The following is a 144,179-nucleotide window of genomic DNA, read 5'->3' as shown; positions in this document are numbered from 1 at the left end:
GAGGGCTCTGCTGCTGGCCCCAGTAAGTCCTCCAGTGGTTATATTAATAATTATATTTCCCTAACTTTTACTGCACCTTATTTTTTCAGAACTATTATTTCTGTTTCCTAATTCTATTTTTTTTCAAATCTTCTTCATTCTCGACTGTTTCTAAATTCTTGTTGTTATCCCTGCCTCCAACTGTCTCTGCTATGAGCCTATGCTATGACTCTCTGCAGTACTACTATTAGTCTGTCTGTAGCTAAGCTTGTCCAGTTGGCCACTCTTTATTTAAAAGGTTTTAAGTACAACTCAGATTCACCGATAGCTTTAGCCACAGAGTCCAGTCCTTTATGTTGTCCTCTTCTGGTCTGAATCTTTCTTGAGGCTTTTTGACAATTCCCACCAACCAAATGGCTAACCAGATATTTGACTATTTTTAATAGGATATACTACTACTGTTGTGGGGATTCGGCACAGCCACATATATAACTATGCACAAGAAAATAGGATGTTGGTGATGGGAGGTTGGACCTTCCTCACACCTCAGTCAGAACACCCAATCTCCTGACCGACTAGCTATATTCTCTCATTAGGTCCCCGAAGCCTCCCCGAAGATGCCCAATGATTAGACAACCCAGAACATAATAACACCTTTTCGCTTCTTTTGGTGGGTGGGAATTGGGCATTGGGGTTTTTCACAATTGAACATTGGATTTTTGGGACTTTTAAGTTTTGGACATTGGTTGGAGTTAGGAAGAGGGATGGGTTAGGTGTTGTGGGATTTTTTACATAATTTATTTTTGTTAGGGGATTAAATTATATAGATATATACTTTACATATGATGTGGTTAATGTTTTGTGGGTGGGGTTACTGTTTTAAATCACACTGTTTCCTTGCTGCTGCAGGGCCACAGCCAGTGTTTGATTTAAATAATTGGCTTAATTTGTAAAACACAAACAGATAGATGTGGTACCCCTCACTAAGTGACTTGTCTTACTAGTACGGTCAGTCTCTCCTCCTAGTCCATTATTATACCTCCCCCAAACATCTTTTCTTACCTGTGATTGATGTTTAAGTTAGGCACAGCGATGGCTTCATGACGATGCAGGTTGGGTTTCCGAAGAGAATGCAGAATCAGATGCCATGGTTGTGGCGGTAGTAGTAGTAGACAATGGCAGTAGAATATACAAAAAAAAAGAAAAAGAGTCAGTCAGCCGCCTGAGAGAGATTCTGGGAGGAGTAGTAGAGCGAAGTAAATAAAACATAATGGGTGAGGGGATAGCCTAGTACAACAAGTTACAAAATTGTTGTTTTCGAGTCACTCAACTAGGCCTATTCTAGACACAAGCATAACCTTTAGTGCTGTGTGTGATAGCAGGAAGGATGAAAATCGATTGCAGCAATTAATGATGATTGATTAGGTTCCTTTGTTAAAAAAGTTAACTCGCAAATATACTTATCATGGGTGGGCAAGCAGAAGAAGATCCTACCCCTGCCTTGAAATTGAATTAGTGTTGCATTTGCCACGTCCGCCCCAGTTAGCATGTGATCAATTATTGGTGCACATTTAATGTAGTCACACCTCAATAAATCACACAGCCCGGGGGAAGAGGGTTAGGGTTTGATGACTGGTTGGGAAGGGGGGTTTTGGCAAAGGTTTAACAAAGAAAAACAGTACGCATGGACAAACAAAAAAAGAAAGCAAAATCTTTCTAGACTACCATATCCATGAATGTGTTAAGGGTGAAAAAGGAAATGCATGCATGATGATGATAACTTGATGGTTAATGATAAGTAAAACTTACTAACTACTACTACTAGACAATTAGACAGTGCACGTCATCAGAATATTAATATTAGGCACTTTGACTTGCCTGTCTGCCCTCATAGAGAGAGACACAGATAACAGATTACATACAGTTTGTGTTCTGTTCTACCGGGCTTACTTTTAAAGATAGCAAAGAAAATGTAAAAATAGCTGTAGGGATGAATTATAACTTATAAGCAGAGAGCGAAAATTATTAATAATAAAAAAACACGGTATTAATGATTGAAGACAAAAAAATAATCAAATTGTTTCAAAGATGAAGAAAGTTGATACTGTTACCGTGTTATCCTGGTCAAATGGGGAGTTGCATCTCGGCATTCCTCTTGGTCCTCAGTCCCTTCCATTGAAGCCCCATCCATCAGTTTTGGGTGACACCACTGCCTGCCTGGCATATGTAGATTCATTGGGAAGGTAAGTGTGCGTTGTTTTTCCAAGTATAGCACAGGGTAAAATCCGGCCTGGAAATGTAAATGGAAAAACAAATGGGATATTGAAAAATCAATGAATAAAATAAATGCATCAATTACGGTGGAGTGCAACAAGACAGAGAAGAGAACACTTTTAGACTGAGGCGGCATGGATAGATACATAATGTCTGTCTACTCTGTTTACAGCATTTTTTAAGCTACACCAACAGGACAGAGCATGCCCACGGCACCGGGCCGTAACCAAACCTCCATTTAGCTGTAATTTAGACAAAGCCCGACAAAGCACATATACAGCAACCTAGCATTTCCAAAATTAAGTGAATAAATCAATGCATCGCTGTCAGTCACACCACTGCACTCGACTCCACCACTATACGAACATGTAGGTCTGCTGTGGTTCTTGTTGACTTGTGTTTACCTTCTATGGCACTTCATGAAATGCAGTTATTCCATCAATCATCTCCGATCCCAAGTACTGCCTGACTGCGAAGAGTATATGTGGTCATCATGATCATGGTGTCCAATGGATAGCCCTGCAGTAGAAGTACAATTTTTAATAAACAACAAGTCTGTTTACAGCGCCATTAACCAGAAACAGTTACAGGAGGACACATTATATAGAGCGACATAGCATTTCCCAAAGTAAGTAACTAAATCAACACACGGCTGTCAGTCATACCTCCAGTAGTACACTCGTGACTACTCGACTCCACCACTACGCAGACATGTAGGTCTGATGTGGTTGTTGGCTTATTTACCTTTTATGCCACTTGAATTGAAATGCCCAGAGTTATTCTATCAATCATCTCCAACTGACTGACTGCGAAGATAGTATGGTCATCATCATGGTGTTGTACGTGTTGGCCAATTCCAACTCAGTCTGTAGTGTTCCATTTTATAAATTGCAATGGATATTGGCCTGCAGTAGTAGGAGTACAATTTGGTTATTAAATAACAAGAAGGGAAACATTGACTGTCACTTGAGACACTTTTGGTTGGTAGATTAATTACTAGTACAGTTCGACTTCATGCACAACGTCATCAACATCAACTCAAAAAACAGCAATCACTCTGAGTCTGCATACAACACATGCATTGCCAACATTAGTACATTACCTGTCTTGCTCTTCTCTTTTGCTGTCAGATGCCTAGTTCTTTCTGACAGGTGTGTGTTTTTTTACCGAGCCATTGGCCTCATTATTACTCTACATTAATTTTGAGTGTTAGTCGCTGTTGTGGTTTTCTTACTCATCTGTGGCACTTCTTTGTTGCAGTTGAAGTTGGTTCACATCATCATGGTCAGTGCTGTGAGATGGGCCGTTGCCTGGGTAGCGGTCATTGTTCAATTGAATTGAGTTTGCAGAAATGTGACATGTCAGCAAGTTTCTTCAAAGAGTCTCTTGTCTTTCTCTGCCAAGTACTTTCTTTCCGACATTGATGAGCTGTCTTATGCCTGCCGAGGCCGTAGCCTATTTCTGACAGGGACGAGTTTCGGCTCGTAAATAAAAGGAGGATACCTATAGTCACGTTCCACTTCTTCTGGAGGAACTGTTAGAGGCAACAATTTTTCCTGTAATATTCTCCACACAATGTCTGGCTTGAGGGAAATGTATTTAGGGCGAGTCAGGAAGATGGATCAGGACTCTGAGGAGTGGGCAGTAAAATGCACAGAGGTGCAACTCCAATAGGGAAATAAAGAGAGAAGACGGTGGTGATGGATTCATTTGTTGTGATTTGATTTGAAGCAGAAAAAGACAGATACCCACACAAATAAAGGAAGGTAGAAAGTAACAATTTGAAAGCCTAGTTGTCATGGAAGAGGAGCTCGTCCTCAAACTCTGGTGGTTCGGGCAGAGGTAGGTCATGTAACCCACTACTTATGTCATCAAAGTTGCTCTCCTCTTCCTGCTGTGATTCACGTATTTTGTAGTCCGATGGTATAAAGTGCTGATTCATTTTGATCATGGTTAACCTCTCCATACTTTGGGGAGAGAGATTGGTCCTTTTCACGTTACAATGGCACCAGCAGCACTGAAAACATGCACAGAATAGACGCTTGCGACAGGGGAAGCCAGATACTTTATAGCCAGCCTGCTGAGCACTGTCCATTGGCTTCTTTTCCCATATCAATACACCAATGGATTTCCATCCATGAAGACCTCTGTTAGGTCATCCAGATATGCCTGGACCATCCGCTCAATGCTCAGGGGTGTTCCGATGTGCTCGGCCGTAGAAACAAATCAGTTGTCGATTGTAGTGTGGATGATCCTGTTCTTGCTGTTGATGTTATTGGTAGTGTTGGTGTCGGTGACTGCTGGGAGGCAAACGCACTGCCCTCAGGCTCTGAAGTAGAACTTGACTCTGGAATCTGTCCTGGAGTACTTGTTCTGGGCTGGGGCAGGGGGCCTCTAATTACCAGCCGTTCATTTTCAAAGTCAATGGCTTGCTCAGCTATCAAAGTTTTGTACTTGGCAACATCCACTTCTGAAAAAGGAATTACTGCCTTACTGTTCAGAAATGCTTTGTACTGTGGATCCAAAATTGCGGCAGTAATGTAATGTGGATGTGACACTGTTATTTTGAATCCTTGTATTTTCAGATAAGCGAACGGCTAAGTATTCCGCCAAATAATGTGCATCTTGTTTGTCATCCACACCTGCGTACGTTTCAGACACCTCCTTCAGCTGTTGCTCTAGCATGTGCAAGAATGGGATAGCTTGGCCCATAGTACAGTCCTCCCTGCTGACTTCACGTGTGAAGACCTCAAAAGGAAGTAGCATCTCTGTCAGGAATTTAACGAGGTCCCATTGACCCATCTCAACGGTCATGCCTCTCACAGTAGGATTCCCTAATCTTCGTATGACATTAGCATTGAGTGGTACGTACTGCTCAAACAGACGATCAAGCATGTAATAAGTTGAATTCCAACGTGTTGGCACCTCCTGGATGAGTGCTTTGACTGGCATTTTATGCTCACGTTGAATGACGCTCAGCTGCTTCCGGTCTTTAAAAGAATGGCTGAAATGTGTGCATATTATTCTGCAGGTGACTATTAAGTAGCTGACTTTGTATTCATTTTTCAGAAAGTCTTGAACAACAATGTTAATGCAGTGTGCCAAACACGAGACCATTTTTCATGCCCCTAACTACATTACTGCCATTGTCCATGGCAACAAAACCAATGTTAAGCCCTCTTGGGCGCACCCACTCAAAGACCTTGCTGTTAAGCTCATCCAAAATGTTTGTAGCAGTATGAGATTTCTCCATGGCAAACATGGCTACAGTTGCATGTTTGCGAGTGGCATCAAAAATCTCAGCAGCGTCAACACCAGTAGATATCTGTTCATTAACCCCCACGAAAGAGATCCAGTGTGCAGTTATGCTTGGCTTGGCAACTGGTCCACATGTCTGTTGTCAGGTGGATACTATGAACAGCACCCTGCTTCAAGGCGTTTCCAAGCAATTCCAGCACGTCGTGATGTAGTGCTGGAACAGCAACTCTGGCAAAATAGTAGCGGCTGGGAACCTGCCATTTTGGGCAGATGGCTGTCACAAATTCCAGAAAACCAACCCCTTCAACAAAAGAAAAAGGGAGAAGGTCCAGTGCTAACATTTTAGCCAGCTTCGCCTTATACAAACGTGCTATTGGGTATTTGCGTTCGTACTGCCCCTCTACCGGCCTAAACATGCTGATAATGGTGGGCTGCATGGTTTTCCTTCGTCTTAGGCTCAACGACGCACTTTTTTTCATTGCGGTACTTGTTTCTGTCCCAGGCTGACTCTTACTCTTGTGCCACTGAAATGTTGCTGAAGATGTGCTCGACAATAACATAGGGCTACTTTTTGTAGCACAACCGGAGAGAATGTCTCCCTGTCCTTCCTCTTCCACCGTGATCGGATCTTCTTCTTCTACTCGTTTATCCCCACCAACACCAATGGTTGCAGGTTTTATGCCGCGAAGGTGGTCCTCCCAGTTGATCAAGTGGTGTTTTTTCAGATGGGTTATTTGGCTTCCGGTACCATAGTTTGTACCAAGTTTACCCCGACTAACAGAGGTATTACAAATGGAGCATATAGCACTGTTCTAAACCTTTTCACTAGCCGTAAAGAAGTCCGAAACTGGGAAGCTTAACTTTTGCCTCCTGCTGGAAGTGCCACTTCCAATGCCGGATGAACCGGAGGGTGAGCGTTGAATTTGACTCTGTGCTGTACCACTACATACTTCTACTGAGGTAGTGGTTGTGCTGGATGTAGGTCGCTGACGGTCCGTTGCTAATGCAAATATGGAAGCTGTAGGTCGTGTTGGTGTTACCTGTGTTGGAGGTATGCGTGCTACATCCCTCACAGCGATTTTGGATAGGGTAATAATGTTGGTCTCCATCTCCTCGGGGTCAGGAGTGATGTTCGTGATGACTGGCTCATCACCATCATCATCCTGCTGTTCTACATCAACCTCCATATGTGTAAGGTTTTCTGGAACCTTCCTTTTCCCTAGCCTGGTCTTGGGAAGTGTCTACCTCTCAGACTCAGTTTGTGGCTTCCAGGTGGCATCTAGATCATCAGAAGGGGGGCTAGGCAAAGAACTTGGACTAACCCTCCTTTTCCTTGGTGGGGATTTGGAAGACGGTGGAACTTCTGAATGAGTGGCTTCCTCTTCTTCCTCTGCATGAGGCTCAATTTCCTGAACTGCCACTACTTTGGGAGGAACAACAACTACTATTGCGGGCAGTGGTTGCGGCTGTTGTTGTTTAGCACTTATCTTCTGTGTTTCCTCCTGTGTTGATTGGGTACTACTTTGAGATAGCGATAAGTTTAGCTCAGGCTCAGCATCACTGCTTTCCACCATTAGGCTGGCTACGTTTTCCACGCTCATGTGCTTGGGCCTGGGTTGGTGCCACTGATGCGGAGGTGCTGGCCCCAGCTTGCCCCGCGGACACCGCTGCAGCAGGCGTCATTTCCGGTTTCCCAAAAAACATTTTGGGCGGCACACCAGACTTAAGTGTCACTTCCTTCTTCATTTCCTTCTCCTCAATAGCAACTTTCTTGGTACTGGAGGACCTGCTACCTGCTTTCTTTGGGCCCATCTTATTCTGATGTCAGCAGCACTCAGGTGCAGAAGTTGCAGAGGTGTCTAGTCAGGTCACTCACACATCACGTCATGTACAGCAGCAGGACGTATGTCTGGCAGCACAACGGGCGATGATGACACACCTCCTCCTCGGTCTTTTGTGCACCTAAAAGCAAAAAAGCCAGAAGAACATCAGTAAAAAGATAGTACAATCAAACAAATATAATATATAACTTCTTAGTGTGTAGTGGTGGTCACAATTATTACATTTTAGTAACTCGGTGAACAACAGTGTAGCAATTTATGAGACTTTGACAACAAGGCCAGGGCTTTCCTGGTGTACTGTACTGTGCACACTCAGGAAGGATAAGAATAGCAAAGAACAAAAACAAAAATGTAGTGGAGCCTGTGTTTGTCCTACATTTGTGCATCACGTGGGATGGATGCAGCATCAGGGAGCTGCAGCTGGCAATGGGGATGGATTTGGAAGCAGACAAGAGGAGCAATGGAAAGACACACAGGCCTATGTGGCAAAAACAGCACACTACTAACTACCACCACAAAATGGCCCCCAGGCAAAAGGTCAGGCCAGCCACAATAACAAGAAAGTGAAGACAAAGGACAGGACCAGGAAGTTGGAGACTCTGGGGAACTTCCTTCCTCTTCTAAAATAAATTGTAAAAAAAAAAAAAAAATGACTCTTTGCTCCAAAAACTACAGCCAAATGACAACCTGAGGAGTTTTTTTTGGCAAAATGAACAAAATCATTGTTTTCAAGAAGATTTTATGCTGCTCGCGAGATATTCTTTGCCAGATTGTAAATTCTGCGAGTTCGGCATCGCGATATTTACAAAAAATCTTTATGGCGTTCGCAAACACAAGAAGACAAAAAGTGTAAGCCTGCGTTGTCGCGATGTGCGGAGTTGCCAAAACTGAGCGAGCTGAACACCTAGGGTTAGCTACTGGCTGAAAAAGCCTATTTATTTAACACACACCAAAAACTGAAATTCCACCCCAAAAAACACATTTTGCAATTCAATCCAATGCCATATATGGTGTTAAAATTCAACTGACAATACAGAAACAGTTTTAAGGCACCAATGATGAGATCACTACCTCTGGGCCTACTGGCAGACTAGGCCACAAGCTTGGGAGTGAAGCCTATGGCAAAAGCAAGCACATTGCCTAACTCCACAAAATGGCCACCACCCACATGGCCAGGCCACGCACAGAAAATGAAGACAATGAATGCAAGCCAAAATCCAAATGAAAGTGAACAGCACATGGACAAAGCACTGGGAGGAGCCTGCTGGACAGGAACAGGAAGTTGGAGACACAGGGGCACTTCCTTTCTCTTGAAAAAAAAAGTAAAAAAGAAAAAGGACTCCTTGCACAAAAGACTACAGCCAAATTACAATCTGAGGAGATATTTTGAGCAAAATGATCATTTTCTAGAAGGTTTTATGATGCTCGAGAGATATTCTTTGCCAGATTGTAGTTATTGCGTTTTCGGGATCGCGATCTTACTAAGACTGCTGCCGGAAGACAGCTTGCGCGTCCGAATGACATGTACACTTTCGCACACTCTCGCGGAATCGGGCGGCCATATTACAAATCTCGTGGCGCACGCGAATGGATAGAAAATCGAGTCGGCGAAGACAGAATCACGGAAAGTCATTACCGCGCGCGCAAGAACGCATATTGAGCACGCAAAGTATAAAACAGCTACACTACGTTGCAGATTGCGTAGTATTTGGTAACTACGTGTTCTACGTGAACCGCAAAGTTACCAAAACTACGCAAACATCTCAAAAGGAGCGTAGTTCACCACCCAGGGTTAATACACACACTACATCACTTATTTATGCCGATTCTAACACATACTTACTGTCTTATACAATCACTGATACAAGCAGACACTGTTATTCACCAACTCCTTCAAATAACTTACTCTCACGTATAGTCATTTATATACTTCAACACTCACATATACTACCTTAAAACATATGTAGTTACTCACACATATACCAGTGAGACATTCATTCACTCACCAACACACCCATACACACACTAACTCAGCCATACAGCCCTTCCCAGATGTACTTTTGAATCCATACAACCAGTGAATCACCCACTCAGACATGTATGCACAGAGTCACACCCTCCCACCCCCCACACAGACACTCAGGCACTCATACAGATACTCAGACAACACATCAATAACCCATATAGACACTCATGTAGCTACTCACCAACCCATGCAGCTATCTATTCACCAACTGAGACACTAATACAGACTTTAACACAGTTTAGTCACATTCAGTAACACATGTACAATCACTCAGTTATACAGTCAGGCATGCACCTACTAAATAATCCAATCAGGGACTTGTAAATTCACTCTTTCTTTAATACACCTTGGCATATATATATATAAAAAATATTTAAACTTTACAGAAACACACATTCACTGGTTGTGTCATCAGTGATGTCATCAGTGATGTCATTTGAGATGTCATGAGTGATGTCATCAGTGATGTCACTGACCATGTCATGAGTGATGTAATATGTGATGTCATCACCAGTGCATTGCGGGCACGCGAGTTATAGTTAGCTCAACTAACTATAACGGGTGAATTTCTCTGGTTTTATATGAGTCAAATGTCCAACTAACTATAACGTTCGTGAAACCAATGTCTTTTTCAGTGAATTTCTAAGGTTTTTTAAAATGCTAATTCCTAACTATAACGTCCCTGAAACCTTTGTTTATTTCAGTGAATATATATATATATATATATATTACCTACTGGTGGTCGCCAGTAGGTAGTTATAGTTAGGACCTTGTTTCTATTCCAAAAAGCAGTTTTTCTTTTCCCAATAACTTTGGCGCCAGTTGACGAATCTTCGTGAAAATTTCAAAACATTAGTCCCGCACTGGTCAGGTCCTATCCTGAACGTTTCGGGATGATTCTCCAAGCAGGGGCCAAGAAAAAAGGGGGTCTCAAAACTCGTTTTCTCCATGTTATTTCCATAGGAAACTTTAGACACGACTACAGCCTGAACTGCTGAACGGAATTACACCAAATTTGGTCAAAAGGAAGCCTTTGGTTCAGAAAGAGACCTTTTTTTTAAATGGTGTAAATCCATTCAGTAATTCCTGAGAAACTCAAAAAATAGAGGTCAAAAAATCAATTTCCCAAAGGAAACTTTAGACATGGTTGCAGCAGAAACTGCTGAACGGTATTACACCAAATTTGGCAAAAAGGTAGTGCTTGGTTCATAAAGCGGCCTTTTTTTTAAATGGTGTAAATCCGTTCAGTAGTTTTGACATATTAAAGTAAAAATATCTTTATCTATCTGGGCGGGACCTAACTACACAAGCACGAGCTTGGCTCTAATTGGCTGCCAACACTTCAATCCAGAAAGTGTTGGAAGCCATCTTGGTGCTATGCTTTTTAAGTCTCAACTAGCGATGCAGCGCATGCTCTGCACACTACACAAACACCACTGAACTGTCGTGAACCCTAAAACACTACCCCAGCATGACCACCTACACTGCACGTAAACCACTGCACTGTCCTAAACCCTAAAACACTACACCAGCATGGCACCCTACACTGCCCGAACACCACGGCACTGCCCGAAACCCTGAAACACTAACCCAGCATGACCCCCTACACTGCCCGAACACCACTGCATTGCCCTAAACCCTGAAACACCACCCCCAGCACGACCCCCTACACTGACCCAGCACCACTGCACTGCCCTAAACCCTGAAACACCACCCCCAGCACGACCCACTACACTGCCCGAACACCTCTGCACTTCCCTAAACCCTGAAATACCACCCCCAGCACGACCCACTACACTACACAAACACCACTGCGCTGCCCTAAATCCTGAAACACTACGCCAGCACGACCCCTACACTGCCCGAACACCACTGCACTCCACTGCCCTAAACCCTGAAACAACACCCCAAGCACGACCCCTATACTGCCCGAACACCACTGCACTGCCCTAAACCACAAAAAAACGCCCCCAGCAAGACCCCCTACACTGCCTGAACACCATTGCACTACCCTAACCCCTGAAACACCACCCCCAGCATGACCGCCTACAATGCCCGAACTCCACTGCACTGTCCTAAACCCTGAAACACCACTCCCAGCATGACCCCTACACTACCCGAACACCACTGCACTGCCCTAAACACTGAAACTCTACCCCCAGCACAACCCCTACACTACCCGAACACCACTGCACTGCCTTAAACACTGAAAAACCAGCCTCCTGCACAACCCCCTACACTGTCCGAACACCACTGCACTGCCCTAAACCCTGAAACACCACCCCTTGTATGACCCACTCCACTGCCCGAACAACACTGCACTGCCCTAATCCCTGAAACAACACCCCCCACACGACCCCCTACACTACACAAACACCACTGCACTACCCTAAACCCTAAAAAATTGCCCCCAGCACCACCCCCTACACTACCCTAAACCCTAAAACACTAAACACCCAGAATGATCCCCTATACTACACAAACACCACTGCACTGCCCTCAACCCTAAAACACTACCCCCACCAAAACCCCCTACACTGCCCGAAAACCACTGCACTGCCCTAAACCCTGAAACACCACCCTCAGCACGACCCCCTACACTGCCCAAACACCACTGCACTGCCCTAAACCCTGAAACAACAACCCCAGCACAACCCCCTACACAGCGTGAACAACACTGTACTGCCCTAAACCCTGAAACACCACCCCCAACATGACCCACTACATTGCCCAAAACACCACTGGACTGCCCTAAACCCAGAAACACCCCTCCCAGCACGACCCCCTACACTGCCCAAACACGACTGCACTGCCCTAAACCCTGAAACTCTACCCCCAGCACGACCCCTTACTCTGCCTGGACACCACTGCACTGCCCTAAACCCTTAAACACCAGCCCCAGCATGACCGCCTACATTGCCCGAACACCACTGCACTGCCCTAATCCCTGAAACACGATGCCCCAGCACAACCCCCTACACTGCCCGAACACCACTGCATTGCCCTAAACCCTGAAACACCAACCCCTGCATGACCCCCTACACTGCCCGCACACCAGTGCACTGCCCTATACCCTAAAACACCAACCCTCAGCACAACCCTCTATACTACACGAACACAACTGCACTGCCCTAAACCCTGAAGCACCACCCCAGCAAGACCTCCTACACTGCCCGAACACCACTGCACTGCACTGCCCTAAACCCTGAAACAACTCCCCCAGCACGACCCCACGCATTGCCCGAACAACACTGCACTGCCCTAAACCCTGAAACAACACCCCCAGCACGACCCCCTACACTGCCAAAACACCACTGCACCGCCCTAACCCCTGAAACACCACTCCCAGCACGACCCCCTAAACTGTCTGAACACCACTGCACTCCCCTGGACCCTAAACCACTACTCCCAGCACTACCCCTATACTACCCAATAGGGGTGGGCGGAATTTGCGGAATTAACCTTCGCAAATTATCGCAAGAATGTTTAAAATTATCGCAAACAAGCAGAAATATCGCGAAGATGCGGAAGTTTTTTTCCGGCATGTTCGCGAGATTTTCTGCATGGTTGCGGGTCGCCAACTTACCCATGTGGTTGCTTGCGGGCGCGGCCATCTTGTTTTGAGTTGTTCTCGCGGTGCATGATCGCGAGAAGAAAGACGTGATCGCGCGACGCATGACGTCACTGCGGGCGCGAACTGTCGCGAGACAGCGCAAATGGCTAAAAACAATACAACATCTCATGGAGAACGCGACCGGATCAAGAAAACTTGTCGGCGAACGCAGGGATTCAGGTAAGGCGATCGCGCGCGCGCGAGAATGTATCATTTTACAGCGCGAGCAAGAAACAAATTATCGCAAGCTGCGGAAACCGGAATTTTTGACATTTTCGCGCTCTCCGCGGAACGCAAAAATGTCAAATTATCGCAATTTCCGCGAACGGAACGAAAATTTTGCCCAGGCCTACTACCCAAACACCACTGCACTACCCTAAACCCTAAAATACTACCCCCAGCACGACCCCCTACACTGCCCAAACACCACTGCACTACCCTAAACCCTAGAACACTCCCCCAGCCTGACTCCCTACACTACCCAAATACCACAGCACTTCCCTAAATCCTAAATCTACACCAGCATGACCCCCTACACTACCCAAACACCACTGCACTACCCTAAACCCTAAAAAATTGCCCCCAGCACGACCCCCTACACTACCCAAACACAACTGCACTACCATAAACCCTAAAACCCTAAACACCCTGCATGATCCCCTATAGTACACAAACACCACTGCACTGCCCTAAACCCTAAAACACTACCCCCACCAAAACACCCTACACTGCCCGAAAACCACTGCACTGCCCTAAACCCTGAAACAACACCCCCAGCACAACCCCCTACACAGCCTGAACAACACTGCACTGCCCTAAACCCTGAAACACCACCCCCAACATGACCCACTACATTGCCCGAAACACCACTGCACTGCCCTAAACCCAGAAACACCCCTCCCAGCACGACCCCCTACACTTCCCAAACACGACTGCACTGCCCTAAACCCTGAAACTCTACCCCCAGCACGACCCCCTACACTGCCCAAACACCACTACACTGCCCTAAACCCTGAAACAACACCCCCAGCACAACCCCCTACACAGCCTGAACAACACTGTACTGCCCTAAACCCTGAAACACCACCCCCAACATGACCCACTAAATTGCCCGAAACACCACTGGACTGCCCTAAACCCAGAAACACCCCTCCCAGCACGACCCCCTACACTGCCCAAACACGACTGCACTGCCCTAAACCCTGAAACTTTACCCCCAGCACGACCCCCTACTCTGCCTGGACACCACCGCACTGCCCTAAACCCTTAAACACCAGCCCCAGCATGAGCGCCTACATTGCCCGAACACCACTGCACTGCCCTAATCCCTGAAACACGATGCCCCAGCACAACCCCCTACACTGCCCGAACACCACTGCATTGCCCTAAACCCTGAAACACCAACCCCTGCATGACCCCCTACACTGCCCGAACACCAGTGCACTGCCTTAAACCCTGAAATACCACCCCCAGCACGACCCCCTACACTTCCCGAACACCACTGCACTGCCCTATATCCTAAAACACCAACCCTCAGCACAACCCTCTATACTACACGAACACAACTGCACTGCCCTAAACCCTGAAGCACCACCCCAGCAAGACCTCCTACACTGCCCGAACACCACTGCACTGCACTGCCCTAAACCCTGAAACAACTCCCCCAGCACGACCCCACGCATTGCCCGAACACCACTGCTCTGCCCTAAACCTTGAAACAACACCCCCAGCACGACCCCCTACACTGCCCAAACACAACTGCACTGCCCTAAACCCTGAAACAACACCTCCAGCACGATCCCCTACACTGCCAAAACACCACTGCACCGCCCTAACCCCTGAAACACCACTCCCAGCACGACCCCCTAAACTGTCTGAACACCACTGCACTCCCCTGGACCCTAAACCACTACTCCCAGCACTACCCCTATACTACCCAAACACCACTGCACTACCCTAAACCCTAAAATACTACCCCCAGCACGACCCCCTACAATGCCCAAACACCACTGCACTACCCTAAACCCTAGAACACTCCCCCAGCCTGACTCCCTACACTACCCAAATACCACAGAACTTCCCTAAACCCTAAATCTAACCCCAGCATGGCCCCCTACACTACCCAAAAACCACTGCATTACCCGAAACCTTAAAACACTACCCCAGCATGAAGCCCTGCACTACACAAACACCACTGTACTACCCTAAACCCTAAAACACTGACCTCAGCATGACCCCCTACATTACCCATACACCATTGCACTACCGCAAACCCTAAAACACTACCCCCAGCATGACACCTTACACTACACAAACAACACTGCACTGCCCTAAACCCTAAAACACTAACCCCACCACAACCCTCTATATTGCCCGAAAACCACTGCACTGCCCTAAACCATGAAACACTACATCAGCACAACCCCCTACACTGCCCAAATACCACTGCACTGCCCTAAACCCGGAATCACCACCACTGCACGACCCACTACACTGCCCGAATCACCACTGTACTGCCCTAAACCCTGAAACACCACTCCCAGCATGACCCCCTACACTGCCCAGCAGCACTGCACCTCCCTAAACCCTGAAACTCTATACAAGCACAACCCCCTAAACTGCCGAACAACACTGCACTGCCCTAGACCCTAAAACACCAGCCCCAGCAAGACCCCCTACATTGCCCGAACACCACTGCACTGCCCTAAACCCTGAGGGCCCGATTCACCGAACTAACTTAAGACAAAATCCTAAACTTACTACCATTTTCATATTCACAGAAGGCACTTACTCATTTTGGTATTCACAGAAGACACTTACTCACTTCGGTATTCACAGAAGTTAGGAGTCCTAACTTTAGGACTCCTAAATGCCTTCTGTGAATACCGAAAGTCTTAAAATTAGGATTTTTCTCAGTTTAGGAGTCCTAAAGTTAGGACTCCTAACTTTACTACTACTAAACTGAGAAATATCCTAATTTTAAGGCTTTCGGTATTCACAGAAGGCATTTAGGAGTCCTAAAGTTAGGAGTCCTAACTTTACTACTACTAAATTGAGACAAATCCTAATTTTAAGACTTTCGGTATTCACAGAAGGCATTTAGGAGTCCTAAAGTTAGGAGTCCTAACTATACTACTACTAAACTGAGAAAAATCCTAATTTTAAGGCTTTCGGTATTCACAGAAGGCATTTAGGAGTCCTAAAGTTTGGAGTCCTAACTTTACTACTACTAAATTGAGAAAAATCCTAATTTTAAGACTTTCGGTATACACAGAAGGCATTTAGGAGTCCTAAAGTTAGGAGTCCTAACTATACTACTACTAAACTAAGAAAAATCCTAATTTTAAGACTTTCGGTATTCACAGAAGGCATTTAGGAGTCCTAAAGTTAGGACTCCTAACTTCTGTGAATACCGAAATGAGTAAGTGCCTTCTGTGAATACCAAAATGAGTAAGTGCCTTCTGTGAATACCAAAATGGTAGTAAGTTTCGGATTTTGTCTTAAGTTAGTTCTGTGAATCGGGCCCTGAAACACTACCCCAAGCACAACCCCCTACACTACCCAAACACCACTGCACTACCCTAAACCCTAAAACACTGCCCGCAGCACGACTCCCTACACTACCCAAATACCACAGCACTACCCTAAATCCTAAATCTACCCCAGCATGAGCCCCTACACTACCCAAACTCCACTGCACTACCTTAAACCCTAAATCTACCCCCAGCACGACCCCCTACACTACCCAAACACCACTGCATTACCCAAAACCCTAAAACACTACCCCAGCACAACGCCCTACACTGCACAAACACCACTGCACTACCCTAAACCCTAAACACTGCCCCCAGCACGACCCCTACACTACCCAAACATCACTGCACTACCGTAAACCCTAAAACACTGCCCCCATCATGACACCCTACACTACACCAACACCACTGCACTGCCCTAAACCCTAAAACAATAACCCCAGCACAACCCCCTACACTGCCTGAAAACCCCTGCACTGCCCTAAACCCTGAAACACCACCCAAGCACGACCCCCTACACTGCCCAAACACCACTGCACTGCCCTAAACCCTGAAACAACACCCCCAGCACGACCCCCTACACTACCCGAACACCACTGCACTGCCCCAAACCCTGAAACACCACTCCCAGCACGACCCACTACACTGCCCGAAACACCACTGCACTGCTCTAAACCCTGAAACACCACTTCCAGCATGACCATCTACACTGCCCGAACACCACTGCACTGCCCTAAACCCTGTAACTCTATCCCAGATTCCCAGCACGACCCCTAAACTGCCCGAACACCACTGCACTGCCCTAAACCCTAAAACACCACTCACAGCATGACCCCCTACATTGCCCGAACACAACTGCACTGCTCTAAACCCTGAAACACTACCCCCCAGCACGACCCCCTACACTTCCCTAACACCACTGCACTGCCCTATACCCTAAAACACCAACCCTCAGCACAACCCTCTATACTACACGAACACAACTGCACTGCCCTAAACCCTGAAGCACCACCCCAGCAAGACCTCCTACACTGCCCGAACACCACTGCACTGCACTGCCCTAAACCCTGAAACAACTCCCCCAGCACGACCCCACGCATTGCCCGAACACCACTGCTCTGCCCTAAACCCTGAAACAACACCCCCAGCACGACCCCCTACACTGGCCAAACACAACTGCACTGCCCTAAACCCTGAAACAACACCTCCAGCACGATCCCCTACACTGCCAAAACACCACTGCACCGCCCTAACCCCTGAAACACCACTCCCAGCACGACCCCCTAAACTGTCTGAACACCACTGCACTCCCCTGGACCCTAAACCACTACTCCCAGCACTACCCTTATACTACCCAAACACCACTGCACTGCACTAAACCCTAAAATACTACCCCCAGCACGACCCCCTACACTGCCCAAACACCACTGCACTACCCTAAACCCTAGAACACTCCCCCAGCCTGACTCCCTACACTACCCAAATACAACAGCACTTCCCTAAATCCTAAATCTACACCAGCATGACCCCCTACACTACCCAGACACCACTGCACTACCCTAAACCCTAAAAATTGCCCCCAGCACGACCCCCTACACTACCCAAACACAACTGCACTACCACAAACCCTAAAACACTAAACACCCAGCATGATCCCCTATACTACACAAACACCACTGCACTGCCCTAAACCCTAAAACACTACCCCCCCAAAACCCCCTACACTGCCCGAAAACCACTGCACTGCCCTAAACCCTGAAACACCACCCCCAGCACGACCCCCTACACTGCCCAAACACCACTGCACTGCCCTAAACCCTGAAACAACACCCCCAGCACAACCCCCTACACAGCCTGAACAACACTGCACTGCCCTAAACCCTCAAACACCACCCCCAAAATGACCCACTACATTGCCCGAAACACCACTGCACTGCCCTAAACCCAGAAACACCCCTCCCAGCACGACCCCCTACACTGCCCAAACACGACTGCACTGCCCTAAACCCTGAAACTCTACCCCCAGCATGACCCCCTACTCTGCCTGGACACCACTGCACTGCCCTAAACCCTTAAACACCAGCCCCAGCATGACCGCCTACATTGCCCGAACACCACTGCACTGCCCTAATCCCTGAAACACGATGCCCCAGCACAACCCCCTACACTGCCCGAACACCACTGCACTGCCCTAAACCCTGAAACACCAACCCCTGCATGACCCCCTACACTGCCCGAACACCACTGCACTGCCCTAAACCCTAAAACACCACTCACAGCATGACCCCCTACATTGCCCGAACACAACTGCACTGCTCTATACCCTAAAACACCAACCCTCAGCACAACCCTCTATACTACACGAACACAACTGCACTGCCCTAAACCCTGAAGCACCACCCCAGCAAAACCTCCTACACTGCCCGAACACCACTGCACTGCACTGCCCTAAACCCTGAAACAACTCCCCCAGCACGACCCCACGCATTGCCCGAACACCACTGCTCTGCCCTAAACCCTGAAACAACACCCCCAGCACGACCCCCTACACGGCCCAAACACAACTGCACTGCCCTAAACCCTGAAACAACACCTCCAGCACGATCCCCTACACTGCCAAAACACCACTGCACCGCCCTAACCCCTGAAACACCACTCCCAGCACGAACCCCTAAAATGTCTGAACACCACTGCACTCCCCTGGACCCTAAACCACTACTCCCAGCACTACCCCTATACTACCCAAACACCACTGCACTACCCTAAACCCTAAAATACTACCCCCAGCACGACCCCCTACACTGCCCAAACACCACTGCACTACCCTAAACCCTAGAACACTCCCCCAGCCTGACTCCCTACACTACCCAAATACCACATCACTTCCCTAAATCCTAAATCTACATCAGCATGACCCCCTACACTACCCAAACACCACTGCACTACCCTAAACACTAAAAAATTGCCCCAGCACGACCCCCTACACTACCCAAACACAACTGCACTACCATATACCCTAAAACACTAAACACCCAGCATGATCCCCTATACTACACAAACACGACTGCACTGCCCTAAACCCTAAAACACTACCCCCACCAAAACCCCCTACACTGCCTGAAAACCACTGCACTGCCCTAAACCCTGAAACACCACCCCCAGCATGACCCCCTACACTGCCCAAACACCACTGCACTGCCCTAAACCCTGAAACAACACCCCCAGCACAACCCCCTACACAGCCTGAACAACACTGCACTGCCCTAAACCCTCAAACACCACCCCCAACATGACCCACTACATTGCCTGAAACACCACTGCACTGCCCTAAACCCAGAAACACCCCTCCCAGCACGACCCCCTACACTGCCCAAACACGACTGCACTGCCCTAAACCCTGAAACTCTACCCCTAGCATGACCCCCTACTCTGCCTGGACACCACTGCACTGCCCTAAACCCTTAAACACCAGCCCCAGCATGACCGCCTACATTGCCCGAACACCACTGCACTGCCCTAATCCCTGAAACACGATGCCCCAGCACAGCCCCCTACACTGCCCAAACACCACTGCACTGCCCTAAACCCTGAAACACCAACCCCTGCATGACCCCCTACACTGCCCGAACACCAGTGCACTGCCTTAAACCCTGAAACACCACCCCCAGCACGACCCCCTACACTTCCCGAACACCACTGCACTGCCCTATACCCTAAAACACCAACCCTCAGCACAACCCTCTATACTACACGAACACAACTGCACTCCCTAAACCCTGAAGCACCACCCCAGCAAGACCTCCTATACTGCCCGAACACCACTGCACTGCACTGCCCTAAACCCTGAAACAACTCCCCCAGCACGACCCCACGCACTGCCCGAACACCACTGCTCTGCCATAAACCCTGAAACAACACCCCCAGCACGACCCCCTACACTGCCCAAACACCACTGCACTGCCCTAAACCCTGAAACAACACCTCCAGCACGATCCCCTACACTGCCCAAACACCACTGCACCACCCTAACCCCTGAAACACCACTCCCAGCACGACCCCCTAAACTGTCTGAACACCACTGCACTCCCCTGGACCCTAAACCACTACTCCCATCACTACCCCTATACTACCCAAACACCACTGCAGTACCCTAAACCCTAAAATACTACCCCCAGCACGACCCCCTACACTGCCCAAACACCACTGCACTACCCTAAACCCTAGAACACTCCCCCAGCCTGACTCCCTACACTACCCAAATACCACAGCACTTCCCTAAACCCTAAATCTAACCCCAGCACGGCCCCCTACACTACCCAAAAACCACTGCATTACCCGAAACCTTAAAACACTACCCCAGCATGAAGCCCTGCACTACACAAACACCACTGTACTACCCTAAACCCTAAAACACTGACCTCAGCATGACCCCCTACATTACCCATACACCATTGCACTACCGCAAACCCTAAAACACTACCCCCAGCATGACACCTTACACTACACAAACACCACTGCACTGCCCTAAACCCTAAAACACTAACCCCATCACAACCCTCTATATTGCCTGAAAACCACTGCACTGCCCTAAAGCATGAAACACCACATCAGCACGACCCCTTACACTGCCCAAATACCACTGCACTGCCCTAACCCCTGAATCATCACCACTGCACAACCCACTACACTGCCCGAATCACCACTGTACTGCCCTAAACCCTGAAACACCACTCCCAGCATGACCCCCTACACTGCCAGGCAGCACTGCACCTCCCTAAACCCTGAAACTGTATACCAGCACAACCCCCTAAACTGCCGAACAACACTGCACTGCCCTAGACCCTAAAACACCAGCCCCAGCAAGACCCCCTACATTGCCCGAACACCACTGCACTGCCCTAAACCCTGAGGGCCCGATTCACAGAACTAACTTAAGACAAAATCCTAAACTTACTACCATTTTCGTATTCACAGAAGGCACTTACTCATTTTGGTATTCACAGAAGACACTTACTCACTTCGGTATTCACAGAAGTTAGGAGTCCTAACTTTAGGACTCCTAAATGCCTTCTGTGAATACCGAAAGTCTTAAAATTAGGATTTTTCTCAGTTTAGGAGTACTAAAGTTTGGACTCCTAACTTTACTACTACTAAACTGAGAAAAATCCTAATTTTAAGGCTTTCGGTATTCACAGAAGGCATTTAGGAGTCCTAAAGTTAGGAGTCCTAACTTTACTACTACTAAATTGAGACAAATCCTAATTTTAAGACTTTCGGTATTCACAGAAGGCATTTAGGAGTCCGAAAGTTAGGAGTCCTAACTATACTAGTACTAAACTGAAAAAAATCCTAATTTTAAGGCTTTCGGTATTCACAGAAGGCATTTAGGAGTCCTAAAGTTAGGAGTCCTAACTTTACTACTACTAAATTGAGAAAAATCCTAATTTTAAGACTTTTGGTATACACAGAAGGCATTTAGGAGTCCTAAAGTTAGGAGTCCTAACTATACTACTACTAAACTAAGAAAAATCCTAATTTTAAGACTTTCGGTATTCACAGAAGGCATTTAGGAGTCCTAAAGTTAGGACTCCTAACTTCTGTGAATACCGAAATGAGTAAGTGCCTTCTGTGAATACCAAAATGAGTAAGTGCCTTCTGTGAATACCAAAATGGTAGTAAGTTTCGGATTTTGTCTTAAGTTAGTTCTGTGAATCGGGCCCTGAAACACTACCCCCAGCACAACCCCCTACACTACCCAAACACCACTGCACTACCCTAAACCCTAAAACACTGCCCGCAGCACGACTCCCTACACTACCCAAATACCACAGCACTACCCTAAATCCTAAATCTACCCCAGCATGACCCCCTACACTACCCAAACTCCACTGCACTACCTTAAACCCTAAATCTACCCCCAGCATGACCCCCTACACTACCCAAACACCACTGCATTACCCAAAACCCTAAAACCCTACCCCAGCACAACGCCCTACACTGCACAAACACCACTGCACTACCTTAACCCTAAAACACTGCCCCCAGCACGACCCCCTACACTACCCAAACATCACTGCACTACCGTAAACCCTAAAACACTGCCCCCATCATGACACCCTACACTACACAAACACCACTGCACTGCCCTAAACCCTAAAAACATAACCCCAGCACAACCCCCTACACTGCCCGAAAACCCCTGCACTGCCCTAAACCCTGAAACACCACCCAAGCACGACCCCCTACACTGCCCAAACACCACTGCAATGCCCTAAACCCTGAAACAACACCCCCAGCACGACCCCCTACACTACCCGAACACCACTGCACTTCCCCAAACCCTGAAACACCACTCCCAGCACGACCCACTACACTGCCCGAAACACCACTGCACTGCTCTAAACCCTGAAACACCACTTCCAGCATGACCATATACACTGCCCGAACACCACTGCACTGCCCTAAACCCTGTAACTCTATCCCAGATTCCCAGCACGACCCCTAAACTGCCCGAACACCACTGCACTGCCCTAAACCCTAAAACACCACTCACAGCATGACCCCCTACATTGCCCGAACACAAGTGCACTGCTCTAAACCCTGAAACACTACCACCCAGCACGACCCCCTATCCTGCCCGAACACCACTGCACTTCCCTAAACCCTGAAACACCATCCCCAGCATGACCCAGTACACTACAAAAACAACACTGTACTGCCCTAAATCCCGAAAACCTGCGCCAGCATGACCCCCTACACTGCCCGAACACCACTGCACTACCCTAAACCCTGAAACACCACCCCCAGCATGACCGCCTACAATGCTGGAAAACCCCTGCACTGTCCTAAACCCTGAAACACCACTCCCAGCAAGACCCCTACACTACCCGAACACCACTGCACTGCCCTGAACCCTGAAACTCTACCCCCAGCACAACCCCCTACACTACCCGAACACTACTGCACTGCCTTAAACACTGAAAAACCAGCCTCCTGCACAACCCCCTACACTGTCTGAACACCACTGCACTGCCCTAAACCCTGAAACACCACCCCCTTGTACGACCCCCTCCACTGCCCGAACAACACTGCACTGCCCTAATCCCTGAAACACCACCCCCCACACGACCCCCTACACTGCCCGAATCCCAGTGCACTGCCCTAAACTCTGAAACACCACCCCCAGCAAGAACCCCTACACTGCCTGAACACCACTCCCCTGAACCATGAAACACCACCCCATGCACGACCCCCTACACTGCTCGAACACCACTGCACTGCCCTCAAACCTGAAACACCACCCCAGCACAACCCCCTACACTGCCCAAAGACCACTGCACTGCACTGCCCTAAACCCTGAAACAACACCCCCAGCATGACCCCTACACTGCCCGAACACCACTGCACTGTCCTAAGCCCTGAAACACCACTCCCAGCACGACCCCCTACACTGCCCGAACACAAAAGCACTGCCCTAAACCCTGAAACTCTACCCCCCGCACAACCCCCTACACTGTCTGAACACCACTGCACTGCCCTAAACCCTGAAACACCACCCCCCTACACGACACCCTACACTGTCCGAACACCACTGCACTGCCCGAAACGCTGAAACACCACACCCAGCACAACCCCCTACACTGGCCGAACATCAGTGCACTGCCCTAAACTCTGAAACACCACCCCCAGCACGACCCACTACACTGCCCGAACACCACTGCACTGCCCTAAACCCTAAAACATCACCACCAGCAGGACCACCTACACTACCCGAACAACACTGCACTGCCCTATACCCTGAAACACCACCCCCAGCACGACCCACTACACTGCCCGAAACACCACTGCACTGCTCTAAACCCTGAAACACCACTTCCAGCATGACCACCTACACTGCCCGAACACCACTGCACTGCCCTAAACCCTGTAACTCTATCCCAGCAAGACCCCTAAACTGCCCGAACACCACTGCACTGCCCTAAACACTAAAACACCACCCACAGCACGACCCCCTACATTGCCCGAACACAACTGCACTGCCCTAAACCCTGAAACACTACCCCCCAGTATGACCCCCTACACTGCCCGAACACCACTGCACTTCCCTAAACCCTGAAATACCACCCCCAGCACGACCCACTGCACTACACAAACACCACTGTACTGCCCTAAATCCTGAAACACTACGCCAGCACGACCCCCTACACTGCCTGAACACCACTGCACTCCACTGCCCTAATCCCTGAAACAACACCCCAAGCACGACCCATATACTGCCTGAACACCACTGCACTGCCCTAAACCACGAAAAACACCCCCAGCAAGACCCCCTACACTGCCCGAACACCATTGCACTACCCTAACCCCTGAAACACCACCCCCAGCATGACCGCCTACAATGCCCGAACTCCACTGCACTGTCCTAAACCCTGAAACACCACTCCCAGCATGACCCCTACACTACCCGAACACCACTGCACTGCCCTAAACCCTGAAACTCTACCCCCAGCACAACCCCCTACACTACCCGAACACCACTGCACTGCCTTAAACACTGAAACACCAGCCTCCTGCACAACCCCCTACACTGTCCGAACACCATTGCACTGCCCTAAACCCTGAAACACCACCCCCTTGTATGACCCACTCCACTGCCCGAACAACACTGCACTGCCCTAATCCCTGAAACACCACCCCCCACACGACCCCCTACACTGCCCGAATACCAGTGTACAGCCCTCTACTCTGAAACACCACCCCCAGGAAGACCCCCTACACTGCCTGAACACCACTGCCCTGAACCCTGAAACACCACTCCATGCACGACCTCCTACACTGCCCAAACACCACTGCACTGCACTGCCCTAAACCCTGAAACAACATCCCCAGCACGACCCCTTACACTGCCCGAACACCTATGCACTGCCCTAAACCCTGAAACACCACTCCCAGCACGACCCCCTACACTGCCCGAACCTAACAGCACTGCCCTAAACCCTGAAACTCTACCCCATCACTACCCCGACACTGTCCGAACACCACTGCACTGCCCTAAACCCTGAAAAAACAGCCTCCTGCATGACCCCCTACACTGTCCGAATACGACCGCACTGCCCTAAACCCCGAAACACCACCCCTTTGCATGACCCCCTACACTGACCGAACACCACTATACTGCCCTAAGCACTGAAAAACCAGCCTCCTGCACGACCCCCTACACTGTCTGCACACCACTGCACTGCCCAAAACCCTGAAACACCACCCCCCTCCACGACACCCTACACTGTCCGAACACCACTGCACTGTCCTAAACCCTGAAACACCACCCCAGCACGACCCCTACACTGCCTGAACATCAGTGCACTGCCCTAAACTCTGAAACACCACCCCCAGCATGACCCCCTACACTGCCCGAACATCACTGCACTGCCCTAATCCCTAAAACATCACCCCCAGCAGGACCCCCTACACTACCCGAAAACCACTGCACTGCCCTATACCCTGAAACACCACCCCCAGCACGACTCACTACACTGCCCGAAACACCACTGCACTGCCCTAAACCCTGTAACTCTATCCCATCACAACACCTAAACTGCCCGAACACCACTGCACTGCCCTAAACACTAAACCACCCACAGCACGACCCCCTACATTGCTGGAACACAACTGCACTGCCCTAAACCCTGAAACACTATCCCACAGCACGACCCCCTACACTCCCCGAACACCACTGCACTGCCGTAAACCCTAAAACACCACCCCTAGCACAACCCCCTACACTCCCCGAACACCACTGCACTGCCCTAAACCCTAAAACTCCACCTCCAGCATGACCCCCTACACTGCCCGAAAACAACTTCGCTGCCCAAAACCCTAAAACAGAATGCACAGCACGACCACCTACACTACCCGAACACCACTGCACTGCCCTAAACCCTAAAACACCACCCCCAGCATGACCCCCTGCACTACACAAACACCACAGCACTACCCTAAACCCTAAAACACTACCCCCAGCACAACCCCGTACACTACCCAAAAGCCAATGCACTACCATAAACCCTAAAACATTCCCCCCCACGACCCCCTACACTACAAAAAAACCACAGCATTACCCTAAACCCTAAAACATGACCCCTTACACTACACAAACACTGCTGCACTACCCTAAACCCTAAAACACTACCCCTGGCACGACCCCTATACTACACAAACACCACTGCACTACCCTAAACCCTAAAACACTACCCCCTACACTACACAAACACACCTGCACTACCCTAAATCCTAAAACACTACCCCCAGCATGACCCCCGACACTACCCAAACACCACTGCACTACCCTAAACCATAAAACACTATCCCCCACAGTACCCCCTACACTACCCAAACACCACTGCACTCCCCAGAACCCTAAACCATTACTTCCAGCACTACCGCCTATACTACCCAAACACCACTGCACTACCCTAAACCCTAAAACACTACCCCCAGCACGACACCCTACACTACCAAAACACCACTGCACTTCCCTAAACCCTGAAACACTCCCCCAGCATGACTCTCAACACAACCCAAATAACACAGCACTACCGCAAACCCTAAATCTACCCAAGCACGACCCCCAACACTACCCAAACACCACTACACTACCTTAATCCCTAAATCTTCCCCCAGCACAACCCCCTATACTAACCAAACATCACTTCACTACCCTAAACCCTAAAACACTAACCCAGCCCGACCCACTACTCTACACAAACACTACTGCACTACCCTAAACCCTAAAACACTACCCCCGCACGACCCTCTACAATAGACAAACACCACTGCACTACCCTAAATGCTAAAAAATTGCCCCCAGCACGACCCCCTACACTACCCAAACACAACTGCACTACCATAAACCCTAAAACACTACACCCAGCATGATCCCCTATACTACACAAACACCACTGCACTGCCCTAAACCCTAAAACACTACCCCCACCAAAACCCCCTACACTGCCTGAAAACCACTGCACTGCCCTAAACCCTGAAACACAACCCCCTACACAGCCTGAACAACACTGCACTGCCCTAAACCCTGAAACACCACCCCCAACATGACCCACTACATTGCCCAAAACACCACTGCACTGCCCTAAACCCTGAAACACCCCTCCCAGCACGACCCCCTACACTGCCCAAACACGACTGCACTGCCCTAAACCCTGAAACTCTACCCCCAGCACGACCCCCTACTCTGCCTGGACACCACTGCACTGCCCTAAACCCTTAAACACCAGCCCCAGCATGACCGCCTACATTGCCCGAACACCACTGCACTGCCCTAATCCCTGAAAGACGACGCCCCAGCACAGCCCCCTACACTGCCCGAACACCACTGCACTGACCTAAACCCTGAAAACACTACCCCTAGCACGACCCCCTACACTGCCCTGAACCCTGAAACACCACTCCATGCATGACCCCCTACACTGCCCGAACACCAATGCACTGCACTGCCCTAAACCCTGAAACAACACCCCCAGCACGACCCCCTACACTGCCCGAACACCACTGCACTGTCCTAAACCCTGAAACACCACTCCCAGCATGACCCCCTACAATGCCCGAACACCACAGCACTGCCCTAAACCCTGAAACTCTACCCCCAGCACTACCCCAACACTGTCCGAACACCACTGCAGTGCCCTAAACCCTGAAAAAACAGCCTCCTGCACGACCCCCTACACTGTCCAAATACCACAGCACTGCCCTAAACCCTAAAACACCACCCCTTTGCATGACCCCCTACACTTACCAAACACCACTGTACTGCCCTAAACACTGAAAAACCAGCCTCCTGCACGACCCCCAACACTGTCTGAACACCACTGCACTGCCCTAAACCCTGAAACACCCCCCTACACGACACCCTACACTGTCTGAACACCACTGCACTGCCCTAAACCCTGAAACACCACCCCCAGCACGACCCCCTACACTGCCCGAACATCAGTGCACTGCCCTAAACTCGGAAACACCACCCCCAGCACGATCTCCTACACTGCCCGAACACCACTGCACTGCCCTAAACCCTAAAACATCACCCCCAGCAGGACCCCCTACATTACCCGAACACCACTGCAATGCCCTATACCCTGAAACACCACCCCCAGCACGACCCACTAGACTGTCCGAAACACCACTGCACTGCTCTAAACCCTGAAACACCACTTCCAGCATGACCACCTACACTGCCCGAACACCACTGCACTGCCCTAAACCCTGTTACTCTATCCCAGCACCACACCTAAACTGCCCGAACACCACTGCACTGCCCTAAACACTAAACCACCCACAGCATGACCCCCTACATTGCGCGAACGCAACTGCACTTCCCTAAACCCTGAAACACTACCCCACAGCACGACCCCCTACACTGCCCGAACACCACTGCACTCCACTGCCCTAAACCCTGAAACAATACCCCCAGCATGACCCCTATACTGCCCGAACACCATTGCACTACCCTAACCCCTGAAACACCACCCCCAGCATGACCGCCTACAATGCCCGAACTCCACTGCACTGTTCTAAACCCTGAAACACTGCTCCCAGCATGAACCCTACACTACCCGAACACCATTGCACTGCCCTAAACTCTGAAACTCTACCCCCAGCACAACCCCCTACACTACTCGAACATCACTGCACTGCCTTAAACACTGAAAAACCAGCCTCCTGCACAACCCCCTACACTGTTGGAACACCACTGCACTTCCCTAAACCCTGAAACACCACACCCTTGTATGACCCACTCCACTGCCCGAACAACACTGCACTCCCCTAATCCCTGAAACACCACCCCACACACGACCCCCTACACTGCCCGAATCCCAGTGTACTGCCCTAAACTCTGAAACACCACCCCCAGCAAGACCCCCTACACTGCCTGAACACCACTGCCCTGAACCCTGAAACACCACTCCATGCACGACCCCCTACACTACCCAAACACCACTGCACTGCCCTAAACCCTGAAACAACATCCCCAGCACGACCCCCTACACTGCCCGAACACCACTGCACTGTCCTAAACCCTGAAACACCACTCCCAGCACGACCCCCTACACTGCCCGAACACCACAGCACTGCCCTAAACCCTGAAACTTTACCCCCAGCACTACCGCCGACACTGTCCGAACACCACTGCACTGCCCTAAACCCTGAAAAAACAGCCTCCTGCACGACCACCTACACTGTCCGAATACGACAGCACTGCCCTAAACCCCGAAACACCACCCCTTTGCATGACCCCCTACACTGACCAAACACCACTGTACTGCCCTAAACACTGAAAAACCAGACTCCTGCACGACCCCTACACTGTCTGAACACCACTGCACTGCCCAAAACCCTGAAACACCACCCCCCTACACGACACCCTACACTGTCCGAACACCACTGCACTGCCCTAAACCCTGAAACACCACCCCCAGCACGACCCCCTACACTGCCCGAACATCAGTGCACTGCCCTAAACTCTGAAACACCACCCCCAGCATGACCCCTACACTGCCCGAACACCACTGCACTGCCCTAATCCCTAAAACATCACCCCCAGCAGGACCCCTACACTACCCGAACACCACTGCACTGTCCTATACCCTGAAACACCACCCCCAGCACGACCCACTACACTGCCCGAAACACCACTGCACTGCTCTAAACCCTGAAACACCACTTCCAGCATGACCACCTACACTGCCCGAACACCACTGCACTGCCCTAAACCCTGTAACTCTATCCGATCATGACACCTAAACTGCCCAAACACCACTGCACTGCCCTAAACACTAAACCACCCACAGCACGAACCCCTACATTGCCCGAACACAACTGCACTGCCCTAAACCCTGAAACACTACCCCACAGCATGACCCCCTACACTCCCCGAACAACACTGCACTGCCCTAAATCCTAAAACACCACCCCTAGCACAACCCCCTACACTCCCCGAACACCACTGCACTGCCCTAAACCCTAAAACTCCACCCCCAGCATGACCCCCTACACTGCCCGAACACCACTCCACTGCCCAAAACCCTAAAACACAATGCACAGCACGACCCCCTAAGCTACCCAAACTCCACTGCACTGCCCTAAACCCTAAAACACCACCCCCAGCATGACCCCCTACACTACCCAAACACCACTGCACTACCCTAAACCCTAAAACACTACCCCCAGCACAACCCCCTGCACTACCCAAAAACCACTGCACTACCATAAACCCTAAAACATTCCCCCCCACGACCCCCTACACTACAAAAAAACCACAGCATTACCCTAAACCCTAAAACATGACCCCTTACAATACACAAACACTGCTGCACTACCCTAACCCCTAAAGCACTACCCCTAGCACGACCCCTATACTACACAAACACCATTGCACTACCCTAAACCCTAAAACACTACCCCTACACTACACAAACACAACTGCACTACCCTAAATCCTAAAACACTACCCCCAGCATGACCCCCGACACTACCCAAACACCACTGCACTACCCTAAACCATAAAACACTACCCCCCACAGTGCCCCCTACACTACCCAAACACCACTGCACTCCCCTGAACCCTAAACCATTACTCCCAGCACTACCCCTATACTACCCAAACACCACTGCACTACCCTAAACCCTAAAACACTACCCCCCAGCACGACACCCTACACTACCAAAACACCACTGCACTTCCCTAAACCCTAAAACACTCTCCCAGCATGACTCTCAACACAACCCAAAAAACACAGCACTACCGCAAACCCTAAATCTACCCAAGCACGACCCCCAACATTACCCAAACACCACTACACTACCTTAACCCCTATATCTTCCCCCAGCACAACCCCCCTATACTAACCAAACATCACTTCACTTCCCTTAACCCTAAAACACTAACCCAACCCGACCCACTACTCTACATAAACACTACTGCACTACCCTAAACCCTAAAACATTGCCCCCAGCACGACCCCCTACACTACCAAACACAACTGCACTACCATAAACCCTAAAACACTAAACCCAGCATGATCCCCTACACTACACAAACACCACTGCACTGCCCTAGACCCTAAAACACTACCCCCACCAAAACCCCCTACACTGCCCGAAAACCACTGCACTGCCCTAAACCCTGAAACACCACCCCCAGCACGACCCCCTACACTGCCCGAACACCACTGCACTGCCCTAAACCCTGAAACAACACGCCCAGCACGACCCCCTACACTGCCCGAACACCACTGCACTGCCCTAAACCCTGAAACACCCCTCCCAGCACGACCCCTACACTACCCAAACACCACTGCACTTCCCTAAACCCTAAAACACTCCCCCAGCATGACTACCTATACTACCCAAATACCACAGCACTACCGTAAACCCTAAATCTACCCAAACACGACCCCCAACACTACCCAAAAACCACTGCACTACCTTAAACCCTAAATCTTCCCCAGCACGACACCCTATAGTACCCAACACCACTTCACTACCCTTAACCCTAAAACACTACCCCAGCACGACCCTTTACACTACACAAACACCACTGCACTACCCTAAATGCTAAAAAATTGCCCCCAGCACGACCCCCTACACTACCCAAACACAACTGCACTACCATAAACCCTAAAACACTACACCCAGCATGATCCCCTATACTACACAAACACCACCGCACTGCCCTAAACCCTAAAACACTACCCCCACCAAAACCCCCTACACTGCCCGAAAACCACTGCACTGCCCTAAATGCTTAAACACCACCCCCAGCACGACCCCCCACACTGCCCAAACACCACTGCGCTGCCCTAAACCCTGAAACCACACCCCCAGCACAACCCCCTAAACTGCCCGAACAACACTGCACTGCCCTAAACCCTGAAACACCACCCCCAACATGACCCACTACAGTGCCCAAAACACCACTGCACTGCCCTAAACCCTGAAACACCCCTCCCAGCACGATCCCCTACACTGCCCAAACACGACTGCACTGCCCTAAACCCTGAAACTCTACCCCCAGCACAACCCCGTACTCTGCCTGGACACCACTGCAGTGCCCTAAACCCTTAAACACCAGCCCCAGCATGACTGCCTACATTGCCCGGACACCACTGCACTGCCCAAATCCCTGAAACACGACGCCCCAGCACAACCCCCTACACTGCCCCTACACCACTGCACTGCCCTAAACCCTGAAACACAAACCCCTGCACGACCCCCTACACTGCCCGAACACCACCGCACTGCCCTAATCCCTGAAACACCACCCAAGCACGACCCCCTACACTGCCCGAACACCACTGCACTGCCCTATACCCTAAAACACCAACCCTCAGCACAACCCTCTATACTACACGAACACAACTGCACTGCCCTAAACCCTGAAACACCACCCCAGCAAGACCTCCTACACTGCCTGAACACCACTGCACTGCACTGCCCTAAACCCTGAAACAACTCCCCCAGCACGACCCCCTGCACTGCCCGAACACCACTGCTCTGCCCTAAACCCTGAAACAACACCCCCAGCACGACCCCCTACACTGCCCAAACACCACTGCACTGCCCTAAACCCTGAAACAACACCTCCAGCACGATCCCCTACACTGCCCACACACCACTGCACCGCCCTAACCCCTGAAACACTACTCCCAGCACAACCCCCTAAACTGTCTGAACACCACTGCACTCCCCTGGACCCTAAACCACTACTCCCAGCACTACCCCTATACTACCCAAACACCACTGCACTACCTTAAACCCTAAAATACTACCCCCAGCACGACCCCCTACACTGCCCAAACACCACTGCACAACCCTAAACCATAAAACACTCCCTCAGCCTGACTCCCTACACTACCCAAATACCACAGCACTTCCCTAAATCCTAAATCTACACTAGCATGACCCCCTACACTACCCAAACACCACTGCACTACCTTAAACCCTAAATCTACCCCCAGCATGACCCCCTACACTACCCAAAAACCACTGCATTACCCGAAACCCTAAAACACTACCCCAGCATGACGCCCTACACTACACAAACACCACTGTACTACCCTAAACCCTAAAACACTGACCTCAGCATGACCCCCGACATTACCCAAACAACATTGCACTACTGTAAACCCTAAAACACTACCCCCAGCATGACACCCTACACTACACAAACACCACTGCACTGCCCTAAACCCTAAAACACTAACCCCATCACAACCCTCTATATTGCTCGAAAACCACTTCACAGCCCTTAACCATGAATCACCACCTCACCCGACCCCCTACACTGCCCGAACACCACTGCACTGCCCTAAACCCTGAAACAAAACCCCCAGCACGACCCCCTACACTGCCCGATCAACACTGCACTGCCCTAAACCCTGAAACACCACCACAGCACGACCCACTACACTGCCCAAACAGCACAGCACCTCCCTAAACCCTGAAACTCTATCCCAGCACAACCCCCTAAACTGCCGAACACCACTGCACTGCCCTAAACCCTAAAACACCAGCCCCAGCAAGACCCCCTACATTGCCCGAACATCACTGCACTGCTCTAAACCCTAAAACACTACCCCCAGCACAACCCCCTACACTACCCAAACACCACTGCACTACCCTAAACCCTAAAATACTGCCCGCAGCACGACTCCCTACACTACCCAAATACCACAGCACTACCCTAAATCCTAAATCTACCCCAGCATGACCCCCTACACTACCCAAACTCCACTGCACTACCTTAAACCCTAAATCTACCCCAGCACGACCCCCTACACTACCCAAACACCACTGCATTACCCAAAACCCTAAAACACTACCCCAGCACAACGCCCTACACTGCACAAACACCACTGCACTACCCTAAACCCTAAAACACTGCCCCCATTATCACCCCCTACACTACCCAAACACCACTGCACTACCGTAAACCCTAAAACACTGCCCCCATCATGACTCCCTATACTACACAAACACCACTGCACTGCCCTAAACCCTACAACACTAACCCCAGCACAACCCCCTACACTGCCTGAAAACCCCTGCACTGCCCTAAAACCTGAAACACTACCCAAGCACGACCCCCTACACTCCCCAAACACAACTGCACTGCCCTAAACCCTGAAACAACACCCCCAGCATGACCCCCTACACTACCCGAACACCACTGCACTGCCCTAAACCCTGAAACACCACCCCCAGCACGACCCACTACACTGCCCGAAACACCACTGCAATGCTCTAAACCCTGAAACACCACTTCCAGCATGACCACCTACACTGCCTGAACACCCCTGCACTGCCCTAAACCCTGTAACTCTATCCCAGCATGACCCCTAAACTGCCCGAACACCACTGCACTGCCCTAAACCCTAAAACACCACCCACAGCATGAACCCCTACATTGCCCGAACACAACTGCACTGCCCTAAACCCTGAACCACTACCCCCAGCACGACCCCCTACACTGCCCGAACATCACTGCACTTCCCTAAACCCTGAAACACCACCCCCAGCACGACCCACTACACTACACAAACACCACTGTACTGCCCTAAATCCTGAAACACTGCGCCAGCACGACCCCCTACACTGCCCGAACACCACTGTACTCCACTGCCCTAAACCCTGAAACAACACCCACAGCACGACCCCCTACACTGCCCGATCACCATTGCACTACCCTAACTCCTGAAACACCACCCCCAGCATGACCACCTACAATGCCCGAACACTAGGCCTGGGCTAAAATTTCGTTCCATTCGTGGAAATTGCGATAATTTGACATTTTCGCGTTTCGCGAAAAGCGCGAACATTTCAAAATTTCCGCATTCCGCAGCTTTGCGATAATTTGTTTCTTGCTCGTGCTGTAAAATAATACATTCTCACGCGCGCGCGATCGCCTTACCTGAAGCCCTGCGTTCGCCAACAAGTTTTCTTGATCCGGTCGCGTTCTCCATGAGATGTATTGTTTTTAGCCATTTGCGCTGTCTCGCGACAGTTCGCGCCCGCAGTGACGTCATGTGTCGCGCGATCACGTCTTTCTTCTCGCGATCATGCACCGCGAGACCACTGAAAACAAGATGGCCGCGCCCGCGAGCAACCGCATGGGTAAGTTGGCGAGCCGCAACCATGCAGAAAATCTCGCGAACATGCGGGAAAAAACTTTTGCATCTTCGCGATATTTCCGCGTGTTTGCGATAATTTTTTACATTTTCGCGATAATTTGCGAAAGTGGATTTCGCAAATTCTGCCCACCCCTACTAGGCCTGGGCTAAAATTTCGTTCCGTTCGCGGAAATTGCGATAATTTGACATTTTCGCGCTCCGCGGAAAGCTCGAAAATGTCAAAATTCCCGCATTCCGCAGCTTTGCGATAATTTGGTTCTTGCTCGCGCTGTAAAATAATACATTCTCGCGCGCGCGTGATCGCCTTACCTGAATCCCTGCGTTCGCTGACAAGTTTTCTTGATCCGGTCGCGTTCTCCTTGAGATGTTGTATTGTTTTTAGCCATTTGCACTGTCTCGCGACAGTTCGCGCCCGCAGTGACGTCATGCGTCGCGCGATCACGTATTTCTTCTCGCGATCATGCATCGCGAGACAACTGAAAACAAGATGGCCATGCCCGCGAGCAACCGCATGAGTAAGTTGGCGAGCCGCAACCATGCAGAAAATCTCGCGAACATGCGGGAAAAAAACTTCCGCATCTTCGCGATATTTCCACGTGTTTGCGATAATTTTTTACATTTTTGCGATAATTTGCGAAAGTGGATTTCGCAAATTCCGCCCACCCCTACCTAGGCCAGGGAACAATGCCACAGAGGCAGAGCCATGCTGAACCCTCAGGGAATGTGCACAGTGTTGGATGACACACATGAGTAGGAGGGCAGGCTGTGTCAGGGGACAGTAGTGGGCACACTGCTCCATGGTCCTGAAATGAGCTGACTGTTACAGGAGCAACCGTCCCGGCACTATGCATATATCCCACTCATGCACATCATATCTGAGGCCACTACATTGGTAATGCATGCTGCAAGTCTGTTCATTTGAACCCTCACACTCCTATGTTGAGACTCTGCATCAGTGCCAACAATTATGCACCCCCAAATGACTGAACAGGACAGGGCACAGGCAGACCACCCCCACACATGATGCTGAAAGCAGTGTGCACCTTGATAAACTGGCAGCCTAGATGACCATGTGCAATAGTGATAACACACAGACCAGGTAACACATGTCAAGGAGGGGAAGGGAGGAAGAACAGCACAGGTTGACTTGGGGGAACAGGATATGCACTGCACATATATAGCCTGGCATTGTATCCAGGCGACTGAGCAGCTACAAAAGCTGGCGACACACAACAAACACACATGTACCTACCCCCTTCCTGCTGCTGTAAATCCTGTATCCGCCTATCCAGGTCAGGGAAGACCACCGCCAGGACACGCTTCATCTGGTGGGTCAGGCGCCGGCACCCGCCATGCTTGTGAGGAGCCTCCTCCTTCAGCATGACCCGGGCGATCCTCCAGGTCCAGCACCGGATGTTCTGCCATCTCTTCCTCACTTGTGGCAGGCGCCGACTGCGACCCTCCACCGATTGCACGGCCTTCACGGCATCCTTCCAGATCTTCCCCTTGTGGTAGGTGGTTACCTGTGTGGATGACAAAGTGGGACAACATCACTACACCTGCACCATGTCACAGAGACACACATTTGAACATCTTTGATTTGTTGAACAGGGCATAGTATGCTGGCAAGTAATAGCACCTTAGTCATAGGGACTTTTTCCACTGGGGACGCACCAATGCACTACATGGCATAGCAAGTACACAGGTGGCATGAGGGGTGCGAAACAATCCCTGATCATGGCACACACTGTGCATCCCAAGCAACACAAGGCTGATGGACAGCACCGCAAAGCAGTCACATGCCCCAGGCCACTGACAAAACCTCAGCAGAGTACACAGACACACACAGGCACACATCAATCACCTTCCATTGGCAACAGCGGATGCAAACCTCACTCTGCACATGTGCCACTTGCCAGGGGGGTCACAGGTGTGGGGCTAGCTCAGCAAGTCAGACACACAGCACGGCTTACTTCTCACATCAGATGGATTGAGCAGTTGCCTCCTCCATGCAGCTGTGGTGCAACACTCCACATAGACACTCACCCACATGACAAGAAACATTCACACACCTCAATGTCCAGGGGGCGTACACATCATTTGGACACTCTCACCACAGCTCCACTCAACTCTCACACACATCTGTGGGTGCAGTCACCTGTCACACAGGGGTGACCACTGAATCACCGCAGGACAATAGAACAAGAATGCCCAAGAGGATTAGGCTGCCTGAATGTGCCATGCACTATGCAGTGAATGTCACAGTAAGCACAATGCAAGTGAGGAGTGCACACATGAACTATATCAAGCCCTGCATGAGAGACATAAGCCATCCACCCCCCCTGGGACCCACTTCAACCAACATTGCATGTCTGTCACACCTGGACACAATGCCAGAAGTGACAGACACAAAAAAGGTGCACAGGCAAAGGTAGTGGAGTCAGCACTCACCTGCTCCCCTGGTCAACCATACAGCATGGGTACCGTGGGAGGATCACATCCAGCAGGGCCTCGTTCTCCTCCTGGGTGAAAGGCTGGGCCCTCTCCACAGTCCTTGAGATGGTGCCAGAGGGAGACAATACAGCAGCAGTGGTATCGACTGACATGTTGTGCAGGCAAGTGCCTTCTCATGGGTTCTGCCTGCCTTATATCTGCCTTGCTGGCCTATTTCATTTACAGGAGTACAGAGTGATTGGTCAGACTCATTTGCATCCTACGTTTCCTCCAATCCCTTTAAACATACACCAGTGACAGCCTTAGCATCTTTCGAATTTGCAGCATCATGTCAAGTTATCAACCACTTTGCAACAATGTATAATGTGGCCAACTGCTTTTTCCAGACCACATGATGTTAAATTTTGAACTTGAAACTCGGTATCCATGACAACCAGCATGCATTTAGGCCCTAATACTTGTCCCTCATGTGTCCCCATTGTAATTCTTAAATCCCCACACAGGTACGGCGCGTTTCATATGTACCCCTAGGGCACCATCACTACAGTGATATGGGCCGTACTCACGCGTGTACGGGCCGTACACGCGTGAGTACGTGCCATATCACTAGGGCCTATGGTACCCCCAACTATAGTGATAGGCACGTGCTCACGCGTGTACGGGCCGTACACGAGTGAGTACGTGCCGGATCACTAGGGCCTACGGTACCCCAACTATAGTGATAGGCACTAACTCACGCGTGTACGGGCCGTACATGCATGAGTACGTGCCGTATCACTAGGGCCTACGGTACCCCCAACTATAGTGACAGGAACATACTCACGCATGTACGGGCCGTACATGCGTGAGTACGTGCCGTATCACTAGGGCCTACGGTACCCCCAACTATAGTGATAGCCACGTACTCACGCGTGTACGGGCCGTACACGTGTGAGTACGTGCCGTATCAATAGGGCCTACGGTACCCCCAACTATAGTGATAGGCACGTACTCACATGTGTACGGCCCGTATACGCGTGAGTACGTGCCGTATCACTAGGGCCCACGGACCCCAACTATAGTGATAGGCACGTACTCACGCGTGTATGGCACGTACTCACGCGTGAGTTCGGCCCGTACACACGCCCTCAGAGCATGTGTACTGCGTTTCACAGCTTACACTGGTGATAGGAGGCGCACACGAAAGGAATGGAGGTATGAGACTCGCACAAGGCTGGACATCAAGTCATTGTCAGTGCAGTCCTTCATGTGCAGGGCCTAGGTGTGTCAGGCAGTGATGTGGCACATGTCTCATCATGCTGTGGCACAATAGATGTGTGATGAGCTGTTTACACATGTCATGTGTGATGGGGCACTACGTGGCACACTTCCCCTTCACACTTTGCACATGTGTGCATGTAGGACACACATGTCAAGCACTGCATCACTGGTGTCCAGTGTAGGTCACACATGGTCAGCCAAATGACCTGTGAGTCCGTTCCAATTGATGCATTTCCCTTAGTGTGAGGCTGAGTAATAAAGGTGTCCGTCACACTCCAAGATGCCTCATCTCTGTCAATGCAGGTCTCTTGCCACTTTGCATGCGGCATATCTGGCATAGTTGTGGAAGATTATGCATAGGAGTCCATGTGTAGTTTACCAACATGCATGCAGTTGCTCATGGATTAGGCTCCCTTTTGGGCATGAAGTACATGGTCGTGTATGTTTTTTGGCATGTTGGTCCACACAATGGGCCATCAACACCTGCTGAGGGTGTGTCTCCTGTGCCTAGGTCGACCTTCAGTTTCCTGATCTGGTGTCATGCTTCTTTGGTGATTGTGCATGCATTGTCTCTGGGTGTGCCATGTGACACTAGACACTCCTTACTTTACACACACGCCTGTTGCAGTTGTCCTTCTGACATCCTAGTCTTTGTGTGCAAATTCTGGCATTTGGCAAGGAGATGCCGCCTGCTGCTGCGGCCCCTGCAGCAAGGGCCCACAGAGTATCCAGATTTGGCAACACACACGCCTCCAAGATGCTCCTCACTTCCTCCCTTCACCCATTCATTTGGCTGTCCTCAGCTTGTCTATGCCACTATTGCCGCCACGCGGTGCCAAAGGCTGGACCATCAGCACATGCAAGGTGCACATTGCACCACCATCCTGTCCTTGCATAACCCACATCACACTACAGTCTGATGTGGCAGCCACACTCCAAGCAATGTCCATCCGCAAATCTACAGCATGCTGTCAGACATACCCTAAGCGCACACACGACACCTTTGCATGCTGAGTGTGCTACTCCAACTGCCTACACAGCGCTGCCATGCCTTCCAGGCCCTGTCACACCAACCAGGTCATGTCCCTCCTACTCCCCACTGGCTAGGTATCCCAGCAAGGCCATGGGAGTGGGACTCAAGGCTTCTGCATGTAGTATGGTGTCATCGTCTGGCACATGGCACAGGTATCATCTCTCAGCGTGTCAATCTACAATGTGTCCAGGACCCCCCTCTTCACCATCACATGCGCACAGCACCTCATCAGCTGGTATGCCATTGACAGCCAGGTGCTCCTCACCCTCACCAAAGACGCAGACATTGCCAGTTCCATTATTCCTGAATGCATGAGATCCATTGATGAATGGCTGTACATGAGCCACCTGTGGCTGGACTTGTACAGGACTGAGGTGATCATCTGAGGATTGTCCCCTTCCAGCTGGGTCAAGTGCTTGTGTCCCACCCGCAAGAGCCCTGCACAAGCACCCAGTGGCCTCACACACAAGATGGTGTGCATCATGTTTGGCTCGCTCACATTTGCCATGCTAGTGCACAGCATCTGTACCTCATGCTGCAACGCCCTCTGCATTATGTACATGATCCACAGATAGATCCACTCCAAGAAAAGACAGACCATCCCCCAGGTCCATGACAATATCTGTGTCAAATACTGCCCTGCCCTCTATGGAGCAAGTACATCCAAACTCCCCGGAAACTTGTCCACATCCAGGGTGCATCTGCACACCTCAGCTTCAACACCCTGCGCCCCAGCCATCTCACCGTCCACCATAGATAGCTGCAATGGATCACTGTCTGCTGCAGGATGACCTTCACACTCCCCACCCACACTCAGTAGGCAGTCCACAACCCCGACCTCAAACCAACCTTGTATGTCTGTCATCCTAGATCCCGTTGGGCCATCTCCGTGCATCCAACCTTGCCCTGGCCACCGTTCTTCACATCCACTGTACTTCAGCATACAGGACATTGGTCTCCCACCTGGCCGCACATACCTGGGACTCCTCGGGAACCTCCACATGAGCCATGACCTCTACGCCTTGATGATAATCTTCCAAATCGGTCTGTCCGAACAGTTTAGCAAGCCTCCCCATAGCAGCCAGAGGCCATCACAGGTGAGTGTTGTGCTCCATGCCTACATTGAATGATACCTTGTGACCCATGTGTGTCCTGTACCAGACTCTGATCCCAGGGTATGGATGGCTGGAGTTAGTTCAACACTCAGGCATAGTTTGACATTTCCACACACATATGTTGTTGAATAATGCAAAATGACCGGAACGTCTCATGACCAAAGTAATATATTTATTTGCGCAGGGGTACGTGTTTTGGTAGATGGAATTATGGGCTCTAACGGGGGAATGGAATCCAAAGTTCACAGGGGGAGATGGTATCCTTGGCATTGGAAGTCATCAGAGTCCAGGTCACAGTGTTGGTCATCATTGGTCAGACTGTGACCAGCAAGTCCATGTGGCAGAGAATGTCTTTGGATGAGGTGCTGCTGTTGCGCCAGAGGGCCAGGTGCCAGGCCAGGTGACCTGGGAGATGTGGATGGTCCGCTGACTCTCACGGTCTTTTCCGTGGACGACCCACCTTCCTCCGGGGACCCTCAGATGCAGGCCTTGACGATGTTTGGGACGCTCCGTCAGACGAATCCTCCTCCTCCCTCCCTGTGTCTGGTGCTGGTCTACGCCTGGTGGCACAGGGAGGGTTGCCCATGCTTTGGGCGATCTGACGGAGTGATTGGCTCATGTCCCTGCGCACCGCCAGGAGCTCAGCCAGTCTTGCCTCCATCCGTCCTTGGTGTTGTTGATGACTGGCATGATGCTCGACCTGCAGGTTCTTAATCTCATCGAGGGTCCCCTGCATCTCTGAGAGTCTCGACATGACCTGGTTGATGCCTCTGGTGTCACGCCGGTATGTGTCCAGGATGTTGCGTATGTGTGACATACCAGTGTCCTGAGCTGGCTGGTCAGGTTTGCGCCTCCGCCTGCCTCCACTCCCACCACCCCTGCCCACTTGAGCCTGGCCTGCCCTTGTGGGCACATCGGGTCTACGGGACTCCTGAGGGATGGCATTTGTAGGGTTGCCTGCCTCCTCCTGGGTGCCCGGAGAGCCTTGTCCCTCCTGGTCAGACTATCTCTGTTGTTCAGTGCGAGCAGGGCTCCTGGGTGTGTCCTGGGATGTGGCAGGAATGGGGGTGGTGGTTGGCACAGATGTACCTGACGCAGGTGCTGCAGGGGCTTGGGCACCAGAGGGTCCAGGTTGGTCGGGGTCATCCACGGAGTGGTGAGAGTCGTTGCTGACGGTGGGATCATCTTCACGCGGAGCCTGGGACTGTGATTCTTCTCCCCCAGTGTTGGGGGGAGATCGACAACGTTGCCCTGTGTGTGAGAGAGAGACAATGTTAATGGTGTTTCATGCGACATCTATGTTTCATACATATTCAAGTTGACACAGTTGGATGTGCCTAGAATTCCTCTCAATGTCCACTTGGGGATGGGTATGTTGCGGGGGACAGATTGGGATGTTCTCCTGAGTGTTTGACCTGTAGATTGTTGGCTATGATGCTTAGTTGGCTATGGATTGGTCTTGTTGTGTCACATGTCCATTGTGGGAGTGTGTAAATCGGTTGCCTGCCCCGGGCGTGTGTGCTTGTGTTAGGGGGGGGTGTGACCGGGCGTGCTGTTGTGTGTAGTGTGAGTTGTCATTGGGTCTCCCAGGTGATGTGTCTGTCCCCTCATGGTGCATGCTGGCATGACAGTGAGTGTGAGTTCCTATGCTAGATACCTGTGCTTGTGGAGTTGGTGTTTGAGTGTACAGTGGTCCCAGGAGGGCCTTGTGCTGCATACAGCAGGGCCAGGTGTCAGCTACCTTGTCAGTACTTTGCCAGTCCCTGTGCATTGTGCATGGGTATGTACCTATTCCATATGGGCTGAGGGCATTGGTGTCTGCGTCTCATTTTCACAATGTGTTGTGTGGGGCCCACCCTCCCCGCCTCCCGGACATCCAGTCTTGTGTTTGTGGTTGTTGTAGCCTTGGACATGGCCTTGCCTTGATTTGTGAAGGGTGTATGGAGACGTTAGTGGCATGAGCTTGGTTTTTGAGTGTGGTTGTGTGCGGTGAGTGCTTGGGGGAAGTTGCATGCATTTGGTATATATGTGGGGTGGACCCCATTGCCCCCATGTTACGTAAGTTGTTTGTGTACTCACCAGGCTCTGCGACTCCTTCGACTCCGTGTACTCCCACTGGCGGTAGCAGGGCCATCACCTTCTCCTCCGAGGGATGGTAGTGTACGGGTCTGCGGGGCGGCCCACCTCCAGTGATGTTACTCTGGGCATATTCTTCGTTCATTTTCCTCTCGACCGCCCTGCGCAGATCGTACCACCTGGCTTGGCATTCATGCCTGGTCCTTCGGATGGGCGCAAAAGCATTCACCCTATTGACAATCCTCTGCCACATGGCAGATTTTTCAGCTATGCTGGTCTGTCTGACCAATGTTCCAAACAGCTGTGGCTCGACTCTGATGACTTCGTTGACAAGGAGGTCCAGCTCCGCCGTTGTGAACTTTGGATTCTTGTCTGTGGGCATGGTTTGGGGTGTGGATGTGGGTGTGGATGGTTGTGGGTGTGTGGGTGTGAATGTGACAGTGTGTGTGTGAATGTGAAGAGGGGGATGTTTGTGAAGGTGTGTACGTGAAGGTGTAGTGAACGTATCAGTAATGTAGAGTTGTTTCTCTGTGGGGTCTGGCAGCAGTGGGTCTGTTGCAAAGGCTCATGGGTTGTGTGTGTGGGCCCTTTTTATTGGTCCATTTTTGGGTGTGGCTGTGTTTGAATTTTGGTAGGTGTGATTTGGTCCTCTGTTTGCCTGTTTGGATGTGCCAGGTCAGTCATTGAGATGTATTTTGTCATGTAGACGTGTGTTGTGGTGTTGTGCGAGTCGAATTGACCCTCATTGTGCTGTTTTACAGTGTCCTGGTTCTGTAAGAGTCTTTTTGCTGGGGTACGGTGTTGGAGTGCGGCACGTACATGTGGTGGGGGTATGGTGCGTACACGTGCGGGCCTGGGGTACGGCGCGTACCTGCGCAGGTACGCCGCGTACATGTGGGGGGGTAAGGCGCATACAAAGGGGGGGTACGGCATGTACAGGTGCGGGCCTGGGGTGCGGCACGTACATGGGGGGTACGGCACGTACATTGGGGGTACGGCGCATATAGTTGCGGGGCTGGGGTACAGTGCGGACAGGGGGGGTAAGGCGCGTGCATGGGGGTGTACGGCACGTACATGCGGGGGTACGGCGCGTACATGCGGAGGTACGGCGCTTACATGGGGGTACGGCGCGTACATGGGAGTACGGCCCGTACAGTTGCGGGGCTGGGGTACAGTGCGGACAGGGGGGTAAGGCACGTACATGGGGGTACGGCGCGTACATGCAGGGGTACGGCGCGTACATGCGGCGGTATGGCACGTACATGGGGGGTACGGCGCGTACAGTTGCGGGGCTGGGGTACAGTGCGGACAGGGTGGTGTACGGTGCTGACATATTTGGGGGTGGGGGGCTGTACGGCTCGTACACGTGCATAAGTTTACCCGTGTACATGTGTGCTACTGCGTTGGCTCCGTACGGGCCATTTTACGTGCGATTGTGTATTCGGATGGACGGTCGGGATCGTACTTGCGCGCTCGGACTTGTGTTTTACGATTTGCACGTAAAAATGTCCGGCTCACTCTCGTACACTTTTCCCGACGATATTCGGACGTAAAAACTTTCCGACGCACTCTCGTACACTTTTCCCCGACGCTATTCGTAGTTATTTTTCACGCACGAATCGTACTTGGCCGTTCGTACGTAAAAAAATACGGATACGGGTCGTACGCAATTTTTTTTTAACGGATCGGAATCGGCACCTAAATATAACAATACTGAAAACGTTTCACAGCGAAGGGGATAAATTACTATTCCCACTCCAGCGAGTGGTACAGTTGGGAAAGTGTTGGATAGCGGGTGGATAAAAATTACTATTTCCACTCCAGTGAGTGGAACCTTAGGGAGAATGTTGGATAGCGGGTGGGTGAAAGTTACTGTTCCCTCTTCAGCTAGTGCAACAGTAGGGAAAGTTTGGGATAGAGGGTGGGTAAATATTACTATTCCCAATCCAGCGAGTGCAACAGTAGGGAAAGTGTTGGATATCGGGTGGGTAAAAATAACTATTCCCACTACAGGCAGTGCAAGAGTAGGGAAAGTGTTGGATAGCGGGTGGGAATTTTTCAAAATTAATTTATCTCCCACGATTTTCCACCTATAAACATCACTTACAATATCGTAAAATGTTAATAAATTAACACATGTAATTAATTATTATTTAATTAACTAATAACAATTAACAATACAATTAATAACCATCAAATCTGAATTAATTCACACAATTAACACTGTAAAATAATGTTTAATAAATATTATAGAAAACATATTAAAAATTACATTAAAATTAAATTACTTCCCACCCTACTCCCCTATCAAGCTTCAACCCTCTCATAAAAGAAAGTACACAATTAACATTTTTCTAAATTAATTATTAATAATTCATATCAAATTAATGAATAATTAATAAATAAAAATAACACCATTAATATAAGTACCATCATTAATAGCTATTGATCAATTCATAATTAATTAATCAAAAATTATTTAACATAATTAAAAATATAAGTTAATAACTACTAAATTATTAATTAATAAAATAATTAATTAATTAATTTCAATTACATTACTTCCCACCCTATTCCCCTATGAACCCACAACCGGCTACAGAATTAAATTACGCTAAAAGTAATTAACATATAATTAATTAATTCCAAATAATTCTTTAAAAATATATTATAATTAAATCACGTAAAAATTAATTAACAGAAAATTCATTCGTTTAAAAAAATTCAAACACACATTACAAAATATGTAAATAAATACTAACATACATCACTATAAAAAAAAATCGATATTATTAACAACGATATTTTGACAATCGATATTACTAACTTCAATATTATTAAAATCGATATTTCTTACCTGCATGTCGATATTCTTAACCACTATATTTTTGCAAGTCTATATCCTGTCCACTCGATATTTTGTCCATTCAATATTTTTTATTCGTTGTTATGACTAGTTACCTAAAAAAACATGCACTGGAGGCCTCTTTACAAATACTCCGTCCTATTTCTTGGTAATACCTTGCAAAGTGCAATTTCTGACTTCTGCAGTTTTTCATCCCAAAAATTACCCCGTGTTTTATCTAGCGAAAATTGTGCAAAGATAAAAAACAATGCAGTCATTGGATCTCCTGGAGAAATCTGAATACTGATCTTTGCAGGAATTACAAAGAAACAGTGTGTCTATGAGAATCCTAAATTTACCACCACAGCTTTGAAACCTAATGTATGGCCTATTTCACCTAGCTCTTTGTGAACAGTCATATACTTCTAGTGCTACAGTTTTGAATGAATGAAGTGAGCAAAACAGCAGTAAGTGAAAGAAAATCTTTATTACCGGAAATTAAGTGACTAATATACCAGTAGGTGAAAGAAAATCTTTATTAACAGAAATAAAGTGAGTAAAACATCAATAAGTGAAAATAATCTTTATTACAAGAAATGAAGTGATCAAAACATCAATAAGTGAAAGAAATTCTTTACTACAAGAAATGAAGTGGAATTTCTTTTTTCTAAATCTCTTGCGTAGTGACCATACATCTCTTTTATTGTACATTCATTTGATGGAAAAAAGTGTAACGATACATAGATGCATATTATTTAATGACCAAGATATATTTAGGTGTATTATTCACAAAGATTGGTAGTCATCATTTTAGTAGACAGAATATTTGTTTATCAACCAAGGAAGAAGTACCTGAAGCAGAACATTTGAAAAACATTGGTCTGAGGATAGAGAGAAACATGATAAGGATATTTTAGCATGACTGAGACAACAATGTAATCTGTACAAATAAATAAAAGGCATTTTTATCACAAGATCAAAAAAGTTGTAAATCTGCACCCACATATTTCCTTCTACATTCAGGTGCAGAATTACTACTTTTTGCAATTCATCAATTCTTAGCGGGGAACTCCATATGGCATGATGTATTCTCTTTTGCAGATGCTCTTTGTATTTCCCTTTTCTCTATGGGGAAAATATTTTATTATAGATTTTATTATTTTCTTTTATTATATATTGGTCAGATCGTAAGTTTGTGGGTCACACCTTAAAATGCCAATTCTACAAACCCCTTTGTGGATTTATAGCTGCTGAAAAACCTGCTTTTCAGGCTAAGAGCTCTTCTCTGGAAATGGGCTACACGTACCAGAAATCCATTTGCAAATGCCTGGCAGGCACAGAAAAGATAAATGTGGTATACATATTTGTACCACCCAATTTACCTTTGTGAATAAGGCCCAGTGTTTTCTCAAATTCCTTAGGGCACCTCCTCATGTATGTCCTAAAATCAGGACTGGAACAACAGTTTCCAGTGCTTTGCACAAAATAGCAGTTTGTGTTTTGGAAAAGTCATCATAGAGAAAATGTCAACATCTTTCATTTTCTGCTGAGCTCATAAGTTTGCAGCTTTACCATATTGCAAAAATGGATTCCTACCTCGCTAAGTGTACAAAGTCTATTGTGTCTGCAGGAACATTTTGGACAGCATCATGCGTATTTCACGAATAAAAATGTCGAAGATTGAGGTGAGGTATAGTTGTGCATTCAATACTTAAACTGTATTAGATGGAGTTTGGTGTAAGGGGAGACCACTTAAAAGTTTTGCCTAGGTAAAGTCAATGTTCTTTTCATAATTGACCTGGTTAAGATGTTCATTACAGTTTCTCCTTTTTTTTAAACATAACCAAAATATATATATATACCGTAAGCAACAGACTTCAACTCTGCAGTCTTCAATTAAAGGTGTTACTCTGCGCTAGAGGCGCCTTCTCTGAGGGCAACCTTCTTTATTGGATTTTAGTAGCTGGTCCAGCCGCGAAGTCGCCCTGCTGCTTTGCAGATCCTGAGTATTGAAGCCAATCCGCTAAAAGGAGCGCAGAGGTCCGTGTTGAATGACATAAGAATTAACAGAGTGGCAGTTTCTGTGTGCTCACGATCAACCCACTTGGGTAAAACTTCGAACTATTTTAGGCACGCCAAAACCCACTGGGGAATAATATGGATGGAACTACAAGCACCATCATGCACGCTATGCATACGCCCACAGGGGCGGGACTTGGAGTATATCAGGTGTTCCATCCTAGTGCTGCTTGTTGCTCTGTATTTTAGCCCGAGATCAAGGACATTCATGTTTGAAACGCGTTGGGCTCTGAATTAAAGACCGTAAGCAACAGACTTCGACTCTGCAGTCTTCAACTAAAGGTGTTACTCTGCGCTATAGGCGCCTTCACTGAAGGCAACCTTCTTTGTTGGATATATATATATATATATATATATATATATATATATATATATATATATATATATATATATATATATATATTACCTACTGGCAGTCGCAGATAGGTAGTTATAGTTAGGACCTAGTTTCCATAGGAAAAGCGTTGTTTGTTTTCCCAATAACTTTAGCACCGGTTGACGAATCTTCGTGAAACTTTCAAAACGAGTGGCCCGCTCTAGTCAGCTCCTGTCTTGAAAGTTTCGGGGTGAATCGTGAAGTGGGGGCCAAGATAAAAGGGGGGTCCAAAAACATGTTTTTCCCATGTTATTTTCCGTAGGAAACTTTAGACAAAGCTACAGCCCGGACTGCTGAACGGAATTACTCCAAATTTGGCAAAAAAGTAGCCCTTGGTTCAGATAGAGACCTTATTTAAAAATGGTGTAAATCTGTTCAATAGTTCTTGAGAAATTAAAAAAATAAAAGCTTTCGATATATCTGGGCGGGACCTAACCACACAAGCACGAGCTTGCCTCTGATTGGCTGCCAACACTTCAAACCAGGAAGTGTTGGAGCCATCTTGTACCTGGGACGAGGGAGAAATAAAAAGGTAACATTTAGATAAAACAAGCATGTATTTGGTAGGCACGGGGTAATTTAGTGATTTGTCACAAATCACAGGATGTTGAGCCACGGGGAGACTCAAACTTAACTCCCCAGCGAGAAGGTTGGCAGCTCTGGTCCTTCAAGCGCTTGCAGTCCAGTTACGCCACACAAGGAGGATAGTAAGCGATCTGGAAATATGTTGAGTTCCTTTCCTATAATGTGTGTGTGTAACTATGGTAAAATTCTAGCTAAAGTAGTAATTCATTCATGTGTGCGTACATGGAATTACCCTATGCGGGGACTGAGTGTGATGCTCGTGTCAGTGAAGCCCGCGCCCCTTGGCACAACTTTATTTGTGCGCCTCACTGAGTGCGCGCTGTGACAATCTCGGCCCGAGCCTTTCTCCTGCGCCTGTTTCAAGCGCTCGGCCCCCGCAGCGCCGGTACTGGAGACTGGGAATAGCTGAAACCTGAGCTCGGCGGCTCTCCTTCCCCATCTGCCACCATAACAACAGAGGAAGCGAGGGGAAGCGGGCGGGAGGCGGACAGGCAGCCACTCAGCACAGTGACCGGTTAACTTAGACTCGCCATGGAGAGCCTGTCTGACTGCCTATAGCGGAGGGCTCGCTGCTGGCTTTTGGCTGGTGCTTCACTAGTTAATCCTACCGTGGGAGGGATCTACTGTGAGTGAATCAATGGTGTAATTTGAGCTGAGCGGGCCAGGCCCATAGAGGTGAGCGCTGGCATGTTTTTCACGTTATTATTTCAAATTCACATAAGCCCAGGTCAAAATTTGTGATTAATCAAGCCCACTGTTGGACCTTCCCACAGGCTCTCCGTGTGTTCTTCAAATGAGAAAGAGAACAACGATGATCCAGATTATTATCCGAACGACAGACTCCACACACAGATCTGGTGGTACCTCGCCTTCCTTTTTAAATGCTGGCAAGGCACAGTTCTTGCATTGCACTAGTAGTGCAAAAATTCCAGACGGAAACTGGGAGTTTGGTTCTTTTTCCCAAGCTGCCCTAGGCTGTTCCTGCCTCTAAACTTAAGTGGTTTTGGCAGGATGTTTTTCCCCCTGCGTCGCAATTACCTAAGTGCTGACTGCACCCCACCCGAAACATAATTTAGCTCCTAGGCAGCCGGTCTGACTCAAAGAGCAGATCGTTGTCCTCTGAGGCCAGTCTCCTCTGCAGCCAGCCGCGGCCCGTGGAGGGAGTTCCGTGGGGCGGAAAGGCGGGGCAGGGGAGGGGTAGGGTGGGGGGTACTAAAAACCGGAATATGGATAATTGGAGGTAAGTAAACAATTAAATAAATAAAACAAATTTTGTAGCGCGTGCTGCATCGCAAAATGCAATGCTTCGCGCGCTTTGCAGACCCCTGTTTTCAATCCCTTCTTGTTTTGCCAGCTGGTATACCTTCTCCCAAAAGCAGTGGGAAGACTGGGAAATCTGTAGGCTGTAGTCTGAGTGAAAAAGACCACCTGCCTCCTACATGAGTAGGGTTGGAAAGTAACAGTCAGGCAGAGTAGAACGTCACTGAGCGGCCTCAACCCCTCTGTTCAGAAGAGTCAATCGTGCCCCTCTGTGGAACTTGGAACCCGCAGCCGAGGTGTATTGCACTATAAAATGTGTACCATTTAATTGACAATCAATAGTTCCATTATTGAAGTGCCAGAAGCACAATAGGTGGTGTATTCCATGTAATATACGTTTACCCTCACACCCTTCCTTCCTGTATGATCAACATGCTTCACAGTCATGGTACAGTACTCTGCTGTGCCACAAAAGTCTGTAACTTGCCAGTTTCTGTAGTTATAAATCTCTGTAGATGGCTGACTACAACAAGCGGGGGGAGGGGGAAGGAACGAGAGGGGCAGGGTACAGAGAAGCCCCAGAGCACACTGAAATGCTTAAGAGGTGGAGAGACTCAGCAACGGGTCTGTCGGACACTTCTTAAGCAACTCATCTGCCCGACAGGATGCGTCACGGCACTACCAACGTAACGGACATGCACAAGAATAATATAAACAATTTTTTTAACTAGTGTAGCGGACACAAAAGTGCGCCATTATTACTAATGTAGCGTGACATGAAAAGATAACATTACAAAAGCGCTATATTAACAAGACAAGGAAGAAAGCAACAAAGGGAAAGAGTAACATGAGAACAAAGGATAGGATTAATGGCAGATGGCTATGAAGATAAAAGTAGTAATAGCAAAATAAAGTGCTTAGCGGCTAATTAAGAGACACTGTCTCCTGCCGCAAGTAAAAGATCCAATCCCGGTGGGAGGGGCCAAAACATACAGGGTGGCAACCAGGAGGGATTAAAATGCCATGTAATCATTACACTGTGTTTTGCATAATCTGTGACGTCAAACGACACACACAAATGACAATTGCAGGCGGAGCAGAGACACCTCGTCTTGTTGAAAACTAAAACAGCAATATGATTAAGCATTCACTAAAGACATGAATTCTCTCTAGTTAAAACATGTTTCTCGTCTTATGTTGACTAATGTCCAGACTCCATTTTGTATTGTCATGTCTCCACGTGCTTTGCACGAGAAGAGTCCTATCTTTTCGTTAGTTGCTCTTGTAATCTGCCTAGTAACAGTCTATAAATAGCTCCTTTGTCCGTCTGGCGCATGCCCAGACTTGACCACATCTGTTATCAGTTAGTCCTTGTTTGACCATGTTTTCGCGGGATCAGGAAATTGTTAACTCCGCCCACATATTGATCCTGTATCGAAAATGTCCATAAATGGTAATGAATTTTGCTCTGTGTTGTATCCACCCACTTATGAGCCCCTCTGTATAAAAGGTGACCGTGTACGCAAGTTTTTTGTGCTACTCTATGCAATACTGAAGAATGTTGTGTAGGTTGTAGGACCACCCTTAAGGGTCAATAAACTCTGTCTTTGTATTTGCAGTTTCCGTGCCAACTTCCTTCTAGCTTTTGTTACAGGAGAGCGAACCCTTGTATTCTGCGGGCCTAGCTGGGGCCTGTATTCATCAATTGGCGCCCATCACGTGGGGCTCATCGGCGACTCGGATGCTCGAAGGACTGGTCGTGACGAAGGAGAGGAATTTGGCCGGGGATGTGATCACTGCCAGCGGCGTCTTTTAGTCCTGGCATCCCGAGGTTTTCTTCCTTCCCTTCCGAACTGACCATCTGGGTGGCGCCGGTCCTCGACTGAGACCTCTTCTGTCGGTCTGCCGCAACAGCCGTTTGGGCGAATTTTGGAACTTGGCAGTTGGAATCTGGACACTCTTGATTGGTAAGAACCGTTGTACGGTACTTGCTCCGAGTTTTGAAGCCTGGGTTGGCTATTTGAGTTTGATTTGTGATGACCGGTCATATTTTGTATTGATTACTGTGAGAATATATGTGTTGCAACACATATAGGCAGGTAATGTGGAGATATTTCTCCGGAGTTGTTTAAATCTGAACGGCGCAAAATTTAAGTGCCATTTTTTTGATAATACTGCATATTTTGCATTATTTTTGAGCATGCCTGCTTTTAGCGCACTCCGTAAGTGGTGCTGCTGCTTTGGAAACCGGTTAAATCTCGAGGAATCTGCTCCAGCCCCCCCAGAGGGGACTCCTAATAGGGATATGTATGTGAAGCATGGTCTTTCCTCTATAATGTACAGCACAGTGTGGAGGAAATACACCAAAAAGGATCCTGAGTTACGATGGCCTTTGTATGGATCGTTTGATATACGTAAGATTGAGTATGTGGAACAGTGTATGTGTAAACGGCATGCTCGGCAAGACATGTTTGAATGTGTACGGTTATAGGTGAAGGAAGTGCGTGAGCGAGAGAAACGTGAGAAAGCGCTGTTTGATGAAGAGCAACGGAAAAATGATCATGTGAGAGCACAGGAAGCGAAGCGTCGGGAGGAAAGAGAACTGGCGGAGAGACAAGAGAAAGAGCGTAGGTTGCAAGTCTCGGGTCAATATGCTGTCCGCCAGCCACTTTATCCTGTCCTTACTAATCTTGAAGATGATTTTTATTTATTAGATCGCTCTCCGCCCCCTTATGTTGGCGCGTCTGCCCCGAGGTCACAGGATTCTGGATCGGTTTTGGATAAGGTAGACACGCGGTCCATGTTATCAATTGAGCGTATGGGTGAGCTTCGGAAAATTTCTCTGCGTGTGCTTAAAGGCAAGCTATCTCTTGCTGAATTGTTGGAATCTTTGGAAAGTTGGCAGGATAGAGAGAAGCTGTATTTTGCTGCAACTTTTTCTGATGAAGTGATTACTGCCTTTCGGAAATATTCTGATGTTTTCGAGCCTGATGCTGTAGTATCAGATGCTAAAGCATTACGTAACGGTGTTTTTTCTCCCTCTAAGGTACCCGATGCGGTCCGACGGCTGTTTGCATTGCGGGACGCGGCGGTTGAACTTAAAGAGAGAGCGCGCCTACAGGCAGGGGAGAAGGAGCAATCGGATTCACATATCGGCGGCGGCCACTCATCTACCTCCCATTCAGATAAGAGCGAACTAGTGCATGCTAAACCGATGCGAGAGGCGGCACCTTTGTATGTTCCTCCTAAAGGAGCAGGAAATAGTTCAGATATATCTTCCCACGATGCTAGGGGATATTTTGTGTATAATTGGGTTTATACTCCTTGGCATAGGGCTGATGTTATGGCATTAAAGAATGCATTGCCTGACCCCCGCAAGAATCCAGCGGCCTTTTACGAAGAGGTCGAAGGGGCCTTGAATTCTTGTACTATGACTTTAGCGGATATAGATTTGTTCTTTGGGCTCATTTTACCACCGGATATGTGGAGATCTGTGCGGAAGGTGGATGATGTTACCGCTTTTAAGGCTAGGTGGTCTGAGATTGAGGATGAGGATAGGGAGAGAAAACCCGCGCAAAAACCACCCCAGCTTATTTTAGATCTTCCTGCCGCTATCTTGACTACGTTGAAAACAATTATTCCCCCTAAAAAGATTGACTGGAATATGTTAGCCTCATGTAAACAGAAGGTTGATGAATCAGTTTCAGACTTCTTTACGCGCTTTGAGGAGACATTTCATGATTTCAGTGGTCAGTCACTTACGGATGATACGGGTCGACATCTTTTTGTCGATAAATATGTGGCGAATTTATTACCGGGAATAGCAGCTCGATTAAAGGCGAGTGAAAGTTCTTGGTCCACCTCGTCTCTGGCATCCCTCCTGACTATGGCTCAGTATTATGAGCGTCAGGAACAAGAAGCGAAGGGGAATGAGGAGAAGAAATCAAAAGACTTGAAAACTAAGGTGATGTTAGCACAAGTGTATGGTCCGCCTCGTCGGGGTGTCGGAAGAGGTAGAGGAGGATTCTATGGTCCCCCTTCGGGTCGGTCAGATGTTAATAGAAATCAATGTGCGTATTGTAAACAGTCGGGTCATTGGGCCAGAGATTGTCCGGTATTATATGCATCTCGTCAGGGACGTGGTCAGGGACCACCGAGAGGTAGAGGGGGCTTTTCGAATTTTAGAGGGCACTCTAATGATCGTGCTCGATTTGAGCCTAACGTGCAGCAACGTGATAGACCTAATGTGTTTGATCGGCAAAATCAGTATCAACTGTCTGGGAACGACCGTTCTGGGTACCATGATTCACAGCATGCGTAGGATTGCGTTGGATGGGGGTTGGAATCAGTTGAAGTACCGGTTGATCAGAAGGGTCCTTATGTTTCAGCAAATGTTTTGGGTTCTACTGATCGGTTCCTAGTTGATACAGGAGCTACTCGTAGTGCGCTGTCCAAACAATTGGTTCAGAGGGCTCCCCCATCTGGCTTAATGGTTACATCGGTAGGGTTTGATGGTACACTCTCTCGAAGCCCTCTATCCCGACCCCTTGCATTTCATGTTGACCACTTTTCTGCACCCTGTCCGTTTTTTGCTTGCTCCGAACACGCCCGACAACATTATGGGTCTTGATATGCTTAAGCACTTCCGAGCTACGATTCGCTGCTCCCCTACTGGAGTACGTGTAATATTAAATGATAATCACCCTATGACAGAACGGATGTGTGTGGTTGCGGAGGATATTGCATTAGCTTCCCTCCCTCATTCTTTGTGGGCCACTTCGGATACATATGTGGGACAGATGGTGATTCCGCCTGTCCACATTAGTGTCCAGGAGGGTGCGGTGTTACCGCGCCTCCCTCAGTATCATATGTCCCAGGAGGGAGAGGAGGCACTCATACAGATTGTGCAGGATTTGATTAAGGTGGGAGTAGTGGAGGAAGTTCCCTACAATGTCTGCAACAGTCCTATTTTACCCATTTTGAAGAAAGATACCGATACCAGGGTTTATTGTTTTATCATTGACTTAAGGGAAGTGAATAAGATAGTGATACCTCAGTATCCAGTGGTTTCTGATATCACGACGTTACTCACTTTGGTCCCGCCAACGGCGACCACGTTTTCAGTTATTGATTTGAAAAATGCTTTCTTTTCGATTCCTATTCATCCTGATAGTCGATACCTTTTCGGCTTTACTTTGAATAATAGGTCTTATAGATTTTGTAGAGTCCCTCAGGGTTATACAGAGAGCCCTAGTATTTATAGTCAAGCATTGAAAAGGCAATTGGATTCCTTTGTTCTGCCTGATGGTGTCGCCCTTATACAATATGTCGACGACATCTTGTTGGCGGCCGACACTCCTGAGCTGTGTGAGAAGTGTACGTTATCCTTGCTTTCCTTTTTGGCATCTCACAATCACAAAGTGTCGAGGAAGAAATTGCAATTCTGTAGACCAAAGGTGACTTATTTGGGTCACCTTTTGTCTAAGGAGGGGCGTGCACTCACACCAGATCGTATTCAAGCAATTTTAGACATGCCAGTACCTTCCACACAGAAGGATGTGCGTGCATTTTTGGGTCTTGCTTCTTTCTGTAGGCAATGGATATTGGGGTTTTCACACATAGCTAAGCCATTGTTAGCACTTTTGACAAAAGACACACCGATTCCTCTTCCCTGGTCAAATGAGTGTGAAATTGCTTTTCAGCAATTACGACAAGCCCTTTGTTCAGCACCAGTGTTAGGTACCCCTGATTATACGAAGCCCTTTTCACTGTACGTGCATGGGAAAGATGGATGTGCATTATCAGTTTTAGTGCAGATGCACGGCGACAAGCAGCGCCCTTGTGCATATTTTTCGGCTGTACTTGATCCTGTTGCCCGAGCATTACCTGGTTGTTTTCGCTCGGTTGCGGCGACAGCTGTGACAATACGCCAAAGCGAGGGAATTGTGTTATCTCACAAACTGTTGGTATTAGTTCCCCATGCTGTTGATGCCCTGCTTAATCAGACAAAGACGCAGCATTTGACCAGTGCTCGTTTAACGGGATATGAGTTGATGCTTTTTGCTCCTCATATTACGTTAAAGAGGTGTGCAACGTTAAATCCAGCCACATTGTTGCCGTTCCCGGAAATTCAGTCTGAAGCACGAAAAGCACACAACTGTATTCTTGTGACTGAGGAACAGACAAAGGGTCATATTGATCTCCAGGATACGCCCTTTACAGATGTTGATGGAGAAGTATGGGTGGACGGATCATGCCTGAAGCTACCAGATGGTACGACTTCAGCAGCGTATGCAATTACCACATTACAAACAATAGTGGAGACAGCACGCATACCGCAGAAATCAGCTCAAGCAGCGGAACTGATAGCATTAACACGAGCATGTGAGCTCAGTGCAGGATTGTGTGTGAATGTTTATACAGATAGCCGCTATGCCTTCGGAGTAGCGCACGATTTCGGCCTACTCTGGAAGGAGAGAGGGTTTCTAACGTCACATGGAGCACAGATAATGTATGGAGAGTTAGTTCACAACCTTTTGACTGCATTAACATATCCAAAGAAGATTGCTATAGTTAAATGTAGTGCCCATAAAAAGGTGGTTGATAAACTTGGAGAAGGGAATGCTTTGGCAGACCGGGTGGCACGAGAGACGGCGATGCAGCCTGACACTACTGCAATGTATGTTGTGAAGTCACAGGCAGAAAGATGGCACGATGCTAGGAGAGAAGTGCTGGAGATACAGAGGACCGCTTCCGATAAGGAACGGGAGCAATGGTCCAATGATGGAGAATTAGATGATGAAGGGTGTTGGAGAAGTAAGCAGATGGATAAATGGAAGTTACCCACTGCCTTCGTACAACCTATGGTTCAGATGGCACATGGACTAGCGCATGTCGGAGGTTCCGCAATTGTAAAATTACTCACACGAGTTTGGGAGCATCCGGAGTACGGCAAAGAGGGTAGTGCAGACCTGCATGATTTGCCTGAGGTACAACCCAGGAAAGGGTACACGAACTCCAACAGGGGGATTTGCAACACCTACTGCACCCTTTGAGGTTTTGCAGATGGATTACATTCAGCTTGAGCGCTGTAACAATCTGAAGTATGTCCTAGTAGTGGTTTGTGCCTTCAGCAAATGGGTTGAGGCGTACCCTACGAAAGACAATACTGCAATGACTACAGCCAAGATGCTATTGAAGGAGTTCTTCCCTCTATATGGTGTTTGTAAATTGTTGTGGAGTGATAACGGACGTCATTTTATAGCAGACATTATCAAGTATGTCCTGAAAGGACTGGAAATTACCCAGAAATTCCATGCAGTATTTTACCCTCAGTCTGCGGGATTGGTTGAGAAATATAACCGTACTTTGAAGCTTAAGATCGCTAAGATCCAAGCTTCGACTTCTTTGACTTGGCCAGATGCTTTACCGCTGGCATTATAGTCAATTAGATTGATACCGCATTCTCGGACCGGTCTCACACCCTACGAGATCGTGTTTGGACGCCCAATGAACATTTGGGGTCCACCAAAACCGAAGTCAGTGTATGATGTACCTTGTGTAATGATGAATGATTATCTGGCACAGTTAATGGATAATTTGGTTTCTATTTATCAACAGGTTCGAGAAGCGCTCCCTGATCGGTCCACAGGTGAAGGTCATAATCTCCGACCTGGGGATCAGGTTATGATTAAGGTGTTCGAAAGGACGAACAGTCTAGAGCCGAGATGTGTTGGTCCTGAGCAAGTCTTGCTCGCAACGAGGACAGCTGTGCGAGTTTCCAATCGGAAGAACTGGATCCACTCCTTGCACTGTCGTAAAGTGCCGCCGGGATTAGTGGAGCCTGCTGTATTGACCGACCATCGAGAAATCCTGACTGCAGAGAAAGGCCGTGCTGTGGAACCGAATGACACTGAGGAGCTCTTCCGGGACCAAGCGATTCCTGGAGGAGGAGGATATCATCTCAGACCGAGGAAGTGATTTCTTTCCTGTATCCAGATACGTTGTCAGAACGGCCCTTAGGTTAGTGAAACGGAGAGCCAATGAGGCAAGGGGGGGATCAGCCCTGCATTAGTGTAGTGACACCCGTCTTGGCCCGCTGGTGAAGAAATCAACGGCTGCCTAAGGGGAAGAGTTCTGACAACCTTTTAGTTTCAGGAAGATATTGACTTTTACTACAAAATGGAGAAGAAGAAGATTTTTTGTGCGGCAAGTTTTATTATCATTGTAGCCATTGTTGGTATAACCACGTGGTTTGTTGAGGATGTGACTCCTGCCCGTGAGTTACTTGTTTTGACTACTCCAGTGCCTGAGGAGCACTACTTTTACACCCTTCCGTATCAAGAATTGAAGCATCGTCAGTCTTATTTGAATAACACTTTCATCCAGATGTTGCATCATACCCATGTTGCTACAAATGCTACGAACTGTTGGATATGTGGTATGATGCCAGCTCATCAGAAGAAAGGAGGGACGCCGTTCATACCACTTCCTTTCTCTCATAATGGCTCTTGTAGAGCATGGTACACTTTGCTTTTCGCCACACGGAAACCCACAGTGGGACGATTACTTTTCAGACTTAATAGGGAATGTCATCAAGATAAAGAAGGCTATCCACAAGCGAATGGGACAATATGGGAGTGGGAAGAATATCGACCAGACAATGAATCGATCCCCTACATCTTCACGAACACCAGAGACACTGCTGGGAATGAACAATTTGTGATTCAAGTGGCACAAGCTCAAGCGGACCTGTGTGTTCAGAGTGTGGGTTATATTCCTGTTGGTGTTAGCGACTGTATTATTGTTTTGAACATAGATGGATTAAATAATAGTACTTTCTTAGCCTCCCATAATACATACTTCGTATGTGGGAACAAGGGTTATTATCGTTTACCAGCCGGGTGGTCCGGAGTATGTTATGTAGCGTTCTTATTACCTCCTGTATTCTTAGCACCTGCAGCCTATCATAAAGATTTGAAGTTGTTGAATAATGTGACTGTAAATAGGTATAAACGTACTCTATCTATTGATGATGTTGATCAAACTGATACTAGCTTACAGCAGTATGTTGATTTCAACTTAGGATTGTTTTTCTTTGTTGGAGCTGCCCTAGATAGTAGGAAGGTTCGAAGATTAACAAGAGTTGTAGAGGCTGTGACGAATCAGACCGCTGCTGCTCTTGGGAATCTTACGGAAGAATTACAAATTACTAGAATTGTTGCATTACAGAATCATATGGTATTAGATGTTATGTTAGCTGACAGAGGTGGAGCATGTAAAATTATCGGAAGTAGTTGTTGTGTGTTCATTCCTGACCATACGCCATCAGTTTATAACGCTATTAATAAATTGCATAAAATCGCGGCTGAGATTCATACAGAAAATGGTACTTGGACCTTTTCCGGATGGTTTTGGGCATTGATCACTACATGGGGATGGAAGGTTTTAACTGGTCTCTGTATTATTGTAGCAATTCTATTTTCCTGTTGCATCTGTGTTCAGTGTGGTCCTTTACTCTGTTCGCTATATGTGTCATTCTGTATTCCTGATAAGAAAGCTATTGCCAATGTCACCTATCAGAAACATTTAACCAAAGAGGTGGAAGAGATGACGAAAATTGACATATATGATGATTATCCTAATAAGCCGAATGTCTTCAGTAAATGCTGAAAGGGTCGTCTGTTGAAAACTAAAACAGTGATATGATTAAGCATTCACTAAAGACATGAATTCTCTCTAGTTAAAACATGTTTCTCGTCTTATGTTGACTAATGTCCGGACTCCATTTTGTATTGTCATGTCTCCACGTGCTTTGCACGAGAAGAGTCCTATCTTTTCGTTAGTTGCTCTTGTAATCTGCCTAGTAACAGTCTATAAATAGCTCCTTTGTCCGTCTGGCGCATGCCCAGACTTGACCACATCTGTTATCAGTTAGTCCTTGTTTGACCATGTTTTCGCGGGATCAGGAAATTGTTAACTCCGCCCACATATTGATCCTGTATCGAAAATGTCCCTAAATGGTAATGAATTTTGCTCTGTGTTGTATCCACCCACTTATGAGCCCCTCTGTTGTGTATAAAAGGGGACCGTGTACGCAAGTTTTTTGTGCTACTCTATGCAATACTGAAGAGTGTTGTGTAGGTTGTAGGACCACCCTTAAGGGTTAATAAACTCTGTCTTTGTATTTGCAGTTTCCGTGCCAACTTCCTTCTAGCTTTTGTTACAGGAGAGCGAACCCTTGTATTCTGCGGGCCTAGCTGGGGACTGTATTCATCAGTCTGGTACTGTATTGATTCCAAGAAGCCCTTGCATGGCGAACGCAACGCATGCGCACTGCTAACGCCAGGTGGGACCTAAAAACGAAGGCAGCTGTACTTCAGTAGAACTATCCTGTCCAACTTTGTACATTCCATCATCCGGTCTGACTTCTCGCCTTCCACCGCAGTTTGTGAGCAAAAAAATAGTGAACCATTGAGGCAAGTGTGAACTATTGAGTCTTAAATTCAAATTGTCACACCAGCTGGATGGTTCAGACAGTGCAGCTGGGGTGTGGAAGTTAAAAGTATATGTAGGCTGCAGTATTTATACCGCCCATATACAAGACAAAAATGTATGGCTCCAGAGTGCACCATAAAGGTCAAGCTATGCTACAGTTTAAAAATATTGCAATAAAGGATCACAAGCAAACGTGCCTTTCCTCTTTAGAAAAAACTATTTTATGTATTAACTAAGTCACCTCTTATGTGTGCCTTGTGAGCCCAAAGGGTTGGGTGTTTAAAATACACAAATGGGATTACATTTTTAAATAATATGGCCCTACAAAGAATAATTACACAACATAGTTTCACCACGAGGGTAAGGCTACTTTTACCATGACCAGGACTATTTATAAATACAACCATTTTTCTTATCATGGGATAGGAAAATGTAGCGAGTTTATTGAAAGCAATTTTTACTTAGTCTCTATGAGAGTTGTCAAACAGATGGCCAAGGCTTTTCTGCAAGTGGAATAAGTCTAGGGGGATCTTTGGGCATAAGGATGCTGGACAGGTCTGTGGTACAATTAGAGAGTAAATACTGCATTTGTGGTGGAAATCTTCACATAGAAAAGATCAGAGAGGTGGAGATCTCTGCGCGTAGGATTGTGAATTGCATTTTTTAGTTATTAAGTACTGTCACCTCAGTTCTACAAAATGCAGTGTGTGAATTTTGTGTGGAAGTTTACCACTTTTCACTATTTACAAAAGAAAATTTAGACCAGCAGCCTAACTTTAATACATTTTTTGGTGTTCACAAAGGTAAGTTACTACTAGTAAAGTTAGACTTTGGTCTAAGTTTACCTTTGTGAATACCAAAAAGTATTAAAGTTAATCTTGTGGTATAAGTTTACCTTTGTGAATCCCGAAAAGTAATAAAGTTCGACTTGTGGTCTAAGTTTACCTTTGTGAATATCGAAAAGTAGTAAACTTACACAAAGGTGTAAGTTCACCTTTCTCAATTGGGCCCTATGTGTACAATATAATTCCGCATGTCAAAGACCAGTTTCTACCAGGCATTCAGTAGTACATTAGTGCCCTCCTTGACTTTCTAGACTTGCGGTGGTTGATTCTAGATCCATCAAAGCTCATTGAATAATTCAGCAGCTTCCTTTTGGTCTTCTCTCATGGTGTATTTTCTGTTATTTACTCTGTGGAGAGGGTGTGCAGCTTTTGTGGTGTTAGGATCTTCGCAGTGATAGGGTGAAGGTCTTGTTCTTCAGAAGGACCATCCCTCTGATGTTTTTATACTTTACGTTTCCATATCCTTCCAAGATTTGTAGGGAGCGGGTCTACCTGTCACTCTGGTGTTGTTCCCCATCCCAAATGAGGAACCACATGCTACTGCCGGCCACCACGTGTCGTCTTCACAGCTGGCCAGGATCTATATCACATAAGGAGAATGCTTCATGGCAGACGCTGTGAGGGGAACACACCCGACCTGTGATATCCTCTGTACTTGAATCTACCATGTTCCAGCAGCTTTTTTACTTTACAAGACGTTAGTTGGTCTGATTCCTGCTTCTCTACTCAAGTCTAGGTACAGGTATAATTTAACATTGCCTTTGTAAGCCGATTTCCACTTAGGGAAAACTGTTAGTAAATCCATCGGCCAACTTGCACCCCATCTCTGATCTCCCTAGACTTCTAAACTGCTAAAACATGCTTTGATAGCTCCATTGCCACCCCAATCCAGAAGGGTCGAACCTGAGAGTGACTATCATGGACGGATCTCAGTCCATCGGCTTTCTTGGATATATTCAGATTTAACCATCTCCTCTCTTGCTCTAAAATGTGGTAATCACTGAAGTGCCCTCAGTAGCATGGCTTCCTTCCTACTGGTTAACAAAACAATAAAGCCTTTTTACTCGCCTTTCACCTGCCCAGTGCTTGCATCTGCCGTTTCCCTCTTTCTGGAGTATTTGTGTACCTTTTGTAGTTGGTGTTAATAAGACTGCCATTTGATGGACATCTGCCTATCGTCATGTCCATTTATTTACCATGCTCCATGACCGGTTCTTGCTGTTTGTCCCGTGTGATCTTGTGTCGGTGGTCGCATTTTAGCACAAAAAAAACAATTTCAAAATAGAATAATGGAAATAGTTTAATTTTTGCTTCATGACTTTTTAGCAGAGTTATTTGTATTTGGTGCCAAAAGTTGTTGGTGTTTGAAACATGAACAGAGGTGTGAATGGGGTGAGGGAATATACAGTTCACTTAATTTAGAAGATGCATTTTTCTGAAACACTCTCATTCATATGTCACATTTTTGTCAAACGGCACATTTTGTGGGAAGGATAGAGAGTTACCATTGACAACTCTACTTATCTAGTTGAGCTGCATTGCATTCTAATTGGGCTGATGTGGTATGGGGTGCAATCCTCAGGGGGACAAGTCCAAAGCGTCACAGATTTGTTTCCCACCCATAGTCCAACAATGTGCTAGTTTGTCCAGAAATCTCAAGGTACTATCTGCTACCATAACAGACGGCAGTTTTTGTGTCTCTTGGTAGACTGACTGAAACCAAACCTTAGATAATATTTTATGGTTCAAACAAACTAATTTTTGCGGAAGTTGAATGATTCATGCAAATTTTCTCATGTAACCTTCCAACTCTTCTCTCTCAGCTGTCCTGATCACCTATGCACTACTCGTATACTGTTTGTATCGCAAGGCTAAAATCACAGGTTTGAAGAGAAGGGTGTTTTCCAGAGTTCAACAAACCGGGGCAGCAGTTGGAAGCAGAGCGCTTTTTTTCAGGCCACACACCGGTTGTTCATCTGGGTTTTTATGTCTCGCCTAGCGTTTCAGCGCATGCGCTGCTCGCTCGGCGAGATTTATTGTGAATGAGGAGTTTCAGAAGAGGGCTTGAAGCCCTTATTTCCATTAGCTGGTGTCACCGTTTATGGTAAATGGTGGGCTGCCATTGGAAATTAGATGTTGGAGTGCCTCCCTTTTGCTTTTTGGGTGGGTGGGCCCACCCAGACTGGCTCGTCTGCTTTCCTTCTGTCGTAAAGGGTTTTCTTATCTTTAGTAGGGGTGAGCATTTGTGTTTTTATGGTTTCTTTTGTTCACCAAACCGTTGCAGGATCATTGTGACCCCCAGCCCCTTTGATGGAAGCAGAGAACAGGTAGGAGTGCGTGTTTACTGGCTCGATGTTCCAGCTCTACGCCGATGCCAGTTGAGATCAGGTAGGAGCGCGTGCACAATATGGTAATACTAGGCTTTTTATTGTAGCATTTTTGTGTTTTGTTGTTCTTGTTTTTATGTATGTTTTTTTGCGTTTCAGTTGCGGCGGCCCAGCTGTTTGCCCATGCCAGCATAGAAGAGGGAGGAGCGCGTCCACAACAAGGTAAGTGCCTGTCTCCAATCGTCTTTCCGAGACCCTTTTCAGACCCTCGCGATCCCAAACCCAAGCGCATCACAGCTTTATCAAAACCCTCTTCAGCCGCCTGCACACCTCCTCTTCCAGCAGGTCTCAAACCCCAGCTTCCAGCCCTCATGTCTCTGCCATTCCCCCTCACTAACATTGCAAAAGATCTGAAATCCATCACCTGACCACTCACAGCTCTCCTCTCAGCCCCCTCTCACAGACCTTATCTCAACGCCTCTCCGGGCTCTGGCGAAGCTCTTCTTTAACCCCCGCTGCAGCTCGTCACTTCCAATTTTCCTGTCTTCAGTTTCTCGCATTTTTCCCACATAGGCTGGAGGGAGGGCTGGTTTGGGATGCATTTTTAATCCAGTTCTCTCTTTGTGACCTTGATTGTTCCCAGCAGCTGCTCCCCCAAGGAGCTCCCTTTGAATGATGCCTGCTGGGCGAAGCTTGAGAAAGGCCCAGCTGTAAGCAGCCCGCCTTTACACACGACCCGCCGACAATTACAGCAATCCCCAACATGTAATGCTCCCACGGCATTCTGTCCGCTTCCAGCAGCACAGTCACTGCACCCCTTATCTCTTCCCTCAAAGACCACAGCTGCACCGCTGCTATATATTGATGTGATGTTGCTAACATTGCATCTTCATAAGCCCTCCCCCAGATGAACTTATCTTGGTTGGACCTGAGCCTTACCATTCAGTTTCCCTCCCAACTACTGAAGGGCAGGAGCAAACGAAAAACATTTTCTAAGCCAGGGTTGTCCAACAGTGGTCCAGGAGGGCTTTTTCTGTGTTAGATGTTCAGGCTTGCCACAAGAAACACCATTGGGCGCTTTACGTACTACAAGCAGGTTAAAGATGCCTCACGTCATGCCCCCAGGAGGCGTGGACTCAGGGATCATGTTTCTGAAGTTGCTTTTTCGTGACCAGCGTGTCTCGAGACAAAGGCGCTACACTGTGTTTGAAGCGAGGTCTCACACCATCGGCTACTTTCCGTGTTCCATGCAGGTTAAAGATGGCTTACTTCATGCCCCCACACTGCAGGCTGAGACTCCATCTTAGCTGACTACCAGTGTGAGCTGCATCCCACACTGTACTACTGACGTTGCACAGCGCTCTTTGACTGACAACCAGCCTGCGTCGAGGCAGAGGTGCTACACTGTACGTGACATGAGGTCTCACACCATCGGGTGCTTTGAATGCACTTCATGCCCCCAGGAGGCGTGGACTCAGGGATCATGTTTATGAAGTTGTTTTTTAGTGACCAGCGTGCCTCGAGGCAGAGGCACTACACTGTATGTCAAGCGAGGTCTCACACTATTGGGCAGTTTGCATGCTACAAGCAGGTTAAAGATGGCTCACTTTATGCCCCCCATGCTCATAAACCAAACTAAAAGCTGATTGTGAGGTATGCCAATAACATGCCAGTAAGTTATCTGGGGATAAAGTTGATCATTTCAGATCCCTCAAGTTTTTGGGCTCTATATGTGTGTGACAAGCTCATTCAGTCCATGTATTTCCTTTATAATCTGGACCTGGGAATCTTGTGAGATTTGTCATTTTTAGCACCTGCTAATCCACAGTGCAATAGTGCATCACAGCTGCCAAGTGACCACAGATCCAAGGCCACCAAATGACTCCATATCACCAAGGGTGTCATGCTCTGCCTCTGGGCTTTTCTTTTTCACATCATTGTTTTAGGTGTGTTAGCTTAATCGGATCAACTGAAGTGAAAGGACTACAACTCCAAGAATGCACTAGGTAATCCCAGGGATGGAGCACAGTTTCCTCAGTGATATGAAATCATCTTGCATGGGAGACTTTCAGAGTTAGTTAGCAGCACTTAGCATGGTGGGTCTTGTAGGACCATACCTATTGAGGGGGAAATTGAAACTATAATTCCCAGAATGCAAATTGCTTCTGATTCAAATGGCCGGGACTGGGTAAAAGCATTACACGGGATATGACGTTATTGCAGCATGCTATGCCAAAATACTACAAAAGACAGTTTTCTTTGCAGCACTTTACACTGCATTTATTTCAGAGTTCCTTTATAATAATCGCACAGTAAAAGTAAAATGTATGTTCTGATTTTGCATTTAAATGCACCAGGAGTTCTTTATTGCTTCTCGCTATTTTTAGGCAACAGAAATCAGATCTTTTTATCTCTGAACGGCTCGTCAGGGAATGTTTCTGCTTCTTTCGCCTCCTCTGGTGTCCCAGAAACGTGACACTCCCAGATATTGACCGATTATATCTAAGCCTGGCCTGAGCCTCACAAATCAACAAGCAATGCAATAGGCCTCACCTTTGATTAAGTTAAAGTCATTTGCTTTGCTAATGGTATTGTATAGCAAAGCAAATGGCTTTAACTTAATGAAAGGCGAGACCTATTGCATTTTTAATGCTTGTTTTCTTTGCTTTCTGGGACTTGTAGTCCTGACGTGTGCAGGCAAGCTCAGGGTTTTTACAGTGGTGTAATGCATTGGTCCAAATGTAAACACATAAAATTGGCCAATCCTCCCTTCTTTTGGGGAGTGTAAAGCAGCCTTATTTGGGGACCACTGAACATTGGCACCATTACACCTGTTACCCCATTGATAAATTCTTCCCTGGTGATAAGTGATCGCTGCTGACGGAAAAGCTAATGGGCAGAGGAGTTTGAATCCCGATAAGGCCGGGGCAGCCTAACATCTTCTGAGTTTGTAAACTGGGTAAGTAAATTGGGTGCCATAAAACTATGTACTACTAACAGATTAATTACAGCACTTAGAAATGATACATGGAAACATGTTATTTTAAAATGGAGCCACCAGGGCTACAAATCCCAGAATGCAAGAAAAAAATCCTAGACTGGCTAGCAGCTCATGCAAGGAAATGGGAAAGTACAAAGTGCTGGCAAAGATGCGGGGATGATTCTTCGCATCAGAACATTTTTGGTGGTGACTCCTCTGGTCGTTTGGGTGGCCAGGGCTCGAGTTGTTGAATAGTTTACTCATGTGTTGTTCTCTGTCATGACTTTTAGCTGACGGAGTCGATGGCATGTCTGGTTGAAAGTCTAAACTCGCATGCTGTTGTACACATGAGAGAACACGGAAAACTTTCTTAATTATACTTTATTGGAAAGAAAAGTAAGTAGCCACTGGCTTTATCATGTGACTTCTAGACACTTGACTCGGGTGTATATGGAGAGCAATGTGCAAAAATAATTTAAATGAGTTTAGTTGTAGCCCTTCAACGGATTATGGACCTTTTATTTTTGCAAGAGTCCAACTCATATTGCACTTGAAGTGGCATGTTCTTCTTAAACTGAGTCCCACCCTAATGACGCGCTTTCATTTTGTGTTGCAGTGTCATCAATAAAGCGTCCTTTGGACCCTCTGACAACTACAACTTGGCAGACGCTTGTTTGGGTTCTTGTGTGGTGTGAGTTTTTCTAGAGGCCAGGGGTGGGTAAGGGGAGTGGTGGACGTGAGACAGACACTACACTGGGTACGTTTTAAGGACGCATCTAGTTGGGGGGATGGTGTTTCTGGCGTCGCATTGTGTAGGAAATCGGCGCGTTGTAGTTGTCTGTGACTGGCTGAATTGCACCCGCTTGGTGTACCGTGCCTTCCGGTGAAACTGCCAGTCTCCAAGGCAGGACAAGCGCGGCAGCAAATGCAGCTGCAGCATCCCACGTGTGCTGCTTGTAACCGCAAACGATAGGCCGGAAGTCCAGAGTGATTCCAAGAGGTTGGTTTCCTAGGGCGGCGCATGCGCGCTGCGGGAGGCTCGACCTAAAAACAAGAAAAGGGGGCAGGGTAAGACACCCTGAGACCTCCTCAGGTGGCCCTACAGGGCACAAAAAGCATTTTTTTTTAAATGTGGACATGGTCTCCCGCTTTTCGTTTTCAAGGCCCGTTTTCATTTATATAACATCCCCGGGGACCGCCACCTCCCCGGGGCTTGTTCCAGGCTGCCTGTGTGTGCATGTTTGTAATGCTTTGACTGCCTGTCTTCGCATTTTTGTGTGTGTGTGACAGCGCGTGTGTCTTTGTGTGACTCTGTCATCAAGCTGTTGTGTTGATACAAGGCTGCCCATGAGAGCCCCGAGAGGGGCGAGCCGTAGCGGTCGTGATTCCTTGGTGCCATTCTGCGCATACTTCATAAGGAAGGGCTGTCTCTTTAAATTAGATATTTCCTCCGATTGTAACCGAGTCATGACCAGGAAAAAGGAAATTAAAGCAGTGCAGAGAGGGGGCAGAGCCTGGGAGGAAACCTGTCGAGAGATCCTGAGTGCTATAAAGACGCGGGGGCAGGGAAGCCCTGCAGCCTGGGAAACTTCTGTGTGAGGTGACAGAGGAGGGAAGGTTTCTGCAGAGCGGTGGCTGCTGGTGCTATGAGGGGGAGGGCCAAGGATGATGGGAGACAGGAGGCAGTACATCTTATTTATTTATTTATGCATTTTTATATAGCACGGACTTCTTCCAAAGGTGTCAGAGTGCTTTACAATAGGACCAGTTACGTTACATGAGGAGAATTTTACAAAAGTACGTTACAGAAGCAAACATGATACAAGAAGAGGTATAATACAGCAATAGATGGCAGTCACTCACAAACACACTAGGATGACGCTTGTACAGGCATAGAATACAAATTTACAGTAGTGGAAGAACTTCCTTGGGAGACTTGAAAGGGTTTGTATTCGTTCTGGAAGTGTCTCTGGAAGATAAGAGATATGAGGTCAGTTTTGAAGGTCCTGGTAAATGTGGTGGTAAGGAGCTGTGGCGGAAGAGAGTTCCAGATTCTCACTGCATTGCCTGAGAAGGATTGAGCCAATGATCTTTCCCTTTTTTAAAAGTGGGGGGCTCAAGCAGTAGTTTTTTCACATTACAAGACGGTCTAGAGCCTTCAGAGATTTTCCGTTTATTTGCCAGGTAGCGAGGGGAGGAAGTGTGCAAGGCTTTGTGGGTGGTACAGGCAGTTTTGTAGATTGATCTTGCCTCGATGGGAAGCCAACGGAGGGAAGACACTAAGGGTGTGATGTGGTCACTTCTGAATGGAGAATGGATTTAAGAGGGGAAAGGTGGGATTTGGGAAGGCCAGTAAGAAGAGAATTCCAATAGTCCAATCTGGAGAGAACCAGCGATTGGACCAGGGTTTTTAGGTCTTTCTCCAGGAAGAAGCGTTGAATCCCCCACAGAAGGCGCAGTTCATATTGAGCATTCTTTGCAATGGAATTGATGTGAGAAAAAAGATTGAGCCTTTTGTCGAGTACGACACCAAGGGATTTTGCACTGTACACAACGATAGGTTTACTGTTAAGTAGATTCAGGTGATCCATCCAAGATTGAACAGGAGGAGGAGAGAGTGAGGTAGAGAGGAGGGGGAATTTGATTTTGGAGGGATTTAGAATGAGTTGATCAATTAACATCCGGTTTTGGATAGAGTAGAGTTGAGGATCGAGATATCGTGAGTGGAGGACACCTTCAGGTAGATTTGGGTGTCATCCTCATAGTGATGGTAGAGGATCCCAGATTTACTAAGGAGATTTCCCAATGGTTCCAGATAGAGATTGAACAAAGTGGGTGCAAGAATAGAGCCTTGAGGGACGCCTTGACCTACCGCCAATGGAGATGAGAGACTGTTCGATATTTTGATCATTTAGGACATGTCTGAGAGAAAAGAGGCAAACCATTTAAGCACTGTGCCTTCCAAACCCATTCTCTGTTGAAGAGTGTTAAGGAGAGTGTTGTGATTAACAGTGTCAAAGGCTGCAGAAAGGTCAAGAAGAATCAAAAGACAAGACTCCCCTGAATCGAGTAAGCGCAGCGCGTCATCAATCACTTGCAGCAGGGCTGTTTCAGTGCTGTAGTTTGGAATGAAATCAGACTGAAAGTTGTCAAGAAGATCATTGTCCTTAATATGATGGGAAAGTTGTTTCGCTACACATCTTTCTGTGATTTTCGCAAGAAAAGGGAGATTAGTGATGGGGAAGAAGTTGTTGAGGTAGTTAACATCAGCGGTGGGTTTTTTAAGAAGAGGGGTAACCTGTCCTGTTTTAAAGGTAATAAGAAGGAAGCCTTGACTGAGGGAGACATTAACCAGACTGGTCCAACAAGAAAGAGTATGGGGGTGCAGGAGACAGAGGGACTGTCAGAGTGACACACAGCAGCAGGCTGTGTGCGGAGGAGCTGCGCATCTGAGCAGGGACAGTCACGCACTGCCTGGTGTGTGCAGTGGAGCAGGGCATCTGAGGTGCAGGATGACAGAGGAGCTGTGACAGTCACACACAACCTCCTGCATGCTGTAGAGTAGGGCATCTGGAGCTGGAGGCGCAGAGAAACTTGACAACAAATGACTGCCAGCTGCAAAGGGCAAACAGGGCACCCGAGGCTGCAGGAGCAGATGTGGGGATGTGATGGCGACACACGGTGTGCTGCTGAGGCGCTGGGCATTTGAGGGTGACGGGGGATTCTGGCAACAATGCACATATCTCTGAGTGCTGGGGCAGATGCGGCAGGATCTGCAGACAGTGAATAAAGAAGGGTGGGTGAGGGAAGGCAAGAAGAGACAAGCTCAATGAAAATGAATTGTGCTTAAGACTAGGCAAGCTGGAGCAGGCGGTAGTGCCTCGAAGGCAGGGCTAGCTGAGTTTGTTAGAAACTTAGAGGGTGGAGCTGAAAACAGAGGGTAGGAAGGGTGCTGACAGAACTACAACAGCAAGGCTGCCAGCTGCAAAGATGCAGAGTCTGACAGAGGTCACTGCGCAGGAGGCCTCGAGGATTAAAGGTCTTCAAAGCCATCTCCTCATGAGACCAGTGGCTTGAGACTCCGATAAGCAGTACGTGTCTCTTCCAGCCTTTGGGCAATAGCAGTAGCTTTCTGAGTGCTCTGCCCTGGACCAGCTGGGGTGCTAACACAGCTATGCCAACGTAGAGACTTGGACAGGGAAGCAAGGCTCTAGTATTATGATTTGTGAAGCCAAATCAGGCACTTGCTGTTTCAGCATATTTACCCCCTTCATTCTCAGGACTGTTGTTCTAGGGAACAAGAATTGAAAATGTGATCCTTACAGGCAGGTAGAAACATTAGATACAGAGATAGTTGAACTGCCGCTTATGGTGAACTTTGCCTGCAGCAGGATTCAGAAATATGAAATGAAAGTTTTATAGTTACTTGTTAATTCTGGTGGAAATAACTGTTTATGCAAATTCCTGTTTAACCCACATGCACTGTTCTCAAAGCTGCAGTTTTTTTACTGAAACTGTTCTCAAAGCTGCTTCCCAGAGGGAGTTTACAGTTCAGTCAAAGCAAAACACCTTGCATCTCGTTTTAAGGCCCCATATATTGAACCTTAAAAACTGTTTGAATGGTACATGTCAAACATAAATATGAATTGTACAGAGTTACTTCTGATGTCTCACCTTTAATATAAAGTATTTCTCCTAAAGGTCCTGTGTGTGAACACAGAAGAAGCCCGATTTTTCTTTTTCAAACCTTTTATTAAATATCGTCAACAATATCGTCAACACATCACATCATTCTTAACTTGCTGAGGAGTCAGTACCTTTCAATCAACTTAGACTTCGTTTTACATAGAATCAATTCACAGTGTATGGTGTTGGACATTTAGGGGGATACGGGACTATTGTCTGTAGTCCTGTGTGCTGGTGGGGTACATATATCTTCACGGTATGAGTTCCATGGCCCCCAGAACTTGCTCCATTTCCCAGGGCATCCCCTGGCAACATAAACTGAATTTTCTATGAACATGCACCAGTCTAGGTTTCTACCCTGGGTGTTTGAAGGGCTCCCCTATGTCGTGCGATGTTTCTCTCAGCAATCATTACTGCCAGTGTAGCCCAGAGCTTCGTGTAGGAGGTGAGATCCGTTTGTTCACATATGTTCAGGATGCACTCCGGTAGCAACACAACTGCAAGCACCTCACTGAGGATGTGATGAATGGCGTGCCAGTAAGACTGTATTTGGTCACATTCCCATAGTATGTGTATGAAGGTGCCCTCCCCCCCGCATTTATGTCTACATTCCCCACTTTCTGCTCTACCCATATGCACCAGGCATGGTCCCGTTATGTAGATTCTGTGGAGAATCTTGAGCTGCACCAAACACAATCTAGCCTGAACTGCTACCTCCCACGGGGAAGAAACTGCCTCCCGCCAATACTCCTCATCAAGTTCAATTCTGTCTCTCACCCATTTCTCTTTTAGGGACTGAAATGGGTCTTCCATATTGTTGATTAGCATTTTATAAATTAGGGAGATGGCCCTTTCGGGCATGTGGCTGTCTAGAATAAGAAGCTCGAATTTTAAACTTAATTGGGAGATAGATAAGAGAAGCACAACTTTTAAAAGAAGCGTGTACACAGAGGCCTGTTTCTTTTGCATGTAACCCTGATTTTCGATACACGAAGTATCTTACCCTAGGAGGTAGAAGAAACATTTTTAATAAAATAGTGTTCCTCTGCTCCCATGCAAGAGAAAAGCATCAACTGTCAGGAAATGACATCTTGAATGTAATCTGTTAAAAGAGCAATTTTCCTTTTTATAATGGGGGTATCCTTTTTGAATGAGTACATGTTAAATGATCTATATACAGGAGTAGGGCATCGGTGTCTCCCTGTGCAGAGGGAGCTCTGGCAGCAGCAATCAGCCTACAGCCTGCTGAGGATCAGGGCATCTGAGGCCGGAGGAGTACAGAGGAACTGTGGCAGTGACACCGAGCCTGCTGTGTGCTGAGGAGCTGGGCATCTGAGCTGTGACAGAGACATCCAGCCTACTGTGTGCTGAGGAGCTGGGCATTGAGCTGTGACAGAGACACACAGCCTTCTGTGTGCTGAGGATCTCTGCATTTGAGCTGTGACACAGACACCCAGCCTGCTCTGTGCTGAGGAGCTGCTCATCTGAGCTGTGAAACAGACACCCAGCCTGCTGTCTGCTGAGGAGCAGGGCACCCAAGGCTGGAGGGGGGGGGGACTGCATAAGGCATTGCTTTCCATTTTTTAATTCTGATTCAAAAGAAGCGCCCCCGAGCCCCCTCCCCATTTGTGGTTGGGTGATGTGTCCAAGATTAACCCATGAATTGTTCTGTGCCCCACCTGCCTGAAACTGAAGGGGCTCAGATGGAAGGAAGTGAGGAGGCCTTAATTAGACTGTTTCAGTTTCCATTTGACCTGTTCTCTTGAATGTAGGAGAGTAGGATCTGCCTCTTATGGTTACCCACACTTTTTTTGCTGCTGTGACACTGTTTTCGACTTTAGTCTTGCTGGGGCCCTGCTATCCAGGACCCCAGCCTAGCTGCTTCCTCTCTGAATTGAGTCCATGTACTTAAGGTACACCACAGATTGGATTCTGGGGTGCCCTTATAAGTCCCTAGTATATGGTATACTATGTACCCAAGGCATAGGTACCCATAGGTACCCAAGAGGCCTACCAGGGGCTGAAGCATGTATTATGCCACCCCTGGAAAGCCCTCCAAAATGACACCATAGGTCTGCTACTGCAATCTGGGTAAGGTGGTGCATGCACCCCTTACAGAGATATAGGTTCACTATATATCCCCTATCACTGCACATAGAAACCTATCAGTCATCCCTATGGCAGGCATTTTCAATCCTGAAGGCAGGGTGCTTGGTTATATGTGAGAGGGTGTCCAGGCATGAGCTGAACCCCTCTGCAGCCTTTGGAATCCATCCTCCGGGGTTGTCAGTAGTGCAGCTCGACCATATACTCTTAAGTGCATTATAACCAAATGGAAAATGATAACTTTGGACTAGCTGCAAGGAAACATGTTGTGTTTGGGGTCAAACACCTTGGAATCATACCCCCACACCAGTAACTGGTGTGGGAATATGATCCCACCCTTCTAGAGGGAGAGACATGACAGCACCGGTATACCCGGTGCCAACTTAAAAGAGCCCTGACATCACAAAATGGATGCTGCAGCCACAGACATGGGTCTGGCCTCCTGCTGCTGATGGAAACTCCATCAGGAGAGGCCTGGACAATAGGTTTCCTGTCACAGGGAGGTGTAACCACCTCCCAGACAGGCTGATGTGTATTGGGGCTGGGTGGGGGCACTCTGAGAGTGCTTTGAAGTCCTGCACAGGGGGCACATTTGGTGTCCCTGTGCAAAGTGAAGCTCAAACCGGTTCAGGGGTTACCAGCCCCTGCTATGGCGCAAAACTGGACAAAGGAAATGGGTGTAGCTACCCCTCTTTCCAAACCCCCCCATAGGTGGGTCCCCTGAGTTAGTCCAACCACTTTCTTAGGTATAAGTAAGGAACCCCTGGCAACAGGACTGTAGATATCCCTGGATGAAACTCTGCAACTTAATCCTGGAACTTCGACGCTCTACCCAAGATTAGAGGACTGAAGAAATCTCCCTTGGGGTCAAGGAGTAACTCCCCTGCTTGGCAGGCACCAACGTGGCAATTGCCAGTCTGCATCTCCGAAGCTCCCGACGGACTCTGAAGTATCTGCAGCCCAGGAAGAGGATTTCCAGACTCCTCCGAGGCCAACCCGAGCTCCCAGCAAAGCTGATACCCGCAGCCCTCGTGAGTAACGTGGAACCGGAACTACCGGTCACCGTGCACATTTGCAAGTACATTGACTTCTCGACATCTCTTGAAGTTGTGCTTTGGGTTATGTGTAGCCCAAACCCCGAGCAGCTTTTGCACCGAAGATTGCGGGCCTACACTGCATGAGTGTTCCGTGAGCCCGCTTCTTACATTTCAACTCAAGGGTCCTTCGCGATCGCTGGTCTGTTGAATGGTGGATCCCTGTGAAGGCAGCTCTGATTTTCCTTGGGCTTCCCTGGTTGCTCCAGAAGTGCCCTGACACCCACCACGTGGTGAGTCCCTCAGACCTTGCTGGTCTGCACTGAAGCATCTTTCTCCTTTCTGCGTGGGTTGCTGTTGCCAAGGCTTGTTGTGTCCAATCCGGGCACTGACGCTGCAGCACTTGACATCCTTTGTGGGACAGCTCAAATCCAGCTCCTGGTCATCCTTGACGCCTCCTGGTCCTCGTGGCTGAAGAGTCAACCTTCACCTTCTTCACCTGAAATAACCGGACATCGGTGGACATTCGCCTATCGTGCCCCTGGTCACTGGCTAGTGACCCAGACTGTCCCATCTGCTTTCTGGGTCTCCTCATTTTCGATCCAGGCTTGGATCTCTTCGGACACTTTGTATCTTCTTCGCCAGCTTCCATAGAAAACGACGACGCAACCCGACACCATGTGAGACCTATGCACCCGGCTTCCCTGGGTGAGGTAACTTGAGTACTCTGGTGCTGCCGTGGGTGTTGACCCTAGAACTTCCTAAGCCTAAAAGGGTTTGGTCGTAGTTCATCTCTAAGTGTCCCTAATCTGTCAAAATCTAACCGCGACTTTCCCCATAGAAGCTAACGGGAGCTCGCGGCTGTGTTCTCACACTGCACACAGCCCCCGTGGATCCCCTGTGTCACTACCTTGGGTGGTTCCTTGGGGTCCCAGTGATTCTAAAGGCTCTAGGCCTTGTGTCTAATTAAGTCATGGTTCTTATACCACCATTTTAGTATATGGTTTGGCTCGCCCCAGCTGGTAAAACAAGCTGTTTTACATTCCTTCAAGACTTAGCCTTAAGGCTGCTCTCCATAGCTACCACTAGGATAGCTTTCAATAAAGGTTGTCTTTAACCTATAACCAATTAGGGGATGTTTGGACTGATACAAGGTGCCCACTAGAACTAGTGGACAGCATATATCAGGCCAACTTCTCACATTGGTGTGCAGCGTGTGGGATTCCAGCTTGCTATTGTTTTACGAGATAATCTCAATTGAGTAACTAACTGAAAATCACTAAAGGTACCCAAGGTACATTTAATGCAAGCCTTAGAATACAGTAACTTCTACTGAACTTAGAGTTGTGTGTTAAGGGATAGCACACCCTTTGTACAACTCAAGAGAGTTTAGTAGGCCACACTAGAGTAGGTAGTGCAATACACCACACCACACTAGCAATGTCTTCAAGGCCAGGAACCAGTAGGTCCTTGCCAGAAACCACTGGGCTTCAAGATTCCCAGTATGATAGACTCCCATTCATGGAACTGAGAGCATTATGAACAACTAGGAAACTGAAGACAGGCAAAAGTCCAACCACCCAGCATCTCATAGAGGTACTCAGGCTGGATGACCTTAGCAGATCTTTAGGATCTGAAGGGCTAGGCAGAGTGGGTGGGACAGCACCTGAGGAAAGGCCTAGGGGTGAAATTCCCCATGACCTGACATCTGAGGGTGGCCAGGCAGATAACAATGATCTGGACCTGGAAAATCCAATTCCCCTAGACAGTGATGGAGAGGACCAAAATGGACCCCTCTTTGTCCCTCCTGGGAGAGTTGGTGGTGAGCCAAGAAGGTCAGGATCACCCTCAGTGGAGTCTAACCATTCTAACTCATCTAGAGGGACCTCAATCTCCTCTCATAGGAGGGAAACCTCTCAGGAGAGAAGGGAGAGACGGCTTAAGTATGAGGAAGCTCAGCTTGAAATCAGAAGAAAGCAGGTAGCCCTAGATAAGGAGGCCCTAGAACTCTACCGAGCTAGGAAAAAGTTGTAACTAGAGTCCCATGGCGGCAGCAACATCCAGGGAGATAGGGAGAGGTCTCATGACAATAGAAACCTGAAAAAAATTGTCCCTCCCTACCAGAGTGGGGATGACATCCACAAATGGATAACTGCACTGGAAAGGGCCTGTAAAGAAAAAAGGGTCCCCCAGGAGCATTGTGCAGCAATCTTATGGCTCTCCTTTGCAGACAAAGGTAGAGATAAACTCCTCACTATTAGAGAAGAGGAGTCAGATGATTACAACAGTCTGAAGAGTGCCTTAATTGATGGGTTTGGCCTAATCACTGAGCAATACAGGTTACCGGTCATGGGCACCCAAAAGGCACAGACTCAGGACTGGGTAGACTTTGTAGATTGTGCTACTAAGGCTATGAAAGGTTGGTTACTTGGTAGAAAAGTGCATAACTATCAAGGATTGTACAATTTGATTATGAGGGAGCAGATCTTTAAAAATTGTCAGAATTAGCTGTTGCACCAGTACCTGGTAGACTCAGATCTGACCTCTCCCCAAGAATTGGGAAAAAAGGCAGACAAGTGGGTCAGAACCAGTGTGAGGCAGAAGGAACAGAACCAAAGTGGTGAACCCAAGAAGCAAGATCCTAAAAACTCTGATAAGGGTGGGGAGAAGGGTAAAGACCGAAAGTCTCCACAAGGCCCCCATAAATCTTCTTCAGGTGGGGATTCACAGTCTAACAAGGGAAAAGGCCAAAAGAAACCTTGGTGCAATATCTGTAAACAGAAAACTTACTGGACCTTTGACTGCACCAAGTCCAAAGAATCTACTCCAGCCACCATTGCCCCTAAGGCAACTGTTCCCCCTAGTACAGCTACAATAGGTGGTGGCAATGCTCAAAATAAGGGTGAAGTAGGGTTGACCCTGGGTTCTGAGATTGACTCTCGCCTAATCAGAGTTCTAACTCAGGCTTTGCTTGTCTGTGGTGGGGGTATGGATATGGCCGCCTGTGTGAGTCCCAGTAATTTGGGAAAATACAGCCAACAGCCTTTAATAAATGGAGTAGAGGCTTGGGCATTCAGGGACAGAGGAGCAAGTGTCACAATGGTGACAAAAGATCTTGTGGATCCTGGGCAGATTATACTTGGTGAAATGTACCATGTGACCAATGCTAGCAATGTCAGGACAGACCATTCTCTGACAGTTGTTAACGTCTCCTGGGGAGGGGTAACTGGCCTCAAGAAGGTTGTGGTAAGTGCAGACCTACCAGTACAGTGCTTGCTTGGCAATGATCTAGAGACTTCAGCTTGGGCTGAAGTGGAGATCAGGACACATGCAGAAATTTTAGTGATCCCTGCTCATGTCTTTGCTGTGACTAGGTCACAGGCCAAAATGTCTAAAGCTGGACAGGCCCTGGATTCTGGAATAATGGACCAGGTGCCTCCCAAGAGGAAGAGCAGCAGGGTTAAGGCAGTTCCTTCCCACCTGACTCAGAGTGCTGATCAGTCTCCTCAGGGAGATGATCTTGAGCCTGAAGAAGGAACAGTCTCAAAGGAGCTTGAACCTGACCAGTTTGAGTTCTTGGGGACAGGGAGCCCTTCCAGTTCTGGTCTGAGCCAGGAGAAGAAATCCTGCCCCTCTCTTGAACCCCTCAGAAAGCAAGCTGCTGATGAGACTGCTGGGAATGCTAGTGGCATCCATAAAATTTATTGGGATGGTGCATCCATGAGGTTGGTTATACCTCTGAAGTTTAGGGGCTTCCTATTGACACTAGCCCATGATATTCTCCTAGCAGGACACCTGGGTCAGAACAAGACTTGGGACATAATTGTCCCTCACTTTCACTGGCCCCGCATGTCTGAAGACACTAAGGAGTTTTGTCATTCCTGTGTGACCTGCCAAGTCAGTGGCAAGGCAGGTGGAACCACAAAGGCCCCCCTTATACCACTACCTGTGGTGGGGGTTGACTTTGTTGTTCCCATGGATCCTCAAATAGCATTTATACTATGGATCCTCAAATAGCATTTATACTGGTGGTGGTGGATCATGCCAACAGGTACCCAGAAGCAATTCCCCTAAGGACCACTACAGCACCTGTGGTGGCAAGAGCTCTCTTGAGTTTATTCTCAAGAGTAGGCTTTCCTAAGGAGGTAGTATCTGACAGGGATGCAAACTTCATGTATAGTTACTGCACTGCTATGTGGAAGGAGTGTGGAGTTCACCACACCCTCTCACCCACAATGCAATGGTTTAGTTGAAAGGTTCAACAAAACCTTAAAGGGCATGATAAAAGGATTCCCAGAAAAGTTTAGGCAAAGATGGGACATACTCTTGCCCTGCCTTTTATTTGCATACAGGGAGGTGCCTCAAAAGGGGGTTGGTTACAGACCTTTTGAACATTTGTTTGGTCACCCTGTCAGGGGTCCATTGTGTCTGGTTAAAGAAGGATGGGAGTTACCTCTCAAGCCCTCCAAACAGGACATAGTGGACTATGTACTGGGTCTCCGCTCCCGGATGGCTGAATACATGAAAAAGACAACCAAAAACCTTGAGGCTAGCCAGGAATTACAAAAAGCCTGGCATGAACAAAAGGCTGTACTGACTGTCTACCAGCCAGGACAGAAAGTATGGGTGTTGGAGCCTGTGGCCCCAGCAGCACTCCAGGACAAATGGAGTGGCCCCCATACAATTGTTGAACAGAAAGGGGAGGTCACCTACTTGGTAGACCTTGGAACCCCAAGGAGTCCCCACAGGGAACTTCATGTCAACAGACAGAAACCATATGTTGACAGGACAGACACGGGCTTGCTCATGGCTACTGATGAAGGACAGGAGGAAGAGAGTGACCCACTCCCTGACCTGCTTTCTCAGAACCTTGATGATGGATCAGTTGTTGGTGTAGCCTTGGCAGGCAGCCTCACTGTCCAGCAGCAAATTGACTGCAGAAAACTTATCAGCCAGTTCAGACATATGTTGTCTCTGACTCCAAGTCAGACCACCTGGTGCACTCATTAAGTGGACACTAGGGACAGTCTGCCTGTGAAGAATAAGATCTACAGGCAACCAGACCACGTCAGGGACTGTATAAGGACAGAAGTCCAAATTATGTTAGATTTGGGAGTGATTGAACCCTCAGCTAGCCCTTGGTCTAGTCCAGTAGTCCTGGTACATAAACCTCACACCACAGATGGCAAGAGAGAGATGAGGTGCAGGGGTCTCAATGCAGTCACTGGGACTGATGCCCATCCCATGCCCAGGGCAGATGAGCTAATAGATACTTTGGCCTCAGCCACGTTTCTAAACACATTTGACCTGACAGCTGGCTACTGGCAGATCAGACTAGCTTATGATGCAAAGCCAAAGACAGCATTTTCTACCCCTAGTGGCACTATCATTTTGTGGTAATGCCCTTTGGCTTGAAGAATGCACCTGCCACTTTCCAAAGGTTGGTGAATCAAGTACTTACAGGCCTGGAAGACTATAGTGCAGCATATCTAGATGATATTGCTGTCTTTAGCTCCACCTGGGAGGATCACCTGGTCCACCTAAGGAATGTTTTGGAGGCCCTGCAAAACGCAGGCCTAACTATCAAGGCTACTAAGTTCCAGATAGGGCAGAGTCAGGTTGTGTACCTGGGGCACTTTGTAGGTGGAGGCCAGGTTCAACCATTGCAGAGCAAAATCCAGATCAAAATGGACTGGATTGCTCCCACTACCCAGACTCAAGTGAGAGTCTTCTTAGGCCTGACTGGGTACTATAGAAGATTTGTCAAGGGGTATGGATCAATAGTGACACCCCTGAATGACTTAACTGCTAAGAAAATGCACAAAAAGGTTCAGTGGACAGCTAGCTGCCAAAAGGCATTTGATGACTTGAAGCAGGCCATGTGCACTGTTCACATTCTGCAAAGTCCTGACTACTCCAAAAAGTTCATTGTCCAAACAGATGCATCTGAGTTGGGGGTAGGGGCTGTACAGTCACAGTTGAATGATGAAGGTCAGGATCAACCAGTAGCTTTCATAAGCAGAATGTTGACCCCCAGAGAGAAACGTTGGTCAGCATTGAGAGGGAGGCCTTTGCTGTGGTTTGGGCTCTGAAGAAGTTGTTTGGTACTCACTTCATTGTTCAGACAGACCATAAGCCCCTCTTATGGCTAAAACAGATGAAGGGTGAAAACCCCAAACTTCTCAGGTGGCCCATTTCCCTACAGGGGATGGACTATACAGTGGAACATAGACCTGGGACTAACCATTTAAATGCAGATGGACTCTCCAGATATTTCCACTTAGATCTTGAAGACACAACTGGTCACGGTTAGTTTAATGTCCCTGCATTTGGTGTGGGGTTGTATAGGAGAGTAGGATCTGCTTCACATGTTTACCCCACTTTTTGCTGGTGTTTCACTTTTTTTTTTACTTTAGTCTGGCTGGGACCCTGCTATTCAGGGCCCCAGCCTAGCTGATTCCTCTCTAGATTGATTGCATGTACTTTAGGTACACCACAGATTGGATCCTGAGGTGCCCTTGTGAGTCCCTAGTAAATGGTATACTCTGTACCCAGGGCATAGGTACCCCAGAGGCCTACCAGAGGCTGAAGCATGTATTATGCCACCCCTGGAAAGCCACCCAAAATGACACCACAAGTCTGCTACTGTAGCCTGGGTAAGGTGGTGCATGCACCCCTTACTGAGGAATAGGTTTGCTATACCTCCCCTATCACTGTACATACAAACCTATCAGTCACTCCTATGGCAGACCTTAACAAACCTGAAGGCAGAGTGCTTGGTTATATGTGAGAGGGTGCCCAGTCATCAGCTGAGCCCCTCTGCAGCCTTCGGAATCTCTTCTCAGGGGTTGTCAGTGGTGCAGCCTGACCATATACTCTTAAGTGCATTATATCTTAAACGGTTAATGCTAACTTTGGTCTGGCTGCACGGAAACATGTTGTGTTTGGTGTCGAACACCTTGGAATCATACCCCCACATCAGTTCTTGATGTGAGGATATGATCCCACACTTCTAGAGGGAGAGACATGGCAGTACTGGTATACCCTGTAGAAACTTAACAGAGCCCTGGCATCACAAAATGGATGCTGCAGCCACAGACACAGGTCTGGTCTCCTGCTTCTGACTGAAACTACGGACGGGAGGCCTGGACAATAGGTATCCTGTCACAGGGAGGTGTAACCACCTCCCAGACAGGCTTATGTGTATTGGGGCTGGGTGGGAGCACTCTCAGAGTGCTTTGAAGTCCTGCACTGGGGGCACATTTGGTGTCCCTCTGCATAGTCCAGCTCAAACCAGTTCAGGGGCTTCCAGCCCCTGCTCTGGCGCACAACTGGAAAAAGGAAATGGGTAAAGCCACCCCTCTTTCCAAACCCTCCCATAGTTGGGTCCCCAGAGCTAGTCCAACCCCTTCCTTAGGTGTAAGTAAGGAACCTCTGTAACCAGAGCTTTAGATATCCCTGGACAAAACTCTGAAGCTGAACCCTGGAACTTTGATGCTCTACTATCTTTGATCCAAGATGGCTACTAGTGAGGAGCTCTATGACTGAGCCCTGAAGGCTGGGGACAAAAACGCACCGTAATATCCCTGTTAGCCTATGCTGGCCCCACCGTCTCAGTACACTGTAACAAGAGAGAACCTAGAAATAAGAAGACAAGAAAATCGAAGAAATATTGCTCCACAGAGGGAACATCAAAGTTCGGTCACTCACCGGTTCACAGTACTGCAGGAGTCGGATCCCGACATCTCCCGAGGTGGATCGAGATTCCACGGAAGAAAGCCGAGACAGAAGTCGGATCTCAAGAGTACGCCAACGCCCGGAGCAGTGAAGATGACCCCCCTCCCCTCTGGCTTCACCTCGGGATCCGGGACATCGGAGGTGCCCTGCCCGGCACCTAAGTTCTTCACGCCCCTGCACGTTGAGCCACCTGCCAGGAGGTGGACCGTAGGTCACAAGGTGAGCCCAGCTGCAGCCGATTGAGCCAAGACTCCAGGGTTCAGCTGGCATGCGCCCAGGCTCTTTTGTTTCACTTCCCTGGCGATGGGTGTATGATCACGGTCCCGTTGCAGCAGACACGGAGTTAAAGTGTGGCGCGGTTCGGGACCTCAACACCGGCATTATTTTCTCGATCTCCGTTCTGAGTCTTCCGCCCAGAGCCCGCACGCAGCCGGAGGCAGTCGCGTGGATCACATGTACCACCTCTCTCTCCCACTCCCGGGTCGCGCGCCTAGAACAGGAGATGCAAGGAGTGCCAAGCCCAAGGTCGGCGCGGCGTATGGTCCCCCCCCGTAATGGGGTTTCATGGCACGCTCTAGAAGTCTCCTCTCATTCGCCGCGCCTCCTGGGTCATTGAAGATAGCACGGGAGAGTGAGAGATGAGGAAAATGTGACCTGAGAGAACCTGACCCTCATGATATGTTTTCATATCTCAGCAGTGTTCTGAGTGTTTGTTTACATAGCTCAGTAGTGTTCTGAGGGGGCACAATTGTACTTAGTCTACTCCCGGTCTGATCTGTGAAGGGCCCATCATTCGGTGCCTGAATGAATTATTCTCCAGTAATTTCCTTCAAAATGGCAGGTGCTGGGTATTAATTCAATTGAAGAAAAGGACCTCCCACCTCACACCACCACATGGACAAAGACATAGGACTAACAGGCACAGCAAGCTAGCAAGCTAATAAATAGAAACTCAGGACCAAGCTCTGTTATCTCCACACATAGATACAGACAAAGTACTACCCCCAAATAGGCTTGAAGCATGGAAAGAGTGATAGGACCAACTCCCAGATCTATTTTACCACCTGATAAACATGCAACCATCTTGGAACGACTGATACATTAGGCAATCATACCTGAGCACACCCACTCATTTCATTCTTAGTCACCCTAACCCACTAATCCAGCGATGTTACTTCTTATAAACAATAGCAACTGCCATGATTTATGACTAAAGGATCCCGGACCTCTATTTTGAAAATACATAGGAAGATGTTACTTCTTATACATAATAGCAACTGCTATGATTTATAACTAAAGGATCCGAGGCCAATATTTTGAAAGATAAATAGGAAGAAGCCTCAAATGTATCCACTCTCATACCACCTCTCCCACTCCTGGACTCCTCCTACCCCCCTATCTAACCAATCCCACACTATGAAGCCCATGGGCCTGCACACCTACTCCATCAAATACCCCCCTGGCCTCTCAAAAGAGGCAGCCAAATGCTTTAAACATAGGTAGCTACATTCCCGCCCAGAAACCCCAATCGCTGACCCCTACTTCTCAAATAACACAGGACACACAACCAACAACATTATCTTCTACACCAAAAGAAGAGCACAATGGCGGAAAGCCTTTCTCGCCCTATTCATGATCGAATCCACTAAAAAAACTGCACATGTTCCTACATTATGCATCACTCCCTCCCTGTTCTACAAAGTGACTGCTACAATCACCGTCTATCATAATGGGATCATCCTCATGCAGGCCTCAAACCATAACCTTAATATTCTGGATAACATCTTCCCCATCATCAAAGCGAAGGTTGCAAGTCATGATCCCACCTCACCAACAAACCACTCTCGCAACGCCCTGATTGGCCCCCTATCTGATTCAGCATCTAGACACTCTCCTGCGATATCCCATAGTGTAAACACTCCCATCCCAGGAATAACCAACATCCCATTAAGTGACCAACACCTTCATAATCCTTATTCTGCCCCCAGCCCCACCACAATTTCTTCCATACCTATCTCGCCTTACACCGGCACTACCTCACCCCCTGCCTTCCCATACACCCCCTCGCCCTCCACTAACACTCCCCATCTCCTCAACCACACCTTCACCCATCCTCCCCACTTCCTTCTAAATACCGAGTAACTTCACTGGTGACTCAGTTCTAATCACTCCTTACACACCTATTCCTGATCAGCCCGCAGTCTCATCATCCCCATCTCCCTGCACTATGAATCTCACGGTCCATCTGCCTTCAGCTCACACCAACATCCCTCCCATCCCCTCTGTACTCCCCCTTTCCAGTGACTACCACTCAGAAATACTGCCATACATCGAATCACATCCTACTAAAGTATGCATCAATACCCCGCCCCTCTCCACCTCTCCCCCTACAGACTATCACATTGGTAAACTACCATACGTCATACTAGCCCACGGCACGCCCCTGGACCCCACACAAGCAATAACCCCTCCTCACTTAACCACAGTCCAGGCTATTAACACGATAGCTCCTACATCTGACCACAGACTTGATGCAATACTACTATCCCTAAATCAAATCAAAGAGGACATCCAAATCCTACACGGCCTGATTCTGCAACAACACAAGCCGCAAATGAAACGCATTCATCAACCATGCACTAGCCCCCCGCCTCAGGTGCCCCCCAGATGGAAAACAGTACCTTACCCTAATGAGCCCCTCACGTCCTACCAGGAAAATAATCCCCATATCCCTGAAAGATCTTACCTCCCTACTTCACTCCTACAAACTCTCATCCCCTCCCCCTGAACCTGTGCAGACGGACAACCTGCAAAAACTGTCCTTCATCCAACCCATCCATCCCAATGCCTCTAGAGTTTCAAGACATACTCATAGAGGTATTGTTGAAAATAACCTAAAGAGGGTACCCATCCTCCACAACCGCAACACCACTCCCACCATGACCCAGCTAAAATGTATCCTACTAAACTGTAGATCGACAGCACGTCATGCCGCCGATATAGCTGACCTCATAATAACAAATGAACCCGATCTCATAATTTTAACGGAAACTTGTCTAAACAAATCATCCATGCCCTTCTTAGACATACTAGATCCCCCTAATTATTACATTACAAGACTAGATAGACTCGATAGGCCAGGGGGTGGCATTGCCTGCATCCATAGGGACTACCTCTCTGTGAACACAACCAATTCACCGGCGCTCTCCTCCTGTGAATACCTTTGCCTAGACATCACGAGCAATAACAAGCCTTTATGCTCTCTACATTCTTTTTACCACCCTCCTGGAAACAACCCCATCTTTATCGAACACATAATGGATAAAGCTGCAAATGTCGGACAACAAAATACTCAGATCTTCCTGCGGGACTTCAACCTCCACTGGAATGATCCTGACGACCCAGAGGTCAATAGCCTCAAAGCCTTTCTGTCTGACCTTAATTTGTCCCAAATCTGCGACAGCCCCACCCACGAAAAGGGTTCAACCCTCGACCTCGAGGGAGCATACAGCACAGGGATTCCAGCACGCTTGCGCAGCTCCTCCCTTGTCCAACACAGCATTCCAGCGGAGTCAATGTCTCCACGTGGGCGCTTCGACGCTTTATAAAGGGCTACTTTGGGAGGGATCTGTGCTACCGCGTCCAGCTCCACCGCCACGTGGGGCTGGAAGGGCATTGGGTGTATCCAAAACTGCAAAAATTGGGCCTGAGCACAAAGTGCATAAAGATGCATGTCCGGCGCTCCCAATCCTCCCTGCCTGAGCGGGAGTGTCAACATATCCCAGGATACTCTGGCCCGTCCGCCCACCCATGCCAGGGTTATAAGCTGTGACTTAAGGATCTTGAAAAAGTGCTGCGTGAGCGGAATCAGAATGTTGGCGAATAGATACAAAAACTTGGGCACGATGACCATTTTTGCTAGCGCTATCCTGCCAGTCAGAGACAGCGGCAGCTGAGACCACAACTTAACTTTTTCTTCCAGCCATGTTACAGCCCGCCCGTAATTCAGATTCCATACCTCCTGCGTATCCCGACTGATCCAAATGCCGAAATACTTGACCTCCTCCGCTTCCCATTTTAGAGGATATTCAGAGCGCACCTGGGGCGTACCATCCGTTAGGGGAACTATCACTGATTTTGCCCAATTAACAACTATGCCAGCCAAGCAACCAAACCGAATGAATTCCCTTAAGACCGGGTCTAAATTCTCCTCTGGAGTGATGAGATAGAGAGTGACATCGTCTGCGTATAAGGAGATGAGCAGGCTTCTGGTACTAAACCCTATACCTCGCGCCGTATGGTGCTGCCGAATACGAGTAGCAAGTGGCTCCATTGCAATTGCGAACAGGAGTGGAGATAAAGGGCAGCCCTGCCTCGTGCCACGAGAGATGGGAAAGGGATGAGACAGCAACCCATTCACCCTGATGCGGGCTCTGGGCAAAGTATACAGTAAACGTATGCTTCCAATAAAAAGCGGGCTAAACCCCATCCCTCCCAGTATGGCAAAGAGATACGGCCATTCCAGGGTATCAAATGCCTTGGTGGCATCCAAGAACACCACCGCGGCGCGGATCTCTGGGTGCAGGTAATGTAAAACAGAGAAAATTGTTCGTAGATTATGGGATGTAGACCTCCCTGGGATGAACCCAGACTGATCCGGGAGCGCAATCATAGGTAATAGCGGCTGCAGCTGGTCCGCAAGTAGTTTAGCTAGGATTTTAACGTCTACATTTATCATCGACAGCCATCTATACGAGTCGACTTCAGATTCGGGCTTACCGAGCTTCAACAAGGTAATAATCACAGCTTCCCTCATGGAGTCGGGCAATATCCCCCCCTCCAAAGCTTCCTCATACACCGCCCGCAACCAAGGTGCCAGCTCCTCAGCGTATGTTTTATAAAAAGCTGTGATCAGACCATCGGGGCCAGGGGCCTTATCAAGCAGCAGACTTTTAATAACCTGAGCAACATCTTCAACAGTGAAGGGGAGATCCATATATTCCCTGTGGGTGTTGTTGAACCAGACTAACGCAATCGAGTCCAAGAACGACTGTAGCCCCTCGGGGCATGCCTCTTGGGTAGCAGTATAGAGTTTAGCGTAAAATGTGGAAAAAGCATTCAGGATTTCTGTCTGGCCTCTAGCAACAGTGTCTGGTGCAGTGTATCTTTCATGGATAAATGCTGTGTGGCTTGATGGTCTGATCATACACGCTAGTGTACGTCCTGGCCTGTCCCCCTCTCCATATCGCCTCGCCTCTGCATATTTCTCAAGAAACTTAAGCTCTCTTTGTGCATCCTCGGAGAAATCCAATAACTTGGTCTTCAAAAGGCCAAGCACGGTGGGATCGTCGGTAGAGTAGACTCTCCCCTCAGGTTCCTTAATTTTAGCCTCTATCAAAGTAATCGTGCCCCTGATTGCCTTTAATACTCCCGCTTGTCTGGCAATACACTGACCCATTATCACAACTTTGAAAGCCTCCCATAGTGAGGCCTCAGTGGCCACTGACCCTGAATTCAAAGTGAAGTACTCAGTAACATCCCTCCATATCTCTTCCCCGAAGGCCTCATCAAGCAGAGCATACCGCGGGAGACGCCAAGTGAAGGCTTGCGGCGGAGAATTAGGAATGGTTAACCTCAGCAAGCAAGGAGCATGATCCGATAATGAACGTGGCAGATGCGCCACATCGACTGTCCAGGTGGCTATGTCTCTAGATACCAGCCGATGTCCAAGCGGGACCATTCGCTGTGGTGATCGGAAATACACATACCCTCCCTGGTCCCGGGGTGTCGAGCACGCCATACGTCTACCAGGTCACCGTCAGTGATGATAGCACGCAATGCGGCACTAGCTGACGGGTGCAATGAGCGGGAGGCACCTGTGCTGTCTAGGCCATCATCTAGGATACCGTTAAAGTCACCCCCCCACAGCACTGTGCTACAGCCCATCACCCTGATGTTCATCCAGACATTGTTAAAAAACTCTGGGGAGTCTGCATTTGGCCCATAAACAGTCACAATGACCAAGGAGACACCACACAATACCCCCCGTAGAATGACATACCGACCCTCGGGATCAGCCTGCACTAGCCCCTCCCTTCAGTCCAATCCCCGCTTGACCAGGACAGCAATCCCACGCATAATAAGAGTACACAGATGAATAGACCCCCACCCCACCGACTATGACGAAGCCTCTGCGAAGGTGTAACATTAAGATGTGTCTCCTGCAACACACACATGTCGACATTGTGTCTGGACAGGTAAGCATGTACCAATCTGGCCTTTCTGCCTTCGTTAAGTCCCCGGATGTTCCAAGTAACACAGTTTAACAATTAGTGGCGCTGTGTACACTGTGAAACAACTGATCCTAGACATGCAATAGTCCCGCCATGACCTCCCACCATGAACTGCACATGTTAGCCAACCATTCAAATACATACTGGCATAAAACGAAAAACACCACTCAGCCCCCCCTCCCACCACCCACTCCAACCCCCCAATTAGTTTGCAGGATAACCCCCCCCACATTAAAAAACACAAAAAACATCAAACTAAACATTTTAAACAAAATCGGGACTCTTCCCACGGGGGCGCGGTAGTGCCGGCAAACTTCCTCGTTTACACAAGGTGGCCGGGAGTACTGTGGACCTTGCCAAATGCCTAAACGCTCAACCATACTATCAATACCAAAATCCGCTGGGCGGAAAAAAGAAAAGGCAAGGTAAAGAGCCAAATAGGAGACCAGCAGGTCGCATACCAATATTCAACTACACATTGCTCTAGACCTCACAGTTTAGTGTGTACAAATTACCAAGCAGCTCAACAATACGATACCAATATCAGTCATTGTCACTTAGGTTGCTGCCCGCAGTCGTCTCCGCCTTGCGGTTCCCCTTTGCAGTCTTACCTCCAATATGCTTCGCAAATTTAAATGCGTATTTCGAGTCTGTGAAGAAGTGAGCAGTTCCATCATACAATACTTTCAACTTGGCCGGATAGAGCAGTGTGTATGCAATCTGTGCCTGTAACAGGATACACTTGGCCGGGAGGAATTCCCGTCTCGCCGCCTGCACCGCCGGGTTGAAGTCAGGATAGAAGGAAATGGTGTCACCCTTGTGCTTGATTTGACCTTTCTCTCTAGCCAGCCGAAGGATACAATCCCTGTCCTGATAATTCAATAATTTAGCTATGATAGGTCTGGGTGGCGCGGCAACAGGGGGCTTCGGCCCCAGCGAGCGATGAGCTCTTTCCACCACGAACACAGATGACAGTCCAGGGTCGAATAGCTCATGGAGCAGATCTGTGACGAAAGACTCCATTTTGAAAATCGCCTCGGGAATACCCGTGATACGGAGATTGTTACGTCTCGATCTGCCTTCTAAATCCTCATTCTTGGCTCTGATGACCCCAGAAGCTTGTCCATGTGTAGTAGCTGTTCTTTTGTCTCCACCTGAAACTCATGGAATTCGGTGTGGCGGTTCTCGAGCGCTTCCAGGCGCGTTTCTTGTGCTGTAACCTGGGATTTGACTGAGTCTAGCTGCGATGTCAATGTGTCCAGCTTTGTATCTATGTTGCGAAGGCTGGAACGCATTTCCAGCATAAGTGTTCGCAAATCCTCGCCCCGGTCCTCCGCCTGTGAAGCAAGGTGACTACTAGGCCGTGCCTCTTCCTCTGCTTCAGTATGCCGTGTAGAGCGTTTGTTCTCGAATGTCAGTTTCGGTTGCTTCGCAGCAGCAACAATGCACCACACTGCTCACGCGGAGATCCACACGTCCGCTCTGACGGTTAAACAACGCGCGCACTGCAGGGGGTGAATCACGCATGGCGGCCGCCAGAAGCCCTCCGGCTTGCATCAGCACTTCCAGGTCTCATCTCCCATCTCTACCAACAAACCGCCAGGCCCGCCGGCAAAGCGATCCTTATGCCGCCTGAGGTGCGCACGGGCCGTCTCAATCGGAAGTCTCTACTGCGCCACGCTCCTCACCGCCCGAGTTGATGGGGCTCCCATGGTCAAAGTCGATATTCATGCAGCCCTCCTGCTGAGGGACGGTCGTGGGTCTGGGCACAGGCACCACGGGACATCGCGTGTCCAAGTTCGGGCACCGCAAGGCGCCCAGCCATCTTCTGTAGCACCGCGTGGCCCACAGGCCTCCGTAAGCCGCGGCCTCGATTCCGCAGTCCCCGCCCCTCAGCCCAACCCCGACTCACGCAGCTCACGGCGCCTGGGCTACGGCATCCACATCTCGGCTCCGGATCAGGGTTAAGACGCTGGAGCTTTCTCAGCAGGGTCTGCCAGCACTCCTTAGCAAGGCGGTGAGCTTAGGGCAGCAGAGCACTCATCCAGCTTGCAGGATATTTCCAGGATTAGGTCCCGGCCGGCGGAGCACGCTTAGCAAGCGGCCATTCCGCTGCGCAGCAGGCCACGCCCCGACCATATACTCTTAAGTGCATTATAACCACGTGGTAAATGCTAACTTTGGTATGGCTGCAGTTAAACACGTCATGTTTGGTGTCAAACACTTTGGAATCCTACCCCCCTCGCCAGTTCTGCTGGAGGGGGAAGGATTCCACCCTTCTAGAGGGAGAGACATGTACCCACTAGTATACCCGCTAGAAACTTAATAGAGCCCTGGCATCACAAAATGGATGCTGCAGCCACAGACACGGTTTCTGGCCTCCTGCTGCTGACCGAAACTCTGGCAGGGGAGGCCTAGACAACAGGTTTACTGTCACAGGGAGGTGTAACCACCTGCCAGACAAGCTTATGTGTATTGGGGCTGGGTGGGAGCACTCTCTGATTGCTTTGAAGTCCTGCACTGGGGGCACATTTGGTGTCCCTGTGCATAGTCCAGCTCAAACTGGTTCAGGGGCTTCCAGCTCCTGCTCTGGCACAAAACTGGACAAAGGAAATGGGTGTAGCCACCCCTCCTTCCAAACCCTCCCATATGTGGGTCCCCAGAGCTAGTCCAACCCCTTCCTTACGTATAAGTAAGGAACCTCTGTAACCAGAACTTTAGATATCCCTGGACGAAACTCTGAAGCTGAATCCTGGAACTTCGATGCTCTACTAAAGACTAGAGGACTGAAGAAATCTCCCTTGGGGTCAAGGAGTGACTCCCCTGCTTGGCAGGCACCAACAAAGCAATTTCCCAGTCTGCATTTCCAAAGCTCCAGCCGGACTTCGAAGTATTTGCAGCCCAGGAAGAGGATTAGAAGACATATCAGAGGCCGACCCGAGTCCCCAGCAAAGCTGAGACACACAGCCCTCGTGAGTAGTATGGAACCAGAACTCCTGGTCACCGTGCACTTTTGCAAGTGCCCTGACTTCTCAATGTCTCCTGAAGTCGTGCTTGGGCTGACATGTAGCCCCCACCTCGAGCACAGAGTCCACCAAAGAATGTCAGCCTAGTCACCCCAAGTGACCCGTGGGCTGCCCTTTTGTGTTTCGTCTTGAGGTCCCTTTGCGATCCCTGGTCCATTGACTGGTGGGTCCCTGAGCGGGTAACTTTGTATTTCCTTGGGCTTCCCTGGTTGCTCCAGATGTGCCCTGACTCCCTACCAAGTGGTAAGTCCCACAAACCTTGCTGGTCTGCACCAAAGCATCTTTCTTGTTTCTGCGTGGGTTGCTGTTGCCGAGGCTTGTTGTGGCCAATACGGGCACCGATGCTGCAGCACTCGACATCCTTTGTGGGACAGCTCAAATCCAACTCCTGGTCATCCTTGATGCCTCCTGGTCCTCGTGGCTAAAGAGCCAAGCTTTACCTTCTTCACCTGAAATCAGCCGACATCGGTGGGCATCTGCCTATCGCCTTCCTGGTCACCGGCTAGTTACCCAGACTCTGTCCCCTCTGCTTTAAGGTTCTTCTCATCTTCGATCCAGGCAGCACTTCTTCACCAGCTCCCTTTGAAATCGACGACGCGACCCGACACCATTTGACACCTATGCACCTGGCTTCCCTGGGTGAGGTAACAGGAGTACTCCGGTGTCCCGTGGGTGTTGACCCTAGAACTTCCTAAGTCCCAAAGGGTTTGGTCCTGAATCAATTCTAAGTGTCCCTAATCTTTAAAAATCTAAACGCGACTTTTCCCATAGAAGCTAACGGGAACTTGCGGCTGTGTTCTCACACTGCACATGGCCCCCGTGGGTCGCCTGTGTCACTACCTTGGGTGGTTCCCTGGGGTCCCAGTGATTCTACAGGCTCTAGGCCTTGTGTCTAGTTAAGTTGTGGTTCTTATACCGCTGTTTTAGTATATGGTTTGGCTCGCCCCTAGGGCCTGACGTGTATTTGTGCTTATTACTGTGATATTTGAAGTGTAACTTATGTGTTTTGTCCTCTAGTCTCATAAAGGGTCTAGGAGGTTGTGTTTAGAAATAAATACATATATTTTATATATATACATGATGTGGTTATCTTTCATTTAGGCACTCAAGAGATTATAGACTGGTAAAACGAGCTGCTTTACATTCCTTCAAGACTTAGCCTGAGGGCTGCTCTCCATAGCTACCACTCAGATAGCTTTCAATAAAGGTTGTCTTTAACCTATAACCACTAAGGGGTTGTTTGGGCTGGTACAGGGTGCCCACTATAACTAGTGAACAGCATATACCAGTCCAACTTCTCACATTGCTGTGCAGCGCGTGGGATTCTAGCTTGCTATTGTTTTACCAGATAATCTCAATTGAGTGACTAACTGAAAACCCCTAAAGGTACCCTAGGTACATATAATACAAGCTTTAGAAGAGCAGTAAGTTCTACTGACCTTCGGGTTGTGTGTTAAGGGCTTAGCACACCCTTTCTACAACTCAAGAGAGTTTAGTAGGCCACACTAGAGTAGGTAGTGCAATACATCACACCTCACTAGTAATCTCTTCAAGGCCAAGAACCAGTTGGTCCCTGCCAGAAGCCAATGGGCTTCTAGTTTCCAAGTATGATAACCTTCCATTCATGGAACTGAGAGCATTATGTACACCTAGGAAACCGAGGACAGGCAAAAGTCCAACCGCCTAGCATCTCATAGAGGTACTCAGGCTGGATGATCTCAGCAGATCTATAGGATCTGAAGGGGTAGGTTGGGGCAGCACACGAGGAAGGGCCTAGGAATGAAACTCCCCATGACCTGACCTCAGATGCTGGCCAGGCAGATGACAATGATCTGGACCTGGAAATCCAATTCCCCTAGAAGGTGATGGTGAGGGCCACAATGGGCCCCTCTTTGTCCCTCCTGGGAGAGTTGGTAGTGGGCCTAGAAGGTCAAGATCTCCCTCAGTGGAGTCTAACCATTCTGGCTCATACATAGAGACCTCTATTTCTTCTCATAGGAGGGAAACCTCTCAGGAGAGGAGGGAGAGACTGCTTAAGTATGAGGAAGCTCTGCTTGAAATCAGAAGAAAGCAGGTAGGCCTAGATAAGGAGGCCCTAGAGCTAGAAAAAAGATGGGACTAGAGTCCCATGGTGGTAGCAAGTGCAACATCCCTAGAGGTAGGGAAAGGTCTTATGACCATAGAAACCTGAATAAGATTGTCCCTCCCTACCAGAGTGGGGATGACATCCACAAATGGATAACTGCACTGGAATGGGCCTGTCAAGTTCATAGGGCTCCCCAGGAGCAGTGGGCAGCAATCGTATGGCTCTCCTTTGCAGACAAAGGTAGAGATAAGCTCCTCACTGTTAGAGAGTAGGAGGCAGATGATTACAACAGTCTGAAGAGTGCCTTGATTGATGGGTTTGTGCTAACCACTGAGCAATACAGGTTAAAGTTCAGGGATACCCAAAAGGCACAGAATCAAGACTGTGTATACTTTGTAGATTGTGCTAATAAGGCTCTGGAAGGTTGCTTACTTGACAGCAAAGTGCATGACTTTCAAGGATTGTACTATTTGATTATGAGGGAGAAGTTCCTTAATAATTGTCAGAATCAACTGTTGCACCAGTACCTGGTGGACTCAGATCTGACCTCTCCCCAAGAACTGTGAAAGATGGCAGACAAGTGGGTCAGAACCAGGGTGAGGCAGAAGGTACAGAACCAAGGTGGTGAACACAAGAAGCAAGATCCTAAAAACTCAGACCAGGGTGGGGAGAAGGGTAAAGACCAGAAGTCTTCACAAGGCCCCCAAATATTCTTCTTCAGGTGGGGATTCACAGTCTAACAAGGGAAAAGGCCAAAAGAAACCTTGGTGCAAAATATGTTAGCAGAAAACTCACTGGACCAGTGACTGCACCAAGTCCAAAGAATCTACTCCAGCCACCATTGCCCCCAAGGCAACTGTTCACCCTAGTACAGCTACAAATAGTGGTGGTAATGTTCAGAATAAGGGTGTAGTAAGGTTGACTCTGGGTTCTGAGATAGACTCTGGTGTAGAATTCCAACACAGGCTGTTCTAGTCTGTGATGGAGGCATGGATATGTCCTCCTTTGTGAGTCCCAGTAATCTGGGCAAATACAGACAACAGCCTTTAATAAATGGAAAAGAGGCTTTGTGTTAGACCCGGAAGGTCCCAGGGACCACCGACTCCGACGCGGTAGCTTGGTGCGAGGTGGGAAGGCACTCCGGGAGCTATGTGTTAAGTAGTTGTGCAGCACACACACACACACTGACCCAGTAATGTACATGCAATGAAATGACACCGCTCCAGGTTCATTGGTAAAACCAAGTATTTTTATCTCTCTTTGGTCAGGATTAGAAATTGCAAAATTCGCAAGGGGTGCAGAATAGACGGTTTCTCCAACTGCAGGTTATTACAGATAACATTTCTGGTACATGTGTTCACTGTCAGTAACACTTCTAATATTCAGGGTCAACATAGGCAACATTCCTTATGCAAACATCAATAAAGGCAGCATCTCTTTTGCACATCTCCAATAAGGGCAACACTTCCTATGCACAGATTCAAGGCAAGTGAACATTTTCTGACATCTGGGAAATATAGGTAAACATTCTATAGCTGGTCTCAGCTCTATGCAGGCTCAAAGAAGTCACTCCCGTTAGGGACAGGCCCCGGACAGTGATTACTCGTGTGGTGGGGGGTTGGAGTAAGTCTCAGGCCCCTGGGGCCACCTCTGCGGGGTTGGTGGGCCTGTGCCCCTTTGCGGGTAGAAGCTGGGGCGCACAGTGGCAGATCTGGCCAGCAGGGAGTTAAGGACCGTTTCCTCTACTTGGCCCAGACCTTGCTCGATATTGGGGCGGTCACGGGGCTGCCACTCTGCATCTGTCTTGTTCCCCGGCAGCCCCGCTTCTGATATTGAACTCACATCCCTCCCCCAGGATGTTACCTGCTTCAAGGGGGAAGAGGCGATACTCCTAATGCGGCTCCTTGTCCTCGTTCCCGTCTGGTGGAGGTCAGGGGCTCCCGCGCTCCTCCTCGGAGCCCTCTCCTCCCATCCTGGGTGAGCTCCGACCTCCCTATGGACTTTGGGCCCGGTAACCAATGAGGTCACTGTAGTGTATGCCTTTAAGGTTTCTATTGTTTTTATTTAATGCTGTATCGTGGAGCGTGGCGTGGAATCTCTCGTGGGTTCTGGACAGTTTCCAATCCAGAACGTCAGATACTGGCTGATGTACTGGAGAGGAAACTGTCTAGCCTGGCGCACGCCTGTTCTTTGTAAAAATAAATATTACTTGGATTATACTGCTCCGACCTTCATTACACTGGCGACGACGAGGGATTGCCCATGAAGACTCCTACACGTTAACTAAGCACTTCAGTTAATCAACGCGGTGAATCTCCGTCGAGGGACAGATCGCGAAGTGGGACATTATTTATTTATTTATTTATTTTTTCTTCTTTTACCGCTTTCTCTACTTGCTGTAACCCAACGTTTCAGTGCAGCACCGCATTCAAGTAAGCCTTACTACTTACTTTTGGAAGTGGTTGGGGGGCCATCGGGCGCATTTTTCGACGGCTGCTGGCATTCCATGGCTTCAGCGCGCTCCCGTCATCATTGGAGTAGCGCGAGCTGGGCATGCGCGAGCAACCATAGAGGCTTAGCGCTCAATTACACAATGCAACCCCAGTGAAGCAGCGGTGTGAGCTGAGAATGCGCGAAGGACAATAGAGCGCAGAAACACACAACGCGACCTTGGCACAAGCGGCGGCCATCTTGGGGGTAGTTGTGTGAAGCGGAGGAAGTGTAGGAGATCCTTCAAGCTGTTGGAAATATACGTTTGAAGAGAAAAATAAGGATTATAAGCACAAGTATTAAATATTAAATTAAGGGGCAGTAAACTACATAACAAGAACGAATATAAGGATGAAAAGAAATAAAGGTACATAATATAAAGAAGAACAGGCGAGAGAGTCGGGGGAATCAGTTATCCTAATAAACAAAGAATCTTTAATTTAAAGATTAATATTGGAGATTAAAGAGTCATTCCTTACAGACTGAAGGAAATTGATCTTGAAATATATTGATATACAGCACATGGATCAGGGAGACCAAGCGTCCCAAACGGAAATACACGTTATGGCTCAACAAAATTTCTCCATAAGCTCCCCACATGCATTTTGGGTAAGTGGAGCACAACCCATTATTAAATGGATGGAATGGAAAGAGTACTTTGTGAATTATATTGAGGCCATTGATGAGGAGGGTAAGATGAAACCAGAACAAAAGAAAAGGCTGCTACTTCACTCTTTGGGTCCGGTAGGTTTAAAGACATACATGCAAATGCAGAAAACCACAAATGGTGAGGGGAACGTGTTTACAACAGCGCTTAACGACCTTGACAGATATTTTGCCCCAAAGGTGTGCATCGGCGTAGTAAGGCATAGATTTTTCCAAAGGAAACAGAACAAAGAGGAACCTGTGGATGAGTGGTTAGATGATTTAAAGAGATTGGCAATTGATTGCAAATTTGACAATTTGCACGACGACCTCATTAGGGACCAATTAGTCATGCATAACAACAATTCTGGGTTACAAGACAGATTATGGGTTAATGGTGATGCACCTTTAGATGATGTACTAGCAATAATAAGGAAATCGGAAATGTCCGGAAGATGCGCCACCGTAGTTAAGGAATCTGGTAAAGAACCGGCTGACGTTTTTAAAGTACAAAATGCAAACAAAAATCAAGGCCTGCGATGGCCTATCCAAGTTCAGAAGTCGGCACAGAAGGAATGGAAGCACGAAGAGAGGAGATGTTACCGTTGTGACAGCAAGGAACATTTGGCTTTCAGCAAATATTGCCCAGCGTTAAAGAAGAAATGTGGCATTTGTGGACTGATGGGTCATTTTAGCAAGATGTGCCGCAGGAGGGGCAATGTGAAATATGTGTGTGATGGTGATGAGAATGAGGAAACCACAGGGGATACTGAGGACAGTTGTGTCAAAAGCTTAATGGGGAACTATGTTTTGAATGTCTCTGATGAATCAGTCAAAGGGAAACCTATTTGTGAAGTGTCCTTCGGGGGTATCAAGGTTAAGGTGTATGCAGATTCTGGTTCACCTTATACTATCGTAAACCAGTCTGTCTGGAAGGAAAAGTTCATAGATAAAATGGGTCAAGACTTATACCCTACTGATGTGAACCCAGTAAGTTTTACGGGGGAAAAAATTAACATGCTAGGGTTCAGATGGCTCACGTTCTGGTTCAAAGGAAGAACGGCAAGAGGCAAATTATATGTAGCAGAACATGGACCATCTGTTTTGGGTTGGTTCGACCAGAAGAACTTACACATCATTTTGGACCCCAACAGTGAGGAGAAGGTTTTAATAATGGATGAAACTTATAGAATGGGGGAGTCATTAGCTGAAAAATATCCGAGTGTTTTTGGGAAAGGTTTAGGAACTCTCAAAGGGTTTGAGCACAAAATTGTACTCAAGGAAGCAAATGTACCCAAGGTCCATAAGGTGAGACCGGTACCTATCCTGATAAGAGATGAAGTAAATAAAGAGATTCAAGATTTGTTAGCTAAAGATGTAATTGAAGAAGTAGAGAGCTCGGAATGGATTTCTCCGGTTGTCGTCGCAAGGAAGGGAAACGGAAAAATCCGTCTATGCATTGACTTACGCCATTTGAATAATAACATTGTAATAGATAAATTCCCATTACCAAAGATAAATGAAATGGTTTCCTCACTCAGAGGTGCTAGTTGGTTCTCAACTATTGACTTGTCAGCAGCCTACCATCAAATTATGCTAGCACCAGAATCAAGGAGGCTGACTGCTTTTATTACACCCTTTGGGCCTCATGTAGGTAAATAAATTTTACCGGTTCTTAAATACCGAGCCGTACCGAATCGGTAAATTAGAATCGGTAAGTTATATGTAGGTAAAAATTCGGTAACAGTTACCGATTCGGTAACATTCGGTAAATACGAATCGGAATTCACCGAATCAGTAAATACCGAGGTGATAATTACCGATTCGGAAAATACCGAGGTGGTATCTACCGATTCGGAAAATACCGAGGTGGCATCCACCGAATCGGAAAATACCGAATCGGTATGTACGGATTCGGTAAATAACATCACATGACTTGACGAAACAGCTAATCCTGTGCAATGACAGCCCACCCAACCAGGAACTGCCCACACCCAGGCAGGTGTACACAATTAGCCGACGTGGCCACACCCAGGCAGGTGTACATAATTAGCCGACCCTGGAGAGGCTTGGAGTGCAGAGGAGAGGCAGGGAGCAGTTGCATGTGCGAGCGGGAAACGAACAGCATGTCCAGCCAGAGAACACAGAAAGACGGAGGGGAAAGGAGGAGGAAGCTCAAATTCAGCCCCAAGGAACTCCAGGTGCTGGTGGAGGAGGTGGTGAAGCAGCACCAGAAGCTGTTTGGGAGGCAATCCCTGCAAGTGCCTGAGGCTGAAAAGCGCAACATATGGCTGGCCATCCAGGCGCAGGTCAATGCTGTGGGAGTGACCCACAGGGACATTGAGGTCCTCAAAAAGCGCTGGTATGACCTGAGGATTGTGACCAAGAGGAAGATGGGCGACATCCAGAAGGAGGCCAGCCAGACCGGAGGTGGAACCAACAGGGCACCTGCCCTCACCGAACTGGAGGAGCTGGTGGCGGCCACAATCGAGCAAGAGAGCGTCGTGGGTCTTGGGGACGCCGACAGCTCTGCCAGAGCCGCAACACACCAAGGTAAGACGAAAGCACAGCAATGTAGCCCCCCCTACCCCTATCCCACATCCCCCATTGTGAAACGAGAATCACACTGCAGTCCACACGTGTCAGTGCAGACAGGCAATGCATTCCGGGAGATGTAGTCAGGGCAACACTAACCATGACGTAAATGTCACAGGGCAACAGGGCATGTCACGCACTCGAGGCACAAGGAGACAGAGGACAGATTGGAATGTGAAATGATTTATTGTGACGCTTGCAATGCAGCCCTTCGGGGACACTGAGCCAATGTTGTTTTTCTGTCCACAGATGTGACATCATGCAGTACAGGGCATGCTGCAGGGGAGACGGCACACCTGCCACAAAAATCTCCTCTAGCCAGCACGAGTTCAGACCAGGGAGCAGGCCCACTGGCAGCCGCACCACCAACACAGCCAGCCTCGCCGCACACAGAGCCAGCATCACCTCACCGAGAGCCAGCATCACCACAACCACAGCCAGCATCGCCACTCATGTTCGAATCACCGGCCACATCTCCGCTTGCAGGTGTGAGAATGAGGAGGCGTCCAGCAGCCAGGCTACGGGCCTTCGACACCTCGTCAGACGACAGCATGGGCCCAGAAGACCGCACCGGGCACCAGGAAGGGAGCCATCCCACTGTGCCCCACACCTCACAGGCAGCACAGACGGGAGCAAGAGGGCGCCGCAGGTCGCGTGTCCAGAGTCCACCAGCACCCACTGACGGCCATGGTGTCTTCTTGGGGCTCGAGGGCCAAATGTTGAAGCAACAGCGCCTGCAATCAAAGGCAGTTATGTCAGTCCAGAGGCACATGCGGGTGATGAAGACAAGCTTAGTCAACATGGACACAAACATTGGCGGCATGGCTGCGGGCATTCGGGACATGTCCCAGTCAATCCAGCAGTTGTGCAGCAAATTAGATGCTGACATCGAAGCACGGCGCCGGGAACGCCAGAGAAGGGACACTACCAGCAGGGCACTCAACAGTCTGGCAACTGCGACTTCCCTACTTTGCCGGCGCTCTGTGACGATGCAGGAGGGCCTAACACAGTGCTGCAGCGACCTGTCTCGGGGGATGGTGCAGGTGACAAGTGCACTAGGGGTGCTATTGAGTAGTCAGGCGTCGACAACTGCTGCAGGGGATGCTGCGGAGCGCATCGACACCAGCAGCAGCATCACACCCCCCGTCCCAGAAGCACGCAGGAGCAGCAGGCGGCTTGGGGTTGGCTCTAGTGAGGATGCACAGGCCGTGCAATCCACCACTGCAGCGCGTATGCGCAAACATTGATGTGGCCCTGCTTAGCCACTTCCCATTGGGTGACGTAACCCTGGACATACTCCTTGTATAGATGGTATATTGCCAGATTGGCCTGTTCATGTGTTCATGGCGTGGTGCCACATTAAACTACGTCATGACTTCTCACAACTCGCTGTGTCTCCTCACTTACTCAGAAATAGTTGCATGTGATCTCTGCCCATCTCTCTCTCCCATCGATTGCAGTTGGCACTCTAGCTGCGCTGCCCTCTGGCTGGCCTGACTCATCCTCGTTGTCCTCAACATATGTTAGTTCCACATCTGTACCTTTTTTCGTGGCAAGGTTGTGCAGCATTGCACAAGTGGCAATAATCTTGCAGCAGGTGATGGGTTTGTACTGGCGTGCGCCTCCGCTCTTGTGGAGGCAGCGGAACCTGCTCTTCAGTAGTCCAAACGTGCGCTCCACCACATTGCGTGTTGTTTTGTGGGCCACGTTGTATCGTCTCTCACTCTGGGTTGCTGGGTGTAGGTAGGGAGTGAGGATGAATGAACGGCATGCATATGCACTGTCGCCTGGATGAGTAAGAGGGAACCATCAGTTACATGCCTCTATACACTCTGATTTGCAGGTTTCAAGGGGCGTCACTGTTACTTACCCAGCAGGTATCCCTCTCCGAATTCGCCGGCACTCAGTCGTGTGTAGATCCCACTATTCTGGAAGATGTATGAGTCGTGGGTGCTCCCAGGAAACTTTGCAACAATATCTGTGATGATGTTCCCTGCATCACAGATCACCTGCACATTGATGGAGTGGGTGGACTTCCTGTTCCTGTAGATGTGCTCTGTATCAGCTGGTGGACAGATTGGGATGTGTGTACCATCAATACAGCCGATGACATGGGGGAACTGTGCCATGTGATAAAAGTCTGTTTTTGTTTTCTGCAGTGCAGCCTGTGTGTTTGGGAAGCTTATGTAGTGGTGCATTCTCTGCATCATGGCATCCAGGAACTTCCTGAAGAAACGGGACAGGCAACTCTGGGATACACCACCCACCGCAGCTATCACCACCTGATAACTGCCGGATGCCAGTAGATGTAGGCTGCAGAGCACCTGCACATGTGGTGGTATGGCGTGCGCCCTTCTTGTTGGCTGGTCCAGGAGTGGGTGCAGGTCCCTTATCAGGTCCATGATGGTTTCGGGGTGTAGCCTGTACCTCTCATGTATCTCTGCATCAGTCAGCTGTAATAGTGTGATGCGCTGTCTGTAGATTTGTTCCTCCCGTCGCCACACCCTCAGTCCTGCTGCCTGTAGACGTAGGCGCCTTGCAATGACGTACATGGCGGCCATGTTGTCCACGCTGTTGCATTTTGGGATTGCTTATGTGCATTGTTGATGGTTACCACCTGCTTTCAATCCGTGTTAATTACCGACTCTTATTTACCGATTTTCCTGGATTTCTTAATTACCGCCTGCTCCTACATGTCATTTTAAATTTTTACCACTTCATATTTACCACTTCATATTTACCGATTCGTTAATTATGTATTCGGTAAACATGAATCGGTATTTTGGAATTCGGTAACTATGAATCGGTATTTACCGCCTCATATTTACCGAAAAGTGGTTTTTGGACTCCTACATCTCACTTGTCTGAATACCGGTCGGTAACGGCATATTTACCGAAAATCGGCCGTTACCGACCGGTATTTCGCTACCTACATGAGGCCCTTTGGGTGTTATCAGTTTAAGCGTATGCCTTTTGGGCTTGCATCAGCCGCTGCGGTTTTCCAGCGACTGATGCATAAGCTTCTGGGGGCAATGAAGGGTGTAAGTTTCTTCCAAGATGACATTCTGATAGCTGCTGCTAGTAAAGGGGAACATGATGACTTACTTAATAAGGTCTTGGGGATTTTGCAGAATGCTGGGTTGTGTGTAGAACTTAGCAAATGTAAATTTGGTGAAAGGGAGGTATCCTATTTAGGACACATCATTAGTGGTGAGGGGGTAAAACCAAAACCCTCGCTTATCAATGCAATCATAAGATCACCAGCTCCTTGCACTAAGGAGGAGGTTAGATCATTTCTAGGAATGAGTGAGTATTGCTCAAAATTCATACCTAATTTTGCTAGTGTGTTGTACAACATACGTTCACTTTTAAAGAAAAATGTGAAATTTGAATGGACAATGGAGTGTGAGAAGGAATTTTCAATGATCAAAACTTACTTGGACAATGTGAATGCTTTAAGTAGTTTTGATCCGAACCTAGAATGTTTCTTGACAACAGATGCTAGTGACAAGGGATTGGGTGCAGTTTTGTCACAGAAGAGTAAGGACGGTCGTGAAAACATAATTTTGTTTGCTTCAAGAGCCTTATCCCCTGCTGAAACCAGGTATCCTATCATTGAAAGAGAAGCACTAGCATGTGCCTGGGCATTAGAGCATTTTAGAGCTTTTGTGTGGGGCAAACCTATTATCATCCGTACTGACCACCGACCTTTAGTCAAGATCTTGACTAGTGAGGGTAGTGTAGGAGCTTCGGCTAGGCTGTCAAGGATTTCCATGAGAATGAAGGAATACATTTATAAAATCATCTATGTACCTGGGAAAGACAACGTAGTTGCAGATTGTCTTTCTAGACTACCTGCTCCTTTAGAGGAATGTGAAGAGGACCCTTGGAGCAATTTTAGTATTGCTCTTATCCAAGATTCAGGCACCCCAGTCATCACCAAAACAGAATGGCTTGAAGAGCAGTCCAAAGATGATGTGTTAGCGTCAATTTGTAATTACATATGCAAGGGGTGGCCAAAGAAACTGAAAATGATTTTGGAAGAAAAAAATTATTGGGATGAGAGAACTGAACTGACTTTGGATAAAGGGTTGTTAATGAGAGGTGATAGAATCATTCCTCCGAGAAGTCTGCGGAAGAGAGTTTTAGAATTATGCCATGAGGGACATTTTGGAGTGGTCAGAACAAAAATTGTGGTTAAAGGTGTATTTTGGTGGCCAGGAGTAGACATGGAGGTGGAGAAGTTTGTTAGAGCATGCCCAATTTGCTCCTCTGCGGATAAATCCTTGAAGACTTTAAGACCTCCTATGAGCGAAGGATTAATTCCCAGTCTTCCGTGGGAAGTAATTGCTATTGATATTTTTGGGCCTGTAGGGGACTTGAGAGAGTATGGCATTGTGGTAGTTGATTTATTCACTAAGTGGCCTGTGGTCAGAATTGTAAACAAAGTGGACACACTAACAGTTTTGGAATTCTTGGATGAAATATTTGTTTTGGAAGGTTTGCCTGTGTGTGTTTTGAGTGATAATGGGGTACAGTTTATTTCTAATACCGCAAAAGAATATTTCAAGAAGTGTGGTATTCAACATAAAACTACTTCGCTTTATAATCCTAGCGGGAATGGCACAGTGGAGCGTTTTAATCGAGTAATTAAAGGCGTAATCCAATTTGCAATGAGTAAACATTTAGATTGGAAATTAGAACTGCAAAAGGCAGTTTGGGCATATAGGATAACGGAGCTTTCCACAACAAGATTATCACCTTTTGTAATGATGAGAGGTAGAAGACCCAGATCGAAGTTTTGCCCCGACTGGTTAGTCAAAGGTGGGGTTGAACAGTGGTCACCGGAAGAAGTAAAGAGTAATTTAGAGACAGCACATAGTAAGAGTAAGGAATATTATGATGCACAGCATGGAGCCAAGGATGTAAGTATAAGTGTAGGTGACTGGGTAAAAATTAGAAGACCCATTAAAGTTCCTAAAGGAGAGAGTAGGTTTGAAGCAGCACAGCGAGTGGCGGAGGTCCTCCGCAATGCTGTAAAACTTGAAGATGGTAGGGTGTGGAACATGAAAAATGTCGCAATTGATTTTGATCAGGTGCATTCTGACAATACACCTAATGTAGAGCACACAAATAATTTTGATTGGGTGGAAGATTATTTTAATGGTAGTGAAGTTCAAGCTGACTTGGGTAGTAAAGGTCATTCGGATAATGCAGAATCTCAACAAGATAAGACTTTGACTGAGCCCCGAGTCAATGCGGAATCACATGGGGAGGGTTCCGTTCTTCCGACTAGTGTTCCCACGGTAAAGAAGGGGGAAGTGGGTCCTAGCGCATCCAGTATCAATATGGGAACGGTGAGTGGTGGTGACCCAGTTGGAGACAGTGGGAAAAGGAAAAGAGTTTTACCTGCATGGCTTAAGGAATATGTCAGGTAATGGGTAGGGGGTATAGCTGATTTAAAATTGTTTTGCTTATAGTGATATGTCCCTGTTTCCTTCTTTACCCATGCTCAATACCTTTTGTTTTATTTTTGGTGTATGTTATTTATAGTGATGTGATTTACATTTTTGTTGTTATTCCAAGAGAGGGGGATGTGTAGTATATGCCTTTAAGGTTTCTATTGTTTTTATTTAATGCTGTATCGTGGAGCGTGGCGTGGAATCTCTCGTGGGTTCTGGACAGTTTCCAATCCAGAACGTCAGATACTGGCTGATGTACTGGAGAGGAAACTGTCTAGCCTGGCGCTCGCCTGTTCTTTGTAAAAATAAATATTACTTGGATTATACTGCTCCGACCTTCATTACAGTCACCGCTTCTCGGGGGTGCAGGCGCGGGAACCAATAGGAGCGCAACTTCTTGAGGGGAGTGGCCAATGTTGCGGCCAGCACCCCAGTCGCCTGGCAATGCTCCTCTCGCACTAACCGGGCCTGGCTCGGCCCTCACAGACACCATGGCGGCCCTCCCTTCACTCCGGGGGCCGCAGCGGGAATCCTGGTCGTGCGGCCATTCTCCTCCTCAGCACCTGGGCGGCGGCAGTGATTCTGGCACGGGGCGACCTCCTCTCTCGGGACTGCGGCCAAATTCACAAGCAGTCCGCGCTCACCCACAGGCTCAGCACCTGCCCACGGGTCCCAGGGTGGCAGCGGTGATCGGGGTCAACAGCACTTCGTCAGGCACAGCGCAGATTCACAGGTACCTGGGCAGAGGCAGTGATCTTGGGCATACAGCGCTTCGTTAGGCACAGCACTTGGTAATAAGGGCACAAGCACGTCCTGAGTACACCCAGCAGCAGCGCCAGCAGGCAGCAGCAGAAGGGGGCACAGCCTGAGCGCTCACAGGACACAGCAAAGTCCTTCAGGGCAGCGCCTAATTAGCACAGCGCTGGTGGGAGGGCAGATTCTTCCAGTCTAACGCTTAGGTAGCCCAGCTCTAGCAGTAGGTGGCAAGTTCTTAAAGTTTAGCGCTTAGATGACCCAGCGCTTAACTTGGGAGTTCCCAGCGCTTGACAGACCTGGCGCTGGCAGCGGAGAACAGGCAGGATTTCCAAGAGTTGGTTGCAGGGTTTAGTTGCAGAGGGAGTTGGTAGTAATAGGATGAAGGATGGTAGTCTTGAGCCGACACACTGGAGTTGGCACCCCGGGTTCCCCTCACACTGGGTAAGGTCAGCAGGCCGGCAGGATCACTCTGCTATCTTGTGGCAGCTGGCCCAAGGTCAGTCAGCCCCAGTAGTGTAGTCTCCCCCTAGTTCAGCAGCCTATACTCCGGCGGAGGGTCCCCAGGTCCAGTAGTGCTCCAACTGCCTGTAAGTTTTTCCCTCCCCTACCTTTATACCCTTAGTTCAGGTGACCCTACAAAAAGGCAGCAAGTTCTGGTGCCAGCCTGGGGGGTTGGAAGATTCCAGAAGACTCTGGGGACTCTATGGTGACTTCTCTGGTGACAAGAGGCGGGACGCTCAGGGTTACAGTATCATAATGTCCCAGCCTGATCCCAACTACTAGCGCGCTGATATGACAGTGGCCACTCCGCAGTAGCAGGGGCCTATGAGAACCATATTGGTAGGAGAGAGCACCTGCACCTCAGCACTGTTCAGCAGCAGTAAGGTGCCCAGAGTCCTATGTCCAACAAAAGATGGTGGTAAAAATGGAGGCAGAAAGGGAAAAAAATGCGGGTTAAGACCACCCTAGGGCTAACAGGTCTAACACGCATCCCCCCAGCCGAAAGTGGGGAGAGCTACCCAACCTCTAGGGAGATCTCATCACTAAGGCGGAAGAACCGAGATAGACCGTCACCGTTGGCGTGGTCCACCCGAAAGTCCATACCCGGGCATGGAGGGAAATGGACCACCTCAGCAATTTAGGGTTTTCGCCCCTCATCTGCATGAGCCAATGAAGGGATTGGTGGTCGGTCTGAATCATGAAGTGAGAGCCAAAGAGATATGGCCTCAGCTTCTTCAAGGCCCAAACCAAAGCAAACACTTCCCGTTCGGTCGTACTCCACCGCTGTTCCCGGTGGAGTACCTCCTTGATATGAAGGCCACAGGTTGGCCTAGGCCCTCCTCGTTAAGTTGTGAGAGTACTGCCCCGATGCCATGCTAAGAGGCATCCGCTTGAACGATAAATTCCTTGGAGAAGTCTGGAGCTCTCAGCAGCGGAGCAGTGCACACAGCCTATTTGAGGGTGTTGAAGGCTTTTTGGCAAGCGTCTGACCAAATTACTTTCGGGGTTGCTTCTTTGACATGAGTTCGGTCAGGGGGGCCACGATGGTACCATAGCCCTTGACAAACCGGCGGTAATAACCCGTGAGGCCCAGGAATGCCCTGACCTCCGTCTGGGTTTTGGGGGGCTCCCAGGCCAGGACGGTCTCGATTTTGGCCTGAAGGGGCTGCACCTTACCACCGCCCACAAGGTGCTCCAGGTAGACGACAGATCCCTGTCCGATCTGGCATTTGCTGGCCTTGATGGTGAGGCCAGCCTGCTGCAGGGCCTGCAGCTCCTCCTGGAGATGCTCAAGATGGCCCTCTCAGCTGCTGCTGAAGACAGCTATGTCATCCAGGTAGGCAGCAGAGAAAGCCTCTAAGCCAGAAAGTACCTGGTTTACCAACCGCTGGAAAGTGGCAGGAGCATTTTTCATCCCAAAGGGCCTCACTCGAAATTGGAAGTGGCCCTCTGGGGTGGAGAACACAATCTTCTCCTTGGCTCCGTCTGCCATGGCGATCTGCCAGTACCCTGATGTAAGATCGAAAGTGCTTAAGTACCGAGCTGCCCCTAGCCGGTCAATGAGCTCATCCGCCCTAAGGATCGGGTGAGCATCTGTCTTAGTCTCGGAGTTGAGGCCTCGATAGTTCACACAGAACTGAAGTTCAGGTGTGGTGCCCGGTAGGACCGCTTTTGGCACCAACACCACCAGACTTGCCCAGGGGCTGCTGAATGGCTCGATCACACCCAGCTCCAGCATCTTGGTGACTTTGCGCTGGATGCTGGTCTTCACTTTGTTGTACAGCTGGTATGACTTGCTCTTAACAGGGGGGCTGTCTCCTGTGTCCACGTCATGGTTACTCAGGTGGGTGATTCCAGGAGTGAGGGAAAACAAGGAGGCGAACTGCTCCAATACCTGGCGGCAGTTCTTCTGTTGCTCCGGCGTCAGGGAGGGGAGAGGACCACTCCCCCCACCGATCCATCTTTCTCTTGGGACACCAGAAGGTCTTCCTCCTCGCTCCCATCAGTCACCATCAGGAGGGTATGTTCCAATCTCTCGTGGTGCAGCTTGAGGCGGGTAACATGCAACACCCGGTGGGGTTGCCGCGGGGGTCTTCAGATCCACCATGTACGTTGTTGGGCCCTTCTTCTCCAGTATCTCGCATGGCTCAGTCCACCGGTCCTGGAGGGCACTAAGCTCTCCAGACTCCATGAACCACACCTTCTGTCCAGCTTCCAATTCCACTGGGTGGGCGCTCTGGTCTTACCACTCCTTCATGATGGCTTGACTGGCCTCCAGGTTGTCGGATGCCTCCTTCCACAGCTTGGCCATCTGGCTGTGAAACGCCAGCATGTAACTTACCACATCCCAGGGAAGCCTCCTAGGAGTCTTCTCCCACCCCTCCCTCACGAGACTAAAGGGTCCCCTGACAGGGTGTCCATACAGAAGTTCGAAGGGGCTAAAGCCTACCCCCTTCTGTGGCACCTCCCAGTAGGAGAACAACAGACAGGGCAAGAGGACGTCCCACTTCCTCCTCAAGTCCTCAGGCAAACTCCGGATCATTCCTTTTAGCGTCTTATTGAAACGTTCCATGAGCCCGTTGGTCTGGGGGTGGTAAGGAGTGGAGAACTTATAAATCACCCCACACTCCTTCCACATGTCCTGCATGTAGGCAGACATGAAGTTGGTACCCCTGTCCAACACCACAACCTTGGGGAAACCCACTCGGGTAAAAATCCCCATCAGGGCCAGTGCCACCGCAGGTGCAGTGATGGTCCTCAGAGGGATGGCCCCCGGGTACCGGGTGGCGTGGTCCACCAGGACTAGGATGAACCGATGTCCAGAGGTGGTCGGCGGATCCAGAGGCCCGACAATGTTGATACCTACCCCCTCAAATGGGGTTCCGACGACCGGTAGTGGTTCCACGGGGACCTTCAACTTGGTCCCGGTATTCCCACTCGCTTGGCAAGTCACGCAAGACTTGCAGAATGTGTCAGAGGCGATCCTCATCCTGAGTCAATAAAAGTGTGGGACCAAACGAGCAAATGTTTTATGTGTGCCCAGGTGTCCCTCCAGGGGGATCTCATGCGCCAACTCCATCAGAAAAGCTCAGTAACATTGGGGGACCACTAAGGTCCTCGAGGACCCATGCACCGGAGCCTTGGGCTCACTGTAAAGAAGGCCATCCTCCCAGTAGATATGGTAGTTCCCGGCAGCATTTCCCACTGCTTGGACGTCGGCCTGTCGCCGCATGCCCTCAAGGGTGGGGCACTCCCTGTGCACCTGACAGAATTCCTCCCGGGTCGGCCCTCCTTCCACCTGCCACTCTGCAGGGGTCTGTAAGTCCCCCATGGGACCAACGTCCTCCTCCCTGGAGTCCGGGGCCACTGCAGCGGGTGCTCCATCCATCTCACAGGGTGCATCTTCTGTAGCATCTTCCTGTTCAGCGGTGGGCTGGGCCATTGTTTCAGACTCCAGCCCTGGTTGATACCCTTGCCGGGCAGCCACGGACTGTGTGACCACACAGGTTCATCCTGGTAATCCCAGCATTTCAGTGTGTGGTTGAAACTCCACCTCCTTCCAGGAGGTATGCTCCAGGTCATTTCCTAACAAACAATCCACTGGCATGGCAGGGCTCACTGCGACTCTCAACAGGCCCGAGACCTCCCCCCACTCAAAGGGAACCTGGGCCACAGGGTAGTGACCCACACTGTTTTCAGCCATCACAACCAGGTGGAATATGTCAGGAACCACCGGCTCCGGGGACACCAGCTGTCTCCTTACCATCGTCATGTTGGCACCCATGTCCCTCAGAGCTTCCACCTCCTGCCCGTTAACCAGGACCCTCTGCTGGTACTTGGCAGTATTTTAGGGTACCTGCGTCTGTGGGACCCTCTCCCTGTCCCCCAGGGATACTAGGGTCAAGCCTGCCCACTCAGCCCCCTTTATCTAGGGACAACTGCTCCCCCAGCGTTACACTTGCCACCCCGGAGCTCTTACCTCCAGTAGGGGCTGGGGACCTTTTCCGACACTGGGATTCGCCTTATAGTGTCCCACCTCCCTGCACTCGTAGCACCGGACAGCCTTGGGCTGCTGACTTCGGTCAGGATAAGTAGACTTGGGAGAACCAGACTGGGGCTTGTGGTCTATTTTGGGGGCCTTTGGAGAACTCCTTCTTTTATCTTTCCCCTTTCTCTTCTGGGGAAAACCCTGTCCACCCTTCTGGGAGTCCCCCCCGGATCCCTTGTTGGACACCCAGGTACTGAACCAGGTATCTGCCTCCTCCGCAAGCTCCCTTGGGTCGGTCAACTTGCGGTCCAGCAGGTGTTGGTGCAGCTCTGGAAAACACTTATCAAGAAGGTGCTCTCTTAAAAACAGATTGTACAGCCCTTCATAGTTGTTCACCTCACTGCCCCACACCCAACCTTCCAAAGCTTTGCAGGCATCGTCTAGAAAATCTACCCAGTTCTGGGTGGGAAGCTTGTAGCTATTTCTGAATTTCTGTCGGTATTTCTCAGGGGTCAGGCCACATTTCTTAAGCAACGCTTCCTTCATAACCGAGTAATTGGTCTGGTCTGCCTTTTCTAAGGTCAAAAGCGTGTCCCTCCCCACCAGAGGCATGTACCTATACAGGCCACCCCCCTAATAACTCTCGGGCACCTCATGGGCCACTAATGACACTTCTTAAGCCGCTAGCCACTTATCACTGTCATCCCCTACACTGAAACTGGCCACCACATCCTTAGGCATGTAGAATCTAGATTCCCATGGAGCTTCAATACGTACGCTGTCACCATTTGCACTATTGTTAGCTCCTATCTGTAGGGCTTTAATTTCCAATTCCTTGAGCCTTGAGGCTAAGCTCATGGAGAACCTTCCTTTCCTCCATAGTCAGCCTCTTCTCTTCCAGCACCTTCTCTAGTCTAGCAAGCTCTAGCTTAAGTTGTCTCTCCTCTCTCCTGTCCTCGAACTTCTGCACCGATAAGCTCCTCACTGACACACTACTGGCCCTGGAACGTCTTCCTGGCAACACATTGTCGCTAGTCCAGCTCTCCTGGAGCGTCCTGCTCTCCCTGCCCCTCATCCCCTCTCCCTCCCGGGTGGGCCAATGCCCATGCTCTCAAGCTCTTCTGAAGCTCCTCTCTCTTGGCGCCTCCCTTGAAGAACACCCCCTTCCACTGGCAGAAGTCCCTAAGCTGCGCCACCGTGTACGTTTCTAGGTTGGCCATCTCAAACTCCATCCTGCTAGGTAGGGCCTCAGACAATTTCAGGGAAAACCACTAGGATGTAGGTAACAGGCTTAACACAAGAGTATTCACAATCAGGCAATCAGGGAGAATTTCAAGCTTGCATTAAAATAGGTGTCAGATTGCGGCACACACTGAGTCCCTGTAGGGTGCTGCACAAGCACAAGTCCTAATCCCACAGCTGAACACCAGTGTTAGACCCGGAAGGTCCTAGAGACGACCGACTCTGACGTGGTAGTTTGTCGCGAGGCGGGAAGGCACTCCGGGAGCTATGTGTTAAGTAGTTGTGCAGCACACACACACACTGACCCAGTAATGTTCACGCAATGAAATGACACCACTCCAGGTTCATTGGCAAAAAAAAATATTTTCATCTCTCTTTGGTCAGGATTAGAAATCGCAAAACTCGCACGGGGTGCAGAATAGACGGTTTCTCCAACTGCAGGTTATTACAGAAAACATTTCTGGTACATGTGTTCACTGTCAGTAACACTTCTCATATTCAGGGTCAATATAGACAACATCCCTTATGCAAACATCAATAAAGGCAACATCTCTTTTGCACATCTCCAATAAGGGCAACACTTCCTATGCACAGATTCAAGGCAAGTGAACATTTTCTAACATCTGGGAAATACAGGTAAACATTCTATGGCTGGTCTCAGCTTTATGTAGGCTCAAGGAAGTCACTCCAGTTAGGGACAGGCCCCGGACAGTGATTACTCGAGTGGTGTGGGGTTGGAGTAAGTCTCAGGCCCCTGGGGCCGCCTCTGCGGGGTTGGTGGGCCTGTGCCCCTTTGCGGGTAGAAGCTGGGGCACACAGTGACAGGTCTGGCCAGCAGGGAGTTAAGGACCATCTCCTCTGCTTGGCCCAGACCTTGCTCGATATTGGGGCAGACACGTGGCTGCCACTACGCATCTGTCTTGTCCCCGGCAGCCCCGCTTCTGATATTGAATTTGCCTCCCTCCCCCAGGATGTTACCTGGCTCAAGGGGGGAAGAGGTGATACTCCTAACGCGGCTCCTTGCCCTCGACCCGTCCGGTGGAAGGTCAGGGGCTCACACGCTTATCCTCGGAGCCCTCTCCTCCCACCCTGGGTGAGCTCCAGCCTCCCTACAGACTTCGGTGCCCGGGAACCAATGAGGTCACAGCTTCTCAGGGGCGCAGGCACCAATAGGAGTGCGACTTCTTAAGGGGCGCGGCCGATGAGGTGGCAAAGGCCCAAGTCGCCTGGCAATGCTCCTCTTGCGCTAACCAAGCCTAGCGCGACCCTCACAGACTTCACGGTGGCCCTCCCTTCACTCCGGGGGGCCGCAGCGGGATTCCTGGTCGTGCGGCCATTCTCCTACTTAGCACCTGAGCAGCGCCGGTGATTCCGGCACGGGACCACCTCCTCTCATGGCACTCGGGGCTGCGGTAGAATTCACAGGCAGTCCACGCTCACCCACAGGCTCAGCACCTGCCCACAGGTCCCCGGGCAGTGGCGGTAATCGGGGCCAACAGCACTTTGTCAGGCACACCGCGGAGTCACAGGTACCTGGGCAGTAGAGGTGATCTGGGGCATACAGCGCTTCAGTAGGCACAGCGCTTGGTAATAAGGGCACAAGCAGGTCCTGAGTACACCCAGCAGCGCCAGCAGGCAGCAGCAAAAGGGGGCACAGCCTGAGCGCTCACAGGACATGGCAAAGTCCTTCAGGGCAGTGCCTAATTAGCACAGCACTGGCAGGAGGGCAGCAGATTCTTCCACTCTAGCGCTTAGGTAACCCAGCGCTAGCAGCAGGTAGCAAGTTCTTAAAAGTCTAGTGCTTAGGTGACCCAGTGCTTACCTTGGGGGTTCCCAGCGCTTCCCAGACCTTGCGCTGGCAGCGGGGAACAGGCAGGATTTCCAAGAGTTGGTTGCAGGGTTTAGTTGCAGAGGGAGTTGGTAGTAATAGGATACAATTGTTAACCAGAAAGGGGAAGTCACCTACTTGGTAGACTTTGGAACCCCTAGGAGTCCCCACAGGGTACTTCATGTCAACAGACTTAAACCATATGTTGACTAACTCTGGGTGTAGTTTGAGAAGTAGCGTTTCGCGTAGCTACGCGAAGTGCACTTCACACTACGCGACTACGCATAGCTTCGCAAACTGCGTAGCGCACTGTGCAAGATGCTGTTTGCACTGATTGCACAGTGCTGGATGCTTGTCCGCAGTGCAAACTGCATCTTGCACAGTGCAAGCGGTCGTTTTCTGCCACTTGAGAAGATTTCTACTCGACCGTCAGCTTTCTCAAAGCGAACTGGTAGTTTCTCATCATGAGAGGCCGCTAGCATACGCGGCCACTCGCAATGAGAAACCTGACCTCCCCGCGCTGAGAAGCTCGCCGGGAGGTTTATTTTCCACGCTCGCAATTGGCAACTTGATGTTGCTGATCGCGAACGAGGAAAAAGTCTCGCCGGGATGTCATTTTGCTTGCTCGCGGTCGCCAACTTGACGTTGAGGACCGTGAGCAAGCAAAAAATTACCGCTGCACTAAGCTATGCGTGTTTGCACTGTGCTCTGTGCAATACGCGTAGTGCGAAATAGCGCAAACTTCACAATCCACGCGAGCGTAGTGCTTTGCCCAGGCTTAATGTTGACAGGGCAGACATGGGCTTGCTCATGGCTTCTGATGAAGGACAGGAGTAAGAGAGTGACCCACTCCCTACCCTGCTTTCTCAGAACCCTGATGATGGGTTAGTTGATGGTGTAGCCTAAGCAGGCAGCCTCACTGCCAAGCAGCAAACTGACAGCAGAAAACATCTCAGCCAGTTCAGACATATGTTTTCTCTGACTTCAAGTCAGACCACCTGGTGCACTCATGAAGTGGACACTCGGGACAGTCTACCAGTGAATAATAAGATCTACAGGCAACCTGACCATGTCAGGGACTGTATAAGGACAGAAGTCCCAAAAATGTTAGATTTGGGAGTTCTTGAACCCTCAGATAGCCCTTGGGCTAGTCCAGTAGTCCTGGTACCTAAACCTCACACCCAAGATGGCAAGAGAGAGATGAGGTTTTGTGAGGATTACAGGGGTCTCAATGCAGTCACTAGGACTGATGCCCATCCCATCCCAAGGGCAGATGAGCTGATAGATACTTTGGCCTCAGCCAAGTTTCTAAGCACATATAACCTGACAACTGGGTACTGGCAGATCAGACTAGCTGATGATGCAAAGTCAAAGACAGCATTTTCTACCCCTATTGGGCACTATCAATTTGTGGTAATGCCCTTTGGTTTGAAGAATGCACCTGCCACTTTCCAAAGGTTGGTGAATCAAGTCCTTACAGGCCTGGAAGAATATAGTGCAGCATATCTAGTTGATATTGCTGTCTTTAGCTCCACCTGGGAGGATCACCTGGTCCAACTGAGGAATGTTTTGGAGGCCCTTCAAAAACCAGGCCTAACTATCAAGGCTACTAAGTGCCAGATAGGGCAGAATCAGGTTGTGTACCTGGGCCACCTTGTAGGTGGAGGCCAGGCTCAACCATTGCAGAGCAAAATCCAGACCATAATGGACTGGGTTGCTCCCAATACCCAGACTCAGGTGAGAGCCTTCTTAGGCGATACTGGGTACTATAGAATATTTGTCAAGGGGTATGGATCAATAGTGACACCCCTGAATGACTTAGTGTGAGAAGTTGGCCTGGCATATGCTGGTCACTAGTTATAGTGGCCACCTTGCACCAGTCCAATTCGACTCTTATGGTAGATAGGTTTAAGACGACCTTTTAAAGAAAGCTATCCTAGTGGTAGCTGTGGAGAGCAGCCTTCAGGCTAACTCTCTGAGGAATGGAAAGCAGCTTGTTTTACCTTATAATCTCTTGAATTACCAAATGAAAGGACACCACACAGGTATATACATCAAACATATATGTACTTATTACTAGACACACTCTACTAATCTCTTTATGAGATTAGAAACCAGGAACACATTCAAATATCAACATTTTACAATAAGTTAAGCACAAATATGGCTGGAGCCCTAGGGGCGTACCGGACCATATACTAAAAAAATGGGTTAAGAAGGTCGACTTGCAAAATGACAAGGCCTAGGGCCTGGGGAATCGCTGGGGCTTCACCACTGCAGTGATAGCAGGTAAGTAACAGGCCCACGGGAGACGCGTGCAGTGTGTAAACACAGCGGCGGGTTCCCTATTGATTACAATGGAGCAAGACTCTGCAGGCGGGTTTCAGAAAGGGAATCTCTACTGTTGACCAGATATTCCGACTTCAGGTCTTACACTGGAAGACCGTGTGTTCAGAGGGTGGTAGTCTCTACCTCATCTTTGTCGACCTGAGGTCGGCATTTGACCTGGTACCGCGAGAAAACTTGTGGAGTGTCCTCCGGGCACTAAATGTTCCACCATATCTTTTGGATGCCTTGAGAAGACTCCACACAGAAAACTTCGCCCGGGTCAGATGTGGGAAACATGGAGAGTTGTCCGATCGATTCCCTGTTAACCGTGGAGTCCGTCAAGGATGCGTGCTGGCACCCACGCTATTCTGTTTATACATTAACAGGCTCATAAAACATCTGGAAGGTATCAAGAACACGGATGCCCCAAGACTTGCCACGGGTCTGGTGCCAGCGTTGATGTTTGCTGACGACACTTTGTTGTTGTCGCGAACATCAACTGGCATCCAGCGCATCCTGGACGGTTTTGTGGATTGCTGTGGCGAAAGAGGCCTTGAGATTAACTTAGCGAAAACTAAATTTATGATCCTCAACCCCCCCAAGCACACACGTCCAAACCCAGTGCTGCATGACATTCCCCTCGAGCGGGTAAAAACGTTCGGATATCTGGGGATCATATTACAAGAAGACTTTGGATGGGGGGACAAATCGCTAACTCTGTATTCAAACTATCCCAAACTGCAGGAGGAATCTCAAACTTTTTAGAGGTTCGGTCTCCAAGCCTGTAGCACCAGCAATAGAAATCTACAAGACCCATGTAAGAGCAGCTTCCATTTATGGAGCTGAACTATGGGGACATTCCAGGGCCCCTAGCCTGATGAGGACGGAAAACTCCTTTATGAGGAGTCTGCTGGGTCTGCCCCCTAGCTCTCCCTTGGTCCCTATTAGGTTGGACTTTGGGCTGATACCCATGGAAGAGGTGGTGACACTGCGTCCAGTGATATATTGGAGGAGACTCTAGTCTAATGATGAGCTGGCCTCCTATTGAGAAGAACTTCAGGGGGTTTGGCCTCTAATTAAAAATAAGAATATTCCCTGGTTGAAATTTGTGAAGGATACCTGCACCAAGAACGGCCTCCCTGATTTATGGGTCTCCCCGGAGGCCTCATGTCCGGCCGTTTCGAAGGTAAAACTGGCTGACCAGTTTAGAAATTTCCATCTCTCATGTTTGCACGAGAGCACTGGTACTGGAAGGTTGACTGCTCAGTTTCTCCTAATCAAAGATAATTACAGGAGAGAGGCATTCTTGGATTTGATTTCCCCACCGGCTGCCAGGAAGCTGTACTTCCAATTGAGAATGGGCAATCTGCCGCTTAGGTCCTTCACCTCCAGGTGGGATGCTAATAAAATCACTGTCTGTCTGGCTTGTGGTTTTAGACTAGAGGACGAAAAACATGTTTTCTTTTTTTGTCCTATATACCACCAACAAAGGAAACGTTGGGTCAAGCCCATATGTAGAAACCTGGGATTTCGAGAGTGTGAAAAAGCTATGAGAGTCTTGAAGTACGACACCCACCCTCCAATTGTCTTTGCAGTTTCCCGGTTTCTAAACGCTATGTGGATTCAACGTAGGAAATTCTGTAACTAATTTGCAGTTTTAATATATTTTTGTAACTATTGAATGTTTTGATATTATATCTTGCAATTGTGATTTGATTCAGATATTCTAATACTGTGACTTGTAATAATCTATGTTGCTTTTATGGCCTTTTCGGACGAAATAAAGTATATGAATGAATGAATACTTTCAGTTTTTTATTTTGGTTCCATCAAGAACGCATTCAGATGTGTCACACATTTTCCATACATTCTGAATGTTAGCACTCTAGTTGCTCATTAGATCACTGTAGTAAAACTACTGCTCACCAGGGAAGTCTGCTGCTGGTATTCAAAGTGCATGTTTCAGTCTGCATGTCAGAATTTGTTAATGAAATAGAAGAGTCAAAATGTGCCCTAATTTTTCTTTCTGCAAAACTAATCATAATTTCGATGGCAAAATGAACCCCCTCATTTTGTTCCTTTGTGAATTAAATGTTTTAAGTGTTACCACTTTATTCCAATCAAGATGGCTTCAGGTGTGCCATACTTTTTTCAGAAGTAAGACTGTTAGCGCTCTAGTTGTTCATTAGAACACTCTGGGACATTCTGTCATTGGGCTATACTTGGGCTACATCTGGGTGATATTTGGGCTACATTTGGGCTCTTTTGTCTCTGGTGGCCATCTTGGGATATTTATTTGTTATGAAGTTTCCTAATTTCCTCATTTACTGCAGTAGGAAATACTTTCAGTTTTTTACTTGGCTCCATGAAGAAGGCATTCAGATGTGTCACACATTTGCCATAAATTCTGAATGTTAGCACTCTAGTTGCTCATTAGATCACTGTAGTAAAGCTACTGCTCACCAGGGAAGTCTGCTGCTGCTATTCAAAGTGCATGTTTCAGTCTGCATGTCAGAATTTTTTATGACATAGAAGAGGATTTGAGAAGTCAAAATGTGCCCTAATTTTTCTTTCTGCAGCACTAATCATAATTTCTATGGCAAAATGAATCCCCTCATTGTGTTCCTTTGTAAATTAAATGTTTTAAGTGTTACCACTTTATTCCATTCAAGATGGCTTCAGGTGTGCCATACTCTTGTCATAAGTAAGACTGTTAGCGCTCTAGTTGTTCGTTAGAACACTCTGGGACATTCTGTCATTGGGCTATACTTGGGCTACAGCTGGGTGATATTTGGGCTCTTTTGTCTCTGGTGGCTATTTTGGGAGACTTATTTGTTATGATGTTTCCTAATTTCCATAAATTCAGAATGTTAGCACTCTAGTTGCTTATTAGATCACTGTAGTAAAGCTACTGCTCACCAGGGAAGTCTGCTGCTGGTATTGCAAGTGCATGTTTCAGTCTGCATGTCAGAATGTGTTAATGAAATAGAAGAGGATTTGAGAAGTCACTCAAAATGTGCCCTAATTTTTCTTTCTGCAGCACTAATCATACTTTCTATTGCAAAATGAACCCCCTCATTTGGTTCCTTTTTAAATTGAATGTTTTAAGAATTACCACCTTATTCCAACCAAGATGGCTTCAGGTGTGCCATACGTTTGTAATAAGCAGGACTGTTAGCGCTCTAGTTGTTCTTTAGAACACTCTGGGAAGCTGCAGTAGAACACAAAGGAATCAACTGACAGTCTCTGCCCTTGTTGGATGTACATGTTTTACTGAGAATGTCAGACTTCATTCTCACATGACTGAGAAAGATAATGTGAATTTACAGAAAATATGCTCTCAGTTAGCTTATAGATCACCTTCCAAACCTCTGTGGGAAAAGCATGAGAAAATAGTTTTCTCTCAAACATGATTCATGATATCACAGCAGAAGGCTTTTACACATGGTAAAATCACCTTAGAACACACCACAATTCCTAAAATGAGTATGGTACCATCAACAAATGATTTATAATGTAACTAAAGTCTTAAAACCTTCTATTAACTGCAATGCTTTTTAATAAGGTGCTATCATGTATATTGGTCCCAAGATGGCTGCCAACACTTCTTGGATGAAGTGCTGACAGCCAATCAGATCTCACGATGAGATGTGTGGTTAGCTCCGCCCAGATATATATGTGATTTTACTTTTGATTTTCTCAGGAACTACTGAACGGATTTACACCATTTAAGCAAAACGCACATGCCTGACCGGAGGACTACCTCTTTGCCAAATTTCAAGTAATTCTGTTCAGCCGTTCGGGCTGTACCTTCGACTAAAGGTCTTATGGGAAAATGCGTGGGGAAAACGCGTTTTGGGACCCCCCTTTTTTCTCAGCCCCCGCTTGACGAATCACCCCGAGACTTTCAGGGTAGGAGCTGAGCGGAGCGCCCCATTAGTTTTGAAAATTTCACGAAGGTAAGTCAACCGGCGCCAAAGTTATTCAAAATAGAATTTTCAGATTTCCTATGGGAACTTGGTCCTAACTATAACTATCTACTGGCGACCGCCAGTAGATAATATATATATGCGCGCACTGTGAAAAACCTGGAAAAAAAAATATTAATAAATACATAACTTAGCATTTCCAAAACCGTACAAATTCGCTTAAAAAACCATAGGTTTCACACACGTTATAGTTAGGAATTAGCATTTAAAAAACCTTGCAAATTCACTTAAAAAACCATAGGTTTCACACATGTTATAGTTAGCTGGACATTTCCCTCGTAAAAAACCAATGCGATCCTCTGCTGATGACGTCAGATATTACATCACTGATTACATATGTGTCTTTCTGAAAAATAAATATTTGTAATATGTATAGCTAAAGATTAATGGAAGAAGACATGGGTAAATAGGTGTCTAAATACAGTGATGTAATATCTGACGTCATCAGCAGAGGATTGCGGTTGCATGAGTTATAGTTGCCTTCACTAACTATAACGGGGGAATTTCATTGTTTTTTTACGAGGGAAATGTCCAGCTAACTATAACATGTGTGAAACCTATGGTTTTTTAAGTGAATTATATATATATATATATATATATATATATATTTACAAATACCTCGGAAATCAAGGAATGACGACGCCGTGTTCTGGCTAAATTTAATTTATTTTTAGTCAGCTCGTAGAACGCGTTTTGCTTGTCCTGCAGGCTTGATCACCAACAACGTGTGAAATACAATTCAACCATTTTAAATGTTCGTGCTCGTGGAAAGTCACGTGATGTGACTACAATAATAGTGCATTGAAAGAAAGACTGGTGGTTTCCACCAGAAGCGCCGCATTCTATATATTCAACAATTGTTATCCAATCTTAACAATATGTTGTCACATAGTAAAATATGTAACCTTCTTTTTACACATTATGGTCTTTTAAACTTGCCAGGTCCCGGGGGCAGAAAAAAGTGTGGGGGGGCCCAATCCCCCCTGCAGCCCCGGGGACCGCCATCCCCGGGGCTTTGATTTTTAATGTGGGGGGGCATCCAAGCCTCCCCAAGCCCCGGGGACCGCAACCCCTGGGGCTTTTCAAAATATTTGCAGGGGGCTCATGCCTCCCCATAGCCCTGGGGACCGCCACCCCCTGGGGCTTGTACAATAAATGGGAGGGGATTCAAAGGCCCCCCCAAGTCCCGGGGACCGCCACCCCTGGGGCTTTTGTTAAATATTGGCAGGAGCACATGGCCCCCCTGCAGCCCTGGGGATCACCACCCCCAGGAACTTGTTCTAAAAAAAAAAACTACCTGTGTGGGGGTCCCGAACCCCCCCACACGCCCCGGGGACCACCACCTCCCCGGGTCTCTAGATATGCAAATTTTGGGGTCCCCCAGGGCCAGCTACTGCAGAGTCCCGGGGTGCTCCCACCCTGCCATAGCAAACTGTGCTTTGATTTTTAGAAGAGAGAGCAGGGAAACCCCAAAAAAGTAAAAAGAAGGGGGGCTACACAGCCCCCATCCCAAAAAATAAAAAAATAAAAGGAAACAAGATTGTGCTTAGGCCCCACCCCCTTATGGAAACACTCTGCAAGTGCACCATGTGGCACGTTTTAAATTGGGGAATTAATTCCCCTTCAATACTGGGGATCCCTGGGGGCCAACTAGCCTCCAGTATGTGTCAGGGAGCAGCGTTGCAGAGGGGTGTTCAGAGGCCATGCCCTTTTTTACACCTCTCTGCAACACAGCTCTGTGGCGCTTACTGGAGGTACCTGGTTAGCTAGTTGGACCCCAGGGACCCTCAGGATTGAAGAGGAATTAATCCCCCAACTTAGAATTAGAAGTGTGGTGGTGTGTGTATAACTGTATATGCAAGTAAATGGATGTTTGATACTTTGTTTGCATGTGTGACTATGTGTGTGAGTAACTCTATGGATGAGTGTCGGTGTGTAACAGGATGTATAGGTGTATGAGTACATATGAGGATTGATTACATGTATGAGCGACTGGATAGGACTGTTGCTGAATGAGTCGATGTGTGTGTAGATCTTGGAATTACTGAATAGGTGTGTTGTAACTGGTATTGGTTTGTCCATTGTTTTGAAAATGTTAGTTTCTATTTTTGAGTGTGTGTATCAAAGGTTATATAAGGGTGAGAGGAGGTCTGCTACTCTATCACAAGGATTATGTCATCAGTGATGTCATTTGAGATGTCATGAGTGATGTCATGAGTGATGTCACTGACCATGTCATAAGTGATGTAATATTTGATGCCATCAGCAGTGCGTTGCGTGTGCGCGAGTTAAAGTTAGCTGAACAAGGGAATTTCACGGGTTTTGTACAAGTGAAATGTCCTACTAACTATAACACCTCTGAAACCTATGGATTTTCAGTGAATTTCTAAGGTTTTTATAAATGCTAATTTCTAACTATAACGTTCCTGAAACCTATGGTTTTTTCAGTGAATATATATAAATATATATATATATAACCACTCGAGGCTGCTGAACATTTCACTCAATGGGTGCCTTCTTTGTGAAAGTGGCCTTCACAATGTCATTTTTCAAAGCAGAAATATGAACACTCACCGGTCTTTCTTTCGATTTATTGTAGCCAGCAGATTTGTTTCAGCACACTCGCCTTTCTCTAAAATCAAAATGCAATTATCCTGGTTTCTGCCGAAATTGCCATTTTGCATATAACATACCTGCTGGCAGTGGTTTAGTAACCTTTTGATCCACATTTGGTCATGAAAAACAGCTATGTGCGGCTTTCAGGCTTTGGCGGTACTGGCAGACAATAATAAACATGTACTTCAATAGCCACTAGATGCTGCCAAACAGTTCACACAAAGAGTGCCTCCTCTGTGAAAGTGGCCTTCAAAATGTTATTTTTCAAAAGCTAAAATAGAGCACTTCCGGGTCTTTTTTCTGATTTATTGAAGCCAACAGACCTGCTTAGCACACAAGTGAGCTGCAATGTGTCTGATGGCTTTAATAAATCAGAAAGAAGACCTGTGAGTGCTCCTATTTTTGCTTTGAAAAAAAAAAAAATATATATATATATATGTATATATATATATTATCTACTGGCGGTCACCAGTAGATAGTTACAGTTAGGACCGTGTTTCCATAGGAAATCTGAAAATTCTATTTTGAATAACTTTGGCGCCGGTTGACGAATCCTCGTGAATTTTTCAAAATAGGTGGGGCGCTCCGCTCCGCTACTACCCTGAAAGTCTAGGGGTGATTAGTCAAGCGGGGCCGAGAAAAAAGGGGGGTCCCAAAACGCGTTTTCCCCATGCATTTTTCCATAGGGACCTTTAGTCCAAGGTACAGCCCGAACTGCTGAACAGAATTACTTGAAATTTGGCAGAGAGGTAGTCCTCAGGTCAGGGATGTGCCTTTTGAATATCTGGAGTCAATCTGTTCAGTAGTTCCTGAGAAAAGTTTAGTTAAAAGTAGGCCTGGGCGGTAAATTCCGTTCCGTTCGCGGAATTTGCGGAATTTGGGTAATTTCGCGTTCCGCGGAGAACGCGAAATTGCCCAAAAATCTGCGTTCCGCGACTTCGCGAAATGTTTTGCTTGTTCGCGTTCTCAATATGCGTGTTCGCGAGATATTTCACCCCGAGCACGCAAACAGCGATCGCGAACAAGAAAAAAGTATCGCGAACAAGCAATTCCGCGTGTTCGCGGAATTTCTGCGTGTTCGCGGAGATTTTTTACCGTTTCGCAGAGATTTGCGTAACGCGATTACGCAAATTCCGCCCACCCCTAGTTAAAAGTACATATATATATATAAGCGCGCACCGTGCGCGCACGGTGCGCGCACGGTGACGTGCGCGAGCGCAATTCTGATTGGTTGTTAGATGTCAGTAAACATTCTAATCGGTCGAAATCAGGAAGTGTCGGCCGTCATTTTGTCTCTCGCAGTCTGAGGCAGTGAAAAACAAAGGTGTAGAACGTGAAAAGGGGGCACGGTGGACAGTTCCTGACCCCCTAGCCTTTGTCAGGGGGTCACTGAAGGACCCCCAAGGGTGAAAAAAACATATTTTTTTTTACGAAAAAGCGCGGGGTGCGCACACCGTGCGGAGGGCGCCCAGTGCGCAAAGCGCACCGAGCGACCACAGTGCGCGCACGGCGCGCGCACGGTGAAAAACCTGACAAAAAAAAGATATTAATAAATACATAACTTAGCATTTAAAAAACTGTACAAATTCACTTAAAAAACCATAGGTTTCACACACGTTATAGTTAGGAATTAGCATTTAAAAAACCTTGCAAATTCACTTGAAAAATCCATAGGTTTCACACATGTTATAGTTAGCTGGACATTTCCCTCGTAAAAAACCAATGAAATTCCCACGTTATAGTTAGTGCAGGCAACTATAACTCACGCGACCGCAATCCTCTGCTGATGACATCAGATATTACATCACTGATTACATATGTGTCTTTCTGAAAAATAAATATTTGTAATATATGTATAGCTAAAGATTAATGGAAGAAGACATGGGTAAATAGGTGTCTAAATACAGTGATGTAATGTCTGACGTCAGCAGAGGATTGCGGTCGCATGAGTTATAGTTGCCTGCACTAACTATAACGGGGGAATTTCATTGTTTTTTTACGAGGGAAATGCCCAGCTAACTATAACATGTGTGAAACCTTTGGTTTTTTAAGTGAATATATATATATATATTATCTACTGGCGGTCGCCAGTAGATAGTTATAGTTAGGACCGTGTTTCCATAGGAAATCTCAAAATTCTATTTTGAATAACTTTGGCGCCGGTTGACAAATCTTCGCAAAATTTTCAAAACTAATGGGGCGCTCCGCTCAGCTCCTACCCTGAAAGTCTCGGGGGATTCGTCAATCGGGGGCCGCGAAAAAAGGGGGGTCCCAAAACGCGTTTTCCCCATGAATTTTCCCATAGGACCTTTAGTCGAAGGTACAGCCCGAACGGCTGAACAGAATTACTTGAAATTTGGCAGAGAGGTAGTCCTCAGGTCAGGGATGTGCCTTTTACATATATGGAGTCAATCTGTTCAGTAGTTCCTGAGAAAATTGCAGTTAAAAGCACATACATATCTATAGCCGTGCTAATTCCTAACTATAATGTGGGTGAAACCTATGGTTTTTTCAGTGAATTTGCAAGGTTTTTTAAATGCTAATTCTCAACTATAACGTGTGTGAAACCTATGGTTTTTTCAGTGAATTTGCAAGGTTTTTTAAATGCTAATTCCTAACTATAACTTGTGTGGAAACCTATGTTTTTTTTAGTGAATTTGCAAGGTTTTTTAAATGCTAATTCTCAACTATAACGTGTGTGAAACCTATGGTTTTTTCAGTGAATTTGCAAGGTTTTTTAAATGCTAATTCCTAACTATAACTTGTGTGAAACCTATGTTTTTTTTAGTGAATTTGTAAAGTTTTTTAAATGCTAATTTATCTATGTATTATTATATTTTTTATCTATTTATTTTACAATAAACTACCAGTGTATATAGTTTATAGATTGACTGTATCCTGTAATATGGAATGGCTCAGCTCTTTTTTTTTTATTTGGATAAAGTTGAACAGTATAGTTAATATCTTCTATAAACTTATAAACAGTTTAAAATGTTTTGTTTTTTTAAGGGTTTTCACGGTGCGCGCACCGTGCGTGCATCGGCAATTGTTTGTATTAAAGGAAATCTTTTTTTTTATTTACGAGGTCCTTTAGGGACCCCCTGAGAAGGTCTAGGGGGTCAGGGAGTGTCTTCCCTGCCTCCTTTTCATGTTTTAGAAATCGGGTTAAAAGTAATTCATTTCTGATGCGTGCGTGCACCGTTCGCGCATGCGTGCGAGCACCGTGCGCGCACCGGCAATTTTTTTTTATTAAACAAAATGTTTTTTTTTTATTTACGAGGTCCTTTAGGGACCCCCTGAGAAGGTCTAGGGGGTCAGGGAGTGTCTTCCCTGCCTCCTTTTCATGGTTTAGAAATCGGGTTAAAAGTAATTCATTTCCGATCCGTGCATGCACCGTGCGCGCATGCGTGCGAGCACCGTGCGCGCACGGTGCGCGCGCGGCAAGTCATGTGATTACGAAACAACACTTTTCATTGGTTCATAGTAGTTTCTGTTCCAGAATCTTCAAACACCACGCCCACTCCCCTCACTATTTCTTCTTATTTCCTGGGTGAAGGTTGCTGAACAGCTACTCGAGTGAAATTTTACTTGAGAATGGCAGAACAGCAGTCAATTTCAGGGAGTGGGTAGGAGACCTTTGTGGAACCACAAAGGAAGAGCAAACAAAAAAACTCTTTCATCTGGAATTATTTCACATTTCCAGAGGGCCAAAAGAAGGTGAATGCGCCGAAGGTGACATGCACTATTTGCGGAAGTGTCCTATCTAGAGGAGATCCAAGCAAAAAATACTCCTTTAGTATAAACAACTAGAGCCCTGAGGGACAACCCTCCACCTGCTCAGCCGAGCACATCATCTGCGGCCGCAGATTCACCGTGCACCAGGCAACTGGACATCCGCCCCCTTTTCAAGAAGGTGCACATACATTGCAATGTGTGCAATGCTGTTATTTGCTACGGTGAGAGCAGCATAAACTTGATTGAAAACAGAATACAGCAGCACACATGCTTTTTTTTTGCTTTTTTTTTGTTCCTGTTGAACAGTTTTTCATCACCAGTTTTTTTTTGGTGCTCTAAATTCAAAATTGTTAGAAAACTAAAAAAACAAAACAAAACAAAAAAGACAAAAAAAACAGTTATTTTCAGAACTCACTTCACTTCTCCAAGAAGAGCTATATTCCTAATATACTGTGTTGTAATTTTATTGAATGAATGTGTAGTGTATACATGAATGATTGAAATGATTGAAATGACTGAGTGAAGAGGAGGAAAGGACAGACAAAATGAGTGAGAAAAGGAAAGTATGATCAGTCATGAAAGGGAAGTGAAAGACTGACTGCAACAAAAGGACTAAGGGTAGAGGATACAGGTAAGAAGAGTGAATGAGTAAGGGAATGGCAGTGAGTAATGGAGAGTGATGGAGGGGAAGTGAGAAAAGGGGAGTAAGGGACGGAGTAACAGATGAAGCGGATGAAGTACAGCAGGGTAAAGGGATTGAAAGTAAGAGAAGTGGTGTGATGGTGAGATAAGGGGTATGAGGATTAGAAAAGGGGGTAAGGGAAAGTGAGAGATGGGGTGTGAGGGGATGGAGGGATTTAGGAAACTGGAGTGAGAGAAAGGGAGTCAGGATTTCAATGAGCAAAGGAGAGTGAGGGAGAGTGAAGGATAGAATGCGAAAAGATGAAGGGGTGTGAGATACAGACAGGAGGAAGTGAAGTAGGAGAATAGGAGTGACTATGAGTAAAGGATAGTGACAGTTATGGAAGGTGAGGGAAGGAGAATGACGGAGAAGGTTAAAAAATTAACATAGATGGAAAATGAGTGATGGAGAGAGGAGTGGTAGAAACAAAGGGGCAGATTTATGTTAGACTTGCGCCACTTTTACACTGTCGTTGCTTCACTTTTGTGACGCAGCGGCAGCGTAAACCCTGCGCCACGTTGCGCCCTATTTACATCGTGACGCATCTATGGAGATGCGTCATGGTGTAAAGCCCTGCGCCACATTAAACCTGCGTCAGGTTTAATGTATGCAGGGTGGGCATTCCAGCGGAAAAAGCCTCAGAAAAGTGACGTAGTGAAATCTACAAAATCTACAAAATTTCATGACGCTGCATGTTAGGTATGGGCAGCCCCTAAACATTGCTGGAGTTGCGTCGTGCTTGCGACACGACTCCAGCGATGCACCGCCCTTACGCCATCAGATGCGTCACGCATCTGTTTATCCTTGCGCCACGATGCGCTGTAATGTAAATGCGGCGCATCTGTGGTGGCGCAAGGGTAAACTTGCGTGACGCATCTTTCCTGGCGCATCCCTGCTAATTTGCAGGGATGCGCCAGGAAACGTAAATCTGCCCCAGAGATGTTAAGGAAATTAAGGGTAAGACAGACAAAGGGAGAGAGACAGAAACAGAGACAGAGAGCAAGGAACTGAGAAGGAGTAAGGAAGTTAGAATGACTGAGACATATGGAGACAGGGAGAGAAACATGGTTGAAAAAATAGTGATGGAGGCAGTAAACCTAGGGGCGTAGTAGAGAAGGAGTGAGGGAGTTACGAAAGAGCAGTAAAGGAAGAAGAGAGAGGGAAGGGGAATGAGAAAAGCAGGGTGAGGAGAAGTGAAGAAAAGGGAGCATGAAAGTGAAGGGGTGAGAAATACAGATATTTTAAACATACCTGACCAACAAAATAACTTAATTAGAAATAAATGTTTTTTTTTAATTACAAGAAAAATGGATTCAATTTCCTAAATTTTCTTTCTCGATCTGAAAAAAAAGAAAAAAAGTAGGAATATTTAACAACACATTTTAGAATACAGTACACATATTTTCATATTTAACAAAGTAATGATATCAATTGCATTCATCACTTAACAGCGGGCAAAAAAATAAACAATCTGAAAGATTGTTTAAAAAAGCCCTGAATCTATCCTCAGTAAAACATACCTTGATAGAAATGTAACATATATAATAAAAATATCTTCTAAGAACAATAACTATTTGCAATAAATAACGTCTGTAAATCTTGTTGCTTAAGCACATAAACCAAAATAATATCTGTCAAAGAAGTCCACAATAGAAACATTTACCTTTCCATGAGGCCAAACGGTAATTTTTAAACCCTTTTTTGGTGAAATATCCAATGATAATCCTATAAAATCGAAATAATGGTTTCTTCAGATGCTGCAATTTGTATTTAAAATTTTGGTTTTAGAAAAATTAAGTAGGAATTTGGTAATTCTGCAGGCAAACGTTGCTTGAAAATCAAATGAGAATCATTACACAGTGTCCAGCCTTTTTCACATTTTAGATAAACTGTGTAATGACCAGAAGTTATAAAAGGTCCATCATGGAAAATTATTGCAACTGCAACAAAAGTCTTTCCTGATATTGATAATTTATTTCCTACAAACTTATTTATAAACATGTCCAATTTTGTTCCATCGGCTCTACAACGTTGCATCATTAAAATTATATACTGTCCATATTTCTTTAAAAATAACATTGATAACATTTCTGATTTACATTGAGAACATTCCATGTTGTGATTTGCATCTTTAACTAATTTACTAAAAGTCACTGATTTACTCTCTGGTTATGTTAAATGTATGAACCTTTCAGAATCAACATTAGTGCTGCATGTGTTCATACAGTTTTCACAACAATGTTCCCATTTATAAGAGAGACCAAACATATTTTCTATTTCTACCCCTTCATCTTCCAGTACCATAAGCATATACATTAAGAATTCCTGTGCATCTTGCTGGACATTTTGAGTAAACTGTGTGCATACAGAACATACATCTAAAAGATTTCTAACTTCAGACACACTTTCTATTTTAGTTTTATCATTACTCAACTTCTCATAAAGGAAACTGAGCAGAGAACAAAATCTTTTTTCATGATTTAGTATTATCTGCTCTTGCAAACTTTCAAGATAAAATACAACATTCAGCACTACATTAGCGTAGCAGTTGACACCAGAGCTATTTTCAAAATGACAACCAACAACCTCTTCAACATTGTCCTTTTTCTTTTTGCTTGCATCACATCACTCTCCTTTTGTTTTCTCTTCTGTACATCCTCATTACATATATTCTCAATTCTCCTTTTCCGACAAACAACATGTTTTTCAAACACAGGATACTGACCTAAATGAGGAGCATAGCTTCTTCTTAATCTATTATACTCCTTTACACAATTTGCATCAGCACTACCTTTTGAGTCATCAAAGTCTATCATGAATAAACCAGATCATTTTTTCACTCGTAACAAAGCAACATATGCCATACCTTCTTTAAAAACACTAGATCCAATGTTTACAAAAGCACTATCTACAGTTAATCCTTGATATTTGTGAATAGTTACAGCATATGCTAGAGAAAACGGAAACTGCTTCCTACGTACATATAGGTCTTTCACAAGCAAAAAACGAACTGAAGAACGACTAATGTCTTTAACCTCTGCAATCTGATCAAATTTTATTTTTAAAAATTCAATTCCATCTTTTTTCTGGTAGTTAACAAAACCCACAACTTTACCCATAGCTCCATTCACTAAACCTTTTTCTACATTCAAATGACGTCTTAAAATTACTCGACAGTTCATACATACATAAAGATTCTTTTCTAAACCAGCTGTTTTCGATATGTTTTTCTCTAGAGAATCCAATTTAGTTTTCAATTTGCCTGTCAATATAATAGTTATTCCTTCATGCTGTATTTTATCCACGGCTTCCATTTTCATAATCTCTTCATTTTCCAATTTCAAAAGTTCTTCATTGAATATAGAGCATTCATGTAGTGTTGGCATTAAGCAGATTACAGTATTTTTTTCTGCAATTTCCTTGTATATTTTCTCTGGAACTATTTGTTCTGTTGGAAACAAATTACATAGCAATCAACTCTGTAAAGCTTTTCTGCCATATTCTGTGAGTAGTCCAATTCTGATATCTTTGAGAATACTTGCATAATCATCATCATTTGCTTGCCGCATATTGGTAATGAGTTCTTTGTACTCAAAGTATGACCAAATATTCACATTACCTATACTTCCTAATGACTTTTTCGTGTCTTCATGAGCAAGAGTATTACATACTGGTTGTCCTTTAACTGGAGTGAGCTGCAGTAGATCCCCAAAAACTATACAATGTTTTCCTCCAAATAACACGTCATAGTATGTCTTTAGAATTTGCTGCATTCTTAAATGCACAAAGGCAAGCATTAAGTTTGATACCATGCTTACCTCATCAATAATGAGAACTTTCATTTTCTTCAACACTCTTGAAACTTCAAAACATGCTTCTCCTGTTAGCTTGTGGTATTCTATTTTGTTCTCATGCTCTACTGGTAACATTAGCAAAAGATGTAAGGTAATTCCTTTTATGTTATATGCTGCTAACCCAGTTGGAGCAGTAACAACACAAGACAAAGTTGAATCAGTTTTTTTCTGTAGGTAGCTTCTAATTACTTTAATTAAGAAACTTTTTCCAGTTCCAGCTTGTCCACTCACATACATTCTGATTGGTTCAAATGATGTGCATGAGCACTCTTTATTTTCATGTAGTAATCCATAATCAATTTGTTTTGTGACTTCTTCATACATTTGTTGTTGTTCATCATTCAGTTGTTGTTCCAAATTTGGTAAGTCTATTAAATCTTCCTGAGCTTGATTCATAGCTGTTTCCACTTCAGTCATGGCTATTGCAGCTTCATTTTCTACGATTGGTTGTCCTAGGGGATCTTGACTGAGCGTACCAGAACTTTGACTGTCTTGAGAACTGTCTCTAGCTACTTCAGCTGCAATTGTAGCTTCTTATTCAATTTCTTTATTTAACATTTGTACATAATTTGTGAAAGTACTGCATTCTATGCTATCTTTACATGCATTAAAGGAATCTTCATAGCTCTGAAAATCTCCAAGTAATTCATCCTCTAAACGCCATGGTTTAAACAGCTGTAAAAGTGCTAAGTAGTAAAATTCATTTTTGTCAGTAGTGTCGTAACTCAGCTTCCTGTGATTAATCAAACTTCCTTTTGTTTGTTTCACCAAACATCCTTCCTCACCAATGACTTTATATTTTCCATTGTTGATGTCTTCTGTGGCATTCCGTGTAAAAATGTAGTTCTGCAGCACTTCATAGAGACACATGTTCTCAAGATGATGACTTCTGTTTGGGTAATATGTGTCCAACATATTTGTTTTCAAAATGTCTGTACATTCTGGTTCGTTCTCTGCTAAATATTCAATTTCTCGAATGGATTTCAGTACCCGATTTCGCATTCCTGCAAGGCCTAAACTTACCCAAATTATTCTTCTGGATTTGGAGTACAGACTTGCAGATGATAACCTGTCTGAGCATTCGTAAGACCCAATTTCTCGATGCGATAACATCTTTAAACTGAAACTGTATAGCTTTTTACTGACAGTCTTCTCGTGAGAAATCTCTTCCCATATTCATGTTAGCATTCCACATGGGTAAAATGACTGGGTTGTACTCATTTATATATTTTGACTCTTCTTTTCTTCTTAGGTTATAGGTATTTTTCGGAGATTTTCTTGTAATGGTATGTCGCACAGCTGACATAAAACTGTTTACTCTTCCTTTTGAAAGAACAGGTCGTGGAAATCTAAATCGACATTTTGTGTAGAATTTATCTTTACTCTTGTACTTTTGTCGACAGTATTTTCCACACCGATGACTTTGGAAACGTAAAACTTTCTCTTTTACGTTTTTTTCTTCTGTGCTTTTAGGTATAGCACATGTTGCACATTCTTCAATGAAAGATAAAACTGCATCATCAGAATCTGTTCCAAATTTTGGGGCATCCTTGATCCACAACAGCATATGAATATGAGGAGCACCTCTTGCTTGGTACTCTTTTCTCCAAAAGAAATCCACAACTTCTCCAAGAGGTGGATTTTTTTTATTGCAGATGAAGGACATCATAGCCTCAAATCTATGATTGAAATATCTGCAAACATTAACCGGATCCAATGAGCACAATTCTCCTGCTTTCTTGTATTGGATGTTTTCAATATTTGAATTTGCCTCTCGAAGAAAATCCAGTAAATCATCCCAAGCGTACTCAGCACAGCTTAGGGTAAGGAACCATGTAGGAGTTCCTAAATTCCGTAACATACATTTCAATTCTCCATGGCGTCGGTACCAATATTCATTAGTTCCACGCTGACAAGCCATCAGATTAATCAATAGAGATTACAAATGATCATCTCGCTGTTGCACTTTGTTCATAAAATCCTTTGCAGACACATTATGTAGATGTACTCCAGTTTTTAAAATGTGATTTACTGCATAAGATAGTGCAGACAAGTCACTTTCAAATAAAAGATGGAACAAATAAGGAATACTTTGATGAAATCTTGGATCTTCTGCATATAATCTTGTAGTCCGATACTCAGAAGCAGGAATCTGTACTGTACGTTCATCATATCGTCCACCTTTTCCTGTAGGAAACAGCTGGGGAAAACAACGAGCTTCCAAGCTCTCCTCCCATACACTCACGGGAGTTCCTTTAGCTTTTTTCATCTGAAACAGATCAATAGTGTTTCCCATAACTTCTTTAGAATGAAGAGGATGTATGCTGAAATGTTCATAAATTTCTTCTTCTTATGACTTATCTACTTTTTTAATTTGCCCAGTTGGTATTCCTGTGTCTGCAAGTAAAACTTCTTCATCTTCATCCATATAAATGGATTCATAGTACTTATTATTTCTTTTCAAATATAAATTTGCTGTTTGTACTTTTCGTACATCTACTAGCTCCTGCCATTTTTTCTTATTCTTAGTAGGTACACCATTAACCAGAATAACTAATGGTTAAGTTTCCAAACTATCTGCATCAAGTGTTTCAATATTTGTTTTCAAATCTAATGGCAAATAGACAACTCTTCCTTTTAAACCTCTTTGTAAATCTGAAGGAGGTAATTTACCTGTTTTGGGCTCCATACGAACTATAGTCTGAAACGGATGGACACATTGAATGAGTATTGACTCATATGTATTTAAATCACTAAGTTCTGCAGGAATATCAACCAATTCTAAATTATTATGTACAGCTCTAGGTGGCATTTTATTTTCTTCTAACTTGTTATAACAGTATTTACAAATACGCTGATCTTCACCCAAATCAAAACAATTTTCCAGAAACAAATATGTAGCAAAATCCTTCCACTCATAATTATTTTCTTTTTCACTTTTTTTAGATAGATCAACATTCCTTGTTTGAGTTTTATAATGGCTTCTCCGGCAACAAATACGAGTAATATTTGGTCTTTCATTAGAGATGATAATAAATTTTGTCATTTGATCTTCAAAATTTTTACTAACAGTGGGTTCTACATTCTCTTCAACATTTTCTTCAATAACTGTGTCATTTCCTGCACTTTCTTGTTCTGGATCAAAGTAACAAAACTGAATATCATCAGTAACCTTCTCTACATCTGATACAGATCCACGCAACAGAGCACTATTCAACTCATTTAACTTTAGTGCTGGACTTTTAGCAAAAATACAATCTTCTCACAAACTTTCTCATTTCAGTATGATGTACTGCCAGCATCCTAAAATGGTGAAAAACACTTTAACAAACTTTCCTAGAAAGACAAGCCAGAGAATGTCCTTGCAAACCAGAATTCATTCTCACTCTGCATGGATCTAGTCTTTGAAGCACCTTAATCTTCTGTTTAACACTTTTTTTACTATATTCTCTTAGAAAGTCACGTAATTTATCAATAGATTCTTGTCGTACAGTACAAATACTACTACAATTCCAAGTGTACACTGGGGCTTTAGGACGTTTCCCCATAACCTCATCAGCTAACACTTCTTCCTCATTTCTTGGAACCATTTTCTCCTTTTCCTTTACACAACCATCTTTAACTTCATAAGTTCGACCACTGGTGTCAACTGCATACAGCAAACTATTACTTTGAAGATAACTCTCTTCGTTAAAAAATGGTTCAGTACTTGAACTATGCGTCCATTCTCCTAAGAACACATTACAAAAGTTATTTTTTTTACTACTCTTTTCCTTTTGCTTTTTGACTTCATTACAATGACTATTTTATCTAATGTACGGATCCTGTTCAAAATTAAAATGAATAGTTTTATTATTAATTCCAAAGCCTTTGCAACAATTGATTCAATATGTTTCTTTTTCTTATAAAATATTGCTTTCTTCCTATTTTTTTTCACATCCTTTAGCAAATTGAACACCACTCTTCTCTGAAACATTATTTTACGAATGTTTTGAAATTCTGTTTTTCTTTTTAAGTCATTCTTTCTTGCTTCTGATTCTACATTAGCATTTAGTATTTCCTTTCTATTGTCTTGTTGTTTTCTTCTTGAAACACTATTTGCAGAGGATATACTTTCTACATTTTTTCTATGTTTGAGGATATTTTTTAAAAAAATCCTTAGTCTGCTTACCAGAAGACTTTTTCTTTTTTCCAACATGAGGATCTTCAACTAATTTTTGTTGTCCAGTTGTCTTCAAATATAGATGTTTTTGCTGTTCTTTTCTCTTTCTTGATTTTATAGGCATGTTTAATTTATGTCAGTGTTGTTCCGCAATACCTAAAGGAAACAAAAAAAAATACCTTTATGTAATTTAAATATATTTCTATATTTTTTTGAGCTTTTCAAATCCTATCATATGAGCTGCCCCTTTCATACGACTGCAAGTCTTACAGAACCAGAGCAACACAAATTAAATCTCTGACAACAATTCCTGTGTGCACACAGACTCATGGTGTGATTCTAGGCAGAAAACGATATTTGATTGGTAATTTCAAAGCACATTTACTACTGTGGTAGAGAAAGTGATAATTACTGTAACAGCCTGACACATTTTCCTTATAGTTTAGAGAGGCAGAAAAGAGCACATGTCCTAACAGCTACTTGAGACCATGAGCATGTGAAACCTGGGTGAGTGATTAGACTAGAGCAAAGGAAATAAGCCTTGGTGATGTTAAGCATGGGAGTGCAGGAGAAGCAGCTGGCTGTGTCCTAAGAGTGTGTTTCTGGAGACTGTGTATTGTCAGGTGCAAGAGAGATCTGCATGGACGCTTGCACAACTGCATGAAGACTGCATAGATGTATGTAAGATCACCTGTGCTAAGGGTTAATTGTAGTTTTGAACATGTAGGAACTACCTCACCCATTGCAGGAGTGGAAGGAAAATCTACCCTGTTGTTTTCAAATGTGTTAGCATTTGCCTCGCACCTGTGAGATAGTGATTTCTGCTGAATGCTAACCATCACAGTTCAAGAAAACAAGCTGCCCCTTTCCTACGAGTGCAAGTCTTACACAACCAGAGCAACACAAATTAAATCTCTGACAACAATTCCTGTGTGCACACAGACACATGGTGTGATTCTAGGCAGAAAACGATATTTGATTGGCAATTTCAAAGCACATTTACTACTGTGGTAGAGCAAGTGATAATTACTGTAACAGCCTGACACATTTTCCTTATAGTTTAGAGAGGCAGAAAAGAGCACATGTCCTAACAGCTACTTGAGACCATGAGCATGTGGAACCTGGGTAAGTGATTAGACTACAGCAAAGGAAATGAGCCTTGGTGATGTTGAATGTGTTAGCGTTACACACTGCTATCTGAAATACCGCACAGTGCTGAATAGTAACCATGGGAGTGCAGGAGAAGCAGCTGGCTGTGTCCTAAGAGTGTGTTTCTGGAGACTGTGTATTGTCAGGTGCAAGAGAGATCTGCATGGACGCTTGCACAACTGCATGAAGACTGCATAGATGTATGTAAGATCACCTGTGGTAAGGGTTAATTGGAGTTTTGAACATGTAGGAACTACCTCACCCATTACAGGAGTGGAAGGAAAATATACCCTGTTGTTTTCAAATGTGTTAGCATTTGCCTTGCATCTGTGAGATAGTGATTTTTGCTGAATGCTAACCATCACAGTTCAAGAAAACAAGCTGCCCCTTCCTACGAGTGCAAGTCTTACACAACCAGAGCAACACAAATTATATCTCTGACAACAATTCCTGTGTGCACACAGACTCATGGTGTGATTCTAGGCAGAAAACGATATTTGATTGGCAATTTCAAAGCACATTTACTACTGTGGTAGAGCAAGTGATAATTACTGTAACAGCCTGACACATTTTCCTTATAGTTTAGAGAGGCAGAAAAGAGCACATGTCCTAACAGCTACTTGAGACCATGAGCATGTGGAACCTGGGTGAGTGATTAGACTACAGCAAAAGAAATGAGCCTTGGTGATGTTGAATGTGTTAGCGTTACACACTGCTATCTGAAATACCGCACAGTGCTGAATAGTAAGCATGGGAGTGCAGGAGATGCAGCTGGTTGTGTGCCAAGAGTGTGTTTCTGGAGACTGTGTATTGTCAGGTGCAAGAGAGATCTGCATGCACGCTTGCACATCTGCATGAAGACTGCATAGATGTATGTAAGATCACCTGTGTTAAGGGTTAATTGCAGTTTTGAACATGCAGGAACTACCTCACCCATTGCATGAGTGAAAGGAAAATCTACCCTGTTGTTTTCAAATGCGTTAGCATTTGCCTCGCATCTGTGAGATAGTGATTTCTGCTGAATGCTAACCATCACAGTTCAAGAAAACAAGCTGCCCCTTTCCTACGAGTGCAAGTCTTACAAAACCAGAGCAACACAAATTAAATCTCTGATAACAATTCCTGTGTGCACACAGACTCATGGTGTGATTCTAGGCAGAAAACGATATTTGATTGGCAATATCAAAGCACATTTACTACTGTGGTAAAGCAAGTGATAATTACTGTAACAGCCTGACACATTTTCCTTATAGTTTAGAGATGCAGAAAAGAGCACATGTCCTAACAGCTACTTGAGACCATGAGCATGTGGAACATGGGTGAGTGATTAGACTAGAGCAAAGGAAATGAGCCTTGGTCATGTTGAATGTGTTAGCGTTACACACTGCTATCTGAAATAACACACAGTGCTAAATAGTAACCATGGGAGTGCAGGAGAAGCAGCTGGCTGTGTGCTAAGAGTGTGTTTCTGGAGACTGTGTATTGTCAGGTGCAAGAGAGATCTGCATGGATGCTTGCACAACTGCATGAAGACTGCATAGATGTATGTAAGATCACCTGTGGTAAGGGTTAATTGGAGTTTTGAACATGTAGGAACTACCTCACCCATTGCAGGAGTGGAAGGAAAATCTACCCTGTTGTTTTCAAATGTGTTAGCATTTGCCTTGCATCTGTGAGATAGTGATTTTTGATGAATGCTAACCATCAGAGTTCAAGAAAACAAGCTGCCCCTTTCCTACGAGTGCAAGTCTTACACAACCAGAGCAACACGAATTAAATCTCTGACAACAATTCCTGTGTGCACACAGACTCATGGTGTGATTCTAGGCACAAAACAGTATTCCTGGGTGATACCAGTACACCTTAACTTATGGTGAAGACATACTCCATAATATCTGACAAGTTCAAGGCAGTTAATTATCTTCCAAAACATAAAATGTAAAACACAACTTTAAAAGAAGAAACAAATTTCTCTTATTTATATCAAAATACACCACATACATCCCCTCTCAAATTCATAACTCACCTTTAAAAGTAGTTAGTTGAGAAAGAAATGTGCCACTCACACAGCAGATTATCAGAGCCAGAATCTCTGAGCTGTACTCCTCTCACCAGAACCACTAAACGGCAAAATTTCCCTCTCTTTTTTCACACATATACATGTTAACTTCAAATCACATTGCTTCCCACATTTTTTAAAATGGAAACACACATTTCTATTGGTTGCAAATTTCAACCCTTTCCAAATGATTCCCACCCCCAACATGACTTCTGCCTGCTACCATAGCAACAGATCATGGAACACTGGTGTGAGCAGAGAGGTCAGAAGTTCAGCACACAATGTTTCTAATCCAAAGAGCAAGAGTGCTTAACTTTTCAAACCTAACAGCATATCCAAAGTAATCTTCTATGGGCACACATTTTTCTGAACCAATACAAAACATGCTTTTAAAAATTTACACATACAGCCTAGTTTTTAGTGTTGAATGGTCTAAAACAGCCAATGAGTTATTTGTATTTAAAACAAAGTATGTAAGCCTCCATTTTACAACTATCTTTCTTTTCATATTGCCATTCTAATGAAAGACACCTTATGAGTGCATCCAGATCTCCTTGAAAGATGTTCACAGTGTGGATTGTAGGTCATAGCTGTGTCTACTGGAGTGAAAAGTATGCGGAAAAAGAGGTATTGTGAAAGACCTTGCTTTGCCAGATGTAGACATTAAATGGATTGTTCAGAGAGGGTTAAAGTGGCACCAATTAATGCCTTTGGTGAAATCCTTTCTACATCTCCCACAGCCTGACCTTATAATTGTGCACTGTGGTGGAAATGACCTAGGCACTTTAACTGGGGTAGGTCTGGAAATGCTTGTTAAGGACACCTTTGTGCAATTGATGTCACTTTTTCCACAATCTACCTTTGTATATTCTAAGATATACCTAAGGCAAAAGTGGAACTGGTCCAACCAATATTGTCCGCAGATTGAGAAAGCAAAAAAGCATGTCAATAAGTCTGTTTCTGCTTTCCTCAGAGACTATGGTATGGGTTCTATATACCACAACAACTTGCGTTACAACATGCAAGGCATTTATAGAGGAGACGGTGTACATTTCACAGATGAAGGGAACAGAGTCTTCCTCTTGAACTTTAGACTCGGCATCGGTACTTACTTGTAGGTACAAAAAAACACTCAATGAACACAACGGCTCTTTTTAGAGCCAACTAACATCTAAACACTTAAACTTGATTTTTAATTCTATTTTTTTATTGAATTTATTGCCACCGTGCGCGCACCGTGCGCGCACCGTGCGCGCACCGTGCGCACCCCGCAATATTTATAAGTTTTTTTTATTTTTTAGGGGGAACATAAGGGGTCTTTCATGGTCCCACAGAGAAGTCCTAGGGGGTCAGGAACTCTCTATCCTGCCCACTTTTCACGTTCTCCACTTGTGTTTTTAGCTCTTTTCTGCCTCTAAAACTCAAAATGGCAGCTGGGGGGTGCACGCACCGTGCGCGCACCCCGCGATTTTTTGAAAATGTTTTTTTCACTCTTCGGGGTCCTTCAGGGACCCCCTGACAAAGGCTAGGGGGTCAGGAACTCTCTACCCTGCCCCCCTTTTCACGTTCTCCACCTTTCTTTTTCACTGCCACACACAAAATGGCGTCCGACATTTCCTGATTTCGACCGATTCAAATGTTGACTGACATTTAACCACCAATCAGAATTACTCTCGCGCACGGCACCGTGCGCGCATATAGATATTTATGTACTTTTAACTGCAACTACTGAACAGATTGACACCATATATGCAAAAGGCATATCCCTGACCTGAGGACTACCTCTTTGCCAAATTTCAAGTAATTCTGTTAAGCCGTTCGGGCTGTACCTTCGACTAAAGGTCCTATGGGAAAATGCATGGAGAAAACGCGTTTTGGGACCCCCCTTTTTTCTCAGCCCCCGCTTGAGGAATCACCCCGAGACTTTCAGGGTGGGAGCTGAGCGGAGCGCCCCATTAGTTTTGAAAATGTCGCGAGGATTCGTCAACCGGCGCCAAAGTTATTCAAAATAGAATTTTCAGATTTCCTATGTGAACTCGGTCCTAACTATAACTATCTACTGGCGACCGCCAGTAGATAATATATACATTACCTACTAGGTAGCACAGTTAGGACATAGTTTCCATAGTGAAAATATTTTTTGACTTGCCTATAAGGGAAGCATGATTTGACTAATCTTCATGAAATTCTCCCCCAAAATTGTCAAAGTAGGTTATGATATGAGTGTCATGGAAAGCTTGGGGGTGATCCGTGCAGTGGGGACCAAGAAATAGGGGTATAAAATATGGGTGCATTTGTACTGATAATTCCCATAGGAACATGTTGTCGAACCTACAGCCTGACCCACTGAACGGAATTGCAACATATATGGCAGAAAATCTGTTCAGTTGTTTTTGAGAAATTTAAGTTGAAAATGATTGTGATATCACTGGTTGTGTATATTTCATGATGAATATGTGGTAAATTGCAAATGGGGCCGCCAACAGAAATGCTGTCACTGGTTTGATGCAACCTGAACAGAATCGTTCCAGGGGCTGTACATTTCTGTGAAAGCTAACATAAGGGGTCAGGGTGGAGGTACTCTGAGCCCATGTTTGATAAATGGGGGTGTTAGTTACACAAGTTATGTGTCCAAAATAGATTTTTTATTCACACGCAAGATTGGCAATAACACCGTGACCGCTAGTGCAGCCCCACCCCGTGTGCAGTCGCAGGAACGTCATGACCATTGCGCTGATACAAAGAATATAGTTGGAAAAATAAAAGAAAAAGTATCTCTATCTATATACACACACTTGCAGGTCACATTCACAGACTCATGTACCTACTTACATATTTAACTCAGATACTCATACACACGCTCACATACCCATTCAGACACTAATACACCTACTCTCAGACTCACTTAGATACCCATGTGTGTACTCACATAAGCTTTAATTGGCTTATGCACTCACTCAAAGATGCAGTCAGATACTCATGCGCCCACTCACATGGATAGTCAGAGACTTACACAGCCAGTCACAGACCCACTGAGAGACTCATGTACCCATTCACAGACTCACTCAGACACTCGTGTCAAATCACAGACCCACTTAGAGATTTCTGCTCCCACATGCTCAATGATAGATAGAGCTATTCATACACCTATGCACTCACTCATAGATCCAGTCAAAGACTCATGTTCCCATTCACATAACCACTCAGACACTTATCGAACAATTTATATACCCACTCAGACACTCACACACCCACTCACATACCCACTCAGAGACATATGCATCCACTTATAGACCTACTGAAGGACTCATGCAGCCAGTCACAGACATACTCACATAGCCCAGTGAATAAAACACACTGTAATAGATATATTGAGAGACTGATAAATGTTTTATAGAGGTATTTAGAGAGTGATTTATCTAATGTGATGGTTAGAATGAATTATATAGTTACATATTTTGAATGTGGTGGTGGCTCTTGAAGTCCTTCGTTTGGTCTGTGTTTTCAGACATATTTCTAATGGTCGTGGGAACGACACCAGTATGACTCCCAGCATCACCGTGGAAATGGAAAATTGGTTTTAGAGATAGTTTTTATACAAACTCATTAGAAAAGCATACATTTAGAAAATACAGTAATAAACTCCTAGTGTGTACAATACTTTATTATCTGTACATATATGTGTTTTAGACTTTCTGAAAAAGGCGCGATCATCACAGTTAACGATGTTGTTGTGACACCCTCAATAAACACGAAGAGGAAAATAGGTCTTTATTAAAGACACTTGAATTTAAAAATGTTCAATCAATCAATCATATAATTTGTAAAGCGAACTACATACCCGGGAGGGTTTCAAGGCGCTGGGGGGTGGGGGGTGGTGCTGTTACTGGTCGAAGAGCCAGGTCTTGAGTTGTCTCCTGAAGGTCAGCAGGTCTTCAGTTTGTCGCAGGTAGAGGGGGAGGGTGTTCCAGGTCTTGGTGGCGCGATGGGAGAAGGATCTGCCTTCGGAAGTATTTCTCCGGATGCGTGGGACCGTGGCCAGGGCGTGGTCAGCAGAGCGGAGTTTCCTGTTGGGTATGTAGAAGGAGAGTCGACTGTTGAGATAGGCTGGGCCGGTTTTGTGGAGTGCCTTGTGTGCGTGGATCAGGAGCTTGAAGGAGATTCTTTTGTCGACGGGGAGTCAGTGCAGGTTTCTCAGGCGGGGGTGATGTGGTCGCGGCACGGGACGTCGAGGATCAGGCCTGCAGAGGCATTCTGGATTCTCTGTAGTCTGCTGATGAGCTTGGACGTGGCTCCGGCGTAGAGGGCGTTTCCGTAGTCAAGTCTGCTGCTGACTAGAGCCTGGGTGACTGTTTTCCTCGTGTTTGTCGGGATCCATCTGTAGATCATGCGGAGGGTGTTGAAACAGGTGGAGGAGACTGCGTTGACTTGTTTGGTAATGGAAAGATTCGAGTCGAGGATGACTCCCAGGTTGTGTGCGTGGTACGTGGGGGCCGAGGGGGACCCCAGTGATGTGGGCCACCAGGAGTCATCCCATGCGGAGGGGTTGGACCCGAGGATGAGGATTTCTGTGTTGTCTGTGATCAGTTTGAGGCGGCTGTCCTCCATCCAGTCGGCAACGGCCTTCATTCTCTGGTGGAGGTTGGATTTGGTGGTGAGGGGGTCCTTGGTGAGGGAGAGGATCAGCTGGGTGTCGTCGGCGTAGGAGATTATGTTGAGGTTGTGCTGTCGGGCGATGCATGCTAGTGGTGCCATGTAGACGTTGAACAGCGTCGGGCTGAGGGAGGATCCTTGAGGGATGCCACAGATGATCTTGGAGGCCTCGGATCGGAACGGGGGAGGCGGACTCTCTGAGTTCTGCCGGTGAGGAAAGAGGTGGTCCAGTCCAGGGCCTTGTTTCAGATCCGTATATCGTGGAGGTGCGTGCGTAGTGTTCGGAGGCAGACGGTGTCGAAGGCAGCGGAGAGGTCCAAGAGGATGAGGGCTGCTGTCTCACCGTGGTCTAGCAGGATCCTGATGTCGTCTGTGGCGGCGATGAGGGCGGTCTCGGTGCTGTGGTTGCTGCGGAATCCTGATTGGGACGGGTCTAGGATGTTGTTGTCTTCAAGTTGCCGGGTGAGCTGGGTGTTTACTATCTTTTCGATGACCTTTGCTGGGAACGGAAGCAAGGAGATGGGCCAGAAGTTCTAGAGGTCGCTCGGGTCCGCGTTGGGTTTCTTCAGTAGAGCGTTGATCTCTGCATGCTTCCAGTTCTCAGGGAAGGTGGCGGTCTCGAAGGAGAGGTTGATGATTTTGTGCAGGTGGGGTGCAATGGACTTGCTGGCTTTGTTGAAGATGTGGTGCGGGAGAGGGTCGGATGGTGAACCGGAGTGGATTGTTCCCATAGTCTTGATTGTGTCCTCGATGCTCACGTTGGCCCAGGTTGTCAGGGTGTCGTGGGCAGAGGGGTGCGGTGGGTTCGGTGCGGTGTGATCGGCAGGGGTCGTCCGGGGTCTGAAGCTGTCATGGATGTCGGTGATTTTCCGGTGAAAGAAGGTGGCGAGGGAGTCGCACAGGGCTTGTGATGGTGGGATGTCATTGGCGTTGGAGCTGGGGTTGGATAGTTCCTTCACGATGGTGAAGAGCTCCTTGCTGCTGTGCGCGTTGTTGTCAAGGCAGTCTGTGAAGGAGGT

This window comes from Triturus cristatus, chromosome 5_1 (genome assembly GCF_964204655.1).
Source record: "Triturus cristatus chromosome 5_1, aTriCri1.1, whole genome shotgun sequence".
Lineage (NCBI taxonomy): Eukaryota > Metazoa > Chordata > Amphibia > Caudata > Salamandridae > Triturus > Triturus cristatus.
This window is presented reverse-complemented; position numbering follows the sequence as displayed.